The sequence below is a fragment of the Pseudochaenichthys georgianus genome, chromosome 20 (genome assembly GCF_902827115.2).
Source record: "Pseudochaenichthys georgianus chromosome 20, fPseGeo1.2, whole genome shotgun sequence".
NCBI lineage: Eukaryota > Metazoa > Chordata > Actinopteri > Perciformes > Channichthyidae > Pseudochaenichthys > Pseudochaenichthys georgianus.
The window spans coordinates 13243363-13367289 of NC_047522.1; the positions used below are offsets into that span (position 1 = coordinate 13243363).

At 39.7% G+C, this 123927-nt stretch overlaps 4 protein-coding genes across 8 annotated transcripts; all 4 read right to left on the reverse strand.

The window, feature by feature from the left end:
• Positions 1 to 4397: 4397 nt before the first annotated feature.
• On the reverse strand, positions 4398 to 6459 carry LOC117465621 (C-C motif chemokine 20-like). Its single transcript, XM_034108549.2, has 4 exons — positions 6267 to 6459; positions 5898 to 6000; positions 4819 to 4893; positions 4398 to 4729 (listed from the first exon to the last, which is right to left on the reverse strand). The coding sequence occupies exons 1-4, from the start codon at positions 6346 to 6348 to the stop codon at positions 4693 to 4695; spliced, it is 297 nt and encodes a 98-aa protein (XP_033964440.1). The 5' UTR covers positions 6349 to 6459; the 3' UTR covers positions 4398 to 4692.
• Positions 6460 to 8210: 1751 nt separating this feature from the next.
• Positions 8211 to 10237, reverse strand: LOC117466053 (piggyBac transposable element-derived protein 4-like). The gene is made up of 2 exons (XM_034109180.1): positions 9256 to 10237; positions 8211 to 8980 (listed from the first exon to the last, which is right to left on the reverse strand). Exons 1-2 carry the CDS (start codon positions 10235 to 10237, stop codon positions 8211 to 8213), a joined length of 1752 nt encoding a protein of 583 aa, XP_033965071.1.
• Positions 10238 to 20202: 9965 nt separating this feature from the next.
• map3k15 (mitogen-activated protein kinase kinase kinase 15) lies at positions 20203 to 59541 on the reverse strand. 3 transcript variants are annotated; one of them, XM_034108254.1, is made up of 29 exons: positions 58898 to 59541; positions 57543 to 57682; positions 57250 to 57273; positions 55457 to 55650; positions 53158 to 53326; positions 52961 to 53067; positions 52165 to 52335; positions 51963 to 52075; positions 51591 to 51750; positions 50307 to 50457; positions 50092 to 50199; positions 49379 to 49428; positions 49126 to 49221; positions 48892 to 48979; positions 48668 to 48801; positions 48262 to 48389; positions 47830 to 47960; positions 47624 to 47729; positions 45063 to 45220; positions 44802 to 44961; positions 41955 to 42132; positions 41109 to 41322; positions 39912 to 40097; positions 36129 to 36234; positions 35760 to 36000; positions 30841 to 30953; positions 30667 to 30773; positions 30502 to 30578; positions 20203 to 21304 (listed from the first exon to the last, which is right to left on the reverse strand). In XM_034108254.1, exons 1-29 carry the CDS (start codon positions 59199 to 59201, stop codon positions 21211 to 21213), a joined length of 4008 nt encoding a protein of 1335 aa, XP_033964145.1. In that variant the 5' UTR covers positions 59202 to 59541; the 3' UTR covers positions 20203 to 21210. The 3 variants fall into 3 exon arrangements, with proteins under 3 accessions (XP_033964145.1, XP_033964146.1, XP_033964144.1); XM_034108255.1 differs by having other exon boundaries at positions 41109 to 41283; positions 44778 to 44961; XM_034108253.1 differs by having other exon boundaries at positions 44778 to 44961.
• Positions 59542 to 67927: 8386 nt separating this feature from the next.
• On the reverse strand, positions 67928 to 99472 carry sh3kbp1 (SH3-domain kinase binding protein 1). 3 transcript variants are annotated; one of them, XM_034108473.2, is made up of 19 exons: positions 99259 to 99472; positions 90230 to 90387; positions 84464 to 84578; positions 83310 to 83416; positions 82047 to 82185; positions 81588 to 81667; positions 79976 to 80065; positions 75443 to 75512; positions 74252 to 74346; positions 73943 to 74038; positions 73774 to 73825; positions 73609 to 73680; positions 72033 to 72168; positions 71864 to 71919; positions 71615 to 71721; positions 70954 to 71085; positions 70076 to 70287; positions 69917 to 69980; positions 67928 to 69525 (listed from the first exon to the last, which is right to left on the reverse strand). In XM_034108473.2, exons 1-19 carry the CDS (start codon positions 99260 to 99262, stop codon positions 69487 to 69489), a joined length of 1824 nt encoding a protein of 607 aa, XP_033964364.1. In that variant the 5' UTR covers positions 99263 to 99472; the 3' UTR covers positions 67928 to 69486. The 3 variants fall into 3 exon arrangements, with proteins under 3 accessions (XP_033964364.1, XP_033964365.1, XP_033964366.1); XM_034108474.2 differs by lacking the exon at positions 90230 to 90387 and having other exon boundaries at positions 99259 to 99470; XM_034108475.1 differs by lacking the exons at positions 83310 to 83416; positions 84464 to 84578; positions 90230 to 90387; positions 99259 to 99472 and adding an exon at positions 83146 to 83235.
• Between the last annotated feature and the right edge of the window lie 24455 nt (positions 99473 to 123927).

Consider the following 123927-nt stretch of genomic DNA (forward strand, 5'->3'; position numbering starts at 1 on the left):
CCAGATTGATGCATTTAACAAATCTTCCCGGGGTTGCATGCCCCCGGACCACCCGAGAGTATGTGATGTCCACCCCCAAATAAAGCAGGTTAAAAATATTTAAATTGCATACATTTTATTTTAGTAAACACTGAAAACGGGTCCGCAGAAACGCAGAGAGACTAACTTATGGCAACACAAAATAAAACATGGGAGCGGTGGAGATGAGGAGGTCTCGGCGTTCTGGCGATTTACTCGGAAGGCTTCAGTAGAAGCTGCTGGGACTCCCAGCGGCTTCATTTGCCTAATCCACCCCCAGGGACTTTTTCCGGTGTGAACGCAATCTGTACTTAGTTCGCATGAACCTTTGTGGGAAAAGTACCGCAGTGTGAATGTGCCTAATGATGGACATCAGAAAATGGTTAAAACAACCAACCCTTATCGCTAGCAGTAACACTGCATCTACTGCAGGTAATAACAGTTCAGATCATGGGGACATTACGTTGTCACTAACGCCCGACTCGCCGGCTTTGCTCGCCTCGCCCACGGAGGCGGAGCAGCCGCAGCCGTCTTCGTTGCCCCAAACACCGCCATCCCTCAGCAAGTGCCAGACCTCGGCAAAACAGAGCCTGCCCAGGTATTTAATAAAGTACCCAACTCGCCTGTACAGTGGGGTAAGGCGCTCATTTTGCAGCTCAAGGTTTCAAAACAGAGATTGGCTGGAATATTCATGTGAAAAAGATGCCATCTTCTGCTATGCATGTAGATATTTTGGTTCAAGTAAGTCAGATGCCTTCACCACAACTGGCTACAACAACTGGCGCCATGCTCTTGTACGTGATAAGGGACTGGGAAGGCATGAATCAAGCAAAGAGCACATAGATCCATAGATCTCTTCATTTTGCTCTCAAAGTGCACCAGATTGATGCTTTTAACTTCAATATTAAAAAAAATATCTTCCCGGGAGAGCATGCCCCCGGACCCCCCTTGAGGAGGTGAGGACCCTCCTAGAGGAGGTGAGGACCCCCCTAGAGGGTGTTAGGTCCACTCCCCACTTATAAAAATAGCACTTTACCACTGCACCCTCTCTAATCTCAGATGCACCCTGAGTCATTTTGTTCTGGAACTGGGCCTGGGAGGTGGAGTCGAAGTCCAGGTCCAGCTTGAGCTTGGAGATGGTGGCCGCCATGACACGCCTCTCTGGGGAATGGATGAAGTCTCGAAGGATGTATATGTTCCGCTTTATGTGTTCCACGGACAGCTGGAGCTCCTCGCTGCCCTATACAAATATATAAATACATACACATGACACACTTATTAACACAAGTCTTTTAGTGTGTATGGGCCAGATTGTTGCAACTTAATCGGTTTACAACTTTTCAGGATTACTGTTTGAAGTTGTGTTTTTGCAACACACTCTCACTCCCTAAGCGTCCAATAGCGACGTTTGGTCAGTGTCCGTGGTGTCCATTTGTGACGCTCCGATGCTCCTTCAGCGTCATAAAGGGACGCAAATAGCTTTCAACTGATTGCAATGTATTCCCATCTGCGTCAGGATTTGACGCTCATGGAAGCACAGCATTCGTTTGTGTCGGCTGCCCTTAAAGGTAATGTGAGCGTCCATTCCCATTGGATAACGGAGAATTGTACACCCGGAAGTGGTAGTCCAATGGTGTAGTCCAAACGATAGCTGGGGATTCTGGGTAGTGTAGTGTCTTCTGCCATCCTTTACTCCGAAAAAATATTAGTTTCTCCGAATCGAAGGGGAAAAATACAAAAGCATTGCACACAATTTAAACCAATCAATGTTGTGTAATTAACAAGGATAATCTGGTATTTTTTAGTCGATGAGTAGTGCAGAAATCACTGTAAAATCAATCGACAGTAAGAGGAATACATACTTCTGGGTGTACAATTCTCCGTTATCCAATGGGAATGGACGCTCACATTGCCTTTAAGGGCAGCCGACATAAACGAATGCCGTGCTTCCATGAGCGTCAAATCCCGACGCAGATAGGAATACATTGCAATCAGTTGAAAGCTATTTGCGTCCCTTTATGACGCTGAAGGAGCCTAGGAGCGTCACAATTGGACGCCACGGACACTGACCAAACGTCGCTATTGGACGCTTAGGGAGTGAGAGTGTGTTGGTTTTTATGCTGCTTTACACTGCCTTGTCAAACTTTAATCAAAATCAGAAACAGTTTTATTGTTGGTTAACACATACAAAGAATTTGTCTTGCATATATAAACATAGTTAAAAAAGACATAAAGTAAAATAAAACAATATACAATATAATAAAAACAGTTGAAATTATTAAAATAAATAAATGAAAAAAAGGTATACTGAGTTATATTAAATAATTAGCTTAATTGAGAAATTAACACAAGAAAAAAACTCATATCGTTTTATTAAATAGCACCTTTTCTATTTGTTTGACAGCTGTCTAAGATAATAATATTATATATTCCTCAAACTCCCTCAAACTTGCTTCATCATTTGCAATAAAATATCATTTGAAACGTTTCCATACCACATCCTTTATCAGGTTATTTAAATATCCAAATAACCTAATCAAGGTTTGTGTACCGGAACATTGATAATAATCTCTGACTGCAAGTTATGAAGTGTGCGAGAGTCTTTTGTTCTGCTTTTTTAAATTTCAAACACCATGTTTTCCATGAATACTGTCATAATCTTAAACCTAAACCAAGTCTGCAACTTTGAAAGAATGAAAAATAATTGCTTATTAAAAGATTATAACAATAAATTAGTAATGAAAAAAATCCATCTGTCTGTTTCCTCTGTGTAGTTCACGCCTGTTTGATGAGCAGAAGGACGTGCTGGTTCTGGTGTTTCTGGAGGATATTCCCACCTCTCAGCTGTCTGCTTACCACCGCATAAGGACGCTGCTGAAGAGGCAGACCTACCTGAGCTGGCCTCAAGCTGAGGAGCACCCCGAGCTGTTCTGGGTGAAACTCTGCAAGGCTCTGAAGAACAGAGAAGATATCAACGAGGACAGATTACTCCTCACTGTGGGGGACAGACCATGATGGAAAGGAAATACAATCCTCTTTATGTGAGATTTGGAGTCGTATTGGAATTTGTTGGTTTGTTCAAAAATGTTCAAAGTATACCTGAAGAAGGTTTCTCGGATTACATTTACCTACCAACTACTGTGGATCAGCTGCTCTTACTGGTTTAACTGAAATGGAAATTAATTTCAATAGTTTCCGTACACACAAACTGGAAGACCAAGTTATGACTAAGTATGAGTGAAATTAGTTTTTTCCATAAGCAGGTGAGCCCTACCTTTCACTTCTAGAATGGGGCGGTGAACAGATAGTCATGATTATGATCATCTTTTAGGATGCCACAGTTTGATTTCACTCTTAGACAGTTTTCCGCAACACTTGGAAAACTGTCTCTTGTAAAAATGTATATATTGAATTTAAACCTTTATTTGAACTTCTTTGATTTTATCTTAAAAGCAGTTAGCACGAAATGAGCTCTCTACTTTTCTACGTTTTTGTTCATCCCATAATGCTTAAAAATGCATGCATTTACAGTCAAGCTTTATTCAAACCTACAGGACTTTACTTCTCCTCAAGTTTCAAGAGATACAAAAACTGTAGACTTCAAATTATGGGAAATGTTAAAGGTCTAATATACTGTTTTTCATCAATATATTATGGGTCTCTGATATATTCAAAACATGTCTCTGAAGAGTTTGGCTCGAAATACCAAACACAGCATGCAGGGTAGCATCCCATAAACCCCCTGTTTCAAAAGTGCTGATTCTCTGTCTTTTACTTTAGAATCTGAAGATAAGATTCGATTAGATGAGATCCAGGTGATAAGGTGGGCGGGTGTTACGTTGGTTGGTTATTGGCTAATGGTTACACAAGCCAAGAAATCATGACATCATAAAATGGCCAAAAACGGATCCACTCATTTTCAGACAGAATCTTTCAGAATCTCTTTACACAGATGTTTGTGCATAATAAGTGACCTTTAATGGTGCGAAACACTAGGATATTGTTGAATTAAATATCAATGAAAAGCTAAAACAATGTGTAGAACAAATATGATACAATCAAACAGTGTGGAATAAGATGATTTTAAAGCTATTCTATTAAAACAAAATTAAAATCTTATATTTCAAATGGGTTTTTGTCGTTTATGCCTATTTACTTTATTAATTATCAGAAAACTCATTTTCAACCCTATTCTCTTGTCGGTGTGATTTATCTACTGTTAAATTATGTCTACTGTATTGTGCTCATCTTGATTCTTTGCACCCTATTTCAAATTATGACCTTTGGTTTAGTCATTTAACACTGTAAACTAGGATAACATTTAGAATGTGCAGCAGATATATGTAACATATATGACTGTTATGAAACTCAGACAAATGCATTATTAAACATCTTTATTTTTATTAATCCTTTGACAATATAAATTACAATTCAAACTTTTACTCTCCATTCCTCTTTACAAAAATGTATTTACAAAAATATATTTCAATTATGCTCTGCACCTTCAGTGTACAATTTACTACCTGTTTATAAAACACACAATCTTATATAATAAGATGTAATATAATAATTTAACAAAATGACATGATAATTTACTTCGGTGTACGAAGCCTTTTAAATATTAGTTATATCCTTCATACAGTAACTTCCGTATACAGCTCATGTGTCGTGCCCTCAGGTTCGGTTTGCTATGATCTTCTTCCTCCTTTCACTGCAGAGAAGAATGAAAACACAATATTATTTTAGTTCAATATTCGGTAAGAGTACTTATTGAAGTTAGAGACAAATGAGTATACTCACTCCACACATTTCATCTGTCTCTGAGTGCGGATGCTTGAAGGGTCAGCACACACAAACCTTCCTGGGAGGTGGAATCTGTGGAAAAAAAGTGAAGACTTCATCAAACATGAGAAACATGAATGCAGTTCACCAGAAAAACAGGTCCTTTCCAGGTTGTGTATTAACCTGTTAGTGTCTCTATACTCTACATATTGCAACAGTTACATATGGGGTGAATCCTGCAGCGCATAATGATTGATTTTGAGTCATCTAACTGGACTGGAAAGACAAGCGAGAAGTCGGTGCACTTGGGATTCAGAAGCTAACCCGCTAATGCTTTGTTAAGTCACGTCCGGGGCCTGCCCTCTAATGTGTGACCTTAAATAACCAGGATTTATTTGCTTAAACTGTTTAACTCGCTTCTGTCTTCAATAAAGCTAATTTTGAACAAGGTCAAAAATCTGAACACATACTGTTAGGTTGTTTAGTGGTCAAAATAATTAATAAAGAAAGCAAAATCAATGACCATGTTAACTGCAGTTTGAATGTAACATACATTGCTCTTCTGACAGAAGGATATGTTTAATGAAAAAAAAGGAATACACAAAATATTCAAGATATAAGATATACCATTTAAAATGCCACTATCCGGAGTGTTTGCTTGTTTATATCTTCATAACATCTCCTTTTTCTAAAAAATGTCAGACACCCAAACTTGTTTATCTTGGGCCCACTGTAACTATTTCTAAGTAGGGCCACAATGATTTGTCAATTAACTGATTATCAGATTAAATAAAAAAGACTTTTTGGTCATAAAGCAAACAAGACAACCATTAACAACTCAAGAAAGCAATTAAATATGTTACGTTATTTGACACATCATGTAGTATAATGTCATCGGGATAATTCAATTTAGAAACAAGTCTGCACATTAATTAATAATAATACTTATTGTTTATGTAAGTGCAATTGCACCTTTTGTCCATAACATTATTTTGTAATATCCATGTGAGACTGTTGTCACTGACTTACTCCCTGTTCTGCTGTTACTACTGAAGTGCAGAATTGTAGTCCGAAAAGAGATTTAATCATTTACTCACATAATAGAGTTGATGTCACAGGACCTGTTAATGGTCTGGACGGTGTAGCCGAGCAGCCGTTGGCATGGCAATCGACGACTGGTGTACCTCAGGCAGCAGCTCACTGCAAACACATTGTGAACAAAAATACATTATAAACATTTGTCAAGTTAAATAATTTGCTTATTAACCTTGATTTGACCCTGAAACATATAATGGTAAATCTGCCTGTTTTCAGAGCTTTAGGATTTGCAGGTACTTCATGTAACACAAGCTAAATAAATTACAGAACTTGCTTCCTTATCCTTTTATAAATGCATCTACACTTGCCAGAGATTACACAAAAAAAACTGCACATGTATTATCTGTAGCTTGATCTGTAGAACTCACCTGACTGTGTGCTGCCGATAAAGGTTGACAGGATGACCAGGGAGCACAGAGTTGCCAGGAAACATACTTTACCGCTTGCCATGGTTTCCTATAGAGTGCTTATTCGGGTAGTGCTTTTAGTGCCTGCGTAAAATGCCTGGAGGAATCCAGTGAGAGTGTGACTGAGTCTTCACGTCTCACTCCTTTTAACTAGTTTAGGACGTGTCTGGGATTTTCCCGTGCTCGGCAGGATTGTGCAATGCCATGCCATTGTTAAGAATGTGGAAATGAGCCAGGAAATGGAGCAAGGTTAAATATTGAACAGAAGCCAGCATGAGTAAGCTAGATTGATTACAACTTTTAAAGACTTCTACAATGAGAGTTGTTAGCAGCCCATAGCTCCAAAAGTTGCATAATCGTAGTTTAGTTGGCATTACTCACAGCTAGTTTAATTAGGCCTCCTGGACACTTCTAAGTTTTATTAGGAAATGTGCTGTATAATTGTAATGTAAATAATTATAATGTAAAAGGAGCCTTTGATCATCGGATTTAATTAACCAAAATAAATAAAAGAGTGGCATCTGAGAGAAAGATAACCTCAAGATAACTCTGACATTACTGTGGTGTTTATGGAAACACAATCTAGGGAAAATCCAGGGAGTTAACCTGTTACTGTAAGCCCCAAGCCTGTTTTTCAGGTCTCAGGCTCGAAAAATGACATTCCCAGAACAAATAGCTATATATTCACTTCTAAAATGCGTACATTTATAATCTTTTTTCTCAAAACAATGATAAACCTGTGAGTTGGATGTAGAAAAGTCAGAATCAATACAGATTTTTTTTATTTTAAAGTAAATTCAGATTGAACATAGTAAAAACATGTAAATTGTAGTGTCCGTCCAAAATAAAAACCTTACTTATAGTGAAAACCACCCTTGAATGATGGGATAGTAGACTAAAAGCTTTAGGAATCCCAACTATAACATATAATAAGTACCCTGTATCAAGATTGATGCAAAACAAGTGATATTTGACCTTTTTAGAGAGATTTAGCACAAACAAACACTTGTCAGTCATTTTACAGTCATTTGGGTGTATTTGCCATATCTCCGGAACCCATCAGTCGATTTTGATGATTGACACCTGTTTTGAACCGTTAGAGCCAAAAGAATCGAGGCGAAGTTCCTAAAATCCATCTAAACGTTACCATTGGTGAATAGAGTGATGCGCAGCCAAAATGCCCAAAACCGGAAGCTGGGTTGTAGCTCTCACACACTATATGAATACTCCGTTTTTGACAAAAATGGAATGATGGATTATCAGTAATCATTTCAAAGTGACACAGACACATTGGATTAACCTTCAGCAGCATTTTCATCGTTTTAACCCTCTGATACACAAGCTATGCAAACCCCCTCTAAGACACAACATGGGTCAAAAATGACCCGTATTGACTTACAGTGTTATTTAATGCATGGTTTTTCTTTGCTATATTTTTGGAAATCAACTTATTTCATCATTACATATTCAAAATATTCATTAAATATCTTGTTTTTGAAAACCCTAAATCATTACTTTTGTTTCTCCTTTGTTAATTACTAAACTAAAATAATTTTTATAATATTACATCAAGTTTACAGACATGGGTCGGGTCGAAAATGACCCATGTAAGTGTGGTATTTAAAAAAAAAAAAAGACATACTATACTATTGTCAAAAAACATTTTAGCAGTGATTTGGACCAAAGAATAACACAATTAATATTTGAAATGTTTATTTGTCACTTTGTCACACTCACACATAGCATACACCATACAACTGATACAATTAATTTTGAACTTTTTGAACTGTTAGTGAATCTGTATTGTTACTGCAGTGAACTGTGGTGAATGCTGAATGTTTAAAATGAACTCATGACACTCATGAAACAAACTCATAAAATGAACTCATATGAGTACGTTGCAATCTAGTGCATACATGCCTCACAAATCACAACAACATGTTTGTGCTCCTTACACACAGGGCTGGTGCACTTGGAACACCAGCTGCTGGCTTTTCGATCTTTGGCAGTTGGGCAGATCTTGCACCTCTTTCTCTTCACCTCCTGTGGCTGGGTGGTGGCTGCGCTTACTTTTTTTAACCCACATCTTTCCATTGCCTCTGTAATATGGGTTTGGAGGTGGGACGTGCCCTCCATGCGTCTCCTCATGTGTGGCATGACCAGCTCTTTGCCCAGCTCCTTTATGAAGAGCCGCCGTGCATTAGTCACACCACCCATGTAACCAGGGTGTTGTGCAGTGTAGCTGGTGAAGGCGTTGAGGGTGGCAACATCCAGCACATTGTGCCAGAGCACCATGGGCCACCTCCGTGTTCTCCGCTTGCAGGTGTACGTGCGAACCATTTGATCCATTGTGTCCACTCCTGATTTTGTGTGGTTGTAATATTGGATCACTTCTGGCTTCCTCTTAACACTCTGGACATCCACTGCTGTGTCATCATGCATTGTGCTTAGCAGCACAACAGCCTTCCCCTTTTTCGGGACATAGCTCACCATTGTCATGTTGCCACAGAATTCAAATTTGGAGCTGTACTTCTCTCTCAGTTTGTTTGGCTTCATGACAGGTGGTATGTCTGGCTTGTTCTGGCGAAGAGTCCCCACAAGCGTAAGGTTCTTCTCTAGGAGCTTCTCAGCCAAAGGAATGCTGGTAAAGAAGTTATCCATGGTTATGTTTCGACCTATGAACAGAACAAAACAAATGAATGGTCAATTTAGTCAACATGTAATTCTCTAAATTCTAACATTAAAATAAATCTGATGGAATATTGATTATTATTATTATTATTATGGAGTACTGCATCGTATTTTATTCCTGCTTATAAATTAATCAATTTCTCACAATGGTAATACAAAATGAAATAGACACTATGAGAGAGTGGAAAAGTGATCTAGGTATTGTGCTAGAACTTCAAGAGTATATTCACTGTATGTATACTCTGTATTCTATATTCACCTGTGTGTCTTATTCCGCTGGACAACTGTTGGACAATATTCTCGCCAAGGTTCCTCTGAACATCCTCTCCTGGCTGTCGCCCTGTATAGATCATGCCATTGAATGCATAATGGACCCTTGCATCGCACATCCAAAAGATTTTGATCCCATATTTTGCTGGCTTGCTGGGCATGTATTGTAAGAACTTGCACCTTCCACGGAATGGCACAAGCTGCTCATCTATAGTGACACAATCACTGGGGACGAACACTTTCTTGCAATTGGCCAGGAAACAGTCCCACACATATCTGAATGCAGCCATGTGGTCTGTTTCCAGTCTAACAGCCCTAGTCCTCTTATCATCAAACCGTATGAGGCGGCAGATATCCTCATATCTGTGGAACCCCATAGTGGCCTTATACATCGGATTTTGCAGGGGATCCAGAAAGAGCTCCCGCAAGGCCACATCCCAGGTCTTGTCCCCCCCTGCAAGGAGGGTCAAACCAATAAATGCCGTGAATTCCACTTTGTCGAGGCATCTCCACTCTTTTCCTTTTGCTGCTGCGGCTCTGCGTCCCTCTAAGTTAGTCCATCTTAAAACCTCCTCTACTATGTTATCACTAATGAACAACTCCCAGGCATCTTTTGGTGAAATGATTGTTGAACCAGATACAGGTCCTGGACACCTCCTCAGGATGTTATGGGTTCTTGCTCTGCCTTGAGTGGGGGGTTGCTCATTCCAGTAAGACCCCTTTTTACTTAGCCTATTGGCCTGGGTCTGAGATTCCTCTTCAGAGGACTCATCAGACGAGTCTTCTAGCTCGTCCAAGGAGTCTTCTTCATCACCAGCAACTTCAGCTTGACCCTGTGGCACATAGTCTACATCATCATCAGAGAGGTCAGACTCAGAATCAAGGATTGCTCCATCTTCTTTATCCTGTTCTTGATGTAACATCTCGATGAACATTTCAGCCGTGAAACGTGAATGAGTGTGACGAGCCATACTGTGGATGAAGAAAATCAAAATAATATTTACAACATCAGTTGGTAAATTATACAGTACACTTTTCTAATTCAAGTTTTATTTTGTTTCCCTAGCTGACATTAGCTTATACCTTTTATATGACTGTATTTATTTATTATTATGTATGTATTTCCAGATTGACAAATGGGTTGAAAATAGTGTAGCGTATTTATTGTGTAAGACATGATTACATTTCATACATGATCTGGCAAGAAAGTTGGCATGTATGCATTAGCTAATATTAGCGACCGCGATCTAGAATTGACCTAGCTAACACAAGCTAACATTAGCTAGCTAGAATAGAATATGCTAATGTGATGCTAGCTAGAATAGAATATGCTAATGTTATATTTATCTTTCCCAACAGGTAAGGATAATGTTCAAATGTTATGTGCAGTTATCTTTTCTCAATATATTTTTCTTAGGTAAAACAATTGTAAAACAAGACTTACATGAATCAGATCTGAAGACGCAGCCTGTTTCCTTCTGACAAGAGTGGAATGTGAAATGTTGTCCAGTTGTTTAGTTCTGATCAGCGCCATATTCTGACAAGTGAAAAGTTGTCCACAGTAAAAATGTTCCTAACTGCACACATTTTATAAATCAAAGGTTCCTATCAAATTCCCCCTTGCACGGGTCATGTGTGGAAACTTGATGTAGTGATACAAAACCTATTTTAGTTCCAAAATATAGACAGAGAAAAAGAAAAAAAAAAGATTTATGGTCATCAAAAACAAGATATTTAATGAATACTTTGCAATATTAAATGATGAAATGAATAGATTTTAAAAGATATAGCAAAGAAACACAACCATGCATGAAATAACAGGAAATGAATGCGGGTAATTTTTGACCCATGTTGTGCTTTAGAGAGGTAGTCGTACAAAAATGATTTTTATTAAAAAAGTAAAAATGAAAATAAGAATTTGTGATGATCAAAAACAAGTTACTTGAGGAATTCCTGGAATTCTGAATGGTGAAATGAATTTATTGCAAAGATATTTACAATTAAAACCCTGTCGGGTCACTTTTGACCCATGTTGTGTATCAAAGGGTTAATGCCATTGAACACAACTTTTTATCAGAAAACAGCAAAGATAAGACGTATTTGCCGTTTTGGCTCCGTAAAGCTATGTTGTGTGTTGTCTGGTTTTACCTTCACTGCCCATGGTTTTTCATGTATTACATCATATTTTTAGAATTTGCTGAGGGCCGATTCAAAATGGTCCGCGTGCCGCATTTGGCCCCCTTGCCGTAGTTTGGACACCCCTGGACCATACTGTCTTTGAGATATTTTCCTTCAATCAACAACATTACCAATTAACATCAATTGAACATCCACACAAAAAGTGGCTAAATGTATATTAAGTGATGCATTTTTACAATGAGGTAGCCAGTTGGACGTGGGTGCGACATGTTTTTATATACAATTTATCCCAAACTTAATGATGACTATTCAAGCCCTTATCAGTCAACCTTAAAACATACATCGTTTTTATGTTTTAACCACACCGCAACCAGCTACATTTCCATGTAGCTGGACCATATTTTACAGTTAAACACAGAAGGAATTCAGAGACTGCTCATGCTTTTGCTTAAACCTTATGTTTTGGCACCAAACAATACTTTTTTTGATACCTTACTTTGACAAATTCAAAAACATTTTGAGTGGTAAATTAAACCAGTAAACGTTGTACCAAAACTTCTTAAAAACTGTTTATGTAAAGTATATTTAAAAATAATTTTGCACAAATGCATTTAATTTGCTCTATAGTGCACCAAACTCTGTCTCATTTAATACTAAGTTACTGATATATATTGAATTAATTACTATAAAAATCAACGCCTCACGTCTGTAGCATTTAAACAGTTTGTCCAATGTTCCCATTTACCTGGAAGCTTGTGTGCTATTGCTTCAGAATTAATTTAAAAAAAACTGGTACATAGATTTTGAAATCCATTTTGAAACCACAGCCACAGGAGCTAAAGATAGCATACTGTATTTGCTAAGAATAGAAACAGTTTATGACAGTTGGATTGTCGAGGACTTTGAACTGTGTTTACAATGTTGACATGTCATCTGCTATTTCCCCATTTCCTTATGAGGATTATAGTGTTGTAATGTGACAGCTGTAAACCTTAGTTAACCTCATTGGTCCATAGAATCATTTTTGAAGTTTGCAATTAGCCTGCAGCATGTATACAGATACAAAAAAAGGTCTATCAACATTCTCAAGTAATTAATAATTATACTTGAATGAATTCCTGACTAGATCACATTTTGCAGCCTTAACGTTTTAATTCAACCTTATATGTGTTTGTAGCAGCTTCAAAGTCAACTTTATTGTCAATCTTCTGTGTTTTAAATACAGATAGGGAGACAGAAATGATGTTTCTAACAATCCAGAGAGAATTAAAAAAAAATAAAGATACATATATCTAGATATACATACATACAGTCCTGTGCACTCACAATGGGTGTGGGGGCTTCTGCTCTCTTCAGTGTGCGGATGAAGTTTGCACAATGAGTGACATTCTGGAATGCCCGTTTACTGAAGGTCACATTACACGCAAGACAACACCAGTAAGAATAACTAATAAAGCATAACAACTTTAGAGAACATTATAATAATTAATATTAATTAATAGACATTTAAAAAAATGCGCTTTCCCGAGTGCTCAAAGTGTGTTACATTACATATTACATATATCAGACATGTAATACATAAAATCTGTGGACAATACCCACAGGAGCACTTGTCCAAGGACACAACGGCATGTTGACTGCATGTCATTATGTCCTAATGTTCTCATTTGAACTGATTTTGCGAAATGTTACCTAGGGTTTTTAAACTGCAGCCTTTCGGAGCTAAAAATAGCAAATGTGCCTAAAATAGAAATAGCTCATGAAAGTTGGATTGTCCAGGAATGTGAATGTATGTTATCAATACTGCCGTAAGAGCTTTTTTACAATTCTTATCTATGACGTGTTCAATAAATTCAGGTTGAGATTACAGTGCTGTTATGCAACAGGTGTTAACATGCCCTCAGATGGGTCCATGTTTCACAGTGAATGAGTTGAAGAATCTATAACCGTCTCCAAAAAAAAAGTCCTGTTAAGTCTATATTTGTGACAAAATGACACAAGTAGTACGTAGTAGCCTCAAGGTTTCATTCAACAGTGGCTGCCTGCAACCTTATCTTTGTTGTGTTAGTGTAATGACAATGAAAGCTATCAGCAGTGAATGTTTGAACAGTGAGTTTGACCCTGTAATGTTTTTTCACACAAGATGACGTCAAGATATACTTCATGCTTCATTTACTTTAAAACAAGATTGAAAAAAATATATTAAAAGCTGCCCTAAACATTTTTTTTTGTATCAACACAGGATTAAATGACTGTAGAAAAGTCGGGGGTAATAGTTTGTTTGGGAGGTAATAATTACAGTGTCACTGAAATGTGACCATGCAAATGTTTAGCTTGGTTAGTGATTGACTTTGTGGGAATTCTGCTCAACTTTCCATTGTTGCTACACACAAATATACTTTCATCTTTTCCCTTCTGTGTTTTATTTGCTAAATCTGAAAACTTCACAGGGATTATGTATTAGGAGGTGCCAAATGAAACCCAAATCTTGCTAACTATCCTCCACTGTGGCTCCAGAATAACAGGTTATAACAACTGACAAAATACAGGGTGTTGTGAAAATGTTTGTCTATTTGTTTCCTATTTGGCAATTTAAAAGTATGATTTCTGTGTTTGCATCAACATTGAATCACATCTAGGGATTTTGGGGAGGAAATGTAACCTGGTAGATTACCAAGTCAACATTTCTAAACAATGCAGTCACATGTTCAGAGAGCACCTGTTGTGTAACTTAATAGGAACTCACATAAGAAAAGAAACTTCAAACCATCTGTTCGAGATCAGACCAGCAGTGAATCCCACGGTTTCCCAAACAAGAGTCAGCCACTTCACCTTCACACCTCTTTCTGTGATCATTTAGCAACATCCACAACTTCTTGTCTGAAGTAATATGAGATGCCTCTATTTTAGCTGGCTCTTCTTTGGAGGGCAATTCAGGGAGCAGGTAAGTAATTGTTTGCAGAAGTACTGAGATTACAATTATTGCATAATGATTTTAAAATGTTTCCTGCTTTTTTACACATACTCTCTCCAGTACAGCTTAGCTCTGAGTGCTAATGTACACAAAGACCATATCACGTGTTTCTGATAAAGCAACGTTTCTGATTGGGCCATGGGTGTTAAGCCAGCCGGGCCCACATTCCCGATATTACGTCACATCGGCAGCAAATCTGGATCAGCTCTGTTGTACACCCGTCTTTAGAGATGTGGGTACGGAGGAAAATAGAGAGGGGTTTTTTTTCTGACACTTTGTGAGTTCCCTGACACACCGGAGACACATATATATGTACACAAGACATCACAAAGTGCATTTTGCATGATAGGAGACCTTTAAAGTAATTAGGGATTCAAAATAGATGATTTGACAGCTTTTATCATTTTCATAATACCTCATATTCACTGGATAATGATGATGATGATAAATGATGAATGATGCCAGAGGGGTCTCAGACACAGACCTACTGAATCAAGCACCACCAAGGAAGAAATGACCTCACAGGAAGAGAGTGAAGAGAGCTGGGAGGAAAGCTTAGCTGACCCAGACAAGACCTAAGGCTTTTCCACTATTCCCAGAATGCTCCTAAATGTTGACCAGTCGCAAAAAAAACAAGACCAAAATGTACCGAGCAACATGACTGGATGGCTCCATTGTGGCATCAAGCTGTTGCAACTGAATAGCACACCTTGTTTGCAACAATACTTATTTAGGCTCCACCGCCAAGGTTGATGGTAAACGCTTCCCTGATATCACATTTTAAATCTTTAAGATCATTATCTGCTGAGGGAATTCACTTTTGATTTTATCTTTTCACATTCCTCTTGTTGCAAAAGAATAAAATGATCTACTGTTTTTAGTTTTTCATGTATTGTAATCCATTGAGCTACAATGTCATTTAGATGGGCTGCCCATCTAAAACGTGAGGCCCTATGCAAGATGTTGTCATTTGTTGTACAAATCTGGCTTTATGACTCGCATCAAGGTTGCCAGGGGTTAATAGGCTGTATACAAATTGTTTATAGGCCTAATGACAAAATCCAACAAAAGTTGTATGAGCCAGCTGTCACTCAAGATGTTACTCAAGCATTGGAAGTTACCTTTACTTTAAGGGCACGAGATACATTTGTGCGTGCACGAGATGGATTGGCAATCCAATCCAATGGATGTACTTTTTACAGTATTACGGCTTCCACAGATGACATTTTTGTATGGATTTTGTGTCAAAGCACTTCAGATATTCATTGCTATCGGGATGTTAAGAGCATTCCATGGAATATAACAAAAAGTGTATCTCGAGCCGGTTTCTGAAATGTACCTACCCCACCTTTAAGCACTGGGATCGGAACAATAGGAGGAAATGAATGATTGAAGGTTTTGTTTTTCCAGTTTCAATAATGACTAAGGAGAAGGTATGCGTCACAGTGTTTTTCCTATTTCTGCTATAAAAGACTATGATTCTCACTATGTTAATCTAGACTTATCCAACTACTTGGTTGATTTAGTTTTTTGTCATCTTCCTGCTATCTTGTCTGTTTATTTTTCATATCTTCAATGTTTATCTAAAGATAAAGTGTAAGCCAAATACTTTGTGGGCGGTATAATGGAAGCTTAGGTAAAATAAATAGATCTCTGATAAGCACATACAAGTAAACCAAAAGCAAACTCCTGGAACTTTAGTTTAAAAGTATTCAAACCTCTTTTGCTTCTCTTTTGAATAACTTACATGTGTGTCATTTGGTAAGTGTTATTACTGCTAGCGACTGGAAATGAATGTGTGACATGAGTTAGCTAGAGCTATAGACTTTATGAAAAAAAACACTCCCCATAGTGAAGCCTATAATCAGCAGCCCTGACTGTTAGATCAGAGATTGGGTATCAGCTGATTCAGGGAGGCAAGAGCAGAGAAAACTGAAAACTTGTCATTACTCTTTTCTTTTTGACCTTTGTTCTTTGTGATTAATTATAACTAATGAAATGTTTCTCCAAATCCCTCGAGAGCTAACAGCCCCAATCACAAATTTTGGTTTCATTGTTAGGAACGTGACTCAAACACTTGGACTACTCAACACAAGGTTCACAATTCAAAAAGTCTTTACTTATATAGAGGCAAAACTTAGGAAAGCACACTGCAAGAACATGGAACTAAATACACTTGATTGTTGAATACAACTACTGTCCAAAGATTCTTGGTTTAAAACGATGACTCTATTGACGACGAAAGACACAAAGCGAACTGGCACAGGACAAAGGACTATATACACAATAGGTAAAGGGACACAAATTAAAACAGGAAGGGCAATGACAGACAGTGCATGATTATATAAACTAATCATGAAACATATAACATAAACCATCAGTAACTTAACATGACATACATTAATTATACATTACATTCATATGTCTCTCAATGTAAGGTCTTTATCACAAAATGTTTGGGACAGGTGCTGCATACACATTCACACGTGTTTTTGTTTTAACAATGGTGAGCTGAATTGGTTAAAAGCAAGCTACTCCATATTTTATCCATAATCTATTCTGACATTGTGGCTAAGTGTCTTCTCCCCAGCACAGTCATTTATTCCCATGATCATTCCAAAGTGTAAGAGAAACTTCTGTTGCAATGGAAATCAGGACACGGGAGGAGCAGGAATTCTGAATGTCAAACACTGGGATGTATTGAGAGATCCAACGGCCGGGAGCATTGGCAAGGTTTTCACACAACTCCTCATGTCAATCCCAAGCCAACACTAAAAGTTACACAGAAACACAGCGCAAATCTACACAGAGAATATAGGAGGCGCCTATATTCGCGCTCTTTTCCATCCTAATCGATCACACATGTTTAGAGACAAAGAAAGTCTGTTAAAGTCATCTGCGCAGTTGGCCACCCTCCCCCACCGGAAGGCAGGACCTTTGACCTGTGCCCTGCTCTAAGTTGCAGGCAAGACACAGGAAAACACTAAAATTCTCCCCTGCACAGATATCATTAAAATATTATCTAACACAAAGGTGGACATCATTACACAGTTAGTACAAACGGTCATTTTCAGCTTATTATATTCCACACAAATTAATTTAAACCTGTCATTATGCTGTCTTCAAGTGAGTAATTTGAAATGTCAAGACAGGTTTCTCACGCTTTTGTGACTAGTTCAAAAGCTGTCCTAAGCACATCTTTAAAACATGCAGTACGTCTTTAAATATTCTACTGTCGTCATTCAGGTGATATATGTATACTTTAACAATGTTTGACGCACAAACCGAATGACATACATGAGTGGAGACAAAGAAAATTAAAAAAGCATTGTATGAGAGAGTTATTAGTAATTACATGTCTTAAGGCACTGTGAAATGATGATTGACACATGAAAAGGCCTCTCGTGTTTTACACTGTAGAGCAGGTTTTTAATCAGGTGGTTTCCCTTTTGCTGGTATCATGTTTACCCATAATGCGTGATGATGATGAAATAGAATCTTACCACCATCTGCAGACAATGGCAAGTTAATTGAGGAAGAATGAAACAGGGAATACACGAGATAACGAAAGCTCTGAAATAGTTATTTTATTTCCTTGTTCCATGAAGAAGTTGGTTAAAGTGAGCATGCTAAACTGTGTCACTTAATATTTCAGGAATAATCCATGCTTTTCATCTTGAGGTTTCTAGGTGGAGATTTGCATATAGCATTTGGCTTAAAATAGTACATTGTTTAAACTTTACAATAATAGCTTTCCTTTCCTTAATGTTTCTGTAATACTGTGGGCTTTGAGTTAAATTGCTATTTTGAATCCTGCCTTACAAACAACATTTAAAAAAATAAATGATGTGCCTTAATATAGTGAGAGATACTGACACTGTTAAAACAAATTAATTGTATATCCAGTCTTTTCAACTGCCTGTACTGACCATTCTGTCCATTTTATTGACCATTTAAACTTTTTCAGGGACCGCAGACATCTTTTTAAGGCAGATGGACTTTGCCTGAACAAGTCAGGAGTAAAATTGTTTTATCTCTTAACATATTCAACTGCCTGCGTCATCAATCTGTTCCCTCTGCCAAGGACAAGCGACAAGAGGAATCAAAACAGGAGAAAGACACAAGACATCGCGCAGAAAACCTTGAAGAAGTATCACTGCATCCGCCTGAGGAATGGGAGACCTATGACACAAATGGAGGAGTCTCCACCGCCCTTCTTCCCCCCTATCAACGCCTTTGAGGATACTCTTCCTCCACCCCCCAGCTCTCTCTACACTCCGCTCACCCTTTCACCCTCGCCCACCTTACTGGAGTTCAATGACCACAAGAAGGAGATACACAGGGTTGGCACCAAGTCCTTCCTGGAGTTAAATGACTGCCTGCAGGCAACACACAGGGTTGGCAGCATGGCCCCTCAACGACGCCCACCACAATCACCGAAGCATAGACATGCACTATCTCCCCCGTCTTCATCACCATGCCTACGTCAACCACCTCCCCCTTCAAGAAAGCATCTGCTGTCTCCGAAGCCTGATAAGGATGTGTATGTACAAAACGCAGCAAACTCTAACTGATATCTGCTGGGTCCAGGCTCAAGGGCGTATGACACTCTCAACTCTTTCCAGGACATGCCGGGGCCCTGCCTGCCAGTAGCTTTGCCGATATCTGTGTTGATAGGTAATAGATTAAGAGCGGTGAATCAGTTTAGAAACAGGAAACGCTCAAACGTTTGTGTGAGTTTATCAAATTTAGCAGTGATTCCATGTCAGCCACAGCTTGTTACAAAAAACATGACTGATAGTGTGTTTAACGAACTTAAACTAGCTTTATTAAATGTCAGGTCTTTGGCAGGAAAAACATTTTTAATCAATGATTTTATCACTGAGCACAATCTTGATTTTATGTTTTTAACAGAAACTTGGATTGAACAAAATAACAGTGCAGCTGTTCTTATCGAATCAACCCCTCCCAACTTTAGTTTTATGAGTCAGGAAAGAATGCATGAGAAAGGGGCTGCAGTTGCTATTCTGTTCAATGATTCCCTTCAATACAGGAAGACATCGTATGGGAACTTTGCTTCTTTTGAATATGTGGCCCTTCAGCTGAAATGCTCCTCTCGAGCTCTGTTCCGAAATATCTATAGACCACCCAAATACTGTGCAAGCTTTTTTGATGACTTTACTGAACTGCTGTCTATAGTGTGTATTGACTTGGAACGTCTAGTCATTGTTGGTGATTTTAACATCTATGTTGACAACCCCCAGGACAGAGGGGCTAAAGAACTGTTTTGTGTTCTTGATAACTATGGACTGACTCAGCATGTGACACACAATAAGGGGCACACTCTGGACTTAATTATCTCAAAGGGTCTGCATATCTCTAAGGTTGTGGTGACTGATGTTGCACTCTCTGATCATTCCTGTGTTTTCTTTGAGAGCTCTATTTCTGTTCACAAAGCGACATTTAACTGAAAATACTAGGGAAATGTTTACTCAGAATTTTTCTTCCACACTTGCCCCTGCTAACATCTCAGTAAATGAGCTAGTAGATCATTTTAATTCAAAATTTAAAAATGTTATAGATGCCATTGCTCCAACTAAGGTAAAGGAAGTGACTGGCAAGAAAATATCTCCATGGAGAAAGGCCATGACCGTGAGAACAGAAAAAAAGTGTTGAAAAGCTGAACGCATGGTCAGTAAATGTACTTTACACACATTGGCAAATACAATCTGGCACTAAAAGTTAACATCAAAGGGGCAACATTTTGTATTTATTTCAGGTTTATTGTAGTTTTTAAGTATTCAATGAAATACACAGCACATACACATAAGAGCTGGAATAAAAAACAACATTTAAATAGAGGTACTCAGAGAGAAGAACATATATGTTTATTAAATAAGGTTTTACAGAAGAGGAAAAGCAGATTAGCTTTGTTTGTTCCATCTTTGCACAGTTTTGGAACAATTATCCACTGAATTATTAAAGTATTCAACCTAAAAGTAGAACATTTGGAGCCCTTTTTCTCGTTTTCATAGTGGTTACATACTGACCAATCATTCTGAAGGCAGGAAAAGAAACAAATGGTTTATCTCGATTGAATGTGCCTACATGTTTGTATTATTGATGATTATGTGACATTACAGATGTGGTTGTTAAAATACTATGCATGTGGGTTTTTTCAGAGAACAATGGCTGTACTTGGAATCATTATTCAAAACAGAAGGCGTGTGAATCTAGTCCTGCAGCATAATGGTTTATCTTTTGTCCAACTGTATGCTGTTATGACGGATAGAGGAACAATAAAAGTCAACAAAAATCGGGAGGGGTAAGACTGAAACCAATTAACATGTTGAATTCAGTTTCTGTATTGAGGTTTTGAGTGGATCACACTGAATATATTATGCCACAGGGGCAGTTTAAAAGGTTTTTATGGACATTGTGATTCTCTGTGAATAATCTGAACACAAAACGTTTACTGGGGGGATGATATTTTCTTACTAAAAAGATACTGCATGGAGTGTCACATATTTCTGATTGCTATGATGGATTTTCTTCTCAAAGTTCTCAAGCATGAGCATCAATACATATTTAAATGCGTGAACAGATATATAGAGTTCTGGCTGCACTAAAGGGCTTTGGTGTGGTCCAGTCTGTGACTATAGAGATGTACAATCAAAATAAGATTCAGTACATAAAACCTTCAGACTACAACATGAATGATAAGGCACTGGGGAGAGAGAAAAAAAAAACAGAATGCAAGCAAGACTGGTAGTGTTGATGTGTGTGTTTCTGCCAAACAGAGTCCTCCAGAGTTGTAGTCTACGTATCCCATCATGCATCATCTTCCGAGCGTTCGTCACCCCTCAGCCTCTCTCGCTCTCTGTGCCGCTGGATGGCCCGCCAGATGCGGCAGAGGACTCCACCCCTGGAGAAAAGAGGTTTGTTGAGGTTGCATCATCATGAAATGCATTCCAAACAACTGCCGTTTTCCCTTGTGTGTTTGCGTGAGTGGAAAATCCGTAGGTGTTCAAATATCTGAAGGCATTCACAAGTTACAACATCAAAGAAAATTGGCCCTTCAATAGTATGTTTTCATCTGTCAGTCAGTTTATAGATTTATAGTTTATAGATTTTTTATCTTCACGGTCATATATGTATTTTTCTTACTCCTTAATGCTGGTTTATTACCATTTCTATTTTGAGATGTTTATATTTAAGAATTGCTTATTTCTACTCTTTTAATTTGTTATTATATCCAATTCCTTGTTTTGTTTTATGCTGCTGCAACATGTTTCTTTCCTAAATTGGGATTAATAAAGTACATCTTATCTTAGAAAACTGCACGATACTACTTCATTTACCTTGTTTTTGACTATAATAACTTGTATTATTTCACCCATCCAGAGGTGGGAAGTAGTGGAATACAAATACTTCGTTACTGTTAAAGGTCCCATGTCATGGCCATTTCTACTGATCATACTTCCATTGTTGAGGTCTACTAGAATATATTTACATTGTTCAATGTTCCAAAATCACATTGGTTTTCTCATACAGCATCACTGTATAGTATGTGTATTCACTCTCTGTCCTAAAGGCCCAGACTAACCAAACTGACACCAAGGAACACATTCTGACGGAACACGACTGTTGTGTCGCCTCACGTCTCCTGCGTCTTGACCAACAGTCTCACTGGAACACACCGCAAAGACTTCAGCCGATGGCCAAGTAGCACGTACGAAGTGTGCATGCGTGAGTGGCAATAACTCTCCTTACCAGCAGGCGGCGGTAGTGTGTATTCGTCATTCAAAAGAGGCAACCAGAAGACAGACTGCGTGATATATACAAACAACAAATAGCTACATGGATGCTACAGCTCGAGCCAAGCAGAACAGGGATGAACTATGCCAATATTTTAACAGTATCGGTGCAGTGCCTTTTCAGTGGGGCAAGATATAGCAAATATGTGTGCCTATCCTTTTTGTGTTTATTCTTTTAATCGCACAGCGTTAAAGGTGGGGTAGGTAATTTTGGAGAAACCAGCTCGAGTGCGCTAGAATTTGAAAATACACAGCCGGAACAAATCTGCCACTTCCTTACAGAGCCCTTCCTCCAACACACACGAACGCGCACATGACCAATGAGGGCACGAGATAAGTTTGTGCACAGATGGAAGGCTGACAGGCAGGTAGGCCATCCAGTTATTTTAGCCAGGCCGGCTAAAATAATTGGTCGTGCTTTTTACAGTACTACGGCTTCCACAGATGACATTTTTTGTATGGATTTTTGTCAAAGCACTTAAGATATTCATTGCTATCGGGATGTTAAGAGCATTTCATGGAATATAACAAATTGTATCTCGAGCCGGTTTCTCAAACTTACCTACCTCACCTTTAAGAAAAAAGAAAAATGTGCCTACATAACTGTCAGTTGCAGCCGTAGCATTATTATTGGTTTAACTAGCCTACTAACAGTATATTTTTAAAACATTTTTAAAATGACCATCTTGAACAGCTCAACATTAAAATACTTCTAAGCAGATTGTGGACAGTAACAAAGTACATTTACTTAAAGTGGACCTATCATGCTATATTTGAAAAACATATTGTAGGGCCAAAGCTATATAAAACATGTCTGTGTCTACAAGATCACCCATTGTAGCCATGCCTCATACTGCTCAAACCCCTCTTTTGCAGCCCTGTTAGAGAAACGCGGATCTTGGGTCCTTAGCTTGAAAAAAAAGAAAGAAGAGGAGGCGGAGCTAATGCCTGATCAGAATTCTACCGGAGATACAGTTAAATTCGGTTGTGAAAAAACACCATCCTGTTTAAACCACGTCAAGGATTATTTCTGAAATAGTATGGAGCTCAAATGCTTTTTCTCTTGCAGGTTTATGAGCTGTATTACTGGTGTCGTTTCCTGGTTGCTGCATGGGGTCTGCGAGACAGCGAGATACGGCGAAACTCAGCCTGAAAGATAAGTGTGCCGGCAAAACTCTGCGGAGTATCGCGGCTGAGAAAAGATAAGGGAGTGTGTGTGTCTGAGGAGCTCCACGGATTGGTCCATTTGGACCTGGGTAAGATTACGTCACTATACTCAGGAAGAAAAAAATAGAAAAAGAAAAATCTCCAACGAGGCGTTCTGGGGCAGCATAGACAGGTATTTTCTGTGTTAGAGTTTTTCTCGTTACAGGGTGTACTTTGAGGGTTTTTGACTCTGCAGACCGTTTACATGCAGTAAAAGCTATAGGTTACTTACGTAACCCCAGTGTCAGAGTAACATGAAGTGAGATGTCTCACTATGGGATGCGCCTCATCGCGGAGCAAACAGAAGCATCAATCTCATTACGCCAATCCTGATTGGCTGGTGATCTTGACGTCAACGTCAGGGGAAATCACCCCCTATAAGTAGCCTGCGCCACGACGCATGGGTCATTCAAAATAAGCACCTCTTCTCGCTTCACCATAGCAAGGAGGGCCGTCTGGTGAGACATCTCACTTCATGTTACTCTGGAGGAAACCAGCTGCGGAGGAAATGCCTCAATGTCAATTGGGGTACACAAACCAACCACCTTTGGTGTAAAGGCAGGGTTGGGTTTCAACAACACTCTCGTTTGCCCTGGGGCGAACTGAGTGCATGAGGGATGTACCGACAGTGTATGGATATCGCTGACCCGCTTGGCGGATGCCAGGGCCAGTAACAGCACTGTCTTGAGTGACAGATGTTTCATGTCAGCTCCTTCCAGGGGTTCAAATGGGGTCATTTTGAGCCCATTTAAAACCACTGCCAGGTCCCATAAGGGCACCAGAGACCTGGAGACAGGGAGAGGCCTGCGAGTTCCCTTCATAAAACGGCAAACCAAAGGATGTTGGCTAGCCGTCTTACCCTCAAAGCCCACATGGCATGCAGCAATAGCAGCCAGGTATACCTTGATCGTGGAGAAAGCTCTGTGTTTTTCGATCAAGTCCTGTAGAAATGATAAAATCACCCCGACAGGACATTGAAAAGAGATGTGTCCTTCTTGAAGGCACCACTCCTCAAACACCCTCCACTTACAGTCGTAAAGAGACCTGGTGGAGGAAGCTCTCGCACTCTGAATAGTGTTTATCACCTTCTGAGGGAGTCCCACTGTATTCAGATTGTACCACTCACGGGTCAGGCCCATAGTGCCCTGCGCTTCGGGCGTGGGTAAAGGATCGCCCCCCCCCGCTTGAGACAATCTGTCCCTGCGTGGTGGGGGCTGCCATGACTGCCCGCACAACAGCTGATATATCCCCGCCAGCCCGTATATTGCGGGCTAGGGTGGAAACATCAGAGTAAGTGTGTGGCGTTGCTCCTTCACTCTGGCCAGAGTTAGGGGTAACAGAGCCAGGGGTGGGAACGTGTACAGAGGACCCGGAGGTCAATCGTGTACGAGTGCGTCCCTGCCTAACAGTGCGTTTAAATCGTGCATTAAAGAGAACAGCTGTCATTGAGCATTTTCTCCTCTTGCGAACAGACTTAACGCGGCTCCGCCGTAACGCACCCACAGCGGACTCCCGATCCTTGGATGAGGAGTCCAGTCTGCATAGAGTGGTGCACCTCTTGACAGTAATTCTGTCCCTAGTTGCATAACTCCCGGTACCTGTGTCGTTCTCAGAGAGAGGAGACGTCTGCCGCTCCAAGGGATCAGTTTGTGTGCCAGTGTGTGTGACTGGAGACAACGCAACCTCCCCTGGCGGTTCATACACAATATCGTGTTGTCTGTCCTGATGATGTCCTCTGAGAGAAGGCAGGAAGCGTTTTTGGGTGGGGAACACCGCTAAAAGCTCCGGGTAGTTTAGGTGTGCCCGCTGGAAGTCTCTGCTCTAGGGACCTCTCACCGGGCGACCTTCGTAAATCCCCTATCAGCCTGTCTGACCTGCGTCCGTGGTGACCACCTTCCGTGAAAGGACGGCACCCGTAGGCACGTCCCGCACTAGAAAAGTCGGGTGTAGTGCCACTACGCATTACATAATAACCAAAACTCTCCGTACGCCGTGGCGTTCGGGGTTTAGTTTTATTATGAGGCCCATGTTGAGTGGGTGCTTTACGAGGACATTTTCCTCCGTAATCTGATTCCGCTCGGTGGGCATTATAGATAAAACCCTTCTTTCTAGGAGAGAGAGAGAACCTCTCTCTCCAGAATATGGGTTGACTCTCTCTGGGTTTGTGAAAACAGATAAATTATAACTGTTTTGAGAAGCCCAGGCAGACGTCGTGAGTATCTCCTGCTGTATGCTCCTTAGAGCCAGCTGGGATGTCACGCTTACGGCTCCGACCGGCACTGCGCATGCGCGTGACGGAGGTGCCTTTACAGCTCCAGCCGGCACTGCGCATGCGTGTGACGGTGGTGCCCTCACGGCTCCAGTCGGCTCCAGTCGGCACTGCGCCTGCGCGTGCCGGTGGCTTCACGGACCCGTCAATAATCCGTCTTTTGAGAGGTGCCGTAGCTGCTCTCAAAAGCGGAAGAATTGGCGGGCTGTCCATTACAGCTCTAGCCGGCACTGCGCATGCGCGTGACGGTAGTGCCCTTAAAGCTCCAACCGGCACTGCACATGCGTGTGGCGGTGGTGCCTTCACAGACCCGTTTATTATCCGCCTTTTGAGAGAGGTCGTAGCTGCTCTCAGAAGGGGATTTATAGTTAACGGACTGTTTATTGTCTTTCTTTTCATTTTTTTTGAGCTGCGCCCTTGGCCGAAACCTGGATGCGTCAGCGGAAAATGGTTTATTCAGACAAGAAAGATGTGACATGTGTTTTATGCGGACTTGAGGATGACGTTGAGGCATCTCTCGAGGCGGCGGGGACACATTTAGAGCCGGGGAAAGAACTTCCAGCTCTGTCACGGAGGGGAGAAGGAGGGGCTGTCAGGCCGCTCGCTTCTTCTTTCTCGACTGCTGGCCGAAATTCTGGGTTGGCTGCGCCTGGGCTGCAGCCGGAACCGGAGATTTTCTAGGCCAACTCGCCCTCATCTCCTGCCTGGGCTGGGGACTCGGGCGGGCTGCGACCTCTGCTGTCCTGGTACTTTGAACCTAGCAGAGTTCGGTGCAGCTTGGGCTGGACCCTTCGAGGGAGACAGAGGTGGAGGGCCTCGTCTTCCTTCTTTTTCGACTCGCACTTCCTCTGCATGGAAGCGAGAGCGGAGCCGAAAATCCCCTCGGGAACGATGGGCATGTCAAGCACATCTTCCTTTTCCCGGTCTGGGAGGTTGGTGAGGTTGAGCCATCTAGCTCTTTCCTGCACCACCACCACCACCACCACCACCACGACGACGACGACGACGACGACGACGACGACGACGACGACGACGACGACGATGATGATGATGATGATGATGATGATGATGATGATGATGATGATGATGATGATCCCCCATTACCTTGCCCACGCGCGGCCTGGACGGCGCAGCGTTGGACACGGAGACAAATGTCTGTGACCGCGGCTATCTCGTCCAGAGTGGCCGGTCCAGGATTGCTCGACATATCCTCACAGAGCTCCGCTTAGTACGCGGTTAGCATCGAGGAAACGTTCAGAGCCCTGGCGGACAATGCTGCGGCTCTGTAGGCCCGTTCAGTCATGGTGGACTGGAATCGGTCCGTTTTTGCTGGCAGCGTGGGGTTCCTGCTTGGTGGCTGGCCCATCCTCGATAGGAGGTGGGCTGCTACCAGCGGTTCCATAGGTGGTATGTGGAGCAGGCCGAGCCTCTTCATACCGTCACAGTCAAGGGAGTAGGCACCCTGGATTGGGGCCTTGTTGCTAAAGGGCCATGCTTAGACAGGGCGAAGCTGGTGTGCTATCGCCCGGGAGAGCAGCCATCGCTCCCGACTTTGCAGCCTGAGCCGATGACATGAAGATGTCGTCTTCCTGCTCATCCGAGTCAGACAGGAGGAACTCAGAGGCATCCTCTTCGTCCTCCATGTAGTCTAACTCTAAGACATCTTCCGCGGGTGAAACCATGGTGAGGTCCAGCCGGGAGCCCCAGCTTGGTATAGCGTGGGGCCCCGTTCCTGCGTCTCTTGCCGCCACCGGATCTCGGCCTGATATGGCGCGGGATTCCGGTTCTGCGGGTACCGCTGTCGATGAGCCCCAGACCGCAGTGAGGGGCTCCATCTCTGCGGCGGACGCCCCCGTGTCTTGATTGCCGGTCGGCAGATCAGTGGACATGAGGGGGTCCCGTCCCGACAGGCTAGCTTGTTGTGCTAACCTTCGGTGGAGGCTCTTCATAGTGAAGTGGGCACAATGTCTGCACGAGCCGGGGTTGTCAATGGCCTCCTGGGCGTATTCCAGCCCGAGGCAGGACGAACAGATCTGGCGAGTCTGTGCCTGACACTTTCAACCCGCAACCGCAGCGCCGAGCCTCCGAATTCCTGACTCCTCTGGTGTGAGGGAGAGAGGCGTCCATCTCGTTCGCCGTGAGGCGTGGAGAGGGCCCGCTCGTAACAGGTACGTCGAGAAAAAAGTGTTACCGATCTGTCTTTAATCCGGGGAAAAAAGGACAGCGTGGGTCTTTTTTCTCAAAGGATATTACCTGGTGTGGTAATATCCCTGTAATCCTTTTCTCCTCCGTGGAAGAGAGAAGAAAAAAGCGTCCTCGCTACCGTGGTGTCGGCAGTGAGGGGGAAAAAAACACAAGCTAGCAACGGGTGTGTTGCTAACTTGAAGTCAAAACCTTACCTTAACTCCAGAGGAAGAACGGCGAGGTTGACTATAATACTAACTGGTGTGTTAGTACCATACTCTTCTGCAAGGCAGAATAGGGTAGCCGGCTAACGCCCGTCGACCGAAAATTAGCTTTGGTTCAGTCTGTGGACTGTTAAGCTAGCCCGGCTACTATTAGAGATGTGCTCTGAAGCGAGAAGAGGTGTTTGAATGACGCATGCGTCGTGGCGCAGGCTACTTATAGGGGGTGATTTCCCCTGACGTTGACATCAAGATCACCAGCCAATCAGGATTGGCGTAATGAGATTGATGCTTCTGTTTGCTCCGCGATGAGGCGCATCCCATAGTGAGACATCGAACGGAGTGTTATGAATGAGAACTACATAACACACAAGGGGACGGGTAATAACCGGAAAAGCATGACGTGGGACCTTTAAGTACATTTTTCTGGTATCAGTACTTTACTCCACTACTTATTTTTCTGATGACTTTTAACTTTTACTTCTTACATTGTAACAAAAATAGCTGAACTTTCTACTTCTTACATTTTCAAAACAGGTTAGCTACTTTAGTTTTAATCTGCGTTTGGTGGCATGATCATTATTATTTAGAGTCATTGCGTGCCTGAAGAAAAGAGGTTTGTTGATAATGATAGATTATTATACAATACTCTATATGTTGTCTTTCAGATCAGAAAACCTACTTGAGTTACTTTTGGTAAGCTGATTCGAACTCCTATTATTAATTAGATTTTATTATTTCGTGTTTTTTCCCCTTAGTTGAAAATGGCAATGAGGCCATATATAAGATATCACCAATTTGGCTGTTGATTTAAAACGTATTGATGTTACAAAGAATACAGATTGGTACAGAAGTCTCTTTAGTAATGTAGCATTGTGCAACAAGTTTAGGCTGCGGCCCCACGAGGACGAAAACGGTTAAACGCATAGGATTAACGCAAACGCAATCGCAAACGGCTTCCGTCCACATGCAATAATTATCCGGATAGTGTCTGCCCACACGAGACCGCTCCGTTTAGCTCCAACCGCTGGAGAAGCTGCAGTACATATGCAGGAGCCTCTACGTGGCGCTGTAACTTCCTCCACAAAAGCAGCGAAGAAGCATGGTTGTCATGGTTGCCCTTCTGTTTATTCTCCGCGGTGGGGGCCGAGGGAACCGGGCAGAGTTTTTCGCCAGTCAGCGTGTATGAAAGTTTAAATCTTCCGGACAAAATTATAAAAGTGCCGGTCAAAGGTCTTCTTTGTTATTTATTGAGCTTTAAAACAAATGAATAACGACTCTATATAATATAATGATAAAATACACGGAGCCTCTCTTTTTCCTCCCTCTCTTCGGACAGCGCCAGTGTCTGTCTCATGCAGCAGCTCATCCAGTAATCAGTGACCCGGCCGACTGTAAAAATAAACATATTTATAACTAGTTTAGGGAGTTTGAGAGGTAATTAAAATAGCTAAGGGTGATGATCTGACTTGAAGTGTGTGTTTTGCTGCAGCGGGAGGAGCTGCAGGTGAGCAGAGCTGCGTGTCTCCGTCCTGTCAGATTAGACTTCACTCGCGAGAGAAAGATAAATAATCTGAATTCAGGGTGCAGTTTAATTTGACGTGGGGGTGAGCAGCAGAGGTGGGGAGAGGCGGGGCTATTGCCTCATCATTATTGCTGTAGATGTTGCACAAACAACTGTAGCATGGTCAATAGCGTCCGGAGCACGATAGCAACTCTGCGATCCGCCATTGTTGTTGTTGTTGGTGGCGAAACACTTCAGCACTGGCGCGGGGTAAGCGGAGGTGAGCAGAAGAGGTGGGGAGAGGCGGGGCTATTGCGCAATCACTATCAGTGATCTGAAAATGTCCGTATAGGGCGCACACACGGAGCTGTTTGACCCCCCAGAGAGTGGCGTATGCATTTCTATCCACCTTGGGACCCGTTGTCGTTTCCTCAGTCGTTTAGTGCCATATTCGGTCGTCCTCGTGTGGCCGAACGGTCTATATGACACTAAACAGTAACGCAAACGACCGAATTCGTCCTCGTGGGGCCGCAGCCTTAATATACATTTTCCCACCATTGTTGTATTTTGTAGTTTTCTTTTTAGATGGTGCAAATTCTAGACAGTTTTCAACCTAGACACCTTCCATATTGCAGCAATCCCAAAAATGTGCACCTGTGCTGCGAAAAGGAATGACATATCCCTTAAGCATGTGTATATACATTCAGATGGCCTAAAGCCTTGTAGGAGAACGCCCCTAAATTCCATATGACCATGTAAAACTAGATTCTGTACACATACCGTCATTTCCTTTTAAAGACTTATATGTTTGATAAGGCTTTTCATTTCTTCCTACTATTTTTTTTAGTAAGAATCGGCTGCCAAAAATAGCTTGATATGATGTTCCTTTCTTTCATGTTGTGTTGTGACGGCAGTAGATACCGTAGACGTAGACAGTGGAGGTCATCTTTGGAAACGTCATTGAGAATGTCAGTCAGTTTGTATTCTTCCAGCACAAACTGCAACACATAAGCCATCAAGTTAAAAACCATGCTAAAAATGACGGCTGTGGCTCATAGAAAGATGTTCAAGAGTCTCGTCATCAACCTTATCTATGGTGTCAGCGTCTGCCCCCTTCTCTTTCAGCCAATCAGTGAGCTCCTTGTCCGGCTTGTGGTCCGCTGGGATGTGGAATATGGAGGGAGGTGAAATGTCTGTAAGGAAACAGAGAGTTAGAGAGGAAGAAAAACAAACAGAAGGATAATATATCAACGTGTTTACCTGGGGGTCTGTGTCTGACTCGGACCATCTCCAGGTCGTGTGCTCTCTGCTGCAGTGTGGCCTTCAGGACCTGCTGGTACTCCTTCTCCTTCTGCAGCAGCTCATCCAGCAGCCTGCAGCAAAGAAAGACATGTATATTATGATCTACAGTAGATCTCACAGGCAGTATGAAAGGCTGAGATACATCAAATAACTGTCAAAAAGATAGAAACTTGCTAATCATACTGTATTACTAGAGAAGCAAAATTACACTACAATTGGTGAGGCCCTGTACGTAAAAACAAGCTAATGAAAAAATCCAATCCACTGGCCACAATAATAATATCTACACACGTATAAGAGAAAAAAAGTATCTTTGTAGAATATTCCACATTGTAAAAGATGTTGACTGTGAATAAGGAGAGCAACATTCACCATGATCTCAGAGTATAAAATGGAAAACTACTGCAACCAGGAAATAAGAACTGAACATGTCGCAATAAAAACAGGCTAGAACAGTGGTTCTCAACTGGTGGGTCGTGACGCAAATGTGGATCGCGAACCCGTTTCGAGTGGGTTGCAGATGTGTGTGAAGAAAAAAATAGATTTTTATAGAAATGTACTTTTTGGAGAAAAAAAATCTAACTTTTATTTTGAAGGCCCGATTTCCTAACGCTGTGCATGCAGCCGGTGTTGGACTGGAAGTACCGGAGACCATAAACTGTTTTGAAAACTTCTGTCACGTAGTGATCATCTTCTCAATAAAACCTCTTTGCTGATGTTTTTTTGAGTTTTCTGGCCAATCAGAATCAACATTGTTGCCAGAAGTCCCCACGGAGAATAACTTTGCGGTAGAACTATTCTTTATACGACTTCAGATACAGATGAACACATAATGAAATATGACCCCCGGTTTGATGATTGACAGGTCACAGAACAATGGGAGCTATCTACCCTTACCCACAAGTTAAAGTAATTTACACAGACTATCTCCTCTTTACTCTTCTCTCTGTGTGGAGCAGCAAGCTGTCAGAACAAAGTGAAACACAAACAATGGCATCAAATATTATTAATATGTCAGGTAGAAATACATTTATTTATTTTCTTCTCAGAGTGTACCAGAATGTGTAGTTTATATGTTAGTATTTCTAAAAATATCCAGACCCCCCCTTCTGGGGTTGGGTTTCCAGCATGTGTGCTATATAGTTCAGCTTTGATTCCATCATCTCATTAAACCTTTTTTAAAAGCATGCTTTAGTTCTGTGAAGGGATATAAGTGATATTTGCACTGTACTTCACTTTAATGAATATTGTATGCTGAAAAGCGTATATATCACAGCACGATATTTTGTTGAATAGATTTGAGTGTTTCAACATTTCCGGTCGCGATTTATTGACAAAGGAAAAGGTGGGTCCCGAGGCCTGACCAGTTGAGAACCACTGGGCTTGAAACCAGGTAGGTATGTTAAAACAAAAAAAGCATTAAACAGACATACATGTTTTTACAAAAGCAGCAACATCCTTCATGGGATCTCCAAAAAAGAAATTAAAGGGCACTTTTGGGTCTCGCACATGAATGGGAATCTTAAGTAATGCATTGCTGATAATAACATGTATTTCAAATGAAAAAATATCCTTTTTCAGTTTTACTTTTTGCAAAGACAACATCATCATTTCTTAATGTTAAACAATCTCTATGAGCCTTAGCATTGTACTGCATCATTGTTTTATCAATGCTTTTATCCAGCACTCTTTGCCAATTTTGTCATACAAAATTAAATGGAATTACAGTCAGGCTTAAACAATCAAGATGTCATATTATACCATAAAATAAAAAAAAATTGTAATTCATTTTTTCTCATGAATGGTAAAATGTATACTTTATAAATGGTTAAATAGGGTAAAGGTCAGGTTTTCTTTTGTTTTAACTTCTACTGACACGTTCCTGCTGTGTCATCATCACTCCAGCCTTTATTTGCATGTACTGTACATGAATGTGTGTAAGTGTCACCCCATGTATAAGTGGGTGGTGCTGCTGGCTGGTGCACATTCTCTACATAAACTTCTTGTCACATGATTGATACTAGTTGGGTTGCATCATCATGAAATGCTTTACAAACAACTGCCGTTTTCCCTTGTGTGTTTGCGTGAGTCGGAAAATCCGTAGGTGTTCAAATATCTGAAGGGAACACGCAAGTTACAACATCAAAGGAAATTGGCCCTTCAATAGTTTGTTTTTATCTGTCAGTCAGTTTATAGATTTTTGATCTTGGTCATCTATATATATATTTTTCTTACTCCCTAATGCTGGTTTATTACTATTTCTATTTTGATATGTTTATATTTTAGAATTGTTTACTCCTACTCTTAATTTGTTATTATGTGCAATTCCTTGTTTTGCTACAACACGTTTTTTTCTTAAATTAGGATTAATAAAGTACATTGTATTTTATCTTGTTTTAAAAAAAGAAAACTGCACCATACCACTTTATTTACATTGTTTTTGATTGTGTATAAAACAAGTTGTATTATTTCACCCATCTACAACCTAATGTCAGAGGTGGGAAGTAGTGGAGTACAAATACTTTGTTACTGTAACATATTCTGATATCAGTCATTTAATCCACTACTTATTTTTCTGACAAGTTTTTACTTTTACTTCTTACATTTTTAACACCTGTACTTTCTACTTTTTACGTGTTCAAAACAGGCTCATTACTTTAGTTGTAATCTGCGTTTGGTGGTGTGATCATTGTTATTTAGAGTCATTGCGGGCCTATAGATTTTAACACGATCCGTGTATCCATCATTTCCTGGTCTTCTCTAGAGAAGAGGGACCAATGAGAACGTAATGTTGCCATTGTTCAGCAGCGAAACATTCATTAGCTAACAATGACATTATTGTTATAGTAAAGATCACCTATTATGCAAAATCCACTTTTTCTAGTATTTTATACATAAACATATGTCCCCTCTGTGTAAAGAGATTCTGAAAGTTTCAGGAACAAAACCCCCCTCTCGTTTTGTCCTGATATAAAAACTAGTGCTGTCAAAATTATCGCGTTAACGGCGGTAATTAATTTTTTGAATTAATTGCGTTAAAATATTTAACGCATTTAACGCATGTGCAGAATGGCCCGCCCCATACGTGCCACCAGTGGCAGCGCCAGGGTATGGCTGGGTTAGGCTACAGCCATACCAAGAAATGGCTTAGCCCCACCATGAAAAATGATGTTAAAGTAAGCAAAATAAAGTCTGCCAACTCGCGGAGTAAATTGCACAGACAGCAGTTAGTAAGATTGATTTCAGTAGCCACAGTTTTGAAAACTTTTGTCACGTAGTGATCGTCTTCTCAATAGAACATCTTTGATAACGGCGTGGTGTTGTTGCAGGAAGTCCCGACGGAGAATACTCTTGCTGTAGTACAGGGCAGAGCCATATCATAGTAATAATATGGCTCTGGTACAGGGGTGCACATAACTGGTACGCAGGTTATGTGCGTAATCTGAAATGCGTACCGTCACTTGTGTCACAAAGCGCATTTGCGTACCGACGTACTTGTGAAGCTTTTCCAGAAGGCGGTTAGATCACCGGACGACAGAGTCGGTCTCCGTGTGCACATACAGGGCTGCTGTTAACGTCGGTCTGTACAACGGAACTGTGCCAAAACTACGCCAACCGGCTGCGGAGGGAGACTCCCCCCCTTCACTGGAGAACTGCGCTAAAACAGCTGATCACAACGTTCACTCTGTGGTCACGAAGTACTCCACTAGCCCCCCCCCCCCCCCCCTGTCGACTTTCCTGAAGTACTCCCCCGTTGATAGAAATCAACACGTAATGAATTAAGACCCCACGGTTTGATGATTGATAGGTGTGTGGGTTGTCTTTCATTTTGACATGCAGACAAATGTTATAATAAACATAGATACTGTATGTTAAATGGATATATCTGCCTTCTTTCATTTATCTTTCCATTCCCAACAATATACATAAATAAATGGCATATTTTGGACATAGTTCGAATGGTGATTAATCATGATTAATTAATTTTTAAACTGTGATTAATCTGATTAAAAATTTTAATCGTTTGACAGCCCTAATAAAAACCTTTCTGAAAATGAGCTGATCAGATTTTGGCCACTTTATGATGTCATAACGTTTTTTTGGCTTGTGTAACCATTAGCCAATCACCAACGAAGGTAACACCCGCCACCTTATCACCTGAATCTCCTCCTAGATTACATTACATGTTACTTATTAGACGCTTTTATCCAAAGCGACTTACATACTTACAATACTGTGGGCAATCCCCACAGGAGCAATGTGGGGTGAAGTGTTTTGCCCAGGGACACAACGACATGCTGACTGCAGTGGGGTTTGAACCTGTGACCCCCTGATCCCAACACCAAGGCTCTATCCACTGCCCCACACGCCTCCTCCTAGAGAGCCATTGTGTTCCTTATAACCAAATATCTCTCAGAGGGGCGTGGGGAGTGGCTCCTTATTGTCATCTAAAGTAACAGACAGAGAATCAGCACTTTTGAAACAGGGCTGAAACAGAAGGGTTTATGGGATGCTACAATGCATGATCCGTTTGGTATCTCAAGCCAAACACTTCAGAGACATGTTTCGTATATATCTGAGACCTATAATATATTGATGAAAAACAGTATAATATAAAGTGAGGTCAGTTAGAGTAGATCTCACAGGCAGTATGAAAGCTACAGTTGGTAGTTGTGGGTACTTTTTACTTAAGTACATTTCGAAGCCCATACTTCTTTACTTTACTTGAGAAAATAAATGTTGTCAGTACTTCTACTTTTACCAGAGTATTTTTAAACACGAGTATCTGTACTTCTACTTGAGTAAAGGATGTGTGTACTTTTGCCATCTCTGCACCCATCTACAACCTAGTGTATGTTGTGTGTTTTAGCATGTACCGGTTGGTCTCCTGTTTGAGCCGGCCCAGCTGTGCACCCAGTTGATGGTGTGAGCGCTGAGGCTCCTGGGAGTGGGTGGAGTTTATGGTGCTGGCAGCAGACTGTGTGGGGTCAGCTGTCGTCACAGGGTCTTCAGTCAGAGAAGCTAAAACGGGACCAAACTCTGCCTCCTCTTCATCCACTTCATCTTCCTTCTCTGCTCCATCGCACTCTGACGCTGGACCAAAGTGGGTCTGCAGCTCTGTCAAAGGCATGTGTGGTACTGTAAATTCAGTTATTGAAATATTATATGAAGACAGAAAGTTACGAGATGTAATATTCTGTATGTGTCCACTAGGTGGCAGCAGAGGCTCAGGCCAGGCTTCTGACCTGGTATGAGGATGGTTATTGCAGCCTGCACCGCTCGGCGGATGATGTTATCCATGGCAAACATCCAGTGGGGTTTAATGTGATGATTCCTTAAGACTTTGTTAACCTAGAATATCACGAGAACAGACAGTTATCTAACAACATACTTTTTAGACTCAAATGATCCATAATCATAGAAAAGGATATTTGTCTATGTTGATGTTACACATGGAGCTGCTGTGATGCAAGTCAAATTTCAGACTTGCTCTGACCATTAAAGTATTATCTTATCGTAAACAACATTTAGAAAATATTAAAATATGTATCGATGTTCAGAATTCATTGTTAGAGTTAAATGTGATGTATGGTCATTTTGGATGAACTGCCAAGTTCATAGGAAGTGCTGTTTTCATATTATTAAATTGAGAAAGATAATTATTTTAATTAGTTTTCTGTATTTGATGAACAACATATTCATTTATAACAACGTTTACATTATTTGCTTAATAATCAGAAGTTTCTCAACCAAGCTAATTTCACAAATGTTACTGAACAGGGCGACTGTGGCTGCGAGGGAGTGCGGTTGTCTTTCAACCAGAAGGTTGTGAGTTCGATCCCAGCCCGTGCGGCCAACATGTCGATGTATCCTTGGGCAAAATACTTAACCCTGAGTTGCTCCCGATGGCATGGCCAACGGTGTGTGAATGTTAGGTCCTAGAACAAGTGGTACTGCTCTGTATGAATGGGTGAATCACATGTAGTATGTAAAGGGCTTTGAGGGGTCATAAAGACTGGATAAAGCACTATATAAGTACAGTACTAATGTGTAATTGATTTATTCCAGCCTTCATTAGTTTCCACATGTCAAATATTTTCCTGTGTATTATTCTCATCTGCAATAGAGTGGTGCAGGGATGACGTATTTAGCCGGAAATAAGCTGCGCATGGGTTCCCCCGACAAAAAAGCAATGGGATTTCATAGAATTTTGAAAATCGTCTGTGGAAAGCGAACCCGTTAGATAAATGCACGTTTTGTTCAGCCGGATAATATCCACATGTCTACCCTACTTTTATCATTTTCAAATCTAATCGCCAGAAACAAAAGGCTAACGTTATGCTATAAACAAACTACAGCCGAGTACGACTTCAATGTCAACATAAGATCGATATTCAAAAATACAGATTCAAAATTGTACAAGTTGAAGCTTTTATTTTAACAGTTTGCAGGAGCCAGGTACTTGCTTTCAAGCAGAACAGGGAAAACAAACTTAGCGGGAGTGTTTACGTGTTCGGCGTAATGACGTAAAACAGCCTGAACAACTTCTGTAGTCCCATTCAGCCACTTGTTAAAGGGAGGCAATCCTCATGACACGCATTTTTAAATAATTATCATCCGATAAAACAGACCAGTCTCTGCCAGTCTTTTTTTTTTAATCCGATGACGTTATCAGTGATTTAAGCTGATTAATTACCGAAATAACATCAACCCTGTGGGCGGCGCCATTTTGACGAGTCACATGACTTATTTTACCGGAAGTGACGTGAACTATGCGTTTGGTGTCGAGGACAAATTGACATATGTGCTTTGTTCATGTTGTTTACTCTAGTTACTCTCACAATTCTATTGAAATATGCCTCATTGTATCGCGAAACATTGCCACAATTCGGATAGGAACAATCCACGGAATGCTCGGTTCCATCTATTGCCAACGGGTAAGCGTAGGAAGTACGTTCAGAGGCAGTGGCTAGCGAAATGTGCTCGGCCCGAACAGAAAGATCCACAGGCGCATGTATGCAGCGAACATTTCAAGTTTCCGGACGACTACTCTGAGAGTATGATGAAACATAAAATAGGATTTATTAATCAACCATTACTTAATGGGGATGCAGTGCACTGCCAATGCCAGCCAGCGTAAGCACATTACGCAGCAGACTTTACTTATTGTTTACTACGTAAGGAAGCAGGAATTGCAGGACCCAGAGCGCACAGACCACAGAGCGGAATTGCAGTTTTATTGCCTATAGATTATCAGAATATTTCAAAGGGGACACAGTCACATTGGATATTAACCTATGGATTAACTACATCATCGTTTTTATCATTTTAATGCCATTGAAGACCAGTTTAGACCAGGCAAAGACGAAGGTAAGCCATGTTAGCCTAGCGCATGTTAGTAGGCTACCTAGCGCCACTTGTTTTGATGTACGTTTTTGTTGATAACGTCGCGAGTTTGTATCTTTCAGTGTTGATGTGTGCACCGTTAGATTCTGTGTCTTTACGATCATAAACGATGTGTTGGATGTGCAGCTAGGATAAGTAATAAGGGAGCTAGGAGTGATTTTCGGTGCAGTAATAGGTTAGCATTTTTCGCTCGGGGCTAATTCAGAGGCTCACCGTTAGCATTGTGTTTTTTGTTAAGAAAAAAATTAAAAACATCAGTTAAATTAGTTTTTTCACCGTTATATGGATATAAAATATTCATAGTTTAATAAATATTAAGGTTCCTTAGACGTTGTTTCCTGCAAATGATGCGATTTTGACCCCGGAACTGGGTCCGGGGTCCTAAGAGGATAACAGAGTAGCCTATGTTTTTTTTTTTTTTTACAGTTGTATTTGGATGGAATGAATACCTATAGTGATAATTCAAAGTAAGTCCGCCTGGACTTTATTTTTCTAAACTTCTTCCTCGGCTGACGAGCCCGAAGCCATGTTTTCGTCGAATGAGCTGTTCGTGTGTTTACAAAGTGAACGCATAGATGACGTCACGACCTAGTTTTTCGGATCATGTGACTACTGAAAATGGCCAAAATGGCAGCTGCCTGACGAAATATACAGGTTTTGATAAAAAAGAGCTATAAAATCATTATTTACTGGGGAATATCGCTGATTTCTTCAGGGTATGGTTTAAACATAATGTTTCACTAAATACTGAAGTTTTGATTAACTATCTAATGACACGTAAACTCTTCAAAAATCACCAGTGGGGTCACTGCTGATGTATTTAATGTCGTAGAACAAAACGTGATCCGTCTCTTAAATTTGTGTCAACCACAGACCTTAATTCGAGCTATTTTCCAAAATCCTATGGAGAAATTCCATTGACTCTGAGACGAGGGAACCGGTAGTGGTAAAATGCTAACTCACCTCCGGGTTTTAGGACTCGTCACTGCACCACTCTATACCAGATTAGCAAAGGCTGATAGATTAGTAATATAAATATATGTATAAGTAAACTATTATATAATATAGTTTTACAACAAAATCTTTGTACTAAACCTTTTATTGTGTCTTTTAACATCCTGTCATGCATCCATGTGCATTGCTGCATGGTGTTGTTTCCTTCAATTTTTTACATGTCTGTAAAAAGTAATCTGGAGACTTTAGAAACAAGGTATTTACATTTCTTTAGAGATTTTGTTGAAAGTGATCTACATTTGTATTTAATAATGTCAATGTTATCTTCTTAAATTAAGTTGATGGGCTTAATTTCTCTGAATATTACATTACATGTCACTTGTTAGACGCTTTTATCCAAAGCGACTTACATACTCAATACTGTGGGCAATCCCCACAAGAGCAATTTGGGGTGAAGTGTCTTCCCCAGGGACACAACGACATGGGGTTTGAACCTGTGACCCCCTGATCCGAACACCAACTCACAACCCACTGCACCACACGCCTTCACTTTGAATATAAAATAAAACTGAGATAAATGTAAAATAAAATACAGTTTATTTAAGCATACTGTATCAGTGATAACTGTATGAGCTTGCATTTCGGATGTGAATGTGTGCGCTGCTTACAGAGTCCTGGAAGCCAAAGAGCACCAGTTGGATCTGGTTGATGGAGGTGGAGTCGAAGTCCAGATCCAGCTTGAGCTTGGAGATGGTGGCCGCCATGACACGCCTCTCTGGGGAATGGATGAAGTCTCGAAGGATGCATATGATCCGCTTTATGTGTTCCACGGACAGCTGGAGCTCCTCGCTGCCCTACACAAATATATAAATACATACACATGACACACTTATTAGCACAGAAAAAAAAATACAAGTCTTTTAGTGTGTATGGGCCAGATTGTTGCAATTTATTCGGTTTACACCTTTTCAGGATTACTGTTTGAAGTTGTGTTTTATGCTGCTTTACACTGCCTTGTCAAACTTTAATCAGAAACAGTTTTATTGTAGGTTAACACTACAAGGAATTTGTCTTGGTGTACATGGTGCATACATAAACACAGTTAAAAAAGATATAAAGTAAAATAAAACAAAAAATATAATTAAAACAATTGAAACTATTATAAGTTAATAAATGCATTTTTTTTAAAGCATTGTTAATGAGATTGTCATCATTGACTGTTTGTTTGTTCCCGAGTTGGTAAAAGTTTCATCAACCTTCTACTGAGCTTAATTGAGAAATTGACACCAAAAGAAAGCTCATATAGTTATATTAAATAGCACCTTTTCTATTTGTTTGACAGCTGTCTAAGAGAATATTATTGGTCAAAAATGCAGAGCTAAATAGTCCCTCAAACTTGCTTCATCATTTGCAATAAAATAGGAAACGTTTCCATACCACATCCTTTATCAGGTTATTTAAATATCAAAATAACCCAATCAAGGTTTGTGTACCGGAACATTGATAATAGTTATGAAGTAATGAAGTGTGCGGGAGTCTTTTGTTGTGCTTTTCTTTTTTCTTTTACTTTCAATAACTGTAAAGTAACTACACATTTTCCAATAGATCATCAACATAATGCAACACAAGACAAAAAGCATTATAAACTACCACAACATGAACGAATGTACCCATTTTTAATTGAGAGAGAACTGTAGGTTAGTTTGTATTCTTACTAAAACTTTTGTTGTTCTTTGTTGCTTTCATTCTTTCATTGCAAATCAAAAAACATCTTGTGTGCAATTTAAGATCTCCTCACTTCATTTTAGGAATCTGGCTCCTAGAGTGGTTAGGTGTTTATCTTAGTAACAGACACAGAAACACACCTGCATGTGGTTCTCTCTGAGGTTGGAGATGACTTTTGCCTGGTCGTCATTGAGGACCTTGAAGAGAATGGACCGTCTCTCGCTGTCCTTCTTAAGCAGGAAAAGACCGCTGTCCCTGTCCTCAGGGGAAGGGGGGGCACTGCGGTCCTCTGAGACAGAACCCTCATCCGGAACACTACAACACACACACACACACACACACTCTCTGATCTCCCTGCAATATAATATTACATGTAAAAAGTGTTTACAACAGTGTGACAAGCTGTCCGGTTTATTTACAGATACAATCCTCTCCTGGCTACTATGTGTGCCCAGGAAAGTGCAGAAGCAGCATGACTCAGCGTGTGTGATGGAGCCTGTGTGCTCAGCTGCCAGCTGTAAAATGACCAGACCTCATTATATCAGTGCTGTAAAAGGCAGCAGAGCACACTGGGCACAATAAGGCCACCTGCCACCAACACATACACACAGAGATACACACTAATGCACATTCATTCACATCTTAACACATGATCTGTACTGTCTGAGAACGATCTTATATGCAGTAACAGTTTTAATATTGTAGATATTGTTAAGAGTATATTTTATCTTGAAGATAAGCATAACCGTTAAAGAAGTCTGAGGCCAACAAAATGGAATTTGCCATGGTAGCACATTATAAGAGCCAGTGAAGCTAATTATGTATGCAAATTCCGAAAAGAAGTAGCAGCTGGCACAACAAAGATCCAAGATATTTAACAAACTTAAACCCAACTTTGGTTGTTTGGATCTCTTGTGAAATCTAACTTGACCGAGCCCACATAAATGAACACACAACCATGGTTGCATACAAACAAACGTACAGACCTCAAGTAGTTGGAGATGGGTGGTTTGAGCAGGTTATCAGAGCCGGAGCTCTTCTTCTTATCAAAGAAACCATCATGCTTTGAGTCACAGTCTGGGCTCACGGAGCCGGGTTCACTGCTGCTGCTCCCGGTGGCCTCGCACTGCAACTGCACCGGCAGGGAAACGTTTTGGATGTAGTCTGCAGAAACATTAATTAAGAAAAGGTTTGGGTAGATCAGGGGTGCCCACACTTTTTTGGCTGGTGAGCTACTTTTGAAATGACCAGTTCACAGAGGTCTACCAACCAAAAATAAAATCCCAAATTGCAAGGGTTGCTGAATAACACGTTTTATTTATACATGGGATAACTACAATAGGGCTGCAACAAACGACTCATTTGATAATCGATTAATCTATCGATTAATGAAACGATTAATCGACTATTCAGACTATTACTGTATGCCTTGCACAATTTCTCAAACGCTCTTATTTAGCCATCAACTTTTAGATTTAGCTTGAGGTTGTTTTAGGCATGTGGAAAATAACAATGAAGACAATAAAGATGAATACTTGATTCAAAAATACATATATTATTAAATTAACTTAACAAATTGTTTACAAAACTAACATTGCTTTTTATTTAAATTAAATAAATAATATTTCACATCAAAAGAAACAACAGTGTTTTAACAAATCATATTAAATAATCTGATGACAGAACTGTAAACAGAATAGCTGAAACTTTAACAAAATAAATAACTCTAATGACCTCTAATCATTAACCTATCTTTGTATAATTGAGTTAACTCCGTGTGTTGCTGCTAGCATACATAACATACCTGACGTTACTCGTGGATGGGGCTACAGAGCTGATAGAAAGACAGTGGAACCCGGTGCATTCCTCCGTCTGAATGTGGTGCACTTTTGCTAAATGTTTAGACAAATTGCTCGTGTTACCGCCCTTACATGCTAAACACTCTTGGCAACGAGCATTGTCCACCTAAAGACGGGTAACATTTAACCACACCTTGGAGCGCTTCTCTCCGCCATCCCCGCCGTGTGTTGCTGCATGTAGCAGCCGCGTGTGTGTAAACTGCCCTGCCCCCTCGCACACAGACTGGGGAGAGAGAGATCTCGTCTGGATTGGAAAGGTCGAAAATACACCGACCATAGACGCATTTTTTGTTGTCTTGTTGCATATTATAAACGAGTTGGCGACACTAAGACTGCGAGATAATGTTTGTGTAGCAATAATACATGACCTTTCTCTTTCTCAACTCGCTACTCGGAGGGAAGTCGCTGTCATGTGCCTTGTGAACACTCCGATAATGCCTCTCCACGTTACCTTTTTTTGGCAGAGCGACGCTTGCTTTACAAATAAGGCAAATAACCTTTGAATGTGGCATCACAAAATAATATTATTCCTCCCATTCTGGGTGGAAGTGGTATGTCTTTAGCTTTTTGCTCGGTCCCGCACTCATTTTGTTGTTTGTCTCTTGAACTTAATTTGAGTTTTCCCGGCACTTGACTGATTTTGTATCGCTTTGCATTCTGGGTTAACAGACTGGAAAGCGATAGGTCACTTTTTCTGTCAATCAAGTAAACTCCTGAATTAAGTGGCAGGGAGGCCAAGGGAGGAGGGATCAAAACCTGTTTTGTCTATTTTAACAGAGCTGGATTTTTTTTTTTTATGAATGACTCGCGATCTACCAGCATTGCCCCCGCGGTCGACCGGTCGACGTTCTGGGCACCTCTGGGGTAGATTGTAAACATTAAAGGTCCCTATTATGTAAAATCCAATTTTTCACGTATTTTATACATAAATATGTGTCCGCTCTGTGTAAAGAGATTCTGAAAGTGTCAGAAAAAAAGATTTGTTCTCTTTTTGTCCTGATCCATTTATATAAAATATTCTCTGAAAATGAGCTGATCAGATTGTGGCCACTTTATGATATCATTACGAGTGTTTGGCTTGTGTAACCATAATCCAATAAGTAACCAAGGTAACACCTTATCACCTGAATCTCCTCCTAGAGCACCATTGTGTTATTTTGAACCAAATATCAATCAGAGGGGTGTTGGGAGTAAATGGACTGTAATTATAGAGCTCTAACCGGTCTTTAAGACCCCTCAAAGCGCTTTACTTGCTACATGTCATTCACCCATTCATACAGAGCAGTGTACCTTACTCTAGGAACTAACATCCACACACATTCACACACCGTTGACCATGCCATCGGGAGCAACTTAGGGTTTAGTATCTTGCCCAAGGATACATCGACATGTTGGCTGCACAGGCTGGGATAGAACCCACAACCTTCTGGTTGAAAGACGACCGCACTCCCTCGCAGCCACAGTCACCCTAGTGGCACTTTATTCTCATCTAAATGTAAGCTACAGACACAGAATCAGCACTTTTGAAACAGGATACCCTTTGGTGCACATCATCACCTCCGTTGCCCCCCCTTTCCTATAATTCTTACGCTCCCTTTAAATAAATGGAAATAGCCCTTAAAAATATTTTAAAGTATAACATCTGTTACCTTCTGTGCTGCTGTGACTTGTAATTTCATTGCCAGAATAATGTCTTTATGCCATCCATTCTCAGTTCCAGTTATCATCAAAAGTTGGGACAGACATGGACTATTTTACCGACCATTAACTGGGACAACTAAATAAGTTTCTCCTTTGGGATTAATTAAGTTATCTATTTATCTGTGGGAACATCCTCTTGAAATTGTTTATCTGATAGACTTAAGTGACTATATATTGTATTCTCAGAGTTTCAACGAAACGACATGCTGTGCTCTGTTGAACAGGTTGTGTGTGTATGTGTGTGCTAACCTAATGGTTTGAAGGCGATCTTACTCTTCTTGCCCTTTGCGTTGTGTCTGACAAAAGTATCTCTGAGGAGGTCCGAGGTGATGGCTCTTTTATTAGGGTCAGGCTCAAAGCAGCGCAAAATAAACGACTTGGCCTCCAATGACAAGGACTCAGGAATCTCTGGGTGGATCTTAAACATGCCAACCTGAAACATAAAACCACAGCCACAGTTACACAAAAGAAGCATGACCTAAAACTTGCAAAGACAACCTCATTATGTAAAGGCAAAAACGAGTCAATTCCTGCCTTAAACATGGCCGCCTGTGGTTCTCCTAGCTCATGAAAGGGCGGTTTCCCAGTAGCCATTTCTATTATGGTGCATCCCAGGGACCAGATGTCAGCCGGGGCCCCATACCCTCGAGGGCCCTTATCAATGATTTCTGGAGCCATGTACTGCAGAGTACCTGCAGAAAGAGAGGCAGATGGCAACATGAAACAATTATTTTCCAAAATATAAGGAGGGCCAGTCAATTAGTCTCAACAAATAGACCCAAAAAAATAGTTTGGGAAATTAACGTTTGTAAAAAAAAGCTGGATCCTAGTCTAAAGTCAATCTAAAGTTACAAACCCAGATGTAACGTCATTGGAGAAGTTATTGCGGAAAGTATGGATCTTTAAAAAGTTTGCATTTGAAAACAAAACTATTCATCTGTGCTTGAACTACAGATTTAGTAAAAAGTAACTTTGTACACAAATTGCTGCATAACAAAACAACTGACCTGTGTAAACTGAAAATTGGACCTTCAATAGTCTTTTATTTGACAGATAGTTTATAGATTCTTTATATTCACGGTCAACTGTATATTTTTCTACTCTCTAATGCCGGTTTATTTCTATTTTGAGATGTTTCTATTTTAGAATTGTTTATGTCTACTCTTTTAATTTCGAGTTATGTGCAATTCCTTTTTTTTATGCTGCTGCAACGAATACATTTCCCAATTTGGGATCAATAAAGTACATCTTATCTTATCGTATCATCCCTTGTGTGGTGTTTGGGTCTGTGGGACCCGTTTTCATTATTTATCTAAAGAAAAATGAGATGATAAATAATCTTTTCAAACTCACACTCAATGACCTTGGCTAATCCTTATCACAACTGATGGCCAAAAGATTCTCTGCTCAGAGAACCATTTGATGATGATGTAGAGAGGAAGACGTTTTAGAATGTGAGGATCACATTTCTGAGAAGTCTGAGTCTGACAGTGACTTTGAAGAAGAGAATGAGATTGAGCATCAGCTAGTTACAAAAAAAAAGACGAGCCACAGGAGCAGCCAGTAGCACTTTAATTCATCAATGTGATCCAACAAATGTAAAAGGGCAAATATGAACCATATATGTTGTTTATATTGCTTGTAATTGGGATGAAGTAAACATCTGTTGAGTATTTTAACATAAAATAGTTTGATTGTGTTGAATTGAAACCCAAAAAAGCAGCAGGTCCACCAGACCCACGAACACTGGCTGAATAACAAAAATATGAACACCAAACAAAGGTTAACTGAGTTCAGAAAAATGTGTTAATTATATTTATCTATATAACATCCCTGAGTACTTTTTCTGCAATCAGTAATTCTGAGTAGATTTGGCATTTGTGTTCTGCTCTAAATGCTGATGTAAACTATAAAAAGATCAAGTTGGAGGAGAGACAGATAAGGACACACACAAAGAGACACACACATCTGCTAATGAAAGGTAAACACCCTTCTGCATCTGCTTGATTAGCTAATTTAATTACACACCTTGCTGGCTCCTGGAGAAGGACAGATGGCCAATGAATGTGTACTAACCGTGTACACGCACATTCGTACACACTTGTGCGTATGAGTGTTTCCATAGAGGCTGATAGTGGCTCTTGACATTTTGAGGGTCATTTGATATTAACACTTATAGACCTGCAACATCAAGGACTCCATTTTCTACAGTCTACACGGAATTACTGTATTATGATGCATGCAGATTCTTTCTCTTCAAGCCATTAGTGGAGAAGTTTATTATTTTTATTACATTCTGTATAAGACAAAGCTTTATTTGCTGATAGACTGTAGAGTACTGTATAGTAGTATTTTTTGGTTATCTAAAGATTTGTGCAATTTTCTAATAAATGCATGTATTTTGTGCACCAGATTTAGGTTGCAGTAACTCAGCCTGTAGGGGCTTGGCGAGTCCTCACTGACACTAAGAAAGTGGATCACATCACTCCAGTTCTGAAGTCTTTACACTGGCTTCCTGTCTGTCAAATAATTGATTTCAAAACACTGCTGCTGTTTTATAAAGCATTGAATGTTTTAGGCCCAAAATACATTTCTGATCTACTGCATGAACCATACAGAACTCTCAGGTCTTCTGGGACTGGTCAGCTTTCTGTCCCCAGAGTCAGAACTAAACATGGTAAAGCAGCGTTCAGTTATTATGCTCCAAATGTCTAGAACAAACTACCAGAAACCTGAAGGTCCGCTGCAACTCTGACTACTTTTAAATCCAGGCTGAAGACTTTTCTTTTTGCTGCTGCTTTTAATTGATATATTCATATCTCACTCGGCACTGTCACTTTTATTCATGTACCTGTGATATTCATGTTTTATTATCTTTGCTTTTAAATTAGTGTTTTTAAATGCCATTTTATAATATGTTTCTGCTGCACTATTTCTCAATGGTCTTAATGTCTTTCATTTTTGTAAAGTACTTTGAATTGCCTTGTGTTGCAAGGTGCTATACTTGTATACATACATTTGTTTTACCTTGCCTCAGGAATAATAAAATCTAAGGGGCCAACAATAAATGTCATTGTATAAGAAGAAGAAGTTACCGGTGAATGTCTCAGTACAGGGGTTGACTCCTGCCAACCGCTTTGATGTACCAAAGTCTGAGATTTTCAGGACACCACTGTAGGTGTTCACCAACACATTATCACCCTGCAAACAAACAACAACAGCCGCTGTTTACATTCAAATCACCACCACACACCGACTGTTGTCATACAAAGGTTTCGTTTAAAAGGATGCTTCCTTTTACCTTAATATCTCGGTGGACGATCTGGTTCTCGTGCAGGTATCGGAGACCCTCCAGGATCTGTCTGGTGTAGAAGATTATAGTCGCCTCCTTCAGTGGACCCCATTTAGACCGCAGCAAGGCAGACAGGCTTCCTGGAGAAAGGAAGAGAAGGAGTGTCCAAAACCTATCATGAGACGGGGAGATGACCAAGCAGTTAGAGAGACCGCTCAGTAACCGAGGTCACAAGCATCGGTCTCTGAAATGTTAATTTATCTGCCTACCTTCACAGGATAAAGTTATCGCAAAGTTATTCTTTAAAAAAATGTTGGCTCTCTATTTGGGATCACCTATATGTATGGTTACAGGTTTTAAGGATTGATGGTTTCCAAAGCAAAAACAACTAGTTAACACAACTGTGTAATAGTTTACTACCTCTCTCTCGCACAGACATACCTCCAGGCACTTGTTCCATGAAGATCTTGATGTACCCATTTTCAGAAACGGAGCCCAAATACTGAACAATGTTCCTGTGTTTCAGGTATTTGTGAAGGGCAATCTCTTCATGAAGTGGCTGGGAGTACCTACATTCACAGAAAGAGATTAAAAACCATAAAAATAATACTTTTCTCCCTATATGTACCCAGCAAAAGCAAAATATGGAATTTACATCATAGTTTGGGTAGTAGAAGTGCAGTGTTAATTGTGTAACCCTTGTCTTAGGTTAGCTTTTGGTTTTTAAAAATGTATGTAAAAGGGGCTGAGTAAAAAATCCTATAATTCAGTTGAAAGCTCACTAACCCCCCACCCAACAACAACAATTATCAGGGTCACTACAGCTTTTCTACACAAACCCACCTACCTGCTGTCTCTCTCAGGGATCTCTTTGATGGCGATTCGGACCTGGTTGCTGACGTCTCTCCCAGCATACACCACTCCATAGGTGCCACGCCCCAACACCACCCTGTCCCCTGTCTCATCGGTGTCATATTCATACTGTAACACATGCATTCACACACAATCAGTAATAATAAACTATAAAACTAAACACTAATATATTTATTTAATATAAGCTATATTTATGACCTCCAGTGTATCTCCATCTCCTTCCCCCTCCAGCTCCACAGCATTCCCCGTACCATCTGATATCATCTCTTTCACCATTGAGCAGAACCTGAAACAGCATTTATTTGTATTTCCAATTCATGGCCATCACATGGCAATACAATACAGTTGCACATACATACGTTCCAAACACAGACAAACACCCACACACACACACACACCTATACAGACACATCTAGAGGTGTGTGTCCTCACCGACTGCACTGTTCCTCAGTGGAAAAGTAAATCTGGAAGTCATCTGAGTTATCATGGACGTACAGGAAGCAGCAGCGCTCATCAAACTTACTGATGCTGCAGACAGAAGAGTTAGAGAAGATGAAAGCTTAGAAATGTTTACCTGTAATTAGTCCAAATAAACATTGACAAATTGGGTTTTAGCTTAATAGAGTTGTCCAACATGTAAAATAGAACTTTTGAAGTGTATTCACATCCAACTTAACATTTATACCTTATGCCTTTAATTGACATTGCAGTGAAGGTCCACTCATGGATCCCTTTCTGTGATCAAAGGGAATAAGGTTTCAACATTTCACATTGTTCAAATTCGGACATAATTATCACATTTTCAACAAGGACTAACTCATAGTCTTATTTAAAAAATGGATAATAGAAAGCCTCCTGTGTCAGGTCCCTTCTTGAGATGAGTAGCCTGGTCTCTGTGCAAATGTAGTGCAAATGTTAACATCATTTTTATTAAATCTGCAAAAGAAAATTCAAATTAATCCAGATTTTCATTCTATTAAAGTATGCACATATCACAATGTGGATTTATTTAGATTAAACAGTCGGGATCCATTAAACAACAAGACACGGCCAGGAAATGTAATTAAAAGAAAACCAGTCAATACACAGAGCGAAAACATGTAATGAAGCATAGGAAATATGTGTTGTCTCATCAGTAGAAGCTTGACAATCAAGTCACACGTTTCATGTACGTCATGATTTATTGATTCTATTAAATCTGATATCAATGCACCTGGCATATTTACCTTTTTCTCTCTCGATAGACCGACCTTTTTTCCTCATCCAAGCTAATAACTTTGTGATATCGTTGTGTGCTCATATTGAAAATATGCATGATAACCGGTGTATGTACTTAGCGACAGTTAATTGTCAATGATGTAAAAAGATAAAACCGAGTGGTTAGGAAGGGTATGTTACCGTTTCAGCGGGAGAAACATGCCAGATAGAGACATTTTTCTCTTCAGCCTCATTGTTGATGGACACATAGGATGGCTGGTAAACCTTAGTTGGCTCGAGAATCAACACCTGTAAAACAAAGAAGAAGAAAAAAGGTTCCCAGACAGGTTGTTACAGTATGAGTCTCTGAATGTCGGATCAAGCTTGTTTGTGCGTTTGCTTATATTGGTTATTACTGGAAAGCGCAGTCGTTCGGTGGTGCCCTGCGTTGCCTCCACTATGATGTCCATCCAAAAGTTGAGTCTTTCCCTCTGAGGAGAGTGTTCCACTGTCTGCTTCTTAAACCTCTGGATCAGCTGCAGGTTCTGCACCACAGAGCGCAAATACCTGGAGGAACAAATTACACTAACTGTGATCAATGTCTCCATCCCAATTGGACCATCAACAAAGATACAAGAGCGTTTCATTGCCCTATTCATAAGGAAGTAGAAACCATTTCTTTCAGAGTCAAAATTGTGGACTTCTTTAATTAGGGATGGGCTTATGGATGGACAGTATAAAGAGCACTAGATACAGCTTTAGAAGTTCATTTTACACCTTGTATGACCTTATGAGAGGGACTGCTCGAAAGCAGAGATATTTGGAATATCTGGCATCGACGGATGAAAAATAGTGTTTTGGTAACATGGAGTGTTTTGGTAACACTTTAAAGACTTTGTTATGGAAGCAAAGCAGGGGAGGGGGTGTGTACAGCCTCCTGAGGGTCCGATTGTGGATGTCATGCGAGCAAAATATGGTGAAGAAAGTCTGTCTAAATTAAATCATATTTTAGACTGCACTGTAACTTTTATCCATGTATTTTTCCTTAATGTTTATTTTATTAGCACTGTAACTTTTATCCATGTACTTTTTCTTGTAATGTTTAATTGAACTATTCATATTTTAGACTGCACTGTAACTTTTATCCATGTATTTTTCCTTAATGTTGATTTTATTAGCTTTTCTTTTTTAATGCTTAATGTCTTTCATTTCTTTTTTGTAAAGCACTTTGAATTACCCTGCGTCGAAAAGTGCTATATAAATAAACTTGCCTTGCCTTGTCTTGCCTTATGTTGTATAGAAGGGCTATTTAAGTGTCCATTACTGGGAATTAGATTTACAATTTTAAAACTGATTTTCTCAGTCAATGGGAACGTTTTTTTTTAAAATCCTTTTCCCATACAGTCTATGGTTAGACCAGCTAGCCGATATAAGCCTACTTTTAGTCCTCCTGTAGTCACCTTGTCACAAATGTTTTAAAATGAAAAATGTAACAATGGCTTACACAAAATATTTTCATAATTACAGTACATGTATTTTATTGACAAATAAAGTCTATTTCATGACAGGTAGTCTCCAGAAACATATTAGCTTTAAACATATAAAAGTCACTTTTTCAGAGATAAAACACTGATAACAAACTTGTAACGGTTTCATAACACTACTGAAAACATTTTTTTTATGAATGTGAATGTTTTTACCAGATAGGCGGCTTGAGTTTGAAGAGCTTCTCTGCGGCCTGAGTAGCTTTAGGGATGTCGTTAGCTAGCATGCCAACAGTGAAGAACTGGCCCACGTCCCAGTAGTTATTCATTTTCTCCAGGGAACCTTTGCGACCCAGCAGACTGTTCAACCGCACACCTAAAGACATTAGAATTATAAGTGTGAAAATATTATAGTATATAGATCATTTCATCAGACTAGCTATCTTGTTTACATTCAATCTGAATGCTATCTATTTAGTGTACCGTTTAAGTGAACAATTTTTACTTAAAATAGCTTAAGTGAACCCAAAATACATCTTTATACCATGAAGGACATGTTTGGCAGTTTATGCAGTACACTTTTTTTACCTATTTTTCTCAGTTCAATGGAGCTCTCAAACTGTTGGCCCGCGACTATGAGTAGAACAGCAAGGTTGATACCAGAGTAGAGGGTTGGCTGCAGCTCAAAACCCTTTCTGTACCTGCACAAATGTAAATTATTAGATGCAAAAAAACTATTCTGATAGCATGTAGAAAGGAATATCAGCATTTATAGCATTCATGTTCTCACCACTGTATAGCGTTGTCCCTGTTTATAGTGTCTTTGCAGTCGGAGTCCAGGAATATGTCTTTGTATATTCGTCCACAGAGGCAGAACATGTCCGGTGCTGGATGTTCACACGACTGCAAAACCTGTAGCATTACTTCGAGAGCCTGCTCCCTGTCGCCAGGAGTGTTCCTCCTGCATACATACAGATGTATAGCTTCATTATTAATGTTAATAAATAATACGAAAATAAAATCCACAATTGTGATTTCAAATGTAACCACACCTAATCACATGAATTCCACCTGAGTCAAAAGCTGGAATGGCAGTTTCTGCTACTGCTACAGTAGATAACTTTGCCACTGCCTTTTTAGTTATAAGGAATAATACATTGAATTATGAAGATCTTAGTTCAATAACATTTATATTTTCAAAAAAACTGAGAGCTGGTATAAAAATGTAGCCAACTATGGTGTTTTGTTTTTTATATATATATACTGTACATTTCAGGGTACTAACATGTGGTTAAAGTGTAAAGATCAAAATAAGAAAATAAAAAACAACAACCTCCTTTCTAAAACCTTGCAATGATTGTGTCCCAAGTTTAAAAAAAAGTTATTGACAAGAGAATAAAAAACCTTAATGTCTGTATAATATTTGATGGGGGGGAATAACATATTAGTAGTTGTGAAATTGACATTACAGACAAAAAAGAAGACATATACATTGTAAAAAAAATCACAGGACCAAAATAAAAAATGATGATATATATTTTGAAAGGTTTGAGTGTTTGAGTGAGATGAATGCAGCCCCTGTGTACCTGTTTAGGGCGAAGGCATAGTGGAACTGGATCATGGGCTGGGTGGCTAGATCACAAGTCGGCAGCATCTCTAGAGTCTCCACCAGCTTCACCATAGCATCATAGTCCTTAAAGTCGGATAAGGTGAAATTATCACTTGCTCTTAACTTTAATATGATTCATGTATGTGTTGTTTCTCTAACTTGTGTGTATTGTACCTGTATGTCTCTGTAAGAAAAGAGCAAGTTCATCACGATGTCCTGGGTGAGGACTTCAGTGTTGTCGATTCGAAGTTTAATGCGAGAAAGCTCCTTGGCCAGCTCCTCTCCCTGGTATTTCTCTCTGGCCTTCCTGATGTCATTTAGCAGGGTGTCCTTAAATGAAGCACTGCACAGAAAAGAATAAACAAGATACTTGAGATACTTGAACTTTACTTGATTATTTAAATGTTGTGCTATTTTGGACTTCTACTCAGATTCATTCAGAGGTATATATGGTACTTTTACTCCACTACATTTTAATGTAAACCTTTAGTTACTTTTGGATAGATTTGGAATAATGATGTGAAATATAATCAACACTTAAATCAGACTTTAGTTACACCTGGAGTAAATTCACAAGCTACCCTGTAGTATACAAAGTAATTAAAACTAGCATCACCTTTACCAGCTTTGATAAACAATGTAATTCAATAATTATAATAAAAACATATGATATATATTATTCTGAAATGGGCCAATCTGCAGAATGAGTAATTTTACTTTTGGTACTTTAAGTATATTTGGATGCTAATACTTTTGACTGTTACTTGTGTAACATGTTGAATGCAGGACTTTTACTTGTAACAGATTATTCCTACACTCTGGTACTTCTACTTTAACTAAAGTACAAGATCTGGGTACTTCTCCCACCTCTGTGCATTTGTTACCTTAAGATATTTAGATAAGCTGATTCTACCCATGTTTTAAATGTAATTTATATGTTTTTTCTTTCTTTTGTCCTACAGAAACCTAAGTGTTTTGGCCCATAGTGGACTCCATTTGTGTTGTGTAAAATGGGGGAAATAAAAAGTCGTCTTCAGAGGACATTCATAAACACATTTAGTTTTAGTTCAAATAATTATTACACTGCTCTGAAAAACTCACTACACTAACTCCTAAGATGTTCCCTTACTATAATTAATTGAAATATTGAACTCACAACACTGGTAATTACAAAATTACAAACTTACCATTTCTCTTTCTATAAATAGTGCTTGTGTTGATGGACGCCATTCTTTAATAAAATTAAATTATCTTTTTCAAAGCCACACCCCCACATATGTCATATGTTTGAAAAGCCCAGGATGTCCTATGTGGAGTACAATTGGACTTAATGCTGTGGCATGTATAATCTCAAAGTAATGGACCAAAACCCAATGTGCTCCACAGAGGACAACAATGAATGGGTAGGAGGATAATATATGATGTGTTCTTGGTATGATTCAGCTCAGAAAATATATATGCAAGGTGAATAATAAGAAACATGGGAAGAAGACAAAGAATGTACAACATTAGTGAAAAGTTAAAATAATCAGGGTATTCAAAAGGGTGTCTGCATAACTACAAATACAATTTACATACAAATAAATAATTGCACACCATGTTGTTACTGGTTTCCCATTGCAAGAGTTATTAATTAGGTATTGGAAAGTCTTAAATTGCACTCGATGTCCCGTGCAGACCTGTGCCAAATCCATTGTTTCTGTATAATTGTGTCTTGTTCATGTTTGATCTGATTTTCACTCATCAAACATCCTGTGCTCTTTGGATGATACAAGAGAGGGTCATGAGTCTGCATGTTAGGGCCATTGAAGCAACTTGACCAAATAACAAAACGTATTATTTTGTATGATTGCTTTTTAGAAGTTTTAAAGGTCTCCTATCATGCAAAATGCACTTTTTGATGTATATAATACATACATATGTGTCCCCAGTGTGTAAGGGAACTCATAGAGTGTCAGAAAACAAAACCCTCTTTCTTTTCTCCACATCTCTGAAAGCGGGGGTACAACGGATATGACGTAATATCGGAAATGTGGGCTCGCTTCAAACCCACGGCCCTATCAGAAACGTTGCTATCAGAAACAATGCGCAACGTCCTTTGGAAGTAATATGGTCTTTGTTTACATTAGCAAGCATCGCTAACAGTCAGAGCTAACACTGTACTTGAGAGAGTATGTGTAAAAAAGCTGGATATAAAAAGGAACTCACCTTGAGGTAAACCCGCAAGAGAAAAAGCATTTGAGCTCCATACTGTTTCAGAAATAATCCCCTTTCTTAAAGCTACGAACCCAGAATCAGCACTTCTCTAACAGGGCTGACATAGAGGGGTATGAGGCATGGCTAGAATGGGTGATCTGTTCGGTATTTTGAGCAAAACACTTCATAGACATGTTTTTAATATATTTTTATATATCTGAGACCTATAATATATGCCTAAATATTTTATAATAGGAGACCTTTAAATGTGTCTCACCAGGATGTGACGTGGATGTCCTTCAGCAGGCTGGTGAAGCGGTCCGTCAGGGGGACGCAGAGGGGGCTCAGCAGGTTGTCCCAGCTGGGCTGCATGTACTCACTGGCCCTGCGCTGGGCGTCACTCTCACAGCACATGTATTCATGGTTAGGAGTCACTATGTAGGGGATGAAGTAGTAGTTACCACTGGATGCCTGGAAGGAGAAAAGGGAAACATTTTTGTCAAAGAGAAGAGGATTCAGATTTGAGTATCACTTGGCCTAACAAAGTAGCTTTAAATGTAACAGAGATAATTATCGGATAATAATCATGCCAGATGCTAATGCCAGGTGTGAATGGAGTCCTCAAGGGGAAGGGTTTTAGGGATTGGGGATTAAAGAGTGATTAATGAGAAGGATCTGTAGGGGTAGAGGATCAGTGTACTCGTGGGATTTGTTTTGTTAATATCATAACAACATCAGCATAGGTTTGGTCAAGTAATTAGGCTCAAAAGGCTGTTAATTATCCAACACAGCACGAACCAATGCAATGAATACACACTGCAACACCATATCTCTCTTTTATATCGGTCATATTAGTTTATTTATTTTTCCAACTATTTGTATGGCCCCTTGGTTTTTACTCCTAATTTTTCTTTTGTGCAGAACAATATCTTTCTTTTTCTGGTTCACTCTTTTTGGACTGGCTGAGCAACTTCAGTGGTCGCAATAATTTAAGATCATTGTAAAATTTCAATTGGGCACAGTTTGAACATATTTATTTTCAACCACTCATGCAGCTTTCTTTTCAAACTACCTGTAATTCTTAATCCAAGGGTTGGAGCAACCATGCCTATAATCCCTTAAATTGTTTATTTTTATGAATATCAACTACTTCCTTCCCCCTGATCTGAGGAACAAAGGGGATAGTCAAACTGTTTGATAGTATTGTTGTTGTGTTATTTGATAGTTTTCTGACATTTAAATAATGTTAAAAGCATTGGCAAATAAAACACCAACAAAACACCATCAACTACTTTCTTATTTCGAAAATAGCAGCTGGATCTCATTTAATGCACAGTGGTTTTGAAAGGGTCTTACAGCTTTTCTGATGAAAGCAGCTGCCTTCTGCGCCCAAAAAAAACATTTCGCATAACTTTGAAGTTAAGGCCCATTCTGAATTCAAGATTTGTGAATTTAACATAGTTCTCTGCAGAACAAAGCACCAGAAAGTATCTCATCTAAGAAGAGATAGTTAGTACCCATCGAGCTAGAAACTCATTTTATCTTTCTTTGATTTTGTACACACTACTGTTAAGGCATTCAACTTGTTATTCACCCAACAGTCCATGGGGAGGTCAGTGTTTTAAAGCCCCTCGTCCATGTTTGTTATTATTATTATTATTATTAGCCTGTGAGGAAATCTCCCAGCATGCCTTGGTGCAGCATAGTACCTACTTTATTGCACAGTCCAGAGCCTCTGTATTCTGGTGGCAACTGAACCCAGGGAAAGCCTAATGCTGGAGAACGGTTGGCCTTCTTCATTCATAGATAGACACAATACATAGGTTACAATCAATTATCAGGATAATTGTGGGTTTTGCGTGTAATGTATGTCTCTGTATGAGGAATACAGAGAGAAAGAGAGACAGAGAGAGAGATAGGAGGGTGGAAAATGAAAGCATGTAGATAAGCATTCCTGCATGCAGTTGTGCATGAGGGTCGAACGGCACAAATATTATTCCACAAACAGCACGAGACAGTGTGTGTACATAAATCACTCTGTTAAACACACACACACACCAAGCAACTTACTGTGTTTTTTTGTGCGACCATGTCCTGTAAGGAGATAAAACATAGAGCATGTTGTGTGTTCTTGTTAATGTACACTGCATCATTACTTTAATAAGCTGTTTGCCACTTGCAGCATTGCTTATAGTCTGCTACATACACACATACATTGACTAATATAAATGCACACACAAACACATACACCTGCACAATAGCCTGTAAATAACAAAGTGGATGACATTGTTTTAAGGAGATGACAAGAATTGAACTCTAAATACACCGTCTGGAGATGACAAGAATTGAATGTATGTGAGTACCTTCAGTGATTGGGCAGTGTCCGGGTCAGTGTCGTTGTACAGGATGACGTTGTTGGCCATATCGAAGCTCTCCCTCACACCCAGATGATAAAACAAGGAGGGCTGCCGAAACACATCACTCATATCCACCACGGCGATGTCTGGGAGAAGTGAAGAGATGTGAAAGTAGTAAGAAAACAATGAAAACATGACTCAAATCTCTCACATAATTTAATGAGAATACAGAACAATCCCTTTCCCTTCAACCACATACACTTGGATACAAAGGTGTCTCTCAGACTCCCTAACATGTCACGGCAGATCAACCTCCTGTCTGACTGGAATGTTGCTAAACTGTCATTATTGTATTAATTACAATTGTGTTCAACCTGCCACGACTAGTCAAATGTTTTGACTATTCCCCTGACCAGGCTTTTATTTGTTCTCACACATATCACATGCTTTTTTCTGGGCATATTAAACCAAACAACAACTTAAACATATTTTAAGAGAAACAAAATAAATGTTGTTGCTCTTTGTTTACTCTCAATTGATATTGTAATGTCCTGAACATGAAAAGCTTTGATTTTAAGTTGTTGTTGTTGTTGTTGTTGTTGTTGTTGTTGTTGTTGTTGTAGCAAATATCGTGATATGGTGATGGTGTGAGTTTAATAATATGACACATGTTGAAATTAAAGTAGGCTATCACTCATTGCTGTCCATGATAGTAATAACAAAACCAACATATTGCACATATTGTCTCTTGACATTTTCGAACAGGACTTTGCTGATTTTCTGCTCAAAAGAGATACAGGTTGCACATAATAATAATATCTGCTGATTCAACAGCCTTGACTATTTTACCATTCAATTGACAGTGCTGGATGTTGAGAACTTCTCTTTTTGGAGACATAAGATCTCTCACAAAGAACATTTTACCCGCCCTCTGAAACGTAGCCTGGCACTTAACTAACCATCACTGTGGATTTAACCCAACAAAATGACCCAATGTTGGGTAGATAAAATAACCCAGCATTTCTTTGTGCATGTGCTCAAAAAAGTGATTAATGTTGGTAGGCTACTTGTGGATTATCTGTCCCCACTTTTTAATAGCGGGTAGCTGGCTCCTCCACATTAACTTTTTCATTTATCAAAATAACAAACATTAATCCTAGAGGTTAGGGTTATTAAGAAAGTCTGAACAAAAAGTGCCTATTTAGAGTGTCTGAAAAAAAACAAAAAGCTGGCGACAGATAGGCCCGCCCTAACCCAAAAGTACCTTTATTTTTCTTGCATTATAAATTACCCCAGTTGTAACTTAGACAATTTCATCAACTTGCAAACAAACAAACCCATTCTGTTTATTTACCACACACCTGCATCGTAGAAACTATCGAGCACGGATGTTTCTCCAAAGTCCAGCCGGCCGAAGGTGACGGTGGTGAGCAGCGCGCTCTCCGAGTCGCAGGCTCTCTGCAGACACTGAAGAGCTCCAGACTCCGGGCTGCTGGCCATCACCGACTTCAGACCGTCGTTCAGGACGTACACCACCCGCAAGGAGCGCTGCTTGGCCGGTGGACAGGGACTGGGCACATCGCCCCTCTCCCGCTCCACCGCACTTACCCCGGCGGAGTGCTCTCCTCCCATGTCGGTGACCTGTGCGCTCTGCCCCGTGTCCATACCGAGAACCAAGGAGCTGCTTTATCTCCTTTCCTTCTCAGGTTACTGTCCCTCCCGCTACTTCCTTTATTTTGTCTGTGCCCTCCGTGTCGTCCTCCCTCTTGATCACTTGTTGCTCACCTGTCGAGCGCGTCTGAGTTTGTCCCCCCGCATCTCCGCCTGATTAACTCACATCATGTGCCGATTATCTCGCACCATGAATTCCGCTTCACCCGGACTGGATCCGACTAGATCCGAGAGGAAATTCAAAAAATCGGGGAGAGACATATGCATACAAAAGTCAGCATACTCCTTTGGCTTTGCAGATCGTAATGACGACTGAGATTGTTTTTACTGCAATCGAAACCGTGCTGTCCAGTGTGAAATGTTATCGAGTGTCCTTCTGGTCTCCTCTATTCGCAGCCAAGTTATTTTCCTGTCCACACTAATCAGCACATGGTTTCTACGTGATTTCAGTTTTTTCTCATCAGGTATTTATCGTTGTTGATCAAGTATTTTTGGAATCCCAATCCATGTTTTGGTCTGGATCGTTTACGCACCGGTGTAACGTGAATACCGGACAGTAGGCCTACTGACGGCCAGAATCCAATATATTAATTACACTCTGGCAGATGGGATACAAGGTCCACGTGTTACTGAAATGGGCTGAGTGCCATTGGTCCTTCCTTGGTAACTTCTTCTGGAGTGGTTTAACTGCTTCCTAAGAACCATATTGCTATTATTATCATATATATGTTGGTTTACAGTCAGTAATTATATGTTACTTTAATGTTAACCACTCGAATATTTCTGAAGTTATTACAACTGACATCAAAATGCTGTTCCTGGTATTTTGTTAGAAAATGGACTGGACACAAACAGCAGCTTCTACAATAGTGAAAATGCACTAAATGTATTTATTAGATTAGATTAAGCAAAGGAAGACTAGCTGCCGACCTTAGTCGTGTGTATCATGACAATCAAACAAGCTACTGGTCTTTTATATTTGATATGACCACGCTTCTTACATCTCTTTAAATTGGCAACATAATCAGGTTGTGAACCAGGGCCGTATTCACCATATACATTGGGGGGGGGACATCCCCCCCAATATTCAGATACACTCAAAATGTCCCCCCCAATAAATAGTACAAAAAAAAAAGTTTTTATTTTTTGATTTAAATAAAATTGCTATTCTATGACTTCTTTATTTTGGTTATTTGTATACTTGAAAATCTATATTTTCTGTTATTGTGAGCTTCGCCAAAATGATATTTCTGTTCATATGTAAATTGGTTCCTTATTTTGTACCCGCGGGTGTATTTCGCTGTTGCACGTCTGAGTCCACCTTCAGTTAGCTTGATGCTCCAAGCAGGTCAGTCATGTTTTAATTTGCCCTCCATCAGTTCTGGTATCTTTTCTAGTTAGCCCTAAAGTAATCTATATTATTTTATTTCGTAATGGTAATGAACCCTCCGGTTTAGCTTCTTTGTGTAAGTAACTTGTAGTTCTGATGTTAAAACCGAACTTTTCAGGAATAGTAGCTAGCTAGCTGTGGGCTAGCTGGTTTCAGTTGTTAGCCAGGGTTTGGTGTCTAGTGTCAGTATATAATATAGATATCAATATAGATGTTTTTAAAGTAAATTCAGATTGAACATAGTAAAAAAATGTAAATGATAGTGTCCGTGCAAAAAATAAACCATTACTTATTGTGAAAACCACCCTTGAAGGATGGGATAGTAGACTAAAAGCTTTAGGAATCCAAACTATAAGATATAATAAGTACCCTGTATCAAGATTGATGCAAAACAAGTATTTCCAAGGCACACCTTTATATGATCATTATAGTTATACAAAATAAGAGAATAACAGAATAACAGGTATGAAATCATTCTAACTCATACTACAGTTTAAAAAGGGAGTGATTTGTAAAATATGCATAAAGAAAAAGTAAATCTGTTCAGTTCTGTTTCACATGGGTGTTGTTGAGATGTATCCATAGATTTAGTCCCTAATATTGCTCTCAAAGTGCACCAGATTGATGCTTTTAACTTCAACATTTAAAAATAAAATCTTCCCGGGGGAGCATACCCCCCACCCGCCCACACCCCCCGTCAAATTGTCCCACCCACATTGAGGATGCTTCCTACACCCATGCCTGAGACACAGTTTCGTGACTATTGTTGTGTTTTGCCCCCACGGGCACGGGCATGGGGTTTAACAGGTTTTAAAGTATCCAATGTGTTAGTGATTTTTTATGTATTTTCCTTTAGAATGGCAGGAAATTGAAATTTGTATTGAATTTTTGGTCCCCCCCAATGTTGACTCCATGAATACGGCCTTGTTGTGAACACATACTATCAGCTTTTAAGTTGATGTCGGGAATTGTCAACAACAACAAAAAAGATTGTTGACACATCCAGTGGACAAAAAATTGTTTAAACATCCAGTGGACAAAAGATTATTTACACATCAAGTGGACAAAACAAATATTTGGAGTTGTATTTGTTCTGTCTACATGAAAAAGTTAGATCCATATTCACTCTCCTTTTAGCTCTGTTTTAAAATATAAGGCACTTCATCTGATTCACGCTCCAGTATGTTCACCTATGTTAACTGTGTCTATATCCTATCGTGTGCTGAGCAAGTAGTGTAGAGTGGGTTTGATGACTGAAAACATCTGCCTTATAGATGCTTAGAGTGGTGCATGCACACTACTTTAGCTTAGAGAGTGTGCATGCAAAAGATTGTATGACAGGGACACTTTAAAGGCCAGCAAAGAGAAGGACAGGGCTGGATTGGCAGAACAAAAACATGTTTTGTTTAACCATCCACTGTCCCACCGATAAAGTGCCCCACTTCAAATGTGTCCCGGTATGCCAAATGATCAGTATCCCCCTGACTATGGTCCTTAACATCTCGTTCACACGAATGACCAGGGTTTTACTGGGGTTATCCAATCCGTTTTAGATCCTTCTTTTGTTAATATAACCAATTCATCACTAATGGTTGTATCCTGTTCATGATATTTTAAAAACTACTTGGGTCACAACCTGGGAGCAATGTATACTAATAACCTTACATGATGGAAATGGGTCTGGCCGTGTAGGGTTTACATATCTGGAACAGTCTATTAGCCAAACTCCTCAATTAAGTTAAAGTCTTTTAATATGTTTTTTAGCAATTGTTTTGTGTTTCTGATTAATTAATTAATTTTTAATGTCTTACTGCCTCTTTTTCAGTCCTTTTTCTTTTGTTTATTCCTTGCCAATATTGAAATTGTTTGCTTTTTTACTACAACATGACAACAACAAAAAAATGTTGAATTACAAATAGTGAAATTGATTGATATGGCATTTTTTTAACACTTTTTCAGGGATTTTAACTGTTTACAACCTCATAAGAAATTCTGTCGTGGTTTCAGTGCTTGTTAAAGCAAACACACATATGCTGATCTAACAGTTATTTGTATATTTATTAGTGCTGTCAAAATTATCGCGTTAACGGCGGTAATTAATTTTTTGAATTAATTGCGTTAAAATATTTAACGCATTTAACGCATGTGCAGAATGGCCCGCCCCATACGTCCCACCAGTGGCAGCGCCAGGGTATGGCTGGGGTAGGCTACACCCATACCAAGAAATGGCTTAGCCCCACCATGAAAAATGATGTTAAAGTAAGCAAAATAAAGTCTGCCAACTCGCGCGGAGTAAATTGCACAGACAGCAGTTAGTAAGATTGATTTCAGTAGCCACGGTTTTGAAAACTTTTGTCACGTAGTGATCGTCTTCTCAATAGAAGATCTTTGATAACGGCGTGGTGTTGTTGCAGGAAGTCCCGACGGAGAATACTTTTGCTGTTGTACAGGGCAGATGTATGGAAGCCCATTTCCGCCACTTGAAAAAAATAAAATCCCCATGAAAAGTCATAATTATGAGATAAGAAAGTCGAAATAATGAGATAAAAAGTCATAATTATGAGATAAAAAGTCATAATAATGAGATAAGAAAGTCGAAATAATGAGATAAAAAGTCATAATTATGAGATAAGAAGTGCGCATGCGCTGCAGTGGCGCTGTCTTTAAAGGTCCCTTCATCACCTTGCTGCTCTCCACCATGCAAACGGCATCTAGTCCTAAATAAGGTAACTATTACAGGTGACTTTTGTAAATGTTAGATGTTACATATAGCCAGGGGTTAAATTGGGATTTGATATGTGGGGGGGCTGTGTTTTTTTTCTGCTCCTGTATCAGATGCAGTATTTCATGCCACCAATCGAGAAAGTAAACATAGAAAGTATGTCAAATAGACCGTCTTTTTATTAGTATTATTTAACTGGAAAGAATTTACATTTGAAATTATTAAAGGTGGGGTAGGTAAGTTTCAGAAACCGGCTCGAAATACACTTTTTGTTATATTCCATGGAATGCTCTTAACATCCCGATAGCAATGAATATCTTAAGTGCTTGACAAAAAATCCATAAAAAAATGTCATCTGTAGAAGCCGTAATACTGTAAAAAGTAGCCGGCCCGGCTAAACGGATTGGATGGCCTACCTGCCTGTCAGCCTTCCATCGGGGCACAAACTTATCTCGTGCCCTCATTGGTCATGTGCGCGTTCGTGTGTGTTGGAGGAGGGGCTCTGAGAAGAAGTGGCAGATTTTCTCCGGTTGTGTATTTTCAAATTCTAGCGATCTCGAGCCGGTTTCTCAAACTTACCTACCACACCTTTAATATATACACAAACATTTTTCACAAATTACAGACCTTCAAATTGCCATTTTAAGTCAACATTTCCCTGCACACTTACTCAAGAACATTAAAAAACAACTATATGAGTACAGAGACATATTATCTGAATTGATTGAGGAATGAAAGTCCACATCAATATAAGCAGTTCAACAACATTACTGTATGTACGACCAGCTACTTCATCAAATCCCAGATGGGCTGATAGGGGAAGCCTGTGTAGTCGTGCATCTTTGTCTACAGGCTAAATGGTCTGCAGACCTTCTGGTAGCTACTCACTTCCTCACATATTTTGTGGGGTCCCAAGAGGTAAGAGGAGGTCCAACCATTTGAATGAACATTAGAGCAGAGACATTTTGAGTTTTCAGTTGTGAGCGCATTGATATTACAACTGCATTCATTTCTGAGAAGCCCCTCTCTCTCTCTGCACTGCTCACAGCAATGGTTTCCACTGCATTCTTAAGCTTTAGAAGGGACATGTGCATCGGCACACTGGCATTCTCCTTAAAGTCCCTATAACTTTGCTTAACACCAGAGAATCCGATTTTCAAAAGAGTGCATAGCTCTCTTATTTCACACTCACCATACATTAATGGTAGAGGGCTTGGCCATGTCTTTGTATCAAGCACATTGACCTTTTGAAAGAGGGATTCCTCTTCACTGAGTATGGCCGGTTATTTTTTGCAATGTCATATGCCGTTCTAAAGACATTATGGGTGGAAGCCAAAATGTCTTTTTGAGTTTTTAGAAAGCTTGATTTTAAAGCTTCTTCATTTTGTCTTTTTACTATGTCCTGTGCTAATTTGTGACTCTGTGAGACACTATGTTCATTTATTTTCTTTCTCAAAGATTTCATTTGCTTCTCATTGCTGTTGCCATATGGGCCTACCCTACAGTTCTGCCATTCAGTAGAGAATGAGCACCTCTGTTTCCCTGTTCTCATCGCCCCAAGGGATCCCGCTTCCCTGCATGATTTGCATCCCATTTTTTTTATTTCCAACTATTAGAAATGTATATTTCTGTGTAAAATATTCCAATTGACTTTGATTCCAGCAGTCAGGCAAGTTGTCAGCCTTTCCTACACTGCTTCCCTGCTCTGCTCCTCTGTCCTCCTCAGGCTGCTCTGCTCTCCTCAGCCTGCTCTCCTCTCCTCAAGTTCCTCCACTCCCTTCCCTTCTTTATGCTGCTCTGATCCTCTCTCTTTTCCAAGCTGCCCTGCTCGCCCATCACCTGCCTTGTTCTGCTCAACTCTGCATTTAAATGTAGGATAATTAACAAAGGAACTTATGGTGAATAAATAAGATACAAATGGCTTTGACACGCTAAGTAGCAGTGATGTCTTGATACCTTTTTAAGAAGTCTGTAACTTTCCTCCTTTTTGCTTCACTCATTTCTGCATCATGCCTCACTTTAAACTCTGAAACTTTCAAAGAGAAAGGAAATAAATATATGCATATCTCAGCTTTATGCACACACATACATAGCATCAGGCTGGGGCCAGTTGTTTCATGAGAGGGGTACAATAAAAGCAGGTTAAATTGACAAAGACAGTATATAGTAATTTTGTAAAAATAAACATAAAATACAATAATTGGTATTTGTTTTGGTAAATTTAAGTGACAATTTAATTAAAAAACATAAACAGTATTTGCTTTTATAAGGTAATGAACAGTTTAATCTCCACTGTACATCCGGGTCTCTGATTTGATTTAATTCCAATAAATCGTAATATTGTAACCTTTTTTTTGGAGGGTTTGCCCCCCCCCCCCCCTAGAACCGCCCCTGCATAGCATGGTTTAGGAAACGGGCGCTCTGCACGGAAGAACCGCAGCAGAGTCCCGCGGGAGGTGCTGCGTTGTAAAGCTCACGATCGGAGCAGAGACACACGTTCACTGACAAAGCCGACAAACTATAACTGGTCGCAGAGATCTGCTATTCTAAAATAAAGTCAACAATATCGACCATTGGTTGGTGTCTTTCTCTTAGTTTAAGAAATGCTTGATTTGATCAAAAGTTAGTCAAACAAAAAAACGTTATTTAACTTAGTGGTAGTCGAACGTAAAACCCGAATATCAGACGAATTCATGTTAAGAAACCTGTCAGCGTATTACCTATTTTCAGTCACTCTGCCGGCTGTCTGTGTGACTGACGGAAGAGACTGTGTGGTCGCCGATCAGCCAAGATTTGAAGAAAGGGGAAACCCCGAAAAATTTGAAAAGTGCGTCATCTTATTTATGTTCCCTACAGCTAGAAAGAGTGTTTTATTGATTTTTCGAATTATTAAGAACCTTAAACATATAGAAAGAAAAGTTTTAATATGTATATATTTTTTGTGTTAACATATAATATAGGCATGCTGCATACATTGTTAAAAATATGCGAGGGGCATGACGTCAGAGCATTTTCCTATGTGCCGGTGCTTAGCCCCGGACAGCCCCGGCCCAATTTAACCCCTGCATATAGCCTATATTGCAGCTAAACTACAACAATGCAGTTTATAGCTTTGACATTACCTGTTATGAATATAATATATATATAATATATATGCCTATAGTTGTGTGGTAACGTTCACGGGTTAGAGTTAGAGCAACTCACAGCAGCAGTATGCCTACACTATTGTCATTAGTGGCGTGAACGTTACCACAAAACTATAGGCATATATATTATAGTTCTTAACAGGTAATGTCAAAGCTATGAACTGCATTGTTGTAGTTTAGCTGCAATATAGGTTATATGTAACATCTAACATTTACAAAAGTCACCTGTAATAGTTACCTTATTTAGGACTAGATGCACTGCAGCGCATGTGCACTTCTTATCTCATAATTATGACTTTTTATCTCATTATTTCGACTTTCTTATCTCATAATTATGACTTTCTATCTCATTATTATGACTTTTTATCTCATAATTATGACTTTTTATCTCATTATGACTTTTTATCTCATTATTTCGACTTTCTTATCTCATAATTATGACTTTTTATCTCATTATTTCGACTTTTTTATCTCATAATTATGACTTTTTATCTCATTATTATGACTTTTTATCTCATAATTTCGACTTTCTTATCTCATAATTATGACTTTTTATCTCATTATTTCGACTTTTTTATCTCATAATTATGACTTTTCATGGGGATTTTATTTTTTTCAAGTGGCGGAAATGGGCTTCCATACAGACGGCAGAGCCATATCATAGTAATAATATGGCTCTGGTACAGGGGTGCACATAACTGGTACGCAGGTTATGTGCGTAATCTGAAATGCGTACCGTCACTTGTGTCACAAAGCGCATTTGCGTACCGACTACTTGTGAAGCTTTTCCAGAAGGCGGTTAGATCACCGGACGACACAGTCGGTTTCCGTGTGCACAGACAGGGCTGCTGTTAACGTCGGTCTGTACAACGGAACTGTGCCAAAACTACGCCAACCGGCTGCGGAGGGAGACTCCCCCCTTCACTGGAGAACTGCGCTAAAACAGCTGATGCTGATCACAACGTTCACTCTGTGGTCACGAAGTACTCCACTAGCCCCCCCCCCCCCCCCCCCTCTGTCGACTTTCCTGAAGTACTCCCCCGTTGATAGAAATCAACACGTAATGAATTAAGACCCCACGGTTTGATGATTGATAGGTGTGTGGGTTGTCTTTCATTTTGACATGCAGAAAAATGTTATAATAAACATAGATACTGTATATTAAATGGATATAACCGCCTGCTTTCATTTATCTTTCCATTCCCACAATATACATGAATAAATGGCATATTATGGACATAGTTCGAATGGTGATTAATCATGATTAATTAATTTTTAAGCTGTGATTAATCTGATTAAAAATTGTAATCGTTTGACAGCCCTAATATTTATATATAGGGAGTTTCTCAAACAGTGAAGAGAGACAGAATCGAACACAATGCTCCTTCATATATAACTGTATATAACATATTTTACCAGCAGACAAATCCAACATAGTGTTTAAAAATGACATATGCTCACATACAGTACATAATAGCATCTTTATTCCACTGAAATATAAAAGTATATATATTTATCACTATCCTGGAGAGAAAGGACCAAGTCAAGAAAACAATTAGAAGACTCAGTTGTAGCAGTTTTTCTCATTGTCATAAGAAACAAAGAAAGAAAGACAGGGAGAAAAGAATAGAAAGAAAGACAGAAAGAGAAAAAGAAAGATTTGGAGTCAAAAACAGGAAGGCCACAGTGACGGGTTGCCATAGATTCTGTGCACGCATAAGGAAGGGAGGCAACAGCCGTACATGCTATCACACATACTGTACATGCACACTCACATGTTCATCTATAACCTGTGAAGTCCTTTCACTCACTACATTCCTCAAACCCTGTGTTTTACCCTTCATTTGACAAAAGAGCACCAGAAACATCAGACACACATTGATCTTTTTTTAGATTAGTTTTAGATTCTTTTTTTTGTGGAGGGGGTGGGGTTTGAGGTTTCTGGAGTTGTGGTGCAAAAGTGCAAAAGCAAAATAAGGTAACAATATGTTTTGGTCCAGAAGGCAATCTTGACATGATAATTACGATATCATAGGTGTGTTCATGCAGTGAGATGTGCTTTTCTTCTCCCAGCAATAAAGCAAATAAGCACATTTCCCAAAGTGTGAAATGATTCCTTTATATAGCACCTATAGTATCAGTACTTGTTGATTATACTTAATTAGATTGATTGTGGGTAGGAATCAGGATGTGCTTATAATTGTATCTTTCCAGCAGGTGGAGTATTAAACTAGAATTTTTACGATAATCATACTAAGAAGAGAACGGTCAGGGAAATGTATCCAAATGCCAGTGCTGTTTAAGGCTGATGTTTTCATAGAAACATCGAGCTCAGTGTCAAACAATGTAACTCTAATGATGACGAGAACTATATGTGATTAACACAAATCTTAACGAGAATCTTGCCATTAAAGAAATCTTGATCCGGCCAAAACAACCTCACATTACAAAAAAAGTCTATAGGCCTACTCTTATGGTCTAAAACTGCAGTCCTTACATGGATGGTAAACAAACACACACACACGCACGCATGTACGCACACACACACACACACACACACACACACACACACACACACCAAATACACATTTATAGGAGTGAAGGCCGCAGAGTAGACACAGAGCACAGAGGTTGTATGAACCAACCTGGCTACAAAGGTCAAGTTCCAAATGTCCTTCACAATAAGAAACAAAAAGCATCAGCGAGGCTGACAGGGCCCCTTTGTCATCATTCCGTAACCGTTACAACATACAGTCATTCAGTACCTGTGGCACAGCAAGCTTTGACATGATAGCAGTAAACTTAACAAGAGAAGCCTCTTTAAAAGAAGAATTAAGAAGTAAACACAGGATAAGGCGGTGTGGGGGCTAGGTGGCTGATTCCATGGTTTGTATAGTTGCTGATGTTGATCGTGATGACCATTTGGCACAAACTTTGTTTTGCCTGAAGTGTCTCGGCCAACAGTGAGAATGTTTAAAAAATGTTGGCCTCCAATGTGGTGATAAGGTGATGCTTTAATCTTCATTTCGACAGGCTCTTCTTTATGTGATCTACTTCCATCTGTCAAACAAAGACACAAGTATCGTGAATTCATAGATTTTACAGTTAAAGACATTGAGCCGCTGCTCTTAAAATCCTTTCTGAATGAGAATACAGCAGACTTACTAGATAATTCATAATTTTCATGTTCAATAACCTGTTAATCAACTTTAATTAATTAACAAGCAATTTCTCTTAAAAATCTCAGAATTGTCCATGCAGTCCCCAAAGTAACATCCTGTTGTTGCTTCTTTTTTCAAGACCAAACAGTCCATGATTATTCAATAATAATACATTAGAATACAATAATACATTTCCTGAAAAAGAGTCAGACAGTCAAACAAAACTTAAGAGAGAACACATACATCTGTTTTAGGTGTGTGTTCTATCAACACATTTTCATGAATCTCACCTGTAAACTAACACGAATCTTCTTCTCTTCATCTAGCGCGTTGGTCAATTGCTTCATTTCCTGCCTGAAATACACACAAACATAAGCAGGGTGAGTCTGAAATACTCATGTGTCCTCAGAAAGACACAAAGATAGGTATATGCTGTACATATGGTGTACCTATGCTGGCTCTTGAGCAGTTCTACGGAGGCCCTCAGGTCTCTCAGCTGGTTCCTGAGTTCCTCCAGTGTCGGGGGGGTCAGAGGTGAATGCCGAAGCTCGGGGGAGGGGCTGAGACCCAAGGAGGAAGACGGGGATGTGGGGCGATGGCTGGCGCTTGGTGGGATCAGGACAGAGGGCCTGGTGGGCTGTGGTGCTTTACTGTCAGGTCCCTGAAAGCAAAGGTCAACAGAGATGTTATTGATTCATTAATATCAGTGATTAAGAATGTAGGTTGTGTCCAATTTTACCCATACAATTAAACTAACCCGGTGGTTCTGCTTTAGCTAAACGAATCGGGAGAGATCCCATTAAAGTTAGAAATCCAAATTACAGCAAAGATGATATTTAAAGTTGTAGCAAATCAAATGTTTAAAGCATTCTTAAATGGTTAAACTCCATGTTTTTATTAATATTTTCTGAAATGATTGAAAGAAATGTTTTTGTTTTCCCAACTGAAAAACAAAGACTTTTTTAAACTAACATTGTTGCTAAATTTGTGAAATAAATCTTGCCTGCCTATTACATTTTTTTTATGATGTGTATTTAGTATTTTACCTTTCTGATAATCTTTTGACGTTCTGATATTAAAGTCACAATTCAGATATTTAGACGTTGAGACTTTTTCCCCAAAACTCCTAAACAAAAATTCCCTTTTGGGCAGATCTCAAAAGCTTTTTCACACTTGGCCCTCATCCTCTTCCATAGATGAACTTTTCACCCAGCAAAAAAAACATGGTGTAAATTGTTAATGAGGAAAAGAAAAAGACAGCGGTTCAAGAAAATCTGTGGTTGGGTGCCCTCTGCTGGAGGAAATAAATACTCAAATGTGATCTTACAGAAACAGCTGGGACTCCTTTTCTCAGGAAAACCTCTACAGGTTTGGAGGGGACAGATTCCAGCTCCTCCTTCACTCTTTCCTTCCTCTCCTCCACTGCAGGGGGTTCCTGGTCCATACTGGACATGGAAGACTGCAAGAGATGGAGAAGGTCTTATTTATTCAGTGTATTGTCTGAGGCTAAAGATCCTGTTTGACCAATCATAATCTATCATATTGGCTGACTTCATTTCCCATAGAGACACATTAAATTGTTACATTAATGTTTTGTTTTCTGAGATTGAAACCTTGTTGTTGGAACTGTTTCAGGGGTGAAAATGAATCATTTTTGTCATTCATTTACAAATATTCTGTCTGTTAAGTATTTAACATGAGCTCAACATTAAACAGAAAGGGAAGACCACATTGAAGCAGCAATAATTCTAAACCAATTATTTAAAGGTTATCGCAAATGGGCCTATGTGTATTTTTCCGTATGCATGTTAATAATTTTGTACCAAGTCAAAGTTTGATTGCAAGAACGTTGGTATAAATAATACTGCTGCTTGCTACTTTTACCTGAGAAGATGTTCTGAGTACTCTCTGATTGTGACATAATGGTGTATACAAACCACATATTCTACAATTCAATATTTAATAATAGGCTGACTGAACACACTCACAGCTGAGATGATCTGTGAGCGAGGCCGGCGGTCTGAGACTCGAGGCCGCGATGCTGTCGGATGACTCAGCTTCTCTGTTGAAGCCACCACTACATCCAGGTCCACATCTGAACAAACACACATCAGAAACACAAACACACCTGATAACCAGCAGCCAAAGTTTCACATGATACAAAGAGAGCGCTCTGACAGTTACTGAGGCACCATATCTTGATCTGATTGGGCGATACTCCTGTCAGTCAAACTCACCAGTGTCATATGACCTGTCAGTGGCAGAATCTCCCTCAGATTTGGGGCTTTCACACCTGAGCAGGTAAACCATACAACAACATTAGGCTGTGTACGCTTAGAAGTAAATGTTTTTTTTTGTTCTCGTAAGAGCCTTTGTTTGAGTGTGTGAGTGTGTGTGTGTACTGACGCTAGATTGGGCGGTCTCTCTGGACGCCGCGGGGGTTGGGAGGAAGAGGAGGTGCTTGTCTTTGGGGGGAGGGGTTTCTTGGGAAGAAGGGATGGGAGGGCGGGTTTGGGGATGTCTCCAAGCTTCACCTCTTCACCTATACATACATACAAAATTATAAAAACACACATGGATGTTCAAAGGGAAAAATAACTTACAAGACATACTGAACATAAATAGCCAAAATGGCGACTCAAACACTCATACACAGGCATGTGTGATAAGGTGAGGAGATTGGATGAGTAGAAATTAAGAATGCAGCTGCATCTGACCAAGGAGGACGAAAGCAAACCCTCTTGAAGAAAGATAAAAGAAGTATAATAGACGTCTGGAGTCACCCAAGAAGGCGAAAACAGGAGTTAAAAGAACTAAACAAGAAGCAAAGGAAGGAAAAAAGGAAAGAAATTGGGAGGCGATGAAGACCACAAAGGATCAGAAAGAGCAGGTCAGGGCAGTGGCAGTTATATTTATGTATGTTGTTTTTGGTTGATACACCATATTTGATCTTAGTTAGTTAGTTATATTTAAAGAAATGACAGCCAATATGTTTTCGAGAGCGTGCTCCTTTTTAACAATTCATTTTACAGCCATCCCCGTAAAGTCACCTTGGAAGAAAATCTGTAAAACGCCTCATCAATAATGAAACAAGGAGAATAATCTCTTTTTAAATATGTTATGTTCCTTACAAAAATCTAGTCTGCTCTGATTCACTTGTGAACATTATGGTGCAGCTTTCCAAAAGCCGCTTTCAAGCCGTTGCTGGAGATACTCAGATGAGGGGAGTGCTTTCTAATGACCGGGACAGGAAGGAGAGCCAAGTCGGAATGACTTGTAGAATCTCAGATTTTCTAACCACTAAAGCCCACAAAAATGTTGCTCAGTATTGAAAAAGTGTTTTTGTTTTGGGCCCTTTGAAATTAGCTCCCACTCGACCAGCGTCAACACTTAAAACTATGTATGTATTGTGCATTAATATTTACATCTAAATATGTCCTATATGATAATGTGTTGGTCAAAACTACATTTTTGCTGATAATACTTATCTGCATTTAGGCTGGACTATTGCACTTTAAATTAAGTAAAGAATCTAAACAGTAAGTACTTTTTACAACCCTGCAAAGCAAAGTAAAGATATAAGCACTTACTGGAGTTAAATATTGTGTGGTGCCATAAATTATTTTAGTTTTGTGATAATTCGGTATGATAAAACAACCTGAAGTTTGGGTTTCACACTAATTGGTCCCATTGTTCGGAAAGATCCAAAACCATGGTGCTGAACGTTTTCATTGCACATAAATAGATGTTGACATGTTGCAAGTTATTTTTCTGCTGCTATTGTTACAACAGAACACTGCTGCAGATTTTTTTATTTTACTGTACAACTGAAAAGCTTACATTCCAACACTTAAATGATATCCTTTTTTTATATTGTGAAGCTAACTTAGTAATTAGTAATATTAAGCATGTTAGTTGGCGATCTGTTCCTTGCCAGCTGAACAGATGAGCTGAAAGTGAGCAGGGTCTCAGTAGACTGTACCTCGATCCTGGTCCCTCTGCGGTAGATGTTCCGGTCGCTCAGGAGGAACTTTCCTGACCTCTGACTTTCTATCTATAGGTCAGAATTTTTACAGATTTTTTTGATTTTCTTTTTTCTTTGCAGTCCAACAAATACAAGAGAGGAAAGTGTACTGTGTTACTGTACCTGTGGTGTGTTTGGCTGATGGAGCACTGGGAGGAGGTGGTTTCTTTGGTCTCTGGAAAAACACAGAGAAATATTCCCAAACCTTGAAGAATGTGTCATGTCTCTGAGAACTTCAAGGCTTTGTATTTTACGGTAAACAGACAACTTTTGCATTTGTGCACACAATTACCTCTTTCTCCGCTTCTAGCAGCTTGACAAAGTTATCTGGGAAAACACCTTGCCGTCCTCCGATCTCCCCCTTCCACCAGCCTGCATCAGCACACTCCTGCACGAAAAGACAGGAAATAGTTTGGTCTGAATTAGATTTGCTCAGCGTATTTAATGTGCACCTGGATGCAAATTCTTCTTACCTTTGCAAACAAATCTAGCCAACCAAATTACGTAAAATTCAAAGCAGTGATTACCCAAGTACACAAAAAAAACATTGTGTGGGTATGGGCATACACAAAAAAGAAAAAACACCCCCGCATGGATTTACCTTGGTGACAATGTTGATGATTTCCCCCTCTTTGAGCGACAACTCATCTTCATTTTGTCCTTCATATGGAAACAGCACCTTACATAGCTCCCGCCCTGCAAATCCATTTCAAGATAAAGTCAAACAAAAACGGCTAAAGAACCGGAAACAAGAGAGTAGGAGTTTTTCACAGATTTGTCCACAATGACACCCATATTTTAAAGTAAACAATTTCAACTTGTGAGAATGACAACCCAGAGCAGGAAAGAGGGAAGAATGGCCCTGAATAAATGAATAAACATCAAATACTTCTTGAGTTGGAATAGGAAGTTTTACCATTTCACTTCCCTCATTCCAACTTCTTAAATGAATATTCATGTGCATTAAATCACAAAGTACACCAATATTGTACATACTGTGTACATTATTTGCTTGTGTTTATTTATCTTCATACATAACTATATCTTCTATGTAAACATAATTTAGTTTTAATTGGTATTTTCTTCATGCCTTTAGAGCTAGCTTGACATATTTTGTTCTAATTATTCCCATTTCTTCGTTTTTCCTCACTTAAATATTTAAATATGATATGATATATACAACCGCACCACATTGTTCGAACTTGTTTATAGTAATAAAGTTGACCTCTGAACCTTCTAATATTTGACAATTTCAGCCAGATTTCTGTATCATTAATAAAAATAAAGATCAATCAATCCAATATTTTAATTTGAAAACTAAAATATGTGAATGAACAAAACTAACCATTGTTTTTTTTGTTATTGTAAAATGCAGAAAAGATGAAATATAACCCTTATATGTTCTTTTCTGAAAGCATTGCTTTAACACAATGGTTTACAATGTATTTGTGTGCAATAAATACAAAAAGGAAGACCATGAAACTATTTCCTGATAAAGCAGCAAACAATCACATTATTTTCTTTCAACTTTGACATTTACTCATTGTTTGGCATCTGGATTTCAGTTTCCTTCATCATAGCTTTTCATAAGCGCACAACAACACAATGCTGTGACAAAGGGAAGCTTTTGCATGAAAGGTATAGTGATCTAATAGCTTAGGTATGCCTTAAAATAAAGGTTACCGTATACAAGTTCCTTTGTTTCCTCACAATGTCTTACTGAAATGTAGTCTATTTGTATTGTAGTTTTTATTACGATTATTAATATATACAAGTAAAGTTGTAACATCACCTTTGGCTTTGCCCTCAGGTTCGGTCTTCATGGTTTCCGAGGCAACAATTGCTGCTTTGCCCTCGTTGGCCTGTGAGAGACAGTTGGAAGAACATCTTTAGTTTCACACACAAATCTCATCCTCATGCACTTACAACTAGAGCTGCTTTTGCAACCAACGGTGCAATTTAAAGAAATGTAAACCACTCTGTTTCAGTTTGGGACTTCCTGTGCCTGCCATGATGATTTTCTTCGAGGTCTCTTGGGGATATCGTGACCTGGTTTGATTCAGCTGTAGTTGGTGTGAAAGAGCAGAGTTTGCTCACTAGCATTGGTGCAAAAACTGACATTTGTCTTTCCTGTATAATCAATAAAGAGTAGTGTTAGCCACGTTAGCCGCTCCTATGTCTCTTTTAGTTGACAATGACAACACAAGATAATGACAAACATCTTAGTTTGGATCATTATTATGCAAACACGTGCTAATTGGTTAAACAAAAGTATACCTGGAGGTAGTTTGTTCCTAAATTGAAGTATTGGACAGATTAAACTATTAGGCTAAGATAAATGTTTATTGATCTAGAGGGAAATTGTTAGAAAGCAGAGTAGGAAATAGGTGTACAGCTATACATATGTTGCTAAACAGATGAAAAATTAAAGGATACATATTTGTCTGGACCACATTTCATAGTAATTCAAAAGCTGATGACAAATATCACTTAAAAGAAAACATCAATGGCACTAAAAGAGAAGTCAGTGTATCACCAAAGTTTGTAAGACTCATAGGGACCATACATTTCTATAAAAAACGTCATGCAATCAGTCGAATTGTTGTTGAGGCATTTCAACCAAAGTAGTGGACCAACAGAGCGACCAACATTGCCCCCGAAACATAAAAACGATCGACTGACAAAGATAAATAATTCATTTGATACATCCACTTTACTCCAGTGAACAGCACTGTCCCAAAGCTCAAACCTAACTAGCTAATTAGATTGGATTCAGTAAACAAAAAACCCAGAGCTGATTTCGTAGTGAAGGGTGTGTGTGTGTGTGTGTGTGTGTGTGTGTGTGTGTGTGTGTGTGTGTGTGTGTGTGTGTGTGTGTGTGTGTGTGTGTGTGTGTGTGTGTGTGTGTGTGTGTGTGTGTGTGTGTGGTGCAGGTTGTTAAAGGATCCGTTGTTTTCGGGCTGGAGTGGATCTGTTTGTGGAACCAGGGTGGCTCTTCCACAGGAAAACACACACACTCACAAGACCCAGTCTGTCCCGAAGACACAGCTGTGCTCTGTTCTGTTGGGCCGAGAAGAAAAAAAAACCAGAGCACCTCCCCCGCCAGCTTCTCTCCTCTCGCTACACCCTTCCTCTTCTCCTCCTCTCTAATGAGACCCATGTGGTGCCACAAGCAATGAGACATCATTACAACATCACAGAGACGTTTCCATGTCCGACTATCACATTTTCATGGTGTCTTATAGGAAGTAGGAACTGACCAATAGAGTTTCTTGATGCCACAGATAGAGATACAGCTATTTTTGGAAAGACCCAGACAGTTTTTCAGACAGGCTTTATAAATTAACACTTTTAGTTTCAAAGGGAAAAAGGGAACAATGTTCTCATTTAGTGCAGTAGAAATCACACATGATCCGACAGCTGAACTGACTGTACTTTATAGTCTGTTTCAGAGTGGCATTATTGTAAACCAAAGTGTTTCCAGAGCCAAGAAAAGGTTTTTTTGCCCACAAATTGTAAGACAACATGACTGTAAAATCATGGCTACGGTGATAGCAAACGGTTGCATATTCACACTTTGTCAGCTGTTTTAGTGCTGAGCAGATGGTATACTTCTGCCTGCACCCATGACACAATGCTGATAAGAGTGGTGAGGTTAAACGAAAACGGTAAACTCAATGAGTTTGAAACCAAAACAACGAGATAAAAGAAAGTTATTAAGAGCAGGGTGACAATTCTTTGGATTTTCACTCCAAGCAACCTCATTCAACTTTCACAGTCAATTCAAATAACAAATACTAAAAGACACAACACATTTCTCCACACATTAAGCTAACCTTTTATTGGCCAATCAAATACAGGTTACTTGTTCCATTGCTTATAAAGTATATTCATAATTGCACAGTAATTTGAGCCACAGTTCAAACTCTAATTCTAATTAAAGACTGAGAGGATATTTTGAATTCACTATAATGAATACAGCAATCAAAATATATATATATATTTGATGGTTATTGTACACTAGAAAATCAAGAAGTTTGTGAGGGGGGGACTGTCACTAAGAGAGATACAGTAACAGGCTGATGAATTACAAATGACAAAATAGCCAGTCCACTGTTATTATCCAAGTAAAACCATGTCAACACCCAGCTCAAAAAATAGCAAAACCTTGAAAAATAAAGAATGTTATTTATTTGTTATAATTATTCAGTTTGTATGTAGGAACATTCTTTATATAGTCCTACCATTGAATAGGCCTGGTGGAGGATCCTGCCTTAGGGAATGACTCCCCCTCCTACATTTCACACTGTAGACTTCTTTTACAAGACTCAGCTGATCACAAGACTGAGTGACTTTGACTCATCTCATAGAAAGAAATCGGGAGGAAACACTGAATTAGAATACCTTTATTACAACATCCCTTATGCCAGAATGAGAGCTGAAATATGTTGAAATAGTCCAAGTTCTGATTAAAATATACATAATCTACACCCAATTCTCAAGCGGTTGACTTATCAATGCAAGTATCAAATGGACATGGCTTGGCATGACTCAGCGTCAGCCTCTGTCCCGGATGGAGGTGTTCACTGTCACCTCCTCCAGAGCCTCATTAGAGAGCACAGAGACTCGTCCCACCATAAACATCACAGCCCCCCACTCAGCAGGACAGGCTGACACACATCCTTCAGAACAAACACACACACACTCGTATATAACTGCAGGAACCACAGGTGAAACAATATGGGCTTTTAAAAGTATTAATACGAATAGTTTTTTTCATCTACATAAATAATTCGGTCTATTCTGTCTTTCTTACTTTCTGCATCTGCTTGACATTAAGCAGCATAAAGTGTTCTGGTTAAGCCTCAGTTTCATTTGGCTGAACATGACATGTAGTCAGTTAGTTGATGAGTTTCGGTTGTCCTTATGCATCATGCAGAAAATCAGGTTTTTAATGAAGGTTTAGAAAAGGATAAATCTGGATTTGTAAAAAAATGTCATGTCTTCTGATGACTAAAGGGTTTTTAATATATGTTCTTATGAAAATAGTCAAATATACACCAAAAGTTATTCTGCTTTCTTGTGTGTTCAGATACAGGTATTTTAGTTGTATAAGCTTTTCAGATATCTGAATTGTAAACATCTTACATTGGAGTTAACTGACCTCTAAAAAGGCAGATTTAAAAAAAAAAGAGATCAAATAAAACAAAGTGTTTCTGCATTGCCAGATTACCTCGGAATACGTATAGTTGTGTTCTTTGTAATTTTGACCCTTGAATGATATAATCATAAATTTTATGAGAAATATGTCAAGAAATATATTTTGTGTGTTCCCCACCAGAATGTTTTTTGGACCTTGAACACACACATACATTTTGTAATCCTTATCACCAAATATCAGCTTTCCTGTCTCCTTATCTTCCATTTGTACTACACCAAATCTAACTCGAGAGCACTGAGGCTAAAGCACAACATTTGAAACACTGCTTAATTTCAGCCAGAAAGAAAAGCAGAGGATAAGAGAAGAACATAAGAGAAAAATAATTTCGATTCAAATACGTGAAGAAGGCAAAAGAGAGGAACAGGAATGGATAAAACTTGACCCTACCGTCCTCTCCTCTGCTTCCAGTCCCCCACAGGCAGACAGAGCTTTGCTACATCAGCTCCGGCGGCAGCAGCAGCAGGAGACAGTGTGTGTGAATATGTAAATGTCAGTGAAAAACTGTATAACCTCCCCTCCTGTCTCCCTCTCCCTCTCTCTCTGCCCTGTGAAGCTCTCACTTCTGCTTTGCTTGTCAAATCCCTGCAGGATGTGTGTGTGTGTGTGTGTGTGTGTGTGTGTGTGTGTGTGTGTGTGTGTGTGTGTGTGTGTGTGTGTGTGTGTGTGTGTGTGTGTGTGTGTGTGTGTGTGTGTGTGTGTGTGTGTGTGTGTGTGTGTGTGTGTGTGTGTGTGTGTGTGTGTGTGTGTGCGTGCGTGCGCGTGTGGGGGCGTCTGTATGTGGGTTAGAGTGTGATTGTGCATGTGTGTGTCACTGTCAACATAAAACCGCTTCCTGTGCTGTTAAACTAAAAGAAAGGAAGGGGAGGAGCCAAGGTTTGGACTTCCTTCCTTCAATGCTAACAATACAATGATCACAGTATCAAAACATGTATGAAGTAAGTGTGTGTGTGTGTGTGTGTGTGTGTGTGTGTGTGTGTGTGTGTGTGTGTGTGTGTGTGTGTGTGTGTGTGTGTGTGTGTGTGTGTGTGTGTGTGTGTGTGTGTGTGTGTGTGTGTGTGTGTGTGTGTGTGTGTGTGTGTGTGTGTGTGTGTGTGTTTGTCTCACTTTGTCCACCTCTGAGTCCACATCCATAGAGCGTGGTCTGAGCTTGACAGGTTGATCTTTGAAGATGTCGCCAAAGCCAAATCCACGGACCTACGGGTGACACAAGGAGATGAAATGAAAGCTAACGCAGTATGAAAAAGGAACACTTCACCAACAATCTGTGGTTTCAGTTTCAAACAATGACCCCTGGTGGCCCTGAACGTTTGTGCTGGAGCCTGCTTTGTGGGTGGCTTATATTCACAACAGTTTTAGTTGATTTAAATGGGATCAAAACATCCAAAATAGTTGTCATAGCCAAATACAGTTGCAATCAAAGAAATCATTATTTCTATACGCATATTTCCAAAAACAGTTCCATCAATTGGAGAGAAGTGCATTATAACAGGTTGGAAGTGACTATGTATGGACCTTTACATATTCCTACTTTTCACTAGAATTAGCTTGGATTCAAAGTTCTATCCGCTTTGAATTCAACCTGACCACATCTGCTGTTCGCCACTATTCAGGCCTACACGTTTAAAGTGTTTGACACATAAAACATCGATTTTTATTATTTCTTCAAAACTAAATTATCCTCTGATAAAAGAGCATTACAAATAATCGAGAAACGTGGCAATTATAGCGGTAAGAACATATGACATTAGTAAAGTTGGGTGGTATTCTCTCATACCAGTAAGTGCCTTTGTTCTTTTTTTTAGTCTTCCTGTTTTGTCTCATCAAAAAGCCTTAAACTCCAGGGGCTTCATTCATAAAATTGTCCATAGGATTCATGTGTAAAGGTTGAGTATGGTTGAAAGAAAGATACTCTGATTTATTAAACAGTTTGCACACATATTCTACGCTGGTTTTCCTTTATAAATCACAATCAACTCAACACGTGGTTCACCCTTTGTGGGCATGGTTGGCTTAAAAAAAGGACACAGGTGTGCAAAACACACTGGATGACGCAGATAACGTCCTTTCACTTCCCTTTTTATAAATAACTGTAAACTAATTGTATCCAACCCTGACCCTTCAAGCAAAGTATCACGTCTTGGCGCACAGCATAATAATGATTACTTTATTTGTATCGAGTGTTCAACAACACAGTTTCAATGTGCTTAACAATGAAAAGTTCTGAAAAGTGATACATATGAGGAAGTATTATTTATTCAGTATCAACTTTATTTATTTAACTACAGTAAACTTGATAAAACAACACACTGCGCAATGTAATACATTGCTCCATTAATCACTAACATAGCAGCCATAAAATAAAGATGGCAATGGCCAAATGCCAAACTAGAGGATTCAAAACGATAGCCGACAAACCAATGGGTGGTGATGACTTTGTCTGCTTCTCATATAGTCTATTGTAATAAAAGAAAATGGCTAGATTTCCAACTAAATCGCTTCTTGTGAGGTTCACACTGTACGATACAGTGAATACATTTTTAGCAGACCTAAACAAACTTTTATGTTGATGATGGTCATGACTAGTTTGAATAATTCCAATGTTTTCTTGTTTGCAAAAATGCAGTGCAGAGAAATAAAGAAGAGGACAGACTCAGATTTCTCCATAATATCAGTAATAAACATCATCATTTGTTAATCATTATACATTTTAGATTACCTTCTTAGGCTGGATTTCTCCTGACCCTGTTTCTGACCGACTGTCCCCTCCATCACTTTCACTGCCTGGACTGTCCTTACCTACACACACACACACACACACACACACACACACACACACACACACACACACACACACACACACACACACACACACACACACACACACACACACACACACACACACACACACACACACACACACAACACACACACACACACACACACACACACACACACACACACACACACACACACACACACACACACACACACACACACACACACACACACACACACACACACACACACACACACACACACACACACACACACACACACACACACACACACACACACACACACACACACACACAGTGAGAAAACAAAACATTTATGTGCTGCAGTGCTGCTGCCAATGTAATATTAGTTGAATTATTTTCTTATTTTTTGTATTTACTGGTGCGGGAGCTGCGCAGCTCCTCCTGCGAGGTGTCTACAGATTGAGTTTCAGAATCCGTCGGGATCACTTTGGTGAAATTTGAGGGAAACATTCCGGACTTCCCATTTAGAAGTCCCTCCCACCAGCCTTCCTCTACCTAAACACACACGACACAAAACAGAACACAAGCAAAGATTTAAACAAAAGACAGAGCTTTAAACAGATACCTATATGCGTACTGACTTTCTAAATTGTTTGTGTTCAGGTTTAAGGTTAAGCTTTAAGGTGGCCGTTGAGCAAACTAACAGCACAATACATTTATCATAGCAGACATGTTGACTTTTCGTAGCAGGAAAAGCAAAGGTGGAACTAATTGTGGTAACAATGGCTCCATTACATCCCAGTGAACAATCACAGTGAGCAAGCATGCACAATACCAGGAACTTGAGCTGAATCACATGTTATTACGAACACCTTTGCCTTCAATGACATGTCAAAATGTCTGCTGTGAAAACGGCTTGTCCGGCTGACCAGGAAGTCATGAGAAAGGTAATTTCGGTAGAGCATAACATTTTTTTAATTAATAATGGCCACACATCCAGTACTTTTGTGCATCCTTTGAGGATGTCGATATCCTTACAAGGCTTGATTACTGTGTTGGTGCCTACACACGTCTTGCTAAAAGTCACTCAGGCAGCTATTGGAGCCCTTACTAAGGCAGATCACATTTCTCCAGTTCTCTAATCTTTGTAATGGCTTTCTGTTCCTCACATATTTGAATTTAATACATTACATAAAATAAAAAATACATTTCTGATGTGTTGCTACATAATGACCTCAGGTGTCCCCAGACATAAAACAACATATGAAGAAGCAGTATTCATTTTCTACAAACTCCCAGAAAACATCTAAAATAAAATGTAGAACTTATATCGCACTTTAAATCTTAAATCTGTTTATGTGTCTTTTTGGTTTTCTTCAACATTTATCTTAAATGTCTAACGAGCATTAGATCTATTAGCAGAAACATAATATGATGTTCCTCTACATCTTTGCACGGCCATGTATTTAAAGAGGCCCAGAAAGGAAAAAACTAAACTTCTAGAGAGGGCCTTACCACGTTGAATAGGGCGGGGTCAGCAAAGTGGTATAATTGGTTGCAATCTGCAGCCTCACTGCTAGATGCCACTAAATCCTGCAGAATGAACCGTTAGAGGCTAACGGGCTGATTTCAAAATGAATAACTCCATTATGACTCCAGTGAAATGTGATGAGTCTTACCTCTGCTATGATCTCAATGATGTCTCCTATTTTCAACCCTAGCTCGTCTTCATGCTGAGGCACGTAGCTAAACGACGCTTTACACCTCCGCTTACGGATTTGCTCTACTGCAAACACACACACACACACACACACACACACACACACACACACACACACACACACACACACACACACACACACACACACACACACACCACACACACACACACACACACACACACACACACACACACACACACACACACACAACAAGAGTACATACAAACATATTTACATGATTGACTCCCGCACTTATCCATAATCCATGACTTACAGTGAGTGAGCAGGTGTTTACTGACTTATTAAAATCTCTCCTGGCTGAAGACAGACAGGTGACATTTGCCCATTGAATTAGGAGACATGCTTACAGTACTAACTGTCTCCAACACCAAACTCTCCCCACTTGTCTTGCAGTTGTTTGTCTAACACTCATTAGCCTGCTCATTACTCTCCACTCATTCCTCCAGCTGGGCGATAAAAAGCCCTGCGATTCCTCTTTTGTCCACATAGTGTCACTGCTACTAAAGTGAGAGTGCATTTGGTGGTGGAGGAAGTATTAAGATCCTTTACTAAACAAACAGTATTACAAGAGTCAAAACTCGCCATTACAAGTACAACTCCTGTGTTGAAAAGTATGCATGTATTCAATATAGATGTACTTAAAGTATTAATAGTGGTACTCATGCAGAGAATACACAATGCACCTGTTGTAGTCTATATTATACAATCACATTATTATAATTCATGCATTATTTATAATAAGAATTTTAATTTGGAAAGTGTTAAAGGTGGATCAATTGTTTATTCTAAATATATATTATGTGTTTGCAGCTGGTGATTACTTTCACTATGGATTAAGAACTTATTTTCACTATAATTGGATTGATTGTTTGGTTTGTAAACATAAAGAAATAGCAAAAGTTCACAGAGCCCAGAGTAACATTATAAGTTGTAGGTGGCATGAAAAGCAACTCAAATGTGAACTTAAGTACAGCACTTGAGAAAAGTGTGTGCACGAAGAATGCTTGACCCAAATCCTTCCTTACACTAACAGGATCTATGTTTGAGATTAACATGTATGAGTGTGTGTGACAGAATGTGTGTGTGAGTACCTCTCCTGCCCGGTCGTAGGCTGGGGTCCGACACAGGGCTGGACCTCCCATTGGACAGTTCTGATCTGATCATGCTGGTCTGTCCTCCGTCCCTCTTCCCATCTTTCTTGATCTCCTATAATAAGAGAGGAACAGGAGATGAGGAGTGAGTTTAAAGGAAAAAAACTGTGCTCCGGTGAAAACAAAAGTCTAAAGTCTAAATAGCAACATTAATATACAAACATATAAGAGGAAAGCTTGACAAAAAGCACAGCTACTATGAAAAGGGCGATAAAATTCAATCACAAATATGGGAAAAAAAAGGTAATTGTAATGATCAACTAAAATGATAATATCTTTCAATGTGGTATTCAACTTGAAAATAATAAATAAACAAAAAAAGATGTTTACAGGACAATCTGCTTGTTTAAACTCTTAATTCAGATGAATGTTGACAATAGTGTCACTGTCAATCATGAAATACATTGACATTGTCTGAAAACATTAACGTGACGATAATATGTAATTGATTTAGTGATTATCTGAAGACAAAATAACAAAAATGAAAAAATAGATCACAAAATGATTTGGAAAAAGAACACAGTGGAACAACATAGACATTTAAATGAAGAAAAGTATTACATCTTGTAACTGGCTTGAAATGCAATGGCCTATTAGGTTGCATTATTGCCAAAGAAAGGGAGGGACAATGTTTATTTGTAAAAATGTGATTCTGCTTGTAATATTAGACCACTAATATTAGGTATAAATTAATCCCACATACAAAAAATGTAATTAAACATGTGACTCCAAAAGGAATAAAATGATGTAATGACATGTAAACAACAAATGTGGAAATGGACAAAAATTATTTAGTTTTTGAAAAAACATGTCTAGTGTCCAATAAATAATTTGTGCATACACCTAAGATTGTCAAGGTGTTTGACAACTGTTTATGAGTGTCCCTGTACTGAGCTCTAGTATTACATGTCAGTAACCCAGGTGACCCTCAATGTTTACCTTCAGACTACCGGCCAGATCTCGTAAAGCTTGTCCAAATACAAACACCCAAACAGAGCACCACCCTCTCCCTCACTGCTGAAATCTTCCCTTCTGTCCACATGACTTTCACTCACATCACAAGATAGCATGTGAAACTGATCAAGAGAACTGAAGAGAGACAGGCAAACAAATGTGCCGAGTGACAGAAGAATCAACAAGGAGGCAGATGGGGAGACAACAAGCAGGGAGACTCTCACACGGAGAGGGAAACCAAGAACATAGACGTGACGGTTCACATCTCCCCACCACATTCATCATGACACTGTTTCACACGCCCTGGCCTTGTGGCAACGCAGCTCACTGAAGCATAATGGTATACTGACTCACAGAATCTAACCCCTCACTCTGTATCTGAATGACCTGGTGTGGCGTGAAAGCCTTAATGAGCCTCCGAGATCCAAATATATCGACAACAGGAGAAGCTTGTCTTAGGTTAAGAGCCATTTTAAGGCTTCAAAGGTGGAGAATTGACATAACAGTGAAGTAAAATAGATGTTTGTGTTGGAAAGTAAACACATTTTTCACTTGGCATAGAAAGGATTCTCGATAGCGAAGAGGGCGTGTGCATCCTCTTCTAACCGGAATTAATTAATTATAAGCCAACTATATAAATAGTCCTCTACAACCACAACATGTGAGCACTTAAAAGATGACTGTATTCACATGACTTCTTGCATTTCTCCTCCATATTAACATGCCTGAATTTAAATTAAAAATAGCTTTTTCTTTTTTGGCTGCTTTCTGCTTGCAGTAAAATATTCCATGACTTTGCTTTTGGTAGTTTGTTAAGTAGGCTAATGTAGTGATAATGTGGAGTTGGAAAGAAAAGCAAACATTTAATTGTTGTCAGTTTGAGTGCAGATGGACTTGCTCAGACTCTACATGCACTTATGTACTGCAAACAAGTGACACACATTTGTATTAAGACACTTTCTTGCACAGACAACACTTTTAACTTAGAGACACAAGCCAGGCTACACACAAATGCATAGCAGCCATTGTTTAGCCTACAGATTCCCTTATGGTGCAACAGAGGTGGTGTTTAGTTGTTTATGCCTTGTGTAAAGCAGTAACACATACATTCTAAAATCCATCTGTTATCTATTGAGTCTGATTGTTTTGAATAATTAAAATGTGACAGTGTAATGCAAAAATAAAGAAAGAAAACCAGGAACAAAGCTAACTGTTAATGTTCCTGGATGCCTTTGTTACTACTTTGTTACTACAATTCCTCCTGAGGGGACCCAGTCAAAGGAAACCCAGCTGAAAAGAGGAGAGGAAGACAACGTGATTCATCATATCTGCACAGGAAACACCTGCATAATGTCCACTGCAGGGTTGGTAGTGTTTGTCTGTGTAATGTGTAAAAGTATGTTGTTTACACTGCACTGCTTTAATGCTAAACTCCGCTTTGTGCATCCTCTCTAACCAGACCTCTCACCTTTGTCTTCCAGTCAGAGATAAAGAAACACAATGCAGTGTAGCAGCTAATCCACTGCCCTACAAAATAATATGTAACTTAGAGACAAACAGAGAGAACTTTGAATGTAGAAATCATTCTGAAATGCAGAGGAAATATTTCGTAACTCTTATTTCCCCTCTCGTAAACCTTATCCTTGTTGCGCAACTCCACCACTGGTCACTCTGGCAGAGTAAGAAAAGCTTTAAACAAGCTGTTATAAAGATAACAGATAAAGATTTCTAATAAAGATACAATTATTGAAACATTGATTAATAAGATGCTCAACAGAACATATCTGCAGCCATCTGATAATATATATATTTATTATCTGCTTTTACTTCTTGTAAATCTTTTTTTTCTTTGGCATTAGTAAGTCAAAATATTCTTGGCTCTTGAAAACTAAATTGTCTTTATGGTAAACTATCATTTTAACAATAGATTAAAAGACCGGTTACAGTAAACTAGGAACCATCCATTTCCATTATAGATTAGTAGTTAAAAAGTGTACTTCCAAATGAAACTGTCAACTTTGCGCTAAAGTTTTCAACTTTTTTGACGTTTGCAGTGACTTTACTTCTCAAAAGTGACTACCAAGAAAAATCCGGCTAATCTTTTTAGCAATGAAGTTCAGTGTTTAGCATTCTGTCCGTTCAGAGCATGGGATTCTGATTTACAAAACCTTGTCAGATAGCACTGACTTTAAGATGTTTCCATATACCGTATGAATCAATTAGAGAATATCTAGCTGGTTAATCAAAAATGAAGCAATACGTTGGCACCTTATCGTGACAGACTATGGTCAAGGGCAGCTGATTGTGTGTCTAAATGCACTTGACAGATTTGAGATGATGTGCTGCGTGGTTTTTGACATTTCCCAATTAGGCAATTCGTTTGCAATAGAAATCAACGACAAGATAAAAATGTTTCTAACTGCTTTAGGGTTTGACAATGTATCTGCACACTAGTTAATGCACCTTGCGTTAGTTAGCATTAGTAGCATGCAGCATTACTATGTGTTATAAAGTATACCACCCATGCTTAGCTTACATAATAAGTATTTTGTTTACCTGAGCTCACCATCAGAAAATAGCTCTTAAGCTGTTCCAAATATGCAAATAAAAAACACCTTTTAAACTGTCTTCGAGTAAAAAAACTATAGTCAATGACCTTCAATTTAATAATCTTATTAGCTGGCTGGCAGCCATGACGGCACCAGAGGGGGTTTGCTTGCATACCATCACTTCCTGTCCCCTTCTAAACCTGTCTGTCCACATCCCCCACTTCCTAAAAACACACATGCATACACACACACACACACACACACACACACACACACACACACACACACACACACACACACACACACACACACACACACACACACACACACACACATTCATCAGCATTGCAAAGCTTAATGTCACTGATTCCCATAACTGCAGTCTTGTGACAGACCAGTCTGGTATTATTGCATTACTCACAGCCTTCCTCTGTCTCTGTCTCTCTCTCTCTCTCTCTCTCACACACACACACACACACACACACACACACACACACACACACACACACACACACACACACACACACACACACACACACACACACACACACACACACACACACACACACACACACACACACACACACACACACACACACACACACACACAAACACACACACATAAATCCACTCCATCACCAGTGGGACTTCACAAGCCCATTGTCCGGCTCCCTGACAATGAATGAGCTGTGATATTCAGTCAGCCGTAATAAAGCCTGGCTGCATGGCGTACCACCTGACAATAGACTGACTTCTACAGTCTAAATGTAACCGTACTCTCTGCTCTTGGCTTTTGACACATTTCTACTTCCCCCTATGATAGAGTAAACTTACTTCCCTGTTTTTCATCACCACAAACACACGGTTAAATTACTCCATAAACCGTATCATTATACTCTCACACTTACATGTTACATTGTTGCTTACATAATGACTTACATTATAAATCGATCCATAAAATATGGCTTATAAATAACCTAGTCATTTCACATTTACATCTTTGCCGCTTTGGGGGTAGAAAGTTAAAGTAGTCCGAGTTAAAGCAAACCATATTCATCTGACAAGTCAGCATGGTATACGAATGACACGCAAAGTAAATTAGGAGGAAAGAAGAAAAAGGAAGTCATAAAATGGGCTGAATTATCAAGTCTACCGGACATGGCTAGAAAAGGGATGGCATTCTACAGTATCTCCTGGAATCTCTCAAATTGTGTACCAGGTGCCAACAACATTTTATCAGAAATTCATGTTGAAGTTAAACATCTTCTGAAATCCATTCTCCACAGACCTTTCGGAAAGGCTGGGAGTACTTTTGAAAGTTTCCTTTCACCCTCACATCTCCCGGTCTGATTTGGAGACAGTCATCCATGCTTTATCACTTCTCGTCTCGATTACTGTAACTCCCTATACTCTGGATAAGGCCAACAATCAATATCTCGTCTTTAACTTGTGTAAAATGCCACAGCAAGACTTTTAACAAACACCAGAAGAGTAGACCACATCACCCCTGTGTTCATCTCTCTTCACTGGCTACCTGTCTGTTTCAGAATTGATTTTAAGATTTTACTGATTACTTTTAAAGCTCTTAATGGTTTGGCTCCTGGTTACCTCACTAACTTGTTGTGCCCTTACGAGTGCCCCAAAACTCACCTTTTTATTAAAGCTTTTAACTAATGATAACACCACTCTGTTTTATTCGACATCCATGTATTATTTGTTTTACTTTCTTTTTTTTGTATTACTACTGCTATTTTTGAAATTCTATATATTTTATTGGGGGGATTTGGGGATTATTTGACCGCATGCTTTGTTAGTGCCTGAACGCCCTGTTCTTAATCCATATAAAGCACTTTGTGACGTTGTTTTGAAAAGTGCTGTATAAATAAAGTTATTATTCGTATTATTCGCACACATTTGATGCAGTGCTCTTAACCTTGATCTAAAGTCCACAAAATAAACTTCAGCAGAACATTATCTCTTTGAATGATCGAAATGCAACCTCTATTTTTAACCTTTACTCTCCCACTTAAAAAAGTGTTAAAACATGTTGAACTCTCACCTTTGAAACATCCCACGCTGCAGTGACACACTAGAAAATGCAAGTTTACTCTGCTGTTTTTATGGGGGGCCTATTGTGGGCTTATGGAGTGTGTAGGAGACTAAGAATCAGTAGAGAAAACGAGGTGGTATTTTATGAACTCACCCTGACAAAGTTATCCGGGAACAGGCCCCTGCGTCCACCCAGCTCCCCCTCCCACCAGCCTCCATCGTCCCGCCGTATGTTTACGATGATCTCGCCCACCGTCAGGCTCAACTCATCGTCCTGCTGAGCCTCATAGTCGAACTCCACTACGGCCTCCACTGGGAGACATAGAGAATGAGGAACAGAAAATTAGTCGGTTAACAACAATGTGTTTTACTTTTACTCTCTGGGACCGTGGTTTTCAATGAAATGATTCTGCTGGTTTTATAAAGTGATGCAAAACTGAAAGTGAAAGAGAAATACACTCACAGCCATTTAAAACAATTGATTGTCTGTTTTAAATGCAATTTACTCTGGCCTGCAACACAGAGATAACGTAAACTGTTATTTCACTTTGGTTTTCTCATTTCCCATCCTTTCAAATGCACACAAACAAATAAAGGCCAGAACAATTACTGATTACATTCTCTTACATGCAACTAGCAATAGTAAAGGAATACATTTTTAAACTAACTGTCCCAACCCTGTAATGTAATAAATTACCCTAGTAAACAACCCTTGTAATATTGTATTTTGTTGCTGTTAGTCAATACACTACTTACAAATCATAATGTGTTATTGTCACAAACTGTAGATGAGTGGAACCATGTGAAAGTGAAAATAAGAATAAAAAATACACTAATAAAAGTAGCTATATAAATAAACATATTGACATCTATGGTGCAAACTATAGTGTGCTATTGATCCATACAGTGCTAATGATAGACGATAACAAAGTATAACTGTATTGTTTATGCAGCAAAAGGCTGAATATGAGGTTGATAAACAAACACAGAAGAGTACTCTCTCAAGTGTAATGCCCTTTGAGCAGCTGGAACTTAAGTGCTGACTCATTAACAGTAGCTTAATACATCTTAAATAATTGAAAGAGTGAAAGCTGCTTCTTTGCTGTGAAAATGTAAATGTTGCTGAATGTATAAAGACAAAACATAGAAATAAAACCGGAATACGCCTTACTGAAATGTTGTCAAATACACTTTGGTGAATACAATTATTATTTGATTCGATTATTTGTAAAGAAAATCTATTAAAATGATCTCACACACACCAACTCATATATTCACAGACACAAAAACACCTTGTGGCAGCACGAGCAGCTGCTAATACTTGTAAAAATGTACTGAATGTGTCATGATATCGCATATAGCTTTCTTAACTCTAACCCCTTTCCACTGGACACACACACACACACACACACACACACACACACACACACACACACACACACACACACACACACACACACACACACACACACACACACACACACACACACACACACACACACACAAACTTGCAAACACTCATATTGGCTGCAGAGGCCTGATCCTTGTCTAAACGGTGTCGGCAGCTAAAGGGGGGGCTGGGGAGTTTTAGGGGGTGGGGTAACCATGGGAACTACAGTATGAAAGGGGTAGCTATGACTCAGACACAGTGGTTTCCTTCCAAAAATCACTTGTTCATATATTGTATGACGTGCACAAAGAGCAACATGTTCATACACACCAATATACAAACAGACAAAATGTGTTTTCATTTCATTTCAAACCTTTATTTAACCAGGTAGGTCCCATTGAGATCATTGATCTCTTTTTCAAGGGAGACCTGCAGCAAGTAGGTTACACATGAAACATAAAACAACATAAAACAATAAAGGACATCATATATCATATTTACAGGGCTACATTTACATACCTATCGACATTTACAAGTATCAAATAGCATTGCACCTATCCGAGCTTTAAAAACATGCAGTGGAACCAAATTGCTCTGTTACAATTATTTGTGAAGACTGTTCCAAGCAAGAGAAGCTGCGCACATAAAAGCTTTCGTACCTAAGTCAGTCCTTGTACTTGACACAAAGTGTCCACGTCATGTCACGTCATGTGATCTCAGGCAATAGCTACCTGTAACTCTCTGTGTGATCAGAGAGCAGATATAAGATGGGAGTTTACCCAACATGGCATATGAACATGTACATGACTGAGCCTCCGTACAGTTAGTGAAGGCAGACCTGCCCTGGCATACAGGGTACAGTGATGAGTAAGTGCTTTACAATTAGTAACAAATCTCAGTGCACTGTGATAGGCGGCATCTAACTTGTTCAGGTAATGGGCAGGTGCATTCATATAAATCAGATCACCATAGTCCAGCACAGGTAAAAAGGTCACAGTGACTAGCCTTTTCCTGGCTGCGAGAAACGAAAGCGAGGATATGATTCTGGCGTGAGATAACTAAGAGAGGTTAGCTGCAGATGACACAGTGATGTGGCACAAATACCATTTTGCTCACAGTTCTGATGTGTCTAGGGCACATGTGTCAAACTCAAGGCCCGGGGGCCAAATCAGGCCCTTGGTGGATTTAATTTCGGCCCGCAGGATCATTTCGAATTACTATTAGATCTTGCCCGCCGCTATATTGCAAGCACACCTTCACTCAATCCTGAGGATTTCCTCAGCTCAGAGCCTGACCCCAAACATTGATGAACTTGCACCCAAGATGAGATGCCAAGTATCTGGCTTATAGCATCACAGAGCAGCAAACTGAGTTTCAATGGATGTTTCCTTCTGCACTTTTGTCTTGTGACAACAGGGCATGTTTGGTTTTTTCTTTGAGGGGAATTGTTTTTTTGAAGCTGTTGTTGGCCTGTGGAAAAATGTAATCATTAGAAATGACTCAATTTTTTTATTTTGGCCCACTGTGTATTTGAGTTTGACACCCCTGGTCTAGGGGAAGTAGCACATATCATGAGAGTGGAAGTACAAGGCTCACCAGTTAGGAGAAGTATCTCGGTGAATTGATAGCTTGTGGCAGTTGTCTTTCAAATCACATTACAGTGCATCTGAGTGGCAGAACAGAACCACACGCTGCAGTCCACCCACCCATCCACGTCACTCAACACAACACATACACCACTGAAGAAGACCACAGCTCGTGGCTTTCCACATAACTTACACCACTGAGTGCAAAGACGGGTGCAAGTTAAAGTGACACAACGTAAACGCCAAATAGGCTCTGGAGCGGAGCACAGTCTGGTGTGAAGCTGTGCCTGAAAAGGGCAAACCCAGCCTTCAAATATATATATATATATATACTGGATATGATTTTACAAAGGAAGCAGCCTTAATTTATTCGTATGATGTACAACACAACATGATGGAATAAATACAAACACACAATGCATTCAAGAACATTTGAAAATAATGAAATGCTCTTAAAAGCATTATGAATGTAGAGCAAACACGTCAGTAGGGGTGCATACGTTTTTTGTTTTTTTTAAGTACACGTAAGTCTGGTGAATTATTTTTGTTTTCTAACACAATTATTCCCATGAAAAGACCTGTCCTTGTATCCAAAGCCTGATATAACTTGTACCTCAATTCTAGTCCAAAAACTATTTAAAAAACACACTGTTTAACTGGGTGTCCTGTTCCTTCATTATCTCAACACACACTCTGCTTTATTTTGACTCCATCCCATAGGCCCTATCCTGCTGCTGTAAATACCAAGGGGCAACCTCCAGGTTGAAGAAGCCAAGTCAATGTGACTAATAGTATGATGGTATTTTAGCAACCCTACTTCTCACTTAATCTATAACTGTAGTAAGCGAAAAGGTTTATGGTCTGAATCACTAGTGTGTATGTCTCCTTCGATACAGATATGGACATACAAATGGACACAAAACATACAAAATGATGGACCCATTGAGATAAATTGGATTGTAAAGCAAGGTTGGTTGGGACCAAGCAAACTTAAAAAATTAAAATCCCAATTATTATCACATAAACGTTAATAGCACTTTGCTAACCAGGCCAGCACTAGCTAGTAACTACAGTAGCCGCTTAGTAAGCTAATTATATCGGGTCTTGCTACTCCTCTCCTAATATTCTAGCCAAAATGCCAAAATGTAAAAGTCAAGGTCTTATAACCTTTGTACAAAGCCAATGTGCTACGCTACGTCACGGTGAATACGTACACTTCTTTTATACAGTCAGTGCTTATACCCGTTTTAATCATTTAAAGCTGAAGTCAGCCTCCAACAAGTGTGATAATCTTGTTTAAGTAAAGTTTGAAAACAAAATGGGAACCCACTTTTTCAAATACATTTTGAATGTAGTTAGACGTTTTGAAAGGGGAAACAGAATAGACAGAAGTCAGAAGCTATAATGGGCGTCTTTAAGCTCAATGTTGGAAATCACCCGTTTTTTTCAGTAGCAATGGTTCAGTCTCATTAGCAACACAGTGTGTTTTAGGCAATACAAGGCTCTCACTCTACAGTACCTCTGCTGCTCAACAAAACATTACTGATAGAGCTTTAACAGAAAGTATCCAATTATTATCTTAAAAGCCAGATAAACATTTTAGGTTTTTTTTATTTTGAAACTGGGTAAACATTAGCATTGTCTTAGCATACAATCATCAGGCAGAAACAAACAAAACATATAATGAATGGTGTTGCCTGATGTCTGCATAATGTAGTTGCTAAAATGATAAGTTATGCGTTAGTAAATAACATTAGTTTAGATCAAGCATGTGAACGAAATTAACGGTCTAACAGGACTGGACTGTAACATAACCTTAATGTTCTAGCTCTAATTGGTGTGATAAAAACACGGTTTATATTCGCTCCCTAACCAACTTTCCCACCATCACATCCAATTGTACCCTCACAGCTATAGCTAGCTTAGATTTGTCAATATGGTCTGTTTTAACAATCAGATTCAACAAGGTCTGTGTCTACTTATACTAATATAATTAAATTACTAATTTCAAACATACTTGCTAAACTTAACCATCCTTTCATATTAAATAGCTGCATTGAGCTAGCAGTGTATTGGTCCTGAAACTTGAGATCAAAACTGCAACTGAAATGTCAAAGGACTTGTGTCATGGTTGTGTCTTCCGTTTGCCGTGTTCTGATAGACAGGAGGCCTTGAGAACACAAGAGACAGATTATCTGAAGCCTGCAGACAAAACAAAACTCCCACTCAAGTGGTCAAGTAAGAAACACACTGCCATATAGGCAGTGATGTACCTGAACGCGTTCAATGAACGATCGTTCATGAACGCGTTCATATTTTGGGCGAACGTGAACTGAACGTACTGTATTTCCGCTAGATGAACGTAATTGAGAACGCGTTCATTCTCAGCGCTGTATAACGGCGTTCAAAAGTGCGTTCATTCTCAGCACTGTATTATAACGGCGTTCAAAAGTGTGCCAGATTTCATATGCCTTTCAGCCGAAAACCCAGTTAAAACACACCGTAAACAGGCTTCAAAATAATGCGGAAAACCACCCAATCTGGCAACAGCAAGCTGCCTGTGACGCGTACGCGCCTGTCACCCCTGGCTGTCGCACTAAAATATAAATATACTAAATATATCAGACTCCTCGCAACAAACAATGTGGAACCGCGGAACCGGCGAGCATTGAATGAATGAATGAATGAATTAGTATGGACGAAGCCGAGAGCAGCTGCAGCAGCACTTGCTCAGAGTGAGACTCTATGGCAGGGGTGGGGAACCTCCGGCCTCCGTCCGTATACGGCCCGCGAGACAATTTGGTACGGCCCTCGAGGTAATTTATAAACACACGCAAAAAATAAAAAAATGAAAGAAATCTAGACCGCAAAACAATTAAACAAGCGAGTGCCTGTTTTTCCTGGCCAAGGTCAGGGTCCTTGAACACAACACGAGCCTAACGTGTCATCACGTGGTATATGTCTCGACTGACAGGGGTGCAGTTCTGACGGAGAGCACCAGAACGCCACTCCAGCACTTCAGAAATTGCAGTACCGATAAGTCCATACACATGCCGCAGTTTCTGCGTGTCTGTGTCTTTAGTTGAAAGCCCAGTGGCGATCTGCTCATCTGTCATTCTGATCAGACAGTCAATAACTGTGTTGTTATCATTAGCATCTGGTAAGCTAGCTATGCTAACGAATATAAGAAGCTTTGTCTACAACCAGTGAGGTAAAGGCACATCTTTATATGATCATTTTTAAAGTTATAAAAAAAACAAGAGAATAAAGTAAACAGGTATAAAATACTATATGACAGTTATTAATAAAGAAGAATACAGTTTGAAAGGGGAGTGATTTGTCAAATATCCATACATTAAAAGAAAATCTGCTTACAGTTGTGTTTGGGTGTTGAGAGATGTGTCCATAGATCTCCTAATGTTGCTCTCAAAGTGCAACAAATCTTCCCAGGGGAGCATGCCCCCCCGGACCCCTCTAGAGGAGGTTAGGTCCCCCCCACTTAAACCATGTTCACATGGATAGGAAACTAAATACATTTGCACACATCTTGTGTCCATATCTTTCTGTGTTGGTGGTCACGCCACACCCTGCACGTGCATGCATACGCGAGTCATGGTGAGATATCTGGATTAGGAGGTTGCTTTTTCTTTGCACAGAATGAAATGAATGAGTTGTGATTTTAGTTTTTTTAAGCAGAGGTCAATAACTTGTACGGCCCTCTGAGGATATTGTAAACATTGAAATGGCCCATTAACATCGTACAGGAGACAAATAATAGCTCGCAGCAACGTATTGAAAAAAGAACTATAAACTATAAATTAGTTCATTTTTGAAACCATGAACTTTAGTTCAACATTTTGAATTATGAACTATGAACTGAACTAGTTCATTTTAAAATATGTGAACTGTGAACTGAACTAGTTCATGTAGAAAGTGAACTTTCCCAACACTGCATATAGGAACCATATTGATCTGTAGTGTCCACTGAACAGCTGCAGTCAGTTTAGATAAGACTGAACTACATATACACACACTGACCTCTGCAATTCCATGCTGCAGTTTGCTGGTTTACTGCAGACCTGTGTTTAGTTGTGCGTATGCTTCAGTACTGTCGCTGATGATTTCAAGAGCAGCTGCGTGTTTTCAGTCTGTAAAACATTCACGCTGGACATAAGCCCACTGGGAGTCAAAGCCACCCACTCCAACTGTGGATCAGATCACAGACTTCAGCAAATTCCCCCACATTTAAAGTCAAATTCCAACTGTTCTCTGCCCAACTCATCATTCTGTTGCATTGCAGGAAATTGTTTTGTGATACAGTCTTTGAACTCCCTTAACATGTTTCGAATGTTTCAAATTTCCAGCATTCCTCTTTCCAGGAAAGTTTTGGACAACCCCCAGATACAAAGTCTGAGTATTCAGCTTTATATTTTCAATGTAGCTGGAGAGAGACAGTGCCAGTGACAGCAAACCAACATTTTTTAAGCACGGGTCAGAGAAGTCAGATCTTTTGAAAACATGTATTTGTGACTGTTAGACCTATGATAGCAAAAGGTTGCCTCTTTAATGTGTCTATATTTGAGTAACTGCAAAATGAATCCTTAGACTTAAATTCTGAGTTTTAGACTAGACTATTAAAATGGGCCCATGATTGCTAAATGCATTACAACAATATGTACAGTATAGTTTTTCATTTTCAGGCAGGTTAAAGTCAAGTGACCCAAAGTTGATATTTTTGTATTGATACAACAATACATTTGTACTGTTTTGCAATAAGATATTCCTTTATAATTAGTAAGTGATTTTTCAATCTGTGTATTAAAATGATAGTGTTTGTGTTGTCCTGGACAGCATTGTTTGTCTGCAATGATTTTAATAATCTGTCTAATGTTTGGAAATTGGAAAAGCATAGAAAGTCGAAATGATGTACAACCTTTATGAACTACGTAATGAACATATGATTGAATTTACACAACAACGACAATGTCACCAAAAACGTTATACATTGATGGCAGAGCTGAATTGGTTACAAATGATGAATAAACAGTAGTGGAAAATGTGGCAATTTATGGCGGGATTACCTTCACTTATTGAGACACATCCTCCCAACCACCATCACCATCATACTTCCCATATGCATCCTATAACCTCTTTATATTCGTAAAAGGTATAAACCCCCTGTGTTCAACATGGAATATACTGAACACTACTTTTAGATACAGTGTTGAGCTAATATGCCGGACCTATTTAAAGGCCCTTGTAATTCCATCTAAGCTAATAGTTGAATTAGTGGTGCATATTAGAGACAATTTTGCAATTAATTAAACTACACACCACACAGTGAATCTGGCCTAGGCCCATGGGGAAATGTCCTGATTTTCCAAATTGGTCATCCAGCCTTGATGGTTGTGTATAACTGTACGAGTGTTCCCCCTGAGGCCAGCTGTGAATTTCTTGTTTACATGCAGCAGAGCTCATACAATCTTATAATAACACACTGTCAAGATATCCATAGGAATGTCTAATACAGTAGATCTACAGATTAGCCTACCAAATAAAATGAAAATAAAAAGGAAGTAACACCTTCATCCCTGCATGGCATCTGTGGCTAATTAGTAAATGTGTATATACACTTAATTAAGTTATTAATCGCCCACTATATCGGCAATCAATTAATTCCCATGCGTTTCAGGTGTGGAAGAGCACGGTGCCGTGGGAATTGATGGCGATGATGAGAGGAATGTCACAGACAGCCAGGCCTGTTTCCTCCACAGGGACAGGGGGCTGGAGAGAGTCAAACACTGTGCAACACAATGGGCAGACAGCTAGTGAATGTAAACGTGTCAACATCTGCAACTCATCACTGTGACCCGCTGCTTTCCTCAAAACGCATCCGCACGCCCGCGCATTCACACCCACGCGCAGCTTTCTAATCATGAATAAAGCATCGGAAACGCGGAGAAACGCCAAAGCCGCGCGGACACTAACGAACAGCTCGGCCATGTATGAAGCGACGTCAGAGGAGTGGAGGTGAGGTGAGTTGGGGTGGGGAGTAGAGGAGAGGGGGTAAGAAGGAAGGAAAGAGGTTGAACCCAGCGCGCATCTGGACCGGGCGTTTATTCCTGCCCATCCAGATGCGCAGAGGCGCTGGAGGCTATTTTTGGGGCATTCTCTCAATTGGAAGCAGAAAACTGCGTTGCAACTCACCCATTTATGTGTCCCGGTGTGCTGGTAGTGCTCCTGCAGGCTGGTTGGAAACGGGGAAGGTGGTCGTGTGAGGTTTGAGCCGGACCGAGACCCAGTCTCCTGCTCGTGCTATAGATCCGCTACAGCCGCGCTGAAACGGGAGGAGCGTCTGATGAAACCATGTTCCTTCCCCTTTTCTCTCCGGTGACACGGCAGAGGAGGCAGAGCGAGGACCTAGAAAACGGAAAAGCGCTGATGAACAAATCTCTCTCTCTCTCTCTCTCTCTCTCTCTCTCTCTCTCTCTCTCTCTCTCTCTCTCTCTCGCTCTCTCTCTCTCTCGTCTCTCTCTCTCTCTCTCTCCTCTCTCTCTCTCCTCTCTCTCTCTCTCTCTCTCTCTACTCTCTCTCTCTCTCTCTCTCTCTCTCTCTCTCGTTGCCTTCATGTGCACTGCGTAAATGTCGGTCTCCACAAGAGCACAAATGGTGGTGAAACAATTACTCGCACATCTTCTGTTTCTTAAGAAAAAAAAGTCTGTTAATTGTAATCCAACCCTGAAAAACCTATACAAAAATTGTTTTTGTTTTGCTTTTTAAATGCAAAACATAGGATACAAAATTAACAGGAGTTAAACGTATACTTAAGAGTACATGTTACAAAGCCTCTAATTAATGTTAATTTAATTGCAATTTGTTCTGCTCTCTGTTGTTGTTAGTAAAAGAAACAAGTTCATTCAGTGTCTTTAACTTTTTTTCAAGCTTAATCATGTGTGTTTCACTAAAAATAGTATTATTTCCAACAGCCTTTGAAGGTAGCATGCTTGCAAGATCAAATACTCGCACCTGTCTAGCTAAGATCTCGCGATAACACATTCTTGAAGTTATCTCACTTGACGCCCTCAAATTGGCAATGAAGTGTTTATTTAGTTTAAAACTAATGGTTCCAGATGCACATTGTTAACATTTTAGTCACATTATCAAACAGCAATAGAGATACACACACACACACACACACACACACACACACACACACACACACACACACACACACACACACACACACACACACACACACACACACACACACACACACACATACCATGTATACATCACTTCAGGGGACATTACATTGCATTTCCTGGAGACTTATCCTAACCTTAACCATAACCAACACATGCCTAACCCTAACCCTTACCCTTAACCTTAACCTTACCTTTACCCTAACCTTAAACCTAACCAAGTCTTCACCCTAAAATTAATTATTCCCCTCATGGGGACCTCCATTTTGTCCCCATAAGCGAGGCGAGTCCCCACACGTGACTGTAAACAGATTTAGGTGCCCACAAGTATAGTAATGCTAGGCCACACACACACACACACACACACACACACACACACACACACACACACACACACACACACACACACACACACACACACACACACACACACACACACACACACACACAATCTCCATCACACACACATACTCACTCCAAGCACTGCTGCAGTGTTGTTTTACACTCTGGATTTAACATGCAGGCGAGAATGATTATGCTGGCAGCTGCAAAAGAGGGAGATGAAATGATGCAGTGATTGTAGAGAAAGAAAGAGATGAGAAATATAGATCATTTTCACAATCAGTTGTCACTTGGGTAGAATACAGTCACATAACAAGCTGCTGTACAAAGGAGATCTGATATAATAAAATATAGCAGAGAGCAGAACAAAATAATTTGAGCGGATGTAGTCTATATTCCTGTATGCATCTAAGATAAGATAAGATAAGATGAACCTTTATTAATCCCCGAGGGGAAATTCAGTTGTACAAAAGCAGCAACAGGGTAAGCGTGAAAAATATTCACACAGATTCACACAGAAAAGATTCACACAGATCAATAAAATCTAAAATAAATAACATAAAATCAAGGAAATAATGATAATAATAATAAAAGACTATAAAAATAGGAGATATAAAAAAAAAAAAATAAGAGTAAAATAACTGTCAGCATATATACATATTTCGTCATCATCTAAATTATAAAGTGCATAACAAGTTAAAGTGACAAGTTTAACATGGGTTGTGAAAACAGTATATATTTATGACCAGTGATTTAATTTGATTTCTTTCTCCTATTTAACCCCTTGTTGTGCAGCCTGATGGCTACAGGCACAAAGGACTGTCCGAGGCGCTTGGTGCGTTGTGGTGGAGGGATGAGTCTGTGGCTGAACGTACTCCTCATCTTCACTAGCTCTGCGTGGAGTGGGTGGGAGGGGTTCTCTAGGATGCTGTCGAGCTTCCTCCTCGTCCTCCCCTCTGCCACCTCCTCCAGATTGTCCAGTTGTACTCCCACTACAGAGCTAGCCTTCCTCACCAGCTTGTTCAGCCTGCCAGTGTCCCTAGTGTTTGTGTTTCCACCCCAGCACACCACGGCAAAGAAGAGCACGCTGGCCACCACAGACTGGTAGAACATCTGCAGCAGCCTCGTGCACACGCTGAAGGACCTGAGCCTCCTCAGGAAGAACAGCTTGCTCTGTCCCTTCCTGAAGAGAGCATCGGTGTTGTCTGTCCAGTCCAGTTTATTGTTCAAGTGTACTCCCAGGAACTTGTAGCTGTTCACCACCTCCACATCCTCCCCCCTGATGGTGATGGGGGTCAGAGGCCTCTTGCTGCTCCGCCTGAAGTCCACCACCAGCTCCTTAGTCTTGCTGATGTTGAGCTGGAGGTGATTGTTGTCACACCAGCCTATGAAGTTCTCCACCAGGGCCCTGTACTCCTCCTCATCGTCATCTGTGATGCAGCTGACAATGGAGGAGTCGTCAGAGAACTTCTGTAGGTGGCACGAGCCGGAGTTGAAGTGGAAGTCGGAGGTGTAGAGAGTGAACAGAAAAGGTGACAGCACAGTTCCCTGGGGGGCTCCGGTGTTGCTCAGCAGCACATCAGACACGCTGCCCCGCAGTCTGACATACTGAGGTCTGCTGGTGAGGTAGTCTGTGATCCAGGCCACCAGGCTGCGATCCACCTGCATCACTGACAGCTTCTCAGCCAGCAGGTGTGGCTGGATCGTGTTGAAGGCGCTGGAGAAGTCGAAGAACATAATTCTCAGTGAGCTGTGCGGCTTCTCCAGCTGTGTGTAGGCTCTGTGGAGCATGTAGGTGATAGCATCCTCTACACCAATGTTTTCCTGGTAGGCAAACTGTAGAGGGTCCATGGAGTCACACACGAGGGGTTTGAGGTGCTGCAGAATCAGTCTCTCAAAGATCTTCATGACGTGTGAAGTCAGAGCAACAGGCTGTGACGCAAAAGAGATAATACATGCCTAACCTTGAATGTGTAGAGGACTGTGACAGTAGCCTATACTGCAATTTGATGTATCAAGTATCTAAAGTATTCCTTGTTTTGTGTAAGTAAAAAAGGGTGTGCAAAAGCCCTGAAGTTAAACAGGTTTAGTTTCAGCATCTCACATCAAAGTGTTGTGCTTTTTTCCTGAAGAACTACTTCATGTTAAATCTGCAATTTTGTCCAGATGTCTGCAATGCTGTCCTCTCTGGCCTTCCAATCAAACTCCTCAATAAACTCCAAATCATCACCATAGGTGCACCATGTGTGCTCGGGCTTATAGCTGCACTGCTCCAAGACTCTGGAATTCCCTCCCCAAACACATCCAACAGTCTGACACAATCACGGCATTCAAGCCCCTCCTCAAAACCCACCTGTTCAGATGAGCCTACTCACTGTTGTGCTACCTGTCCCGTCTCCCTACATATTACTGCCCTTTTGTAACGTTTTTAGGAATATCTTATGAATTGTAAGATGGGTGCTTTGAAAGGTGCCTCTAAATAAAATGCATCATTATTGTTATTTGTGGTTATAACAATATCCTGCGGCTGAGAAAAAAGGTATTTGTTTTTCTTCAAAGTGCAATCTTGAAACACCGTTTTTCGTGCTGACGTTGCATCTGCATGCTCCACTGAGTGAAGCTGCCACTTTAACATAGAAATGCAAAATGCCCACAATTGTATTATCAACATGGTGATGCAACAACGTGGAGGTGAATGATGACAAACTCCACGAAGAAGACTTACTCCCCCCATAGATATTATGTACATACCTAATTTAGTCTAAATGAGAAAATGACCCTACTCAATTTATTAACATTGAGTTAATATCTTAATTGCTACTTTCCCATATTGTAAACATTTGTATTTACTTAAAGGCGGGGGTACATTGGTTGACAGGTTGACAACGTTCTGGACATCTAACTTTGGTGTTGTCCTTGTTTTGGTCTTTGAACTTTAATCCATGTACACTCTTTTCAGTTCATGAACAGTTATTCTCAAATGTTTGATTCCTAAACGCATTTGGTTGTATTTATCTCTACCCAGTCTCCACACACACACACACACACACACACACACACACACACACACACACACACACACACACACACACACACACACACACACACACACACACACACACACACACACACACACACACACACACACACACACACACACACACACACACACACACACACACACACACACACACACACACACACACACACACACACACACACACTAAAAAACAGTGTTGACCAAGATGCCAAACTAAAGACTTTAGTCAAATGGGTAATGTCATGTTGACTACATCCTTGTAAGGTCTATGGTTGTTTTGTTAATGATTTTTGCACCATTTGGTTGCAGTGATAATAAATATTAAACAATGAACATTCTCCTATTTAGCCTAGCCTGTGCTGCTGTATTTGCAGCTTGTTTCCTCATCCAGAGATGGAGGTTGATGTATCCAGAGATGAGAGATACATTTAACACAAAGTACTAAGGTGACACCATCTGGGACAGTGTTGCTATTGCACAATGTTCTACAGTAACTCCCAATACATTTGTGCCACTTATAGTGCATGTGGAAACACACAACCACGCTCACAGTGAGAAGTCTCAGCAGTGCTGACACTATTTCTAACACCTATAATCCTCCCTTGGAAATAGTAGTTATTTGATAGCATCTGAAACATTACATTTAAGTTATTTTGTGGATTGTATGACAATTATTAGCGCAATGACATGGTTTTTATTTGGTTAAAACACTGCCCCTGACTTCAAATGATTGCAACACCTTCTCAATAAATTCTCAAAAAAACAATGACATCAAGCTTTATCAGGACAATACTTTTACACTCTACTTGATACATTTAACTTTACTCTAGGTCAGATAAAGTGAGGAACAAAAAGAAGGTGACTGTGGGACTGTGAATAAATTGCATGCTTTTTAAGATAATGTTAAATCCATACTAACTATAAACATTGTTGATTTCTGCCGTGTTGATGATTCCTTTATCAATTTGACCGAGACCAGTAAAGGCGACTGACAATGGATTAAATAAAGAGAGATTATTCATAAAATATGTAAAAGAATGTGGTTTTTACTTAAATCCTGACTGTTTGCATTGATTTTATTGTATCTTTTTCAGATATGGAAAAATAGGGTTTTTTACATTTTTATTAGAATGAAAATCCACAACAAAAGGAATAAACACTTTTCACTTCAGACTTGCAGACAGGGGAGAGTGGGGTAAGATTAGGAAATGTTTACTTATGTTGTCCTAGGCAAGGAAAAATTGTATAGAAGTCAAATGACAACAATCTCCTCTGTCAATCAAAAAAATAAAAATAATGCATTATAACAAAGGGCCATGAAAATATGACTTGATATGAAAAAAGTGGTCTTGTAGCTTAAATTGCCCCATCTGAGGAGTAAATTGATCTGTGTCAAGGGGCAAATTGAGCCATCTGGGGGTAAATTGATGAATTTACTTTTTCAAGTTTAAACCTGAGTTGAAAACACTGTCACAGTTTGTCTCTCTCTGCACATTATACATTGCATCTTTATGATGAATGACACAAACAAAAAGCATGAATTGATGTTACTATTCAGTTATTATTTTTCAACTTAAAGGTGGGGTAGGTAATTTTGGAGAAACCGGGGCTGCAGTCGAATACTCCAAAAACCACCTCCTAAGTTCTAACCCTATCGTCTATTCCTTGACCTCTGAGTGAAACGTCACGGGGTTAAGGGATAGTGGATAGGAGAATTCAAAAGGATTTAGGAGAAGAGACTGCGGTACTTTAGAGAATCCGACTGCACTTTCACTATCCAACGTGTTTATGATGCGCCAGCGGACGTCATAAATGTGCGTCTGTTGCTGTGGGGAAACTATGGAAACTACAGTTTTCTATACAGCGGACTACAACATGGATGTATAATAAGAACGGGGGACTACTGTAAACTCATCTAGAGACTCTGCACCGTGCTCTGATGCTGTTGTTTTATGCTTTATGAACGTGGACAACAGAGAAACATATTCTTCATGACCAAAGTTGGAATTGAAATAAAAAAGGAAAGTGAAACTTATGCTCGTCACCCTCTCCCTCCGGTCCACATTAATAGAAATGATCCCAATACGTATATGAAAATTTCTTAAAATCAATACAAATGTATTTATTATAAACGTTAGTCCTTAACATCTATCACTGTGTATATCACCATTCAAACATCTTTTAAAAGTTGAACAACCCCCACACAGCTCAGTGAAGACTGTGAAATGTTGACTTTATTTGATCATTTCAGTAAAAACTAGCGTTCATATTTCTCTTTTTGATTATAATACTGATGAATGTTCAGAACAAAGCACTTTGGCAACTTACCACGTTTTAAAATGCTTAATAAGCACCGTAACTTTCATGATATCATTTCTCGGTCATAATCGGTTGTTTCCGCGAACGGCCGACTGTTGTGTGACGGCAAATGCTGCGGCTGCAAGGCATTGTGGGGCAGCATTTTCTCCTCTCCTTTCGGTGAGGGAAGTCCAGTGGTTCCTAAGCTAAAGGAGGTTATAAAGGAAGTTTGAAACCTCCTTTCCTATCATCTAGACTAGAGAATTCGAACGGCACTTATCATGGCTGCCACTGAGGGACTTCCGGGTTATTTCACTCGGTTGGGAAGGTTCCTAAGCTAAATGGACTATTCGACTGCAGCCCAGCTCGAGTGCGCTAGAATTTGAAAATACACAATCGATTTTGCCGGGGTGGCACAATTACATGTAAAGTCAATGCTGAGACGTGGACAGACACAAATTCGCTCCGACGGCGAGCATGAAGCGGTGGACGCGGCGCAGATCACGCGATTGAACGTGCCGCGTCAAACGCGAGAGTTCAATTTTTTCAACTCGAGTGTCAAATTCACGTGACGCGTTCTCGCGGAAGCCAATCAGCGGTGAGGATCTCAGCCTGCCATCACTGACGTTCAACCAGAAAACATCAGCCGTTGGCTGTTAGCAGTTAGCACGAATACAGTCGCTGGCCGTTTCTCAATCGCAAGGAAACTGGCCTCCAAGCCAATATTTCAAGGATACTACGTCATCGAGTGCCGCAGAAGGACTGTTCCAATCTCCAGCATACTTGGAATTCCACCGAGGCCGCATTCTTGATTTGGGGGTAATTTCGAGGCTGCACATGGATAGACTTCGCGTCCTTCAAATCCCCACAATGCTTTGCGCACGGACCAATTTCCCCAAATCTGTGGCAGAAAATGTAAGGCGGGGCCTCTCATATGACGCACACCTGCACACTTGCTAGCCTGTTCCACTCTTCATTTTCCTAATGCCAGGAAGGATTCTTGCCTAGCTTCTGAAGGAAGTGACTCGGAAGACATGTGCTACCAAGCAAGCATCCTCGCGATTGAGAAACGGCCGCTGGTTTATTTATGTCTGTAGGCCGTTGTTATGAGTGTGGAATGAGCATATACAACGTTAGCTTAGCCTGGTCGACCCGACCTTCATTCAGAAAACAAGCATTTTAAAAGGTGTTTCGCCTGCCGTCTTGTCTGCAGACTTGTCAAGCATTAATTCATGGTTTTTACTAACCGGTATCAGTGTGTTGTTACTTCGGCATAATTTAGAGACGTGTAACAATTTAATCACGGTAAAATATGTTCATTTTGTTGTAGTTGTAGCTCCCGAGCCAGCGCGTCTTGTTTGAATGATGCGAGTAAACACAGCTGGCAGCCGCGGTGAAACTCGAGCGATTAGAGCGAAGCGAATATTCGCATCGCGTCCGGTGTGAACGCCCCTTTAGACTAGAGTGATGCGATAGGAGCGATTAGAGCGAAGCGAATATTCGCATCGCGTCCGGTGTGAACGCCCCTTTAGACTAGACTCTAGTCTAAAGGGGCGTTCACACCGGATGCGATGCGAATAATCGCTTCGCTCTAATCGCATCGCTCTAGTCACTAGAGCGATGCGATTAGAGCGAAGCGAATATTCGCATCGCGTCCGGTGTGAACGCAGCATAAGAGTCCCTCCTCCAACACACACGAACGCGCACATGACCAATGAGAGCACGAGAATAAGTTTGTGCACAGATGGAAGGCTGACAGGACAGTTATTTTAGCCGGGCCGGCTAAAATGATTGGTCGTGCAGTCGTGCTTTTTACAGCGCCACGGCTTCTACCACAGATGACATTTTTGTATGTATTTATTGTCAAAGCATTTAATATATTCATTGCTATCGGGATGTTAAGAGCATTCCATGGAATATAATAAAAAGTGTTTCTGAAATAAATTACATACCCCACCTTTAACCTTTTTTTTTTTAGTAGATCTTGCAAGAAAAGTATACAACTAAAAAGAAACCTGAGGCATGTTCTCAATAAGTATACACAACAATCCTGTTGTTTCCGGTATTCAGAGTGACTGACTCAAACGCCTATTTCCCACAGTTGAAGTGTTACATCAAAGTTCTGCTCTGAACTGACTGGTAAGAAATCATCTGTGAGATTGTGTTACTCTAAATGTCTTCCTCTGCATTCAGATGTATCATTTCCCATCTGGGGATTTAGATAAAGAGAATAATTGTTCCTCAGCAGAATGTATTCACCTATAATCATACATTGTTTAAACAACTTTAAACAGAACCACTTGAGCTTCATACCTATTGGCGAAGCTAATGTTATTAATAATAATAGTAATAATTGTATTTATTTTTAAACCTTTTATGCTCTGCTCTTAGAAGTAATGTGTAATTTTTTTTTAACACACTGCTGTGTCAAAGGCAATTCAACACATTCAGTGTCATTTCTGAAGCATTTTACACACACATGTGAAATAAAAATGCACATAGTCAACACATTAGTGTGTCCACTGTCCTGCCCAATCACGGTTGAGTTATTTCAAATGTATCATTTTTCAACTGTCCAACTGTCCACCAAATATCCAAACTGCCCTTTTCACCTCTGGCTGCTGTGGAGGATGGATGTGTCAGCGGAGGAGAGTCTAAGGTAAGCTATTACAGAAACAAAACATTGTTAACAAAGTGAACAGATATTGTCATAATGTGAGCAAGGGGTCTAAATAAATATTTTTTAACTTAAATAAATATCTTTTGCCAATGTTGAACAGCTAAATATTGTTTGAGTTTAGCTGCCTGGATGACAATTATTTTCCTTTAGGCCCCATCTTCTTTTTTTATTATATTTATTTTAACTTAATTTAGCTTACACTCTTTTCTGTGACCATCATTCTTCATTTGGCATTATATTGATAGCATTAGCAGCTATATGTTTAGTGCTATCTAGCTACTTTGGCTAGGTTTCATTGTACGGCCAGATGTGGCTGGAAAGTGAGAGTGAGAAGACCGACAGATGCTGCGTTAATATTATACAGTCTCTTACAGTGCAAATAAATAACTCGGCACTAAAGTTATTTATTAGAAGTAAGTGTACACTACAGGTTACCTGTTTCTGACTAAAAACATCAGTCACTACTCTACTTGCAAATATTATATTGTGTAGAAGGGAGATTTCATATCTGCCTCTTGTCGCTACGGCAGTTGAGACGCAGCGTCACGCATGTCTGTTGGAAGGGAAGGCCGGCGGGCTTTCCTTGACATGTCCCTGACACAGCGCACTGTGGGTGTAGCGTGCGATAGAGAGGCGAAATCCCTCCCTTTCCGGGAGCCTCCATGGGACCCCGGAAGCGTAAAATTATACATTGAAGTCAATGGAGAGAGAAAGGTTATCTTTTGATCCCGTTTGAATTGTGCCACGAATGACACATATGATGTTTGTCAATTTAAAAGAATATTTTGCAAGTCAAAAAAATTAAAATGTGTCGTAAAACTGTGAAGTTACACATTTTTTTGTGTGAAACCGCTGAGTGAACTACAGGTCTCTTGGTCTCGCACAATACGCGTCACCATCACAAAGACGGCCGTCACGTTAGCAAATTTCACCTGTTTCTTTCAGAATGAGAATAAAAGTATAAAATGAGGTGAAAATCACTACAAGTCTGGGCATGTTGAGAGCTGTACATACACGAAAGGGGAGTTAGTCGGTTCTGTAAGAGCAGCGGGACCGGCTTTACAAGGTTTCGGTGAGTAATATGAGTGCAATGTGTAACGTTAATGTCAGCTAGCTAACATTAGCTAACAAGGTACACTAACGTGTTTTGTTTCAGTAACTAGTTTTCTCCTTAAGAACTTCGTGGTCTCTGTGTATGCTGTGGATAACATTAGTGTTCACAAGAACAAGGTACACTCCCGTGTTTTGTTTTAGTTGCTCTTCAGATTGAAGCGGCCAGTTTTATATCGACTATACAGGATATTCTATACTGTATGTGTGATCTCCTTTTACATCTCGTTGTGTCATTTCAGTTTATTTGCTGTGTGTAGATTCAAGGATTTTGGTGACATGAACATGACCATCGCGGAGGCAGTCCAGTTACCATCCTTCTGTCTCCGTGAGGAGGGTGGGTCATATATCACCCATACTGGCACCAGTCCAAGGGCAGCTGCACATCACAGACCGGAGTCTCTGCTACTTTGTTGTGTGGACCACGAAGGAGGCGATCATCATCCCCATCCCCAAAGACCCTGCATGGCATGGAAATCTCCTCCTCCTGGAAAAATTCTACACCCAGCATATGCTCCCTGTGTTGGCCAGTAGAGAGGAGGACATTTAAATAAACATACTCTTAACACCCTCAGACTCTGCGTTGTGTTCCGTATGTGTGATGGGGTGTTATGCAGAGGGGAGGAAAACAGGACACAGCAGATTGGGATTGTGGTGGAGACGCTGAGCAGTTATTTAATTGTTGCATGTAATTATTATTATACTGCGTGCTTCTTAGTTATTCCATCTTTTGCTGTAACATGGATCTGTATGTAACTCTATATTTACTTGTTATCTACCACACTTCCTTCTACATCATACACCATCATTATACATGATGGTGTATATAGGATATATATATTTGTATACATTACATATCTGTAAATTGTATAATTTAATTTTTCGTATTTGGGATTGTTGGAAACGTCTTTTTGATCTCTCTGTCTATAAACACAAACTGAGTAAGATTGACAATAAAGTTGACTTTGAAAAATATATATATTCTTTATGAAAATAGTTGCCTGTTGGAGAAATGAATCCAAATGAAACGTTGGACTGAACTACAACTACGCCTTTAAATCTCTACGGACTGTTTTTCAGTGGGATGGCAAGTTCCTATCTTTAAACATTTATTAGTTTTTTCTCAGAACAGATTTGATTGAAGTTAATTTAACTTTGCCGACCATGTAAGGTCATTATTAAAAAGGTACAATCAATTTGTTTAGAGTTGACTAAAATAATGATAAACATTTCATTTGGATAATTTACTGACAGAATAAGAAACTCAATAATGCTCTACTCACCTGTTCCTTTTTATAAAGTGAAACAGTTGAAACGATAGATTTTTAGTAAACTTAAAAACAACCTTCTCCAAAAGCTATCAAGGAATATACCGAATACTTATTTTAGAACTTTATTACATATTATTTGTATATAGTTTGAATGATCCATAATTGACAGAAGCTTGTGTTTACACTGACCTGTTACTCATATATTAATGTCTTTGTAACTTCTTTAAACCACTACATCACTCATTTATTTCATTCATCACGGTTCAGTAAACTAAGTGACACATGAACCAGTTTAATCATTATAATAACGTAGGATTGCAACTCTTTGAAACTGTAGGTGGCTCTTAAAAGAGCCGTTGTGTTTGGGTGTGCTGGTCTCGGGTCAGTCTAAGCCCTCTCTCCGCGGATGCAGCTGGATGTCCTTGGGCATGATAGTGACCCTCTTTGCTTGGTTCATCTTACTGGGGGCAGCTACATGGATGTCGGTGCAGTCCACAATCATTGTGCAGTTGAAGGCAGAATGGATGAAGGCAGAATGAATGTATTATTGACTCCGAATGAAGCACAACTTCATGTCATACAATACATTGACTTTATTTGTAATTGTGTGAAAACATATGAGCATAATGATTAGCAAGCAGGACCTGCAGGAACAGAGCACGGTGATGGATGGAGCTGGGAAGAGAGAAGAATAAAGAAAACAGATCAACGTCATTTTCGAATATTAAAAATTAAATTTCAAAACAAGTTGCCGCTCCTACAGTTTTCTAGTGTGTAAAGATGATTTCACTTGACCTATGCACAATATCACACTCAATACATGTGTGTCTCTGGGGGGTGCATTGTGCCTTTGATGTATATAAATAATATACCATAACCAAATACTATTACGTACAGTGGAAATCAGGTTGCCAGAGCAGGTCAGTGTGCATGTTCCTCAGGGTCTCAGCAGTTACAGGTGAGGGAAAGGAAATAAAAGAGAAAAAGGTCAGTAACAACACTTTAAAGTAACACAACAGTAACACTTTGAATAATTATCCCTTCTAATAATTTTCTCTCAGTAATCACTCAACTACTGTCTTTCCAACAAACAGATTGACTCACCCTTACTGTCATCACAATGAAACACGTCCAGAAGAATCTGTCATGCAAAGCTCCCTGCCTGCCTTCGACTCTCCCTGACTGCTTCCATAGCACCCGGTGGATGGCGCAGTAGGCTACTCTTCAAATGTTTCACGAAATACTTACCATCTACTCTTACTCTTACTTTATGTAATAAAATAATAACTTCATGGTAAGGCTACTAAAAATGACAAGGCTAAGTAATGTAATGCTAACTAACGTGCTCGCTACTCGTCGCCACTAGCTAGGTAGCTAACTTGACTATATGTTCCATGCACAACATGTATATTACCTGATATGTCTGATCCGGCGACTCCTGGTCCTTTCATCAGACGGCAATCGATAGAACGAGCAAGTGGTATGATCACTTATGTGATTACAACCTGGTACAAAGCACACATGCATCTTGTAAAAGTGAATTTATTTTTAGAAATCTCTTATTTATTGGAGGGAATAAATCGGTTATGAGATCTTCTTCTTCTTCTTCTTCGCTTTAATTACGAGTCGCAACCACTTGGAGAATTATCGCCTGTGACATCACTTACGCGAGCCAGAATGGGATTTGGAATTTGTAGTCTTTGTAGTCGCGTATTTTTCATAGTCTTATATTTCAACAGTGTTACGACAAAATGTGACTTTTTTGACATGGAACTTATCTTTTAAGATTGACAAACATCATATGTGTAGTTCGTGGCACAATTCAAACGGGATCAAAAGATACGTGTTCTCTCTCCATTGAATTCAATGTTAATTTTTCGTTTCCGGGGTCCCATGGGCCGGAAGTAGATGGGCGTGACTTCGCCTCTCTATACTGTGTTTCACCCAAGCGGCAAACTGGGTAACAGCCGGGACGCCAATACGGAAGTGCCACACACTGCAGTTCATACATGGGCCGCTAGGGACTGGCTGCAGAAAGGAGCAATTTCCATAGACCCCCATGTTAAAATGCCCAACTTTACAGCAGAAAAAAACATGTTTCTACCCATGGATGCAATACATATTATTATCGATATAGTTAGATTCCACCTTCATGATTATGAATCTGTGAGTGAATTGTTTTCTAATACGACCCTTTTATTTATATTAGGTCTTAAAGTTTTTGCATAAATTAGGGCGTGGTCACTTTGATGGACACGTTCATGCCTCACTGTCAGCTAACAGCAACTTGTCCACTCTGCTAGGCTAAAACCATAGAGGCTACAACGTTAGTTAGTCATAGTACTGTACTTGCCGTGTTCGTGGTGATTGTGCCTTTTAGGGAATATTGTTACAAATACCAGACAATTAAAATGTCGTGCTTGAATGTACTAACAGAACTTCCAAGAAGTCTAAAATGATAATATTATACATGTTAACCCCGTTCGCAGGTGTTTGTGTGCTTGGTAGCTTAGCTTGTTACTTATTAGCCAGCTAAGGACGTAACCCTTTATGCATGCATATACATTTTAGTTTATGATTCAGCATTGGGTAAGACTTTTATAGTCTATGGCTATGACGCCCATAATGCTAAACGGGAGCAAATGTTAATAGGGGACCCGATTATCCCAGTGGTGGCCGCCGGAGCTAACGGAGCCGCAGGGGGCTAGCTCCAGCCGGCGTCCCGGAGCTAGCACACTGCGGCTCCGTTAGGTCCGGGCGGTGGAGTCCGTCTTTTCTCAACGTGTGAATGCCAAGCATTAAGAATAACAAAATTATAGCTAATTCTCTTGCAGATTGTCTCATTTGATTATGAATGTAACGTTTATATAGGGGAACTACACTGTTAGCAGTAACTTGGTATGCATGTATTTCATGTTAGCTTAGCTTCTTAGCCTGAGCTAGCTCTGTTTACTTCCAGTTCGGAGGCAGCAGGTCCTGCCTCGGCTCCGCCTCTTTGCCCTTATTTGGAGCAGGCGGGATTAGACTCTGACGTCACAGTCGAGCCGTTAGTGGCCGATTCCGCCTACTAAGGGATTCACGGCAACTCTACAGAATCCTATGGGTGACGTCACGGACACTACACGGAGGGGCGCTGTTTCAGTCTTTGTAAAATACTCACTGACAACAGCGGAGAGATGTTTTTTAAGTGTATTGATGACAAAATGTATACGGCATGAAATAAAATCACCTAAACATAAGAAAGTAAGGCTGAAATATAACATGTTTTCTCTCTTGTCGTCCAGCTGGAGCGGGTTTTGTTTGGGGGGGGCTGGCAGGGTGCGAACTGGAGGGGAGCAGGGGGAGCTATAGCTCCCCTAGTGGTGACATGAGCTCCCCTGGGAACATGGTTTGTGAAATTTGGGGGGAGCTCTCTAAAATACTGATATGATGACCAAATAAATTCCATTTTGGGCATGTTTTTTTTTTCAAAGGTGTAAAATAAGTGAAATAAAATTATATTTAGAGTTTATGATTCATGAAAAAAGTGTCGCCTGCTTGCACCGTGCCCGCAGCTCCACCCACTACCCACTCAGTCACAAACTCGTTTAGTTAGCACTGCATGTTTACCAGGCATTTTTGCTGCTGCTGACATGTCGAAAAGAAAAAAACAACATAGCAATTTATTTAAAAAGACGGCCAAACAACCTGATCAAGAAGACCAACCGAATGTAGCTGGTGGTAGCATATCGTACGTTGTGACTGCTGCTACAACAGAACCGAGAGAGGAGGGAGATAAGGTCAGTGCTAGTGCTAACTTGACAGCTAACGTTAACTTGGGGGCTGAAGAGACACAAGAAGACGAGCCGTTGTGTAGTGTGTGTGGCGTCGCGTCTCTCCAGGCAGTGAGAGGGTTGTGTTAATAGGCTATTAATATTAATATTGTTCATGGTTGGTGCCGCTGGCTGCTCTTATCGCGTGTGTTCGGCTGTGTGTAGGCTACAGCCATAATAGGCTATAGCCCATGTGAAACAATGTAGCCTGTTTTTGAGTCATTTTAAGTTGATTTCATTAAACAGTCAAACGTTACATTGGTGGTCCGTGGATTATTTATTATCAAGTTGATTGAAGTTTGCGTAGCCCATACTTGCTCGGGAAATCTGTTGACATGAACATGATCCATCGGGACGTTTCATGTAAATGTAGACCTGTGGCACCATAGACATATAAAGAGTAGACGCCGCATCGACCGCTGCTGCCTATTGGCGCTGACGAGCCGTGGGGCCGCCATCTTGGACCGGTCACCCGCTCCACTCAGTGTAATCTGTCTGGCAGGCGCAATGAAGTGTCAGTGCATTTTATCAATCATAACTCGCTGAATACAAAACTGATTTTCACGGGGGGGGGGTTTCTGCAAACGTCATATATGTAGGCATGATACCGGACACATGATTCGGCGTATTTTAATATTCATAGTAGGCTTAACAGCAATAGAATATTCTGGTATTTGATAGCCTATGTTATGTATGATAGGTATTTTGCAAAAGACACACGATATATAATATATACACACACACACACATAAAAAAACACTAATGGTCTATATATGATAGAGAAGCATATTGTGTAGGCCTATACTCAGCTATTTTAATAAGTTGAAAAATGAAGAAACAATAATACATTATACATAGACAGAAGTTATATATCAGTAAAAATGAATATCTATGTCATAAAAAATGAAAATGTACTTCTACATCTATATAAAAAATGTAAATGTTCAAGTTAAACACAAGAACATGACACCACCCCGCCCAAACCATATTTACACAAAGTTGCTCATGACACCCGAATGCCCCGTGCATGCGGCTCCTCCAAAGCATGACTGAGAACCTCTTTCTCATATCTTTGTCTTTGGGAAACCATCAAAATAAAAACGGGAGATTTGAGAGTCAACACAAAAACATTTTAAGAAGGAGGTCAAGCTTATCTTCTTCCTTCTTCTTCCTAGATAGATTAGATTAGATTTTAGATTTAGATTAGGACCCTTTGTGTTTCAGGTGACAAAGACTTCGTCAGGTAATATGCAATGGGAGCCTTCCAATGTCCGTGTAGGCCAACCACCATGAACACAAGAGCCTCAGTAGCAGCATCGGTCTCATTGTTTCCATCACCCATGTCTACAAAAGCAGACATTGACTGGTTATGTGGATTATATTGCACATGTTTTCTGATGGCCATGTCATCCAACATGAGTGAAACACATCCATATTTAGCCTGGTCGTCCTGGCATCTTCTCTCGAGCATATCCAGCATCATCTTGTTCAGGCCAGGCTTGCCATCCACCGAACACAGCCACCTGTAAAAAAATTGAGAAGTAGCTATTTAACGTACTTGCAACCGTAATTTCCAAAAATGAAATTGAACAACATTAAGACTACCTTTTTGTTGTAGTCTCTCTGAGGTATTTGTATGCCTTTGGACCATGTAGATGGAGTGTGAGGGCACATTCTCTGTGGTCCTTGGAGTACTCATGGCCCTGCTTTGCCTTCAAGTCTATTTGAAGATCTGAAATTGTATGAGAAAAAATTAATAAGTCCCCTTCATATAATAACAAAGGAGTTTAATAAAGAGTGTAAGAGTAAGATGTACATGAATTTCAAAGTGCTAATTTCATTTTACCTGAGTAGAAATCAAGCCTCTCTTTGAGTTCTTCATTAATGAGGTTCTTTTCCCTCAAATCCCCCAAAAGAGTCCTCACTGTGGTCTCTGCCCTCTTTTCTCTAGCCATGGCATTCTTCCTCTCTCGCTCGAGACTCTCCACTCTTGCTAAAGCTTCATTGACTCTGGCCTTAAGAGCAGTAGGAGAAGCAGGCAAGACATAGCTATGATCCTAGAAAGAGGGATGAACATGGTTTGAGTGATGTTTCACTTCACACACATCACTTTGACACAACGAGAGTATGGCCCACATTCTTTCTTATAGTCATCACCTGTCAAAGCCACTGCCAGCATCATGCGTGTGTGTGTGTGTGTGTGTGTGTGTGTGTGTGTGTGTGTGTGTGCGTGTGTGAGTGTGCCAGGAATGCATGTTCAACATGTCTTCAATTGTGTGTGTATGTGTTTATTTGTGAGTGTGTTTAATATGAGTGGCAGCAAACAAGAGAGATTTTACTTTGTCTAGGACCATTATGATATGATGTTGAAAATAGAAATACTCACATCATTAGGCTGAGGTTGTGAGTGTGAGGTTGAAGCTTCTGGGTCGTCCTGAGGGGCCACAGACAGGCTCTCTTCAGCTTTTCTGGAAGTAGACGTAGTCCTGCCCTTTTCTGGCTAAAATGAAAAAGCAGAATACTTGACACACACACACACACACACACACACACACACACACACACACACACACACACACACACACACACACACACACACACACACACACACACACACACACACACACACACACACACACACACACACACACACACACACACACACACACACACACACACACACACACACACACACACACACACACACACAGAGGTATGTCACCCTGCCCTGTTATTGATAATAGACTATTTACATTTATGAATGCTAATAACCGTATGATGATACACCTACTCTTTGGAGGTGAACCGGGAAGCTGAAGATGGAGGGAATAACACCATCTCTGAGTCGGACAATCTGTCCTGTCCTGTCAAACTCGTCCTGCTTACAATGCTCACTGCAAATCACGGATGACTCGCTTGCAGTGAACCCTTCCCTCCTCAAAGCAAGTTCCCACTTCTTTCTCATATCTTTGTCTTTGGGAAACCTTCAAAATAAAAACGGGAGATTTGAGAGTCAACACAAAAACATTTTAAGAAGGAGGTCAAGCTTATTTTCTTCCTTCTTCTTCCTAGATAGATTAGATTAGATGTTACTGTATTCATCCCACAACGGGGACATTCACTTGTTACAGCAGCGATTTATAAAGTCTCAGTTGGCCATGAACATAATGTTTGCTGGCTACGATTTCGCTGGCGGACATCAATACAGTACAATAATATTCTATTTACAAAATACAACCAATTATAATGTTGAATCTTACTTGTGAAAAGTAATCCCCCGACCCCTGTTCGCAATCGTCCGCCGATTTGCACAGCAATATGCTGCACAGTGCTCTGGCATCTTGAAACCTCTGCTGTCTATGGGTAGAATGTCTGTAGGATGACCGGTCCAAGATGGCGGCCGTATTTCTTGCGCCCCAGCAGCCAATGCGGCGTCTACTCTTTATATGTCTATGTGTGGCACCACCCCGTGTGCAACAGGTTTTCTCTTTATAATAGGCCTATGTCTGTGCTGTTGCTATTAATGCACAGCACAGACCCCCCCCCCCCCCCCACTTACTCCTCTACGGCATCAGCACTACATCCCTCAATAGACTCCAGCGTGTCCAGAACGCAGCCGCCAGACACCTCACCCACACCAAATCATGGCATCACATCACCCGGTCTTCAAAGAACTCCACTGGCTCCCCGTTTCACACCGCATCCATTACAAACTCCTGGTCCTCACTTTCAAAGCCCTCCACCAACTGGCCCCCCCCAACCTCACTGACCTCCTCATCCTCTACCAACCACCCCGGTCCCTCAGATCCACCTCAGCCGGTTTGCTTTCCATCCCCAAGGCCAAACTCCGGAGCTTCGGGGATAGAGCCTTCTCTGTGGCAGCCCCGAAGCTCTGGAACTCCCTCCCCCAATACCTCCGTGAGTCTGAGTCCCTTACCCTGTTCCAGTCCCACCTCAAAACCCACCTCTTCAACTCTGTATCCATAAGCCCCCCCCTCTCAACAAACTTCCTCCTGACTGCTTTTCTGTTTTGTTTCTTTGTTTGTTTTTGTTTTGTTTGTCTACCCTCCCTCCCAAATGTAAAGCATCTTTGGGTTCAAGAAAAGCGCTATAGAAATAAAATGTATTATTATTATTAACTTATACCCCACTGTGAGGCATTTCTATGGGCATAGATATGTCTCATAATTATTTGTGTGAACATAAAAATAATTTGTGTGTAAATATGTGATTTGTAAATGTAAAACAACATCCACAAATGCATTTAAAAGATTTGCAAACTCACAAATACATTTCCAAGTGTAAAACGGATCTGCAAATACGCTAGATATGTTCACAAATTAAAAAAAGATCTGTGAATATCTCTTTAACATTTACAACTTTCGATCAGGCATTTCTGAATCCATTTTGTATTTGTGGACCAAAAATGCGCTCGCGGATCTCAACTCTCTGTTCACGGATCTCAAATCTCTGTTCGCGGATCGTCTTTTTACACACACGGAATTTTGAGACATATTTTCCGCCGGTCTCGGCTAAAATCTACTCGTGTCACTCGGTTATTTTCGGAAACCACGTGATGGCCAGCTGATGACTACATTTCCGCATGATTTCAAAGTAAGAGCATGATGGTTTGTTTAATGCTCTGTTTTTGTATTATAATGAACAGCGGAACGTTAGATGCATTCTTCATCACCATCACCCTCATCATCATGTTATAGTGATACAGTTAGTTTGTGTTATTGGTTCAATACAGCATATCTCGAGCACTTTCGTTGATGTTGAAGTGCAGGCGATATGCCACTTTCGGGTCCCGGGGGGGAGCAGCTGGCAGCGAAGCAGCCCAGATAAAACTCTTTCTTCATTGTTTGTTGTGTATTCAGTCAAGCGGGTCAAAGTTACAAAGCACTTCACATCTTATTAATCGGCCTAATTTTACTTTACCAGTGCAGTAATAAAGTAATCTGTATAAAAGCACCGTATTTAGGTCAGCCTTCATAGTAAGGCTACATTACATGTTATAATATTCATCGTGTCCTTTACCTGCAGAGTACAGGACTTACATATTGTACATATTATATCAATCCTATAATATTTGTTTCTAACATTTAAAGTGCTTAAAACAAATGTGGGATATTCATTTGATAAAAGTAATTGACAAAGAAATGAACGATTGTCATATTTTATTATGTAGGATACAGAACTGGACTGTAGTCAAGCAAACTTACTTAATAACACATTCCACATACTTGTTCTTTGCGTCAGTGTTTTAATGTTATATTTTATAACCATATACATTATTAAAACAATTAAAATACATGCCCTACCGTTGATTGTGCACACTTTTGCCTGAAATTAATCTCCCACTGCCAGGCCCACGCACAGTCAATATAAGTAATTATATTAATGCATAGGAATGTAGTGATACTTCTTTATTCTTCTTTTGTATACAATTATAACGGTACATAACAGCGGAAGAAAAGTATACATATTTTTAAAAACGGTTTTGTTTTTTGTGACAGAGATTACAGATCCCCTACATTGACTGGGAGGCCAGTGGTCATCTGCGTGAGGAACACTAGGAATAGTTGTTCCTGTCACCCGGAGTCCTCTGAGTGATCAACAGATGGAACACCTTAATGCTAATATTGACCCAATGTTACCATCAGATTCATTTGGAAAGGACATCTACTTGAACACATTACAATTGGTTCTCTTTACGACTGGAAATTAAGAGCAATGGATCCATGGACTACCAGCAGACAAAGTATTCAGATACTTGACTGAAGTAAAAGTCTTGCCTTTATAGTCTTACTTAAGTAAAGGTATGTAAGTACTAGCCAAATGGACTTACATTTGAAGTACTCATTATGCTTTAAAAGGTTCTCTGTATGTGTTAACACTTTTGATTATATAGCTGCATTAATGTGTATGTGATGAATAAAATAAAAATAAACATTGATTGATGTGTCATTTCACTAATGTAAATGTTTATGGTTAATATTGACAAAACTTTTGTAGTGCTTTGTATACTGTTGGCTAGTTTAATATACACCAATGCATTATATTCTCATAAGTGGTTATCTACGTCTCTCAGAGAAACAGCCCTGTTCCCAGCATTGTGACTATGTATTTGCAAAGGATGATACAAGCAAAACAATCTAATCATAAAATGAAATAAAGTTGTTGCATAAATGAAGTGGAGTAAAAAGTAAGAATAATTCCAGTCCTGTATCCTACATAATAAAATATGACAATCATGAATGTCTTTCTTTTTATGAAATCAGTATCCCACATTTGTTTTAAACACTTGCAAATGATATATGCTAGAAACCAATGGATTGATATAATATTTACAATGTAAAGTCCTGTACTCTGCAGGTGCTGGTAAAGAGCAATACAATGACTAAACCTTTCCAACCAAAACAACTAGTTGGTAGGTAGGTACGTAGGTAGGTATAGGCAGACAGATAGATAGACAGATAGACAGACAGATATAGATAGATAGATGGATATCATATATAGATAGATACTTCATTCATCCCAAATTGTGAAATGTGTGGAAACAAGTATAAACACAATAACATTAAATACAAATGAAAGCAATAGACAGGAATATATCAGTAGAAAGGACACGATGAATATTATAACATGTAATGTAGCCTTACTATGAAGGCTGACCTAAATACGGTGCTTTTCTACAGATTACTTTATTACTGCACTGGTAAAGTAAAATTAGGGCGATTAATAAGATGTGAAGTGCTTTGTAACTTTGACCCGCTTGACTGAATACACAACAAACAATGAAGAAAGAGTTTTATCTGAGCTGCTTCGCTGCCAGCTGCTCCCCCCCGGGACCCGGAAGTGGCATATTGCCTGCACTTCAACATCAACGAAAGCGCTCGAGATATGCTGTATTGAACCAATAACACAAACTAACTGTATCACTATAACATGATGATGAGGGTGATGGTGATGAAGAATGCATCTAACGTTCCGCTGTTCATTATAATACAAAAACAGAGCATTAAACAAACCATCATGCTCTTACTTTGAAATCATGCGGAAATGTAGTCATCAGCGGGCCATCACGTGGTTTCCGAAAATAACCGAGTGACACGAGTAGATTTTAGCCGAGACCGGCGGAAAATATGTCTCAAAATTCCGTGTGTGTAAAAAGACGATCCGCGAACAGAGATTTGAGATCCGTGAACAGAGAGTTGAGATCCACGAGCGCATTTTTGGTCCACAAATACAAAATGGATTCAGAAATGCCTGATCGAAAGTTGTAAATGTTAAAGAGATATTCACAGATCTTTTTTTAATTTGTGAACATATTTAGCGTATTTGCAGATCCGTTTTACACTTGCAAATGTATTTGTGAGTTTGCAAATCTTTTAAATGCATTTGTGGATGTTGTTTTACATTTACAAATCACATATTTACACACAAATTATTTTTATGTTCACACAAATAATTATGAGACATATCTATGCCCATACATTTCACTCTCTCATTAGAATACTGCAAGTTCAATACTTTGATGATCATTTCTTTGCATACGTTATGCAAGAAACTTTGAAATGATAACATTAGGCGATGTTGCTGATGTTACACCTCTTGATACTTTCGGATTTTAGCACTGACAAGCTTTATCTGAATCCGAGGTATACGATTTTTTTAGGTGGGCTTTTATAAACTGATCTGTTCATTCTCGAGAGGAATAAGAGGAATTAGAGGAATAACAACATTCTCATGTTTAAATGACTTTCTTAATGAAATATTGTGCAAATTAAATATTTGTATGATAACAGCTAGATGGAAACACATCGCAATGTCAAAGACTTCAAATGTTTTGGCATTTTCATAATAAAAACTCTTAAGTACTGTATATTTAATATTAATATATAACATATCTGCTTGTAGCGACTCAGTGATATTAAACATTTGACGATTATGTTCATGCAGATTAAGTTTGTTTTAACCAAGGTTTTTTTAGGTGTGATTTTATGAATTATCTGTTCTGTCAACATTTGATGAATTCGAAAAATATTAATGTTTTTAAATGTTAAACATTATTTTCTTAATGAGATATTGTGCTAATGGAATCCTTGTAAATAAATGTCCAATTAATGTATTCTTGCATTTGATTTTTGAATAAAAACCATATCCACCACCTGGTACTTCCAGTAATTGTCATTGACACACAATGTGCAGATATAACACAATCAAATGTTAATTCTGGTTAAAGAAATAGAACACAAAATGTGCAGAAATAAGAAATGAGTGCGTTCATCTTGGTTACACATTTATGACACACAATGTGTAAAATGTGCACATTGTGTGTTAGGGGCATGTAACACATTTTGTGTGTAAAATGATTTACACAAAAATCAACACAACACATGTTGTCCCTGAGCACACTCTGTAGGTGTGTTGAAATTCAACACATGTTATGTCATTTTTGACACATCACTTCTAAGAGTGATATTTTTACTTATTTTTACTTATAGCTTTGTGAAGCACCTTGAGATGACGTTGTCTTTAAAGTGTGCTATATAAATCAAATGTATTATTATCATTATTAATGTCAACAGTCTGTTGTCTTGCTTGTTTGTCAAAAAGGAGTGATGTAACATGTTGGATAGAAAGCCAAAGAGGATTTAACATTGTGTACCAACACTCCACCCACTAAGTAGCTCAGAATAACAGTCAGCCGACGGGGACCCTGATTTTTTTTATACACACTCACACAAATATTTTTAATATTTTTTTAAGAATATTTTTTAAGAATATTTTTTTTTTTTTTAATGGAATGAATACCTATAGTGATTATTCAATGTAATACAATGATTTTTATAGTCTGGTATCTGAAAAAGGTTAAATGGCACTGATGGAACCAAATGTGCCCAAAGCTTATTCCGCCTGGACTTTATTTTCATAAACCTCTCTAAAAAGGTCAAATGTCACTTGTTTTGCCTCAATCTTGATACAGGGTACTTATTATATGTTATAATTTGGATTCCTAAAGCTTTTAGGCTACTAACCCATCATTCAAGGTTGGTCTTCACTATAAGTAATGGGTTTTCTTTAGGCGGAGACAGGAATTTACATTTTTTTGCTA

Excerpts from the sequence above, each read along its gene's own strand:
- LOC117465621 (XM_034108549.2), bottom strand. The coding sequence starts at position 6,348 with ATGGCAAGCGGTAAAGTATGTTTCCTGGCAACTCTGTGCTCCCTGGTC. Across the intron at positions 6,001-6,266 it reads TATCGGCAGCACACAGTCAG|TGAGCTGCTGCCTGAGGTAC; the intron begins GTGAGTTCTACA and ends ATGTGTTTGCAG. Across the intron at positions 4,730-4,818 it reads AGACAGATGAAATGTGTGGA|TGAAAGGAGGAAGAAGATCA; the intron begins GTGAGTATACTC and ends TCTTCTCTGCAG.
- LOC117466053 (XM_034109180.1), bottom strand. The coding sequence starts at position 10,237 with ATGGCTCGTCACACTCATTCACGTTTCACGGCTGAAATGTTCATCGAG. Across the intron at positions 8,981-9,255 it reads CAGCGGAATAAGACACACAG|GTCGAAACATAACCATGGAT; the intron begins GTGAATATAGAA and ends TTCTGTTCATAG.
- map3k15 (XM_034108253.1), bottom strand. The coding sequence starts at position 59,201 with ATGGACACGGGGCAGAGCGCACAGGTCACCGACATGGGAGGAGAGCAC. Across the intron at positions 57,683-58,897 it reads CGATAGTTTCTACGATGCAG|ACATCGCCGTGGTGGATATG; the intron begins GTGTGTGGTAAA and ends CACTTCTCCCAG. Across the intron at positions 47,961-48,261 it reads CATGGAACAAGTGCCTGGAG|GAAGCCTGTCTGCCTTGCTG; the intron begins GTATGTCTGTGC and ends TCCTTTCTCCAG.
- sh3kbp1 (XM_034108473.2), bottom strand. Across the intron at positions 81,668-82,046 it reads GCTGCGCAGCTCCCGCACCA|GTAAGGACAGTCCAGGCAGT; the intron begins GTAAATACAAAA and ends GTGTGTGTGTAG. Across the intron at positions 70,288-70,953 it reads AAGGAGTCCCAGCTGTTTCT|GGACCTGACAGTAAAGCACC; the intron begins GTAAGATCACAT and ends CTTTGCTTTCAG.